Genomic DNA, 143,296 nt, shown 5'->3' with positions numbered 1-143,296 from the left:
TGAAGTGCTAATGCTGCATTCATGTCATATTGGAGTGCCATGATTACTAGTTTCCCACTTGAAAATAGTGTTCATGTCAACCTCCAAGTTGCAATTATGACTGGGAAACAGGGATTTTTCAGAGAGCTACAACATATCTGACTTGGCACTTAATAATATGTGAGTGCTTGAGTTGTAGGCCATAAGGTGAAGTCGTTTTGCACTAAATAATTTTTACTTCATTTGAAAGATCTATTGGTTTTGAATGAGAAAATAAAAGTTCTCAATGTGTTATCCTGCAGTTTTTTTATTAGTGTTTAAAGTCGGCAATAGTTCTTTCCTTGTGTAATCATATTTTAATCATGATTGATGAGGCTTTGCAAACCAACTGTCACATGCATCAACATCAATATTGAGCAGCGAAGAAGAGGAAATTACGGCCAGACCTTCAAAAGTGTGTAAAAGGGATTATAAACAATGTTATAAGCATCTCACATCCATAAAGAAAGAAGAGACAAAGGATTTTACATGCACACGGTGGGATACATTCAGAAACAGCATCAAATGGTGGCTTGGCTTGCAGGGTGAGAATCAAAGAATAGCAGAAACAGACATACATTAGATAAAAATCGAGTTTGACAATGTTCCCAAAGATGCTGGGTTTCATGCCACTTGCTACAGAGAGAAGAGAAAAACTGACTGGATGTGGCTGAGAAACGGATCACACAGCATACTGAAGCTCAAGATGCGCACGGAGGTAAATCTGTGCCATCAGGCAGTACCTCAACAAATTAATGTTCAAGAAAGTAACTTAGAGAGAGACTCTTAAGAAACTTAAGAAACTCCTGTGGTCCACCTCTGCCAAGATGATCATTATGGCTGAACTCACTGTCCCGTGGGAGAAAGGTATGGAGGCAGCCTTCGAGAGGAAGAATGAGAAGTATAGTGAGCTGTCTGTGGCATGCACAGAAGCAGGGTGCAGGCATCTACCGACCTGGTGGAAGTCATCATTGGAAAATCCACCCAAAGATTCCCGAAGGTTCTCGGAATTTCCAGGTCCAGGCAAAAGACGGCATTCAGGGAACTGGTTGAGGAGGCAGAGCAAGGGAGTTTCTGGCTTTGGCTCAGAAGGAAAGATGCAAAGTGGGATAAGCAAGGATCTTAGAGTCAGCTGCAGGGAACGGTAATGAGATGTCCCTACCACTGCCCCACCACCTTGAGATCTTCTGGGCTCAAAGGGGTGAAACATCTGTGAAGGGTGGCTCCCAGCTGACGACACTGCAGCTGGCCCAGTGGCACCAGTGGAGGTGCAACAGGCAACAAAGCCCTGCAGGTAGTGAATACCTGTGCTTCCAGCTAAGGTCTAGGACGGGCTTGCCAGTAGCTTGACACAGAGAAGCATAATAAAAACAATAACAATGATAATAATAATAGAGATATGACTAGTAATAATAATAGCTGGAGAAGGTGTCAAGGCAGAAAACCCACAGGGCCACACCACCATCCCTTGGACTCTAGAGTTTTCTGTGAGACGAGAAAGCACAAAAACTCTGGGGAAAAAGCCAAGTTAGTAACATGCATTAATGGTACATGACTGCATACAGATGGAGAGGAGGAAGAGGAGAGAGGAGTTCAGTGTATCATGGGAAGTCCCCTGCAGTGTAGGCCCATAGCAGCATAACTAGGGGATGGTCCAAGGCGAGCCTGGTCAGCCCTAACTATAAGCTTTATCGAAAAGGAAAGTTTTAAGCCTACTCCAAAATGTAGAGAGGGTGTCTGCCCCCCAACCAAATCTGGAAAATGATTCCACAGGAGAGGGGCCTGATAGTTGAAGGCTCTGCCACCCATTCTACTTGTGGAGACTGTAGGAACCACAGGTAAGCCTACATTCTGGTAATAGGGTACTATGAGCTCTTTAAGATATGATGGTACCTGACCATTAAGGGTTTTGGAGGTGAGGAGAAGGATTTTAAATTCTATTCTGGAACAGATTAAGGACATATCCTGATCAAAGATAACTCCCACAGAGGCCAGGGTAATGCCATCCAGAGTAGCTATATGATTAAATAATGTATTTCTAAGGTGTTTAGGTCCAAGCACAATAACTTCAGTTTTGTCTGAGTTTAGTAGCAGAAAATTATAGGTCATCCAAGTCTTTATGTCTTCAAAGCATGCTTGGAGTTTCTTTAGCTGATTGGTTTCATCTGGCTTCATTGATAAATATAATTGGGTATCATCTGCATAGTAATGAAAATTTATTTGTGTTTCTGAATAATATTACCTAAAGGAAGCATATATAAGATGAATAGTATTGGTCCAAGCACAGAACCTTGTGGAACTCTGTATTTAACTTTTGTTTGCATAGAGGATTCATCGTTAACATGTACTAACTGATATCGATCTGATAAGTAGGGTTTAAACCAGCTTAATGCAGTTCTTTTAATGCCAATTAAATGTTCCAGTCTCTGTAATAGGATGTGATGGTCAATTGTGTCAAATGTGGCACTAAGATCTAACAAGACAAGTACAGAGAGAAGTCCTTTGTCCAATGCAGTTAGGAGATCATTTGTAACTTTCACCAGTGCTGTCTCTGTGCTATGATGCACTCTAAATCCTGACTGAAAATCCTCAAATTAATCAATCAAATCAACTATTGTTATGTAGAAAGTCACACAACTGATTGGCAACAGCTTTCTCAAGGATTTTAGAAAGAAAGGGAAGGTTAGATATAGGTCTATAGTTTGCTAAAATGCCTGAATCAAGAGTAGGCTTCTGAAAAAAAGGTTTAATTACAGCTACTTTAAAGGACTATGGTACATAGCCTGTTTCTAAAGACAGATTGATCATATCTAGTAAAGAGGTGCTAACTAAGGGTAAGACTTCCTTAAGCAGCCTAGCTGGTACGGGGTCTAAGAGACAGTTGATGAAAATACCAAAAGGATTCTCAAAGAAGGTTCCTACAATACTTGTGTGGGACAATACTGACTTTGGGGAGGAGATACTGTCAAGTTGTGGAACTACCCACCATACAAATGGGTTATGCTGCAATGTTCTGTCGCTGAACCTGCATCAACAAACACATAACCACTACAGAGGGGAAAAATTAAGGGGGGTGGGGTAGCATTTTGATTAATTTCAGCCATCTTGGGCCAAAGTGTGCATTTTTTTTCTTCCTCAGATTACATAGTGGCTACTGAAAATGTTGATGCACAAAACGTGCAAAATTTACCATGGATATGTTTAATTATGCTTAGACCATGAAATATGGCAAATTTGTTTGCTTCAGTGATTGGCACTAAATTCACACTTAAGTATACTAATGCACCATTACTTGTCACATTTATATACATTTATGGATTGTGACAAAAAACTTTTAACACAAGGTCCATATGGGTGTTATCTATGCAAAAATGCATTTAAAAAGTAGTGCCTAGGTGTGGGAACAAAAAGAACTTTCTAGCCACTTTTTCTTAGTTCACCATATGGCCTATTGTCAGATGTCCTTAACATGGGAACCATTCTGATCCTTCCCATCCATCCACCATGATGTAACAATTCACTTTCACGCTTCCTGACTACCTTAATATCTCAATGTATGTTTTCTTAATTAATTTATTTTTTTACCTTCAATACATGTGTTCACACCACTTATGCAACCAAGCATTCATCTCAAAATCTCTTTTTATCTTCACACCTGCACACTCTCAGCCTCGCTTGTGAAAAGAGCTGGTCTACTCTTCAGAGACATTTAAATTGGCACATGTTCAGTGCTTAATGGAAACATTGAGACCATCAGGAGCTATAATGTGCTGTGTGTGTGTGTGTGTCTGTGCCCATTGAGAAGTCAAGGGCTCTTTGTAGGCCAGAAAAAGGTAAATGTCACCTTCCCATCGGGGTTGCTGTTCTCAGACTGTCGCTGCACTGAAGAGGGAGTGCTGACACTGTAACTGTCTGTAAAGGTTGAAAAGGTAAGTCTGTTCTCTTTGTCTCTCTTTATCTCCTCACCTGATTCTTTCTTTGTCATCTATGTCACCAACCCCTTTTAGCTGCTCTGACCTTGTTGGCAATTCACAACATCTTTAAAACATTTTGAAGGACAGATTCACTTTCTCCAAGCCATTAAACTCTGTCTTAAACATTATAGGGATTGTATAAATGTTTACAAGCATGAGAAGAGGCAGCTACTGGTAATAAGATGTTACTCAGGTGAGGGTATTTATGTGCACCCGAAAGTGGCATAAATGAGCAGAATATTTCTGTCCACTTGTGATGTCTCAACTAAAGATAAAACAGTCCGCCCACAAAACTGACAGAAAGAGCCACCAGCTACACTTTTTGAATAACGTTCACTTCTTATACTGGGTAAAGAAATAATCATCCTGATAGTACACAAAATCTGAGGATGCATGGAGGAGGAGAAATTAAATGGTAACTTAAATTTTTCGTGACATTGAAGTAAGCCCGAAATCTTAAGTTTTCTCATAGTCAGTGAATGAGAATTAAGAAGGAAATTTTTATGCATGAAAAGAAGCAGTGCTCTACTTTTGCACTAACTGTTAGTTAGGGATGAGACTGTCCTCTCAAGAGAAATGACTGAATCAGCTGTTTCTGAAGGTGCCCCACAACAACATACTGTAAGTTTACATTCAAGTGACAGCGACCTGTAGGTCCTATAGAAGCTGCCCCCCGGCAGACTTCTGCCAGCTCTGGAGGCTAAGTAAGCAAACAGTAGTAGTTGGATTTCGTTTCTATTTCTTGTTCTTTATTTGAAATGGTAACTTCTCAAATACTGTACATGCAAGTAGAAGTAACATTACAAACTGAGCATTAAGGGCAGGCTGAAACCCTGGCTTTTGACTTTAAGGGAGCATTTTTATATATGCTCACCTCAAGTTTTGGGACTTTGACTATGTTTAACATAGACATCTGACATATAAAAATGACAGAAAATCACAAAAAGCATGTTATTTCACCTTTAGGTAATAGTTTGAACCCAAACCAAGATGCTTCCCTAAACCTAAGTAATTTTTGTGCCTAAATTCAACCAGACCTTAACCACGGTGTTGTTTAAATGGCTACCTTAACCATAGCTTTAACTAAAGTATTTTGACTTAAATGAACAACTGCAACACTTAAGTGACAAACAGGTGAAAGTGACATGCTTTTTGTGTTGCTGTCACATACAGTATAATGCCAGTTTGTTATGGAGGAACATATAGTCTTTTATGTCAGGGGCTCTCAACCTTTTGTAACTTAAGGCTCACTTCTGATTGTTAAAAAACTTCCGAGGACAACCTTCCCAAATAAATGAGAAAAAAACATAACATAACAAAGAAGGAGAAAAATAAACTGGGCTGTGAATGTGTGTTATGTCACTGTCAGCTGTAATGACCAAAATAAATACTCTGCTTACCCTCAGTGAGACACTTGGACTTGCTTCTAGGAAATAATGAGATCAAGTTGTGGTGGGACGGGTGAGAGGCTGACACGCAGAGTAGCATTCAAAGTTGCTTTCAGTTTGTGCCTTGCCTTTGATTTTGTGACAGTCACAATGGAAAATCCTGACTCACATACATAGGTGGTGGTGAAAGGCAACAGAAATTTGATTGCCTGTTTTGACAGAGAGGGATATTGACTGGCAGCCAGCATCCAGACTGAAGCAAGGTCAACTTGTGTGAGCGGAAGCTTCAGGCTGCTGTTTGCTGATAGTTCCATCAGTTCATTTTCCAACACAGTGGACAGAGCCATGTCTTCTCAAGCATGATCCACAGAGAAAGCTAACAGTGGCAAAACATGTTTGTCTCTACCTGATTATGTGTGATTAGCATGGTAATATTAAAAAGTAACTGGTCAATAAAATTACGCATTTTAGTTTGACGTTTTTTATTTATGTGAATTCTTGAGCACATTTAGATATAAAAATAACTAGCTTTGTAAATTACCAAAAAAAAAAAAAACAAACAAAAAAAACTAACCATTACCACTCTGAAGCCCACTGGTTGAGAGTGGCTGTTTTATGTCATGTTGAAGACTTGTCATCTGTGTGTCAGAATATGTGCTCATAGGCGCCTCCATGGCTCAGGTGTTAAGAAGCTGACCATGAGGTACGATGTTCAAAACAGAATTACAATATGTTAATGGGAAATTAAAGTACACACACAGTACAAAAAATAATTATATAAACAACAATTATCAATTGAAAATAACAATGTAATTTGGTTCTATTTATAGGGGAAAATAGAGACCACACACAATTACTGAATTTGTAACCAATCAAACTAATTCCAATTAATTGCAAGGGTAAACTAGAGTCTTTTCGTCAGTGCACAGCTGCTCAGCTGAACATACACAAATGTAAAATTTGTTTACAAGCAAGGATACACTTCAACACAAAATGAGAATAAAGTTTCCAATAATAAATTAATAATGAATTAGTATTTATTAAGGATTTCTTTTCCAGAATTATTACCAGGAAATTATTAGAGGAAATGACAAACCCCTAAAATAAAGTGTTAATAATTCTTTAAAACTGACCAGTTATCCTCACATTCCTTGGCTATCAGTAAGGAAACGCAAACTGTTTGCAGACATATTTTACATATTTGTGATAGACTCCAGTGTGACAGACAACATTAGGCTACTGTAAGGTTTTATACACAACATATTTCAATTACCTACATCATCTCTGTGTCACACATTTGTAAAACACATTTCTCTTTAGCCGTGACATTTAGCTCCGTGGAAACTTGCGTCAGATCACATGTAGTCATACTGAACTACAGCACTGTCTTTACAGATGTCATGCCGTCAGACACAGTTTCACCTGCAGCTGCAGAACAGACGTGTTCTATTTTTACATGTAACATTTGTTTGAATAGCTGTAATGATCATCTGTAGCACTTGAATAGATACTTTTATCAGCTAATATACTTGATTTAAAAACCATTAAACAGGGAAACATTAGTATTGATAGGAACTCTGATGCTAGAGTTGTATCATCCACCTCATCACATACTATTTATGTTTTTTCCACAATGAGAAATGGTCCAGTGACTTGAAAGTGATGAAAGCACCTCAACTGAAGCGCTTCCAAAATAATAAACCTTAATTTTCAGGTGTGTTCACTTCCATGTCTCAGTGAATTTTCCCCTGGTTTGTCGTTCTTTGTCTCTGTATTTTTTTGTCCATCTCTCTCACTCTCTGTCATGAGAATAACGCACTTGCTGGGTAGAAAGCAATTACAAAGTGTGCAGATCATTTAATTTACACTTGCTCCACACACACATGCAAACGCACATGCATTCACACACACACACACACACACACACACACACACACACACACACACACACACACACACACACACGCAGGGGCCAGATTGTTTCAATGGTGTTGATTTGTTTTTCTTATTTTAGAATTCGACTTCCTCCCCTTCTGATCCAGATCTCATTTCCTGACACTTAGCCCACATGTCCGTTTGTGTGTATTTGTGTGTGTGTTTGACCACAGCAATGCATGTTGCACAGAAGTTTCATTCCACACAAATAGTTGGACGGACAGATAAATGTTTATATCAGCAGAGTCACCAGAGAAACACCAAACTGAAAGAAAGTTTTGTGGAGAAATGCATCAGTTTGTAACCCAACCAAGGATGTTTTCAATCTCAACTTGCTTAAAGTAATAAAAATATATTGAAATGTAAACTCCTTTGAATTATTTGTCCTGTAGGATATGGAAAAAATATTTTTTTTAAATTTCAATTCATAAAAGTACATGCCAGTATTTGTTTTGTTTTTTTCTGTTGAAGTGACACTGATGTATCTTGTTTAAAGGGAGACTGTCTGTTTAATGACCAAATACATTATTACATCATTCATCTGTGCTTTCAAAAACCATTAAAAATCACTGTTAAAAAATATTGATGTTTTATGATGTGACAGTACTATGGTTAAGGTCTGGTTAGGTTTGGGGAAAGATTGTGGTTTGGGTTAAAATGACGTCCTTAAAGTTAGGCAACCTTTGTCATCATGGCTACAATAATAACCATGAAGTTAAGGTTAGTTTTTTAAAAAACTGACTTGCGTTTGGAAATGTGGCACTCATGGTTGGAAACAGGAAACAAACAGCAGTCTCCAGTGTCAAAGTCCACAGTTGGGTTATATCCTCCCCTGAAGGTGGACATTTGTCGACTGTGTCACTGCTCCAGGTCATAAATACTATGGCTGATAGATGGCATCTGTCACTCAAACGTAACAACAGAACATTTTTGGGCAACTGACATTGCAACCAATTGTGTCGTTTTCTTGGGAGGACAGTCTCATAAACTGCCTTAAGCGATGTCACTTGAGGCAACATCAGTTGGGGTTGAAGATGTTTGAAAATGACAGAAAATCTGGGGGTTTGGAATTAGAAAGAAGCATGATCACCAGACCTCTGTAGCCCGCTCCTCATCTCTGCTTGACAATACATTAGCACACACCCAAGGGTACACACCCAAAATGTTGGGGATTGAGTTGCATTGTGGGTAATGTAGGCCCAATGTTTTGCCATGGAAGGAGAATACATGGAATAAAAAGACAATATCTCTGGTTCTAAAATAAATTGTCCATTGTTAGTCTGACAACGTTATATGAGTGCAATGCTAAATTGATGGAGTGCTCTTTTAAATATGTTACTGATAGGTTTAGTGATTACTGCACATTCATTATTATTTCCTCAGTGTGTAATTATGATAACCAAATCTTTTAAAAAAGCAGCACAATGACAATAAAAGCAAAAATATCTATATCACTGAAGTTAAAAAAAAGTACCACAATTTTGCAAAAGTATAACTTTTTCTCTAAACCATTCACTTGAGTTGTTGCACTGCACCTCCGGTGTCAGTGTTCACAGCAGGTCTTATGTGCTCGTATGCTCCACATTTCTTTCTGATCTCAGAGATGGAACGTCAGTGTAAAATATTATCATTCTGACATGTCTGTCCTTTATGACTGTGTGTGTGTCAGAGTCTGCACAGCATCAGTGAAGTGTCTGAGTTGTGCGATTTGTTACTTTAACTTGTGCTATTACAGAATCATCGAAGTTACTAAACAGGACCTTTCTCTCTCTCTTTTGCTCACACACATGCATTTTGACCAGCACACACAGGCGTTCACTGAATACAAAAGCACACAACAGTCAAAAGCTAAAGAAAAAGACAGAACTACAGAAAAACAAAGAGCCATAATCTCAGCATTGTTCTGCCTCAGCGTCAGCACGTCTGTCATCTCTTATTCCTGCTTTGTGTGTCCATCATGATGACACTTTTACATCATTCTTGCATAAGTCCTCATATTTCCACAACAGAATCCAAAAATGACTCATATAAGAGTTTTCTGATCTTTCACTTTCTGTGGTCTAGTACACAATATCAACCCAATAATGGTCTGATCTGACGGAATAGGTTAATGGGAATGAAAATAAACATTAGGCATGACAATTTGTGCACTTTGTGTAATTGCACAAAAATAAATAATTTAGAAATATTTCCATTTTTGTATATTCTGGGCCACTTTAGGAAAAGTCATAACATTTCAGGCTTGTAGTATGTCATTTACGGTATTTTTTAAAACTTTTTTAAATGTCAAAATGAGAATCTGACCCGAACAGTATGTAAGGGTTAAGGAGTTACACTAACAAGACCCTCAGAAGATGCTGTCACACAATATTTCAGTAAATTTAATGCTACTTGCCCTGTTAGCGCAATTTAGCTAAAGTAGCTAACGTTAGCCCAAGTATGCAACGCTCTGTGTTCCCACTAAGCAAGTGTTAGCTTTGGTCCAAGGTGGCGGGGCGTGATTCAAGACTGTGAAAGGCAACACCCAAACACTCCAAATGGAAAAGATGCGGCACCGGCCATAAGCTGCAATTCTAGGCTTAAAACCGGCTCCAATACAAACCAATGAGTCACACCTTGCTGTCCGTCTTTATATACAGTTTATGTAGAAACTACAGCATTATCAAACTTTTTATGGTTCTGTTTAGGCACTGGCAGCACTTGATTAAGACTAGGGAAATACAGAAAAAAGTTTGCAAAGACTTGAAGCACAACATGTTTTTTCACATTTGAGCGACACCAAAATCTTTCACTAACCTTAACCATAGTGCTTTTGTTGCCTAAACCTAAACGCACACGGAACCTGAGTTTCTGAATCCTGCGTCCACCATCCCTCCCGACTTCCTCTCTCTGACTTCAGTGCCTTATATAAATGTAACGCACCAAAATTCACTCAAAAAAAAGGCAGCAATTATGTTCGCCAACACAATGTAATTGGGAAAACAATTTAATTGTATATAAACTTAATTTCTAAGAGACAGAGCTGTTCAAAGAAACCAACTGTAGGTAGGAGACAGTATGTAGACACAGACCATTTTTAGCTTTTGAACAAATGACCAATGCTTGTTGTCTTTTTGGTGAGGTCAGACTCTGCACATGTCCGCTCAGTGCATTGCTCCTTTTAAAATCCATCTTCCCATCTTCTCCCCCCCCCCCCCCCCTCCTTCCCCTCTTTTCACTTCCTTCATAATAGGATTCATAGATCCAGAGACAAGTCCTACTCAATTCAGACAATGGGGGACTCTCAACTCCCACCAGGAAGAAATAAGGACTCTGTAGCAAATAGGACTTTCTGACTCCCTGTCACCGTGTGTGTGTGTATGTGTGGACATACGTGTGAGGAATCATAGGGGTGTTCTGAAAAGCCAAGTCACTGCACACACACAAACACAAACACACACACACAGTGCCCCAGTACCCTATGCTATCATCACGGGTGACTGCCCAATATGACAAATATGAGGAGACAGGCTATAATGAGAAACATTGTTGGAAGAGAGGAAAACGATGGACGACTGAATGTGTCTGTGTGTGCATGTGAAAAAGTGAAGTTACAAGAGAGAAAAAAGAGAAGAGGAGAAAAAATGACAGGAAGAGAGAGTCTCTTACAATACCAGCAATGAGCTCCTCCTAATGACTTTTTCTTTCCCTCATCTTCTCCCCATGTGCTCATATCAACCCTGTAACTCACCAGAACTAATATCTAGATGACTCAGAAAGAAGGTGAGGAGTATTTCTGGGCCCCCTGACTTCCAATTATAAATCCATTTGGTAACGGATATTTGAAGAGTGAGAGAAAGAGGGAGAGAGGGAGAGAGATTTGAATATTTGGATATTCCCCCGTTTCCTCCGCTGCTCTGTGAGTTCGGTCCTCTCTCCATCATCGCTGGCCGCCGATCAATTTCCCATCCCATAACCTTGGAAAATGTTTAGGGTCAAGTCGAATCAATGACTGCTCTCTCATGAAAAACTGAATAATTATCCAAACTCTATGAATCAGAGAGATTGGGGTTGGGTATGATTTATTCATGCGTTTGTTATTTTATTGAGGCAGCACTGCATAATAGAGCCGTAACGAATGAGATGGATGCTGACGGCTTTAAAAAAAAAAAAAAGAGAGAGAGAGTGGGAGATGAAAGGGAAAGGAGAGGCCGGCTGTCAGGATTGATTGAGTCAAATGGACTGATGGAAAAGCGAGATGGATGTAAGGATGTACAGTTTTCTTTCTCCCTCTGTACTGAAGACATATACTATGAGTCATCTGAGCCACTCATTTATTACCACTTTTTTCATCTTAATGCCAGACATATGTTTGCCTTGGTCTGTTAGCAAACTCTAAAATGGTAACAAATGATAACTTTAATCCTACCGACTGGGGTACCTGGAGACCCCAGAGGTATACAGTACATATACAGTATATCTCACAGGTGCTTTATTCTATTATTCCAATTTTTCATGAGTTTGTCAATCAATTTGTTCCTAATGACTTCATATCATTGTTTCCTGTTTCTGTTTTAATTAGTGTTTTTCAAAAATTCCAATGCACTGGGGTCCTGAGGGACCTCTTTCAAAAGCACCCAATTCTGCCTATGTAGATGGAAGTATTTGAGTTCATGTTTGTTTCAAGTATCACAGACTATCGGGGGGTAGGGGCACTCTGTCAGTCATTCTGAAGGTTTTGTGGAAAGACTGTACTTGGGATAAAAGCTGCAATTTGTATTAAAGAAAAGTATATATTTTCATTTTATACAATATTATGCAAATTAACTGTAACTTTCCTAAAAAAATAATAATTTGTTTGTTTTTTCCAGATGGAATTAATTACATAACTAATAATATTTGAGAAGAAATAAGTTAACATTTTGTTATGATGGTTGTTTCTGACAGTAGTTTATTCTTGGGGTCCCCAGGGACCCCAGTCGGTTACCTGATTTGATTACTGAATAGGTGTTATCATCACACATCTGTCCCAAATATATGAGTTATTAGGGGCCTACTAACCTAGGAGGCTGTTATAACCCAGTTATTTCAGTGAGCCAATGATGGTGGAGCCCAATAGGTGCAGAAGGTCTGTTATCAAGCATGTGCTGTCACATGACTGAGAAAACAAACAAAAAGGCTGACATTCCTTTTATTCTCAGTGGAAAATGCATTATTTTAAGATAGTTTTGACATTAAAATGCGTTTTGATAACACTTCTAGTGAGGAATGTTCATTTTATTTTCATAATCTTCGCTCAGTTTGGCAGTTATTACGAAGATTTTTTCAGGCTTTCTATTGTTGCTATGGCGGTTGCTATGGTGGTTGCTATGGATGCTACTGTTGCTGAAACCACGTAGTTGCATGTATTTTGAATCATTGTCTTTGCGTTGTGTAGTTATCTGAGCCGTTATGTTATTTGTTTTATTTTATGTAACTGATGATGTTCTTTCAATACAAAAACTTATATTTCAGAGCGCTCCAGGGATGAATTGAATTTGAAATCCAGAATTTGAAGCTTTGTGATTGGTTGACTGGAGGACCCGCTGCCCAGAGATATTTTCCTCACTGTCATCCTGTTAAGGTTTTCTTTAATGATATCTTTAACATTTCTCAACACAAAAACCCAGACGTGTCCTTGATAACTCAACAATATGATTAGGTTAATGTTAAGACCATCGGTTTTAATTATTTTTCCTTTGATTCTGAGAAATAAAGTTTTTTTTTTAAATCGGAAACCGGGAGAACTACCAAACCCAAACTCATTTCTAGAATAATAGAAAATATCTGAAATAAACCAACAACTTTACCTTTTCTTTCCTTTTTTGACTCTGCGGCTTCTCTTGGCTTTATGGAGCTTTACAGTGAGTTTCAGCTCATTGTTTAGCTGTCCGGCTGTGACTTACTGTTTTGGTTCACGCTCAGCACTCTCATAGCATTGTGTTTTTGGCCACAGCAGGCAGCTGTTTTCAGAGAAAACCCACTCTAAAAACCACCCTGTTCACTGCCTGCTCAGCACCAAACCTAGCTCCTAGCTGGTGAACATAGTGGAGCATTTAGCAGCTAAAGAGCCAGATATTTCCTTCAGGAGTTGGTAGAGTAAACACAGCTAAACGAGAGTGAATATTGGACTTATTCAATAAAATGAATGTGATGTTGCTCCGTAACTGCTGGATGCTTAAAGAAGCAACTGTTTGCTAACAAGTTCAACATATCAACTTTAAAGATAATGATATGTCAGTGTTGTCTTCACTACTTGTTTCTGCTGCCCCCAAGTGGCCAAAAAAATCAGTTAATGCAGGTTTAAAAAGAAATTAAAATTCACATTTAAATAAAAATAAATACATGATACTTAAAAAGACGAGAGTGAAAATGAAAGTCACACATTACAAAACTCCTTATGTAAACTCTTACAGAGGCCCGTGTCATATTTTAATGGTTTTACCACTTGAGTACTGAGAATTTGGGATGCAGCAGCAAATCTGTCAAGCAGGGTCCAGCAGACTGAGCAACATGAGTGGTCAGTCATAAAGGCTGTAAATACACTATAGCTCCCCAGTTTTAGTGTAATAGAAGAGAAAAAATGTTAGAGTTATTTCACCAACTTGCCAAACAGACCATTGAATTTGAAGTATTCTGCAATAAAAAAATAAAGTAAAAACCTGTAGCGGGTCAATCTGGGTGCCAACCATATTTTATTTTGGATTATTATTTTTTGGACTGTTTTTGTTCTTTTGGGTTCCTGTGTGCACTCTGTGTTTTTGGACTTTTTGTGTTTTGGGGTTTTTGAGTTTGTATGTTGCAGATGGAGCTTGGGGTTGATGGTTGATGTATGCTGGTTTGTATGAAGAGGTTTCGTGTTTTCTAAATTTTGTGCTGTGTCTCCCTCCTATGTTCCTGTGCTTGCTTTGCCCTTTTACACACCTGCCCTGTATCAGCCTCGTCAGCCCTGCCCTGGTCCCTGTGTCTCTGCCAGCCAATCAGCCTCTTGCCTGTTCCTCTGTCCAGTCACCTGCTCCCCATTTCCCTCATTAGTCCAGTTTATATTTTAGCCCTGGTTTTCTGTTCAGTCTTTGTTGGATATTCTGTTCTGTGCAGTTTTCTCTGCTCAGTTCAGTGCTGCTGAATAAAGAATTTATTCTTCAGCCTCGCTCAGCCTGAAGTCTCTTCCATTTGCGTCCATTCCTCTTCATGATATGTTGTACAATGCACTGGGGAAATTGTTGCTTCAAAAGTATTCATACTGTAACTCTAATTTACATTTAACACATTTAGGGTGAGGAAATGAAATGCTGCTGCTTAAGCAGAGCAATATTTTGCCTTTTGTTTAATTACTTTTTTAAAAAATACGAATGAATCACCCTTAAGATCAATCTCTGTGTAAAAGGACCATAAGAATTGCCCTTTAAATATCCACTAAAATGGGTGACCCAATAATAAAATAAAACTACTGATCATTTTGAGACATCTTCTTGGATACCCAGGGAAACCTGAATTTCACTTTTAGACGATGTTTTATGTTACTTAAAAGCCTTCTGTGCCTTTTTCTTCCCCCCTGTCAGATTTATTTTTTCATGTTTCTTTGTGCTGCCTGGCTTCTTCTGACATCAGCAGCAATCCATGGATCCATGTTCACTGTCCAGGGGAGAAGTGAAGCGGTTTAGTTTCCTCCTGAGGGAACCCATGGATGATCACATCCAATGACTAACGCTGACCTGTATTGATCACAGAGACAAGACCTTTTAACATGCTCTTACAGTGAGGAGGGCTTTATATATATATATGTGTGTGTGTGTGTGTCTCGCCCTGAAAATATGAAAAAGTCTGCTGCAGAGAAACAGTCTGCAAGATATTATTATGGTCTGGACCCCCTGTTGACAGCTCTTTGTAGACAGGATGCCTTCTCTCTGTGCTTCATCGGCTCACATCATATTCAGATAGAACAGAAGCAGACTAAGTAAGGTATCAATATGCTGTTTGTGCATCTTTATCTGTTTCTTACCACCAAACACACAAACGTACAAAAGCGACTTACTTGCAGAAAGCGTGCTCTCCTTAAGGGAAACCCAAACATTCAAAGTTTACCTCCACACTCACTGAACATCAAACAGAAAGGACAGATCATAAAGCTACTAACCTAAATCTAATTCTGACAGGAGAACAGTGAGACAGAATGAGAGAAATTTAAGTGTTATGAATATTTAAGTATATGAATGTACAGCACAATGGTGGATTAGCTCCTGCTCAGCCCATAGACTTTACATTGTGATGACGTCACATATTTTTAAATCACTTTTCTCAGCTTGAGGAAAGTTTTACAAATATAAAACCTCCATGGATCAAAAGTTCATAACAGAAAGAGTCATAATTGACATTGTTTGCAGTTCCTCTTGCTTTTCATTTTGGAAAAGCAAGAGGTTCCGTGATGCACACGCGCTGCTCACACATCCAGTGTGTCCTAGGCGTTACGGGGGAGTTTGGGGTTGATTTATGGGGTGTGGAAAGTGTCTGACTGTGACAGCAGAGAACACTGTCTCCTAACAACAGTCAACATTGGTTTCTTTTATCCATGATTACAATCTTCCTCTAACCTTAACCAAGTCGTTTTAGTTGCCTAAACTGAACCACACCTTGTAGTACGGGTTTACAATTTTGCAAGTCTGTCTTAAGACAACAGTTAGGTACCCAAATAAACACTGACACATATTTTTCATGCTGCAATCATTCCTCCTGTTCATACTGACCATTAAGACTTCCCTTCCTAATGCACTTTCAGTGTGAGTGATGGGGGACAAAATCCACAGTCCTTCCTCTGTAAAAAAAATGTATTTAAATATTTATTGTTTTAATGAACTCTTCTTGTGTATTATACAACTAAATTATTTGAAGCTAATATGAGGCTTCAGCTGCCCAAATTAGTCAAATGAAGTCTGTATCGTTCAAACGTTAGTGTCTTTTTAGTGCCAAATTCCCGCTTTTTGTTACAATCCTTCCACTGCAGTTGGACAGGAAAACAATATCCATTGAGACACAAAGAGGGAATTTTTAACTAAAAAGACTGTAACTGTGGAAGACAACAAGGAAGATTTGTCCCCCATCACTTACATTTTAAGTGCATTATGAAGAGATCTTCTAATGGTCAGTATGAACAGGAGGAAAGATTACAGCAAGAAAAACATGTTTCAATGTTCATTTGGGCTCCTGACTGTTGTTTTAAGATAGGTTTAAATTTTTTCAAGTCTATCTTCTAATCATTGCTGTGGCAGTTGAGGAAATTCTTTGTATGAATGTTTTTTTTTTTTTTGTAAAGGTCATATGGTTTGTTCTGGAAGGCAGTGAGGACTTGTTTGAGAGCCACCTTTCAAGCTTCAAATTAAAAACTTCGCTTTTTCGGTAGAATCAACTTGTCATCTGCTGACTTTAGATGCCGGCTTTCAATAGCACCATGCTCAAATCATTTTAAATCATTTAATGACTTTAAAAAATGCTCCTGTGAATATTTTATATAGATTTTGTATTATTAATAATATTAAAACTGTGATTTACTATATTGTTGTTCCTTATTTGTTTATCAGGAGTTATAGTTGACAAATACATTAATTAAAACTTATTTACATAAGTTTATATACTGCTTATAAATGCTAAATAGGGGGATATAAAGTTCAGGGTCACCACTTCTTCTTCTGTGTGTTGGAGAACACACTGCATATTTTCCATACAAATGACAAATTAAAATAGTAGAACATGTCCACTTTGACATAAGAATATTTGTCTGTATTAAGGTGTACATGTATTTTATTGCCAGCAAGAGCAAGTCCATAAAAAGTAAACAAAGAGACATTTGGTGATTGGTGTTTTATTCATAAAGGCTCATTTAATATTCATCAGGAAAATGTTTTTCACAGCTTCGAGCTGCAGCAGGAGGCGGTGTTGCTATTGGTCTCAAGGGTACTTCTACCTCCTAAATGCCACTGTAATACATACGATAATGTGTACACTATGACCAAAGAGACACACACATGCACACACACACAAACACACAGTGCTTTACGGGCTGCAGGGACCATAATAATGCATCATAAGAGCAAAAGGAGAATTCCCTAAAGCAAACTGAAATGAAAGTCATTGTGGCTCACACTAAATCATCTTTTGGCTCTGGTAGTTTGCCAGACTGAAGAAAAAGAAGTGCTCAGAGAGAAACATGGTAATGATTGTATTTGGAAAATGGTCCACTCTAAATGGAAAATGGTCCATTCTGATCTCATACACTGCCAACTTTGAACGAAATCCAGGGGTAGTACAAATGACATCACTTAAATTTGACAGCCTGCTGTTAAATCTCAATAATGTACAAGTAGATATTCAACAAGCTAACTGTCAGTAAGAATTGTCTGAACATAGAGTTAGTGAGGTGTTTCAGACAGTTCCCAGACAGAAAATTAAACCATCTCTAAATTTTAAAATGAGAGTCAAATACATCTAACAACACATCAAACTAACATTTTGATGTGTTGAACAGTACTTGTTGTGATCAAAGTGATAAAATAATCTCAGGGTGAGAATTTAAGCACAACCGAACATGTGGTTTAGGATCATGATACGTTATGTTTTTCTCCCCACATTATCTCCCCATATGTTTTGTTTTTATCACATCAGTGGGGAGAAAAACAAAATCACGATGATGAAATTTGTTGATTGGTATTTGAGATAACTTAAAACTTATTTACATTACAGATTCATTATTTTTAAGTTCATTGTATTATTCAATTGGTCTATAAAATGTCAGAAAATAAATAAATTAATTAATTAATAACTAATATTTTCTTGAAATTTTGATTCCCTATATAGTATAATTTGCCTAAAATTGGTCCAATGGAAGCAGATTAAATAGATTATAAAATATGCACCATGTGTAGGACTTTAAGTGAAGAAGTAAACTCCACCAAGTTTGTAGACCCCCCAAATTTCAAGAAAAATGACAGAGGACGTGACCTTAGTGTTCTCAGTGGTAGTCAGGGCACTTGGCTGCAACCAGAAAATGTTTAGCATTTTTGATAGATTGTCTTAAAAGATTATTTGGTAATAAACGACAATTCACTTTACCACTGCGTAACGTGGAACAAAACATTTTGACATGCAATTTTGATGCAGTATATAGGAATGTTTCCTTCTAGTTGATATATTACAGATAATCTGTTGAATTCTGGTACTTCATGTGATAAGAATTTATCTGAACAAAATAATGTCACTCACAAAAAGAAAAGGTATTAGTGTTGTTTAGCGTTGAAGCATTAAGACCCTTATCGCTCTTATTTTGTCACCACTGGGGTTCCATCTCTCAGCTGTTAACCAGTGCTTTCACTGGGATTTATTTGCAGGCTTTCCAGTAATTATATTAAGGATATTTGAACTACCTTACATGTTTCGTTGTTCTGCTGTCATTGTGGTGTATGCTGCAAAGTCCCTCTGGCATTTGTATCTGTGGATCTCTGCAGAAAGGGATCTATTTATAGGCTTTTACACATATTGTTTTTTTTAATGTTGGATCAAGAAATAAAGCTTTTACTAAATGAAGCATCTACAGTCTTGTTCACATGTGATGTCTTTCCTGGTTGAATTGTAAAATGGTTACAATAACAAAACCAGCAAGATAGTTGTTACTCCTTATGAAACAATGAAATGTGATGAGAAATGTATCCATATATGTACAGATGTATACTGAAGACATCTGGGAAAAACTGCATGTTTGAGCACTTTGAGTGAATTTAAGAAGCAACAACAAGCAAGAAGCAATAACATTTCCAGGACATTTGCTAAAATGAATGCTTTCTCATTCTGTGGCAACTTATGAAGGCATGTATCAAATATTGTACCTCCAAAATGAACCCTTTTTATTAGAAATACTTCTTATTTCTTCAACATTTTTTATTAAAAAGATCATGCAACTTTTTGTAAAACGTAGTATGCACGTGTAACTGAATATATCAAATCAATAGATGACGCGTCTGCAGTTTTGACATCAGTATTTGTTTCTTTATATTAATGTTACCTGAAAGGAATGCAGCATCCTTTGATGGCTGTGTTAATTATTCTGAGATCGTGGATCTTAGTTTGGATGCGTGTGTCATATCTAAGGAGGAGAAACTGTGATAACCTTCAGATGATAAAGAGATCCTGGTTATTGGTTGTGCGAGACGGGAGGGAACAAGGGAGTGAGGCAGAGAAAGCATAAAGGGAGTCTGATGAAAGAAAGGTGTACACAGAAAAAAGATCAGGTGATTAGAATTATTGTCTCTGATAGGAGGGAGGGGAAAAAAGGTCAAAGGAAGAATAATGAAAGATAGATGAAGGGAGAGACAAATTTAAAGTGACAAAAGAGGGAGCTCCCTGAAAAAAAAAAAGGCTGATCGCCTCCTTTATGGTCATGGGAACAACCCTCCATACTGTACATGAAAGAGATGTGTGTTTTACTGTATGTGCCTATACTGTACAGTATAAAATGTATTCATTACTGTTTGACCCCAGTTAAAGTTGTCTGAACTGCATGTTGCTGAGCTGCAGCTTAGTTCACATTCATGTAGCTTCATCATAAATGTTCAGGAAAATATGGCATACACGTACAGCTGAAATGATTAGTCAATTAACCGATAAGTCGACTGACAGAAACTAATCAGCAAAAATACTGATAATTTATTCATCGAAATACAAAACATTTTGTAATTCCTGCTCCTAAATTATGAGAATTTGTCGCTTTTCTTTGCCTTATTTGATTAACTGTTAACTGAGTATTTTTGGGTGATGTTGGTCGAACAAAACAAACAATTTAACGGTGTCATCTTGGACGTTTTCATTTAAGGAGATAACTGGCAGATTAATGTTTAATGAAAAAAAAAATTGTAAAGCAGCACTGCAGTAGTTGGGGTTAAGGAAGGTATATGGGTTAATCAGAAGCCACAATTAGTTTTCCTAAATGTGTCACATCACATTTCCATCAGACGAATATTTGTTCCATTTCTCGTTCACTTCTATTGCAGCCCATCCAGTGTACAAATTTGTGTGTTTTCTGTTTCAGTGCAAATGTCCAGCCAACTCCGGTTCACCTTAGTTCAACTTGCACTGGGCAGATGTGCTCGGTCGACCATCAGAAACACTGCTGCACTAGATACAACTGTAGCATCCTTTTTCAGAGTGAATGCAGGGAATTTTGGTGAATGGAAATGCAACATAATTTTCACTGAAAATTTATTGTCACTAAAGACAAGAGGAACATCAATCGTTCAATCGTGCAATTGTTACACATGCTCTTGAAAAAGTAGTGGTTGTTTCAATGGCTGCTTTCGCACTTCTATAAACGGTTAAACAAGTTAAGACTTGTTCAACACAGAGCTCCGGTCGGCGTCATAAAATGTGTCACATCTTCCAGTACATGTGACACAAATAACACCATTTCCTTCAGATGTGTGATGTCTGTTACACATTCCTGTCATGACCTCATGACTAAACTGAAAAAAAGTTGAAAGCAAGTTCATACAACACTCACCAGTCATTGCAGAGACCCTTGGTTCAGTTCCCTGCAGCAGAGCTTCGGGCTTGGCTGTATGCTCCAATGAAGCTAATTGGCAGTAGAAGTCTTCACGGGTCCACCTGGACCCTAGGACCCAAGACCCGACCTGGGACCTGTATGGGTTTAGATCCACGTTTTATACAGTCAACTAGGTCCTGTATGGCTCCCGTTCTATTGTGGGTCTGTTTAACATTATGTGTAATACCTGAGTGGATCTGTGATCAGACAGTCCTGATCATAATTTCTAATTACTTCAACATTAGATTTTTGTGCTCATATAAAGTGGTGCATCATACTGAGAGGTTACTGTTCATAGCAAGGTAATCATTGCTTCATTATTATCTTACCATTACTTACCATTTCTGTGCTCCATCAGGTGAATCATCATACTGAGAAGTAATCCTTTATTACTCTTAAATTTATTACAATTTTTTGTGTCCCCTCAAGTTAAGTAAAGAATCACCTAAACAAACTGACAAATAGATATTGAGTTTTTACTGTGATCCAGCCATAACATATCATTATCTACTATATATTTTATATTCCACAATTTCAAGTTTTTCAGAGACTACTTATTATCGGTTTATTACTTAGTTTCTGATTTGTTCTTTACTGTATTTTTATTGTACAATTTAAGTGTAAAATTCAGTACTTCCAGCCTTTACATAAAGCAATTAATACAGCAAGACAAAAATACCACTGCATAAGCAGCCAGGCAAAATAGAACATAATGAAAGAAAGGACTCAATGACTTATAGAGGAAACAAAAAAAAAAAAGAAAAAAGCATAAGATAAGAACAAATAAAGTAGGGAAGGAAGCAATAAGTGATATTGAGACCCGGCCTCTCACCTTATAACATAACATCTCTTTATTTTATTTTTTTTTGCTTTATACAGACAGGAACTGCTGCTCAAAATCTACAATAGTATACAAGATGCATATTGCCATTGTCTCTGGGTGTATTTTGGGTAACAGCTGTCATGTGGCCTGAACCAGAGGCTTCAGTTTGTCCATTCTGTCCACATTGTGTATCTACTGAACATACGTAACCCCAGAGAGTGCTTCCTTTGACTTTTAGACTGTTTGGATACAACCTAAAACCCCATAAAATCTCTTAAGCCTTTTGGCCAACTTTAAACTGTATACTCTTCTACAGTCAGCAGGCCAATAACCACAATAAACATGTCTCTTAGATTTAAAAAAACAAAACAAAACACATTACATTTTTCAGGTCCTTGTACAGTTTTCTTGTTCAAACCATGCAACACATATGTCTGTGGTCCAGGTCTTGTTGCATGTGTATCCATGCATTCATATTTATGTGTATTGTCACAGATGGTGAGTATGCACAGTCACTCGCTGTTACCAACCACGCATACAGAATGCAGTCTTTTTTTTCATAGATATACGCAGTTAAATGCTTTATGCGTATGTCTGTATTGTATCATTTTTATGTCCGGTGCATGTGTGAGCTTTACAGCCTCACAAATGTTCGCATTCAGTGTGTGTATGTTCTTCTCATGGCGTCTCTAACAGGAATCACAACACACACATATTGCCCACCTCTCTTACTTTCTCTCTCTCTCTCTCTCTCTCACAGTCAGTGATTTGGTGTGTATCCTTGTGCATTCACAGCCTCTCAATGTCCCTGTATTTCTTCCTCAGGATGGAAACCTGGTCCCTGAACAACACAGGGTCCAATCTCATCTGGGAGTGCACCAGTGGCATGAAACCCAGCCAGTGACTGAAGGCATTCATGCAGGTCTGGCGCTGGGCAAAGTGGTCGGGGTCGGCCCACCGAGACGCCTTGGAGCCCTTGGTTTAGAGAAAAAGAGATGGGAAACAAGGAGAGGATACATGTATGAGGGAAACTGAGGAATCAATCAAAGCAGCTGTGTAGCAGGCGATCGTGTAATAACAACCAGAGAATACTGACAATAATTATCAGGGCAATAAGAGAAATGAAACATTATAAGGTTATTTTACTGACCATGGCTTAATATCTGGATGAAATCCAAAAAGGTGAACTTCTTTATGGTGCAGCACAAGAAAATGATTATTTAAAATAAAGAACTGACATCATTCATCTTAGCAGTTCTGTGATGTATCTGTACCCAGCTTCCATCTGCCCCCTCTCTATGGTTAGTTCCTTAGATGTATGTCTCCTTTGCTGCATGTCTAAATAGTCAAATAGACTGAATGACTGGCAGATACTTTATTAATCTCTCCAGAGATATTTTTTGATTATAGCAACAAACTTAAAGTGGCCATTGACACCGTTTGTATCCCACTTAAAGACTTATCAGCCAACATCATGTCCACTGACGGTGACCTGCAAATTTTAGTTCATTTATTTAATTTCTCTTTTTTTAGTTTTTAGATTCAGTTTACAGTGCAGATGCTGGAGACGCTGTAACCTCGTTTGTAGAGCATCTCAACCATGAGCTCACCATCTTTACTCCATAGGTAGAACATTTAACATCCTGGATGGCCAAGCATCCCATATGAGGGCGGTTTGATGGTTCAAGGCTGAAGCAGAGCCTCCTTGCCAGCGAAACCAGTTTCATCATACTGACAGAGCCGGTCGTCCTCACCAGCTGGTTCACTCTGTGGGAGTCCCTGAGTAGTTGTTGACACTCCAGCCGACAGCAGCACAGAATGTGACATTAGCCACGTCAGACTGGTAGAAAATGTACATTGAAATGTCTTTCACATCTTATATTTCACATATAGTACAGCTGTTACTCACTCTGTCAATCAGTCAGTACAGATAAACTCACTGAATATTTCTCACATGTCTTAGAGGGTCTGCTGTTGGTTGCATCTTGTTGTTCATATGAACTGAAGCTCTGTCATGTCAACTTTCTTTATAGGAACAGGAGGACAGAGACGCCTTGGTAAGATATTCACCACCAGCAGCTGCTTTGTTTGACTGATATTTACTTGATAACTTTCCAGTTGGCACAACATAACAAAATTAATCAACCAAATACTTATGGTACATTTGTATATGACTCAATGAAGATGTGAGCTGATAAAACTAGACTGCTGTACTTCATATATCAGCCAGTAAGTGTAGTCCTTTATCCAGTCTGTCATCCAATCTGGAAGGGCCTGATGAGTTTAAAAAAAAAAAAAAATACCGTTTCTGTCACTGAGATATTAGATGTCTCTGTGCATTGTTCCCCTCAGCGGTCGAAGCATTTGAGGCCACTTGAATAGCTGCTGGATGACTCCATGATGCTATCGCCTCCTGCTGCTCTGCGACCTCACCTGGTTATCTGAGATGGAGGGCCCAGGTCCCTGGCTGGCTGCTAGTAGATGAGTTGGTGAGGGGGCAGTTGCAGGCAAGGTGGAGGGCAGCAGAGCCTTTTGATAAGCTGTGGCATGGGGGTGTGGAGTTGGAGCAGATTCATTCAGTGTGCTGCAGGAGGGTGGCAGCGGGGGGTACTGAGGGTCAGGTATAAAAATGAAACTACTAGAAAAGAAGTGGCTTGGCACTGAATGAAACACCTCTTCTCTAAAAATACAAAATGAATGAATAACTGATTAAAAAATGCCAAAAATAAAGTGAGGACTTCACCAAAACTGTTTTTGTTGGTCAAAGTTCCCCAAAAGATGTCAGCTTCTTCTTCTACCTGCTAAACATTTAGCTATCTGCTGTTGCTTGAAGCAAAGTAACAAATCAGAGCTGAGAGAGAGAGGCAGGAAAAGAGAGATGCTCAAAAAGAAAGAAAGAAAGAAAGAAAGGGTGAGGGAGGGAGGGCGTAAATCAAGGTTTTCTGTGCTGCTTTCACAATTAAGACATTAATCACTGAGTCCATACTGCCGAGTCATCGTCCTGCCTGTGGTCAGGCCATCAATCACAACCTGACATTGGTCTGGCCACACGAAACACACACACACACATACACACACACATATATATATCTATAGGGATCTCCCAAAGAGAAGGTCAGGGCTGTATGTAGCCTAAAGCTTCTCCACTATCGCTCATGCAACACGAGGAAAGGTGAATCTCTTTTCTATTTAAAAAAAGGCAGTCAAGAAATGAATCTATTGTCTCTAAAACAAATGGCATTCACACTCTTTTTAAACTGTACCTCTGTAGTCTCTTGACCGTATGTAGATACAAACTCAGTGGGCAGTAATGTGCCAGCAAAAGACTGGGAGGAAGAAGGCACATTGCCAACAAACATGGATGTAAATAATGCAGGTTGCAAAATGTTCAAAAACTTGGCTTTGTGCTACAAAAAACATCATATAAGTGTTTTCACAGGCTGAGCAGCTCCCAATGACAAGTAAACGGACCTTTATGTGTAGAAACCTTTAAGGATATACAGCAAAAGTTATTAAATAGAAGACTGGGGAGCCACTTGTCATGTCATTACCACATTAATTTAATGTAAGTACAAATTATAATCAAAGATCCCATTAAATGGCCACTACACATTACGTATGGAACCCAACGGTGACCAAATGTACTTCAACACTTTAACTCAGCAACAGGAGCGGTCTGTCTTAATCAAAACAAATGGACTGTTTTTAATTGTTAGACCATTACAACCAATTAGGACAGGATTTATTACGCTGTTGGACTGCCAGACTGCTCTGAAAATAGAACAGCAAACTCTTAAAGTCCCTCTCCACTCAGAAATGTGTTTTTCTTCTTGTTTCTTCATTTGGATGTTTGAGCTTCACTGTGCAGAATGATGTACAGATGTACTCTTGTCTGGTACTGTGTGTACTGGGTTTGATACTGGAAGGCTGTTTTAACATTCATCTGCTGAGAGTGGAAAGTGTCTCAGTGCTAGTTTGGAGCCAATACTGGTCCAGTATTCAACTTACACAAGTGTGTTGTTGAAACTTGAAGCCTCCAGTGCATATACACTGAGAATGGATTTTACAGTGAAGACCAAGACACAAGAAGTGATTTTGTGTCCTGCAGTTCAACTTTTGAAATGAAATATATTAACATATTCAAAGGAAAACTGGAATTTTTAATAAGTGAGAGAAGTAATCGATATCATTTTAAGGATTTTAATGTGGTAATTATACTTTTTTTTGTGGAAAAATCATATCAGACACATATTTTTCCAAGCAGAGTATTTTAATATGTCTTAACACATGTCTGGAGGGAATCTTTAAGTTTTCAGTTTTGTACTCTGTCATCATTTTATATGGAAAAATTATGATAATGACAGAAAAGAAAATCTGTTCACACATATCACATTCATGTAATATTTCACCATAGTTTCCTCATAGGGTGAGCCTCTCATGTGCAGAACAGTCAGTGGTAAAAATGATGATCATGACCAGCTCAAACTACGGAAAAATCTGAGGACTTCATGTTCCATCTAACTTTTTTCTTTAAATAAGAGTTGTCTGGTTAGCTCCTGACACTGACGACTGAATGAATCTGCTGCCGACTCAGTTTGAACTTTGAAACTGCAATCAGCCTGGATGTCATGCAACGTCTCACCGGTAATAGTTACAAGGACGACTCCATGCACTGTATGTGACACCCAGTGTGTTTGTGAGTGTTAAGTTATAAAGAGAAAGCCCTACTGTACCTGGGTCATCATAGTTTCCTTGTACTGCTTCTTCTGTGTGACTTTGATGGGCGGTTGCTTGGTAACGGCCGAAACCAGGAAGTTCATCAGGATGTCCTCACAATTAGCCATACGGTCCACCGTTGTCAGCAGGTTGGCCGGGATGTAGTGGGTAAACAAGTAGTGGTAATATCTGACGTACACACATGAAGAAGATAGAAGTGGTATTAACTTCATTTAATTTCTTAAAGCTGCACATCTGTTTCATTATGTTCTATTCTGTGCAGTTGCTGTGTTGCACTCTCAGCAGCATGGGAGCACTGGATCACTAGATCACTGTCAACTCTGCTAACCCCCTGCCAAGGTTTGCTGTCCCTCGCTCTCTCTCTCTCTCTCACACACACACACACTCATTCACACATGCATGGATGCATGAGTACACACACACACACACAGACACTTTCCACCTTTCCCTCTCACTCTCTCTGACTCATTTTTATTTTTTTGTGCCTTGTGCTGGCGTTTGAGATTCTAAACAACAAAATGTTTATCTGCATGATAAGATGCTTTAAACAACTTCAGAGAGCAACACTCTCTGTTCAATCTACTGCTCTGCTTAATACCTCAGGTTACCTTTTCTTTCCTTTAGTAGCACTGTGTTTTGACAAACATTTCATGAGATAACAGATAGTTGGGGAAAAATGGTATTATCCCATTTCCTTTTCTATTACTCTGCTAAAAAAGTGACTGGTGAGAGATGGCTTTTAATGGAGTTTGTGTCTTATGGAAAGACTGTTAAGTATCTCAGTAAAGATGGAATAAGCAGATCAACCTGACAGGAGATGCAGAAAAACTGCACCTCAAAGAGGTGTGTGAAGAAGCATGATCAATTGAGATCAAAAGCATTTTTATATTACATAATCATTAGGTTTGGGGTCTTTAGATACTTTGTTTGAATCAGTACTTCAGGATACATATTATGGTTGCATCAGTGAAATGAGAAATACAAAAACATTTAAAAATGTGTATTTAGTATCAATCAGTAAACTGTAAATTTAGAATGCAGCAAGTGATGTAAAAATACAGAATTCTGAATTATGACGTCCACTCAATAATCATCATAAAAGATTAGTGAAACAAATTTTGCACCTAAAAAAGCTCTGAACATAATTTATAACACTGAGTTTACCTGAGTAAGATTAATGTCAACCTTGAAAAAGTCTAAGTTCTGTAATTAACATGGGTAGACTGAGTTCATTGGATTTGCCATTTATTTTATTCCTGAATTTGATTACATTTTACAAGTTCAAGTCCTCAGATTGATTTCATTCTGCAGTAGTGTCAAAATCTTTTAAACTTGATATGACTGTGTAGGTTTACAATTAAAGAATAAAATCTTGTATTCCTGATCATTCGGGCCACTTTTCCACTACTTTTACCAAAGTTAAGACATCATTTGGCCAGAAGGCAGACCCTTACCTCTTTATACAGTCATCATTACGTTACTACACTATATGTGAGTGCTGGCATGTCTGTGTGTATACACTAAGGTTACAACATAATATACTCCCAACAGGAAAACACACCTACACATTAACATGATATTCAGCAAACCACAGCACAGTTCAGCTGTGTGGGTTTATATATATATATATATATATATATATATATATATATATATATATATATATATATATATATATATATATATATATATATATATATATATATATATATATAACCAATCTGAATTAACCCTTTTGAGTAGAGCAACTTGAGTATAGCTTTTGAATTTTCTATTTGAATTAAAAAACCCCAAAATAGATATACACTGGAAATAAAGGTTTTGAAATTGCACAACTCCAAAGTAACCACATACCACATAAATGGTTTTCGAAATCAAATATTTGTGCAATAAATTCAATGGTATTTAAATTTCAACATTAAATATTCAACAGTGATTCAATGTAAAAGATTAGTATTCAGTTGCTGATATAATTCAAATTATTATGGCAATGATTTGCTCTCATAGATGAGGAGCAACAGGTTTCATGATAAATGTGGTCTTAACTGCAAGGCATTATGATTTTTTTTATGATTTACAGCCATTAACAATGTTTAAATGCATATTTAAATATAGAGCATGTAATCAATATTTATGCATTTTGTGAAGTGACCTGACTTCACTGCATCAAAAGGAGGATTTTATGAACACTGTAATTACCTTTTTATTGTTAATCATTTCAATAAATGATGTGTAAAACTCAATAGTAATTTTCTATGATCAGTGAAGCAACTGCAATGAGGAGTAAGACACTAAACAATTTATTCAGTCATTATTCCATTTGCAAAAGATGTAAATCCTGACTTGTAGTGAGCTCAGGGAAGAGCAATACTCATGAGGGATATTTTGACAGCAGATCGTGTGTTTTCTGTACCTGTGGTAGAAAGCTGCTCCTGTTAGGACCATGGAGTATTCATTTGTCCATTTGGAGGTGTAACCCCAGCGGGATCTGGAACTATCCCAGTAGTGGCTCCTTGCTGGATAACCTATGATACGCTCTGGAAAACTTTGCCATACAATAAAGGCAAAATCCACCTGTGGGAGCAGAAAAGAAAGAAAGAGGGAGGAGGAGACGAAAGAAGAGGAGGGGATGATGTAGAAACATAGAGAGGAAGTAGGAAAGAAAGGAAAATGAGGTGGAGATGAGGGGAAGAAGATATGGTTGGACAAACACAAAAGGTGAGGGGAGAGGAAAATAGTAAAGTTATATACAGAGGGTATATAGCTTATTCAAAAAGCACTGAAACTCATTTAGAATACAAACAGCTTGTAGGAGAGGTAAAGAGATAAGAAACAGTTTATTCAAAAAATACACATCAAATGGCATTTTGCCTGCCAAGACAGCAAGGCCATCCTCTAAACAACAACCTTTCTTCCTCTTCACAGCCTCACAAAGAGAAATTTCAAATAGCCTTTCAACATTTTGAGTTGTTTTCCTCCCACCTGAACAGTTTCACATGAAACTGTTTTGAGTTTTGATTCAAGGTTTAAACAAGAACTGGCCTGAAATTTAATTTCTACATTCTTGCTTCATGGGTTTAGGTTTTATTTTCTATTGCAAAAGAAGCAATGTTTTTCAGAATATTACAACAGCATGTCATAAAACGGAGGTTTTAACAGGATTTGGACTCATTAAATGCTGTAGTAGTTAATGCTCAGCCAAAGAACCAACTGTGCAAATGTTAGCCCCAGCAAAATAATACCAACTGTGTGTGAATAGTAAAGTTTAATCTCAGACTGATTTCAAAAGTACCAGGATCTCCAGTTCTTTCCTCTGCCTGTATATGTCCATGAAGAAAACTTTCAAATTTTTGCTTTTGCGTATTTGCCTCACTTTCTGCTGCACAGACCGAATCCATGTCTATTCACATCTACTTAATCGCCCTGAGGTCTTTTGTCGGATTCTCTATGCAATCGCTCTTCTTCTGCAAGTTACTATCATCAATCCTGATGCAACACACACTACTGTTTCACATCCTACTTTTAAATACATGATTCTCCAGTACACACACGTGTTGGGATAGTGGTCATCGCACATCCTTTCTGCTGGTTTTACAGGATTGGACCGTGTCTGTCCTACTTCACATTCCTCTAAGGCTCCCTCCCCCTCCAGTAAAGAAGAAATTTCATGTGGAGTTGTTTAGTGCACCTGGTGTCCTTGAAAAAGCTTGAACTACCAGAGAAAAGACTGTCTTTTGAATTCAAAAACACCACTGAGACATGCAGGCAGACACACCAGAGAATACGGGGATCAGCACATAATGAAATACTTGGCAATACACATGCACACACACACACACACAGACACACACACCACCTCAGGAGCCAAGGGAGAAAATTAATTACCAGAATAGTAGAGCTAGAGAGACAGAGCCGAGGAGGGGGAGCACCAAAAGTGGATGTTCTTTAGCAGTACCTCGCAGCTTCTGTCATGAATCGCGTGAGCAATTACTGTAAAGCGCCGGCGCTAAGCCGAGAGAAAGGTTGGAGCTGCCATTCTCGGTGTAGCCCCTGATGAACTGACGTGTTAGCTGCGTGCATACATAGTGTGTGCGTGTATGTGTGTGTATTTGAGATGTGTGAGATGTCTCCGCAGCTGTTCTGAAAGGATTAATGATATCATGCAAATATAATTTTGCCTTCAGAGATTAAAAGGCTCTTTATAATGTGAAATGACGTGTGTGTGTGTGTGTGTGTGTGTGTGTGTGTGTGAGCCTATAAACAAGTGAGAGAGAGTGACAGAACCCAGATTCTTTGCACTCATAATCTGTCTGTCCTAATTATGGTTTAAAACAGAGGCTTGATATGGCTGAGGGACAGAGGGGAGGGTGAAGTTGAACAGTCTGTGTGTGTTTGTGTTTCTGTAATACATACTAATAAATCCTACAAGGTCAAAATTTACACATGCAGCAGAGGGTCAATCCAGCAATACATCAGTTATAAATCTCTTCCGACATCTGGGTTTAACACGTCCAATGTTACGAGATGAAGAGGAGTTACAGCGCATTTTAGAAACCTTTGTCTCATCACTGTGTGGTCTTTTTCAGTGTGTTGTGAGAAGTTGTGATTTCAATCAGTCTTTGTATTTTTACGCGCTGTGAGATGATGCCACCACGGTGCTTTCACCGTCAACTTCCATTTGATTTCTGACGGTGATGAAAGTAAGGAAAATGTGTCTTAAAACTGAAGCTTGCATCCAGCAGTTTTTAGAGTGCTGCTGTTGATGAAGTTTTATCAACATCCTCAGTGTGATTCCAGACAACCAGCGGGGGTATAAGGTCCACACTGTGGCTACAAGTGGCTACTGCAGGTTTTTACTTCGCAACATCTTTTGAATTACAACTGTTCTCACCAGCTACTCTCAGTGGTGTGTGGTTACGTCTTGTTCGGGCAGATCTCAAAGTGTTCTCTCAGATCTCTAACATTTATCCAGAAGACTCTGTCCTGCCACATTTTCAACAACCCTGCAATTATCTGGTGATAACTTTCTCCAGAGTTTCTCAGGTGTTCTAGTGGCCTTGTGATTAAGATTCACACTGTGACTGCAACTTCCCCACTTTGATTCCAGCTGGGGACCTTTGTTGCATACTGTATCATTTCCTGTCATGTCTCTACTGTTCACATTTGGACAAGGCATTTCCTTTGGTCAACATGAGGTTAAGGTGGAGACAATAGTAACACCTTAAGAACTGTGTTGTGCTACTGCTTATGTGTGTTAGACGTTTGTCCTACACTGCAACTAAATCTTCAATTTTTGTCTATTTCTTAGTCCACATAGTCTTGTTTTCTTAAAACCAGTGGAAAAATCAGGCAGTGCAGGTCGATTATTTGAACTCATTTCCAAAACTACAAAGTGTCCACAGCTTCATAGAAACATGCATCAGACAGGGATTTTTATCTGATGAAGGTCTAAGGACGAAAAACACTTTTTAAAGAATTTTGTATTGCCAGTATATTGAACATCTTGTCACACTTAGAGAAAAATGATAATTTTCTTATTCAGTAACAGACAAAAATAGGATGGACATTTTTTCACAACAGTAATAAAAGCTCTTTTTATATCTAACATAGCTACTTTGCTTTAAAAAGATGGCATCAGAACCCTGCATACTGCCTTTTATATATTGGATATTAAGCACTCATCCAGCTCTAGATGCATATGTAATCGCTCCAGACTATGAACCTACCCAACACTGCCATAACTATGGTCTAGCCAGGCCAATGTCAGTCACATATTTGATAGTAAAATAGGTTGGGAACTAAATCAGACAGTTTTCCTTCATTCCCTGAATCACACCATATTATTCACCTTTATTATTGATCATTCTGCGGGTGCAGGAAAACTTGTTTGTTATGCGCTTTTGAACTCGCCTTCACTTCCTAATAATAGTTTCTTGTTATGCTGATAACCAAGGGGTATTTTGTCATTTGGCGGTACCTGGAAGTTGCTTGACGTCCTCCAAAGAAGATTCTTCCAAGATATTATCAATATATGTATAATTTTGTCATCCTGTTTGTCCATGCTGTATTTCTGTAGTTTTGCTTTCTTGGTCTATTCTGTTCTCACATCTATTGCATGTGCCCAGAGAGGGATCCCTCCTCTATTGCTCTTCCTGAGGTTTTGACCATTTTTTCCCTGGTAAAGGGTTAGTTTTAGTGAGTTTTTCCTTTTTTTAAATCAAGGTTTTATGGATAGAGGATATTGTATTGTATTGTACAGACTGTAAAGCCCCCTTAGGCAAATTTGTGATTTGTGATATTGGGCCATACAAATGAGAATTTGCTTGATTTGATAATGTTAGACACTGTGGCAAAGCAAAGCAGAAAATATATGCAAATGAGGTCCATAGTTTAATATGAGGAACTGTAGTTCTATCAGTACATTCAAGGCCAAACTAAAAAATGTACTAAACACCAATCAGCTGTGTGACCTATGAGTCTAGTTTACATTATTAATTTCTAATTGACATTGTGGGTGTATGTGATGTGCTGTTGTGTGTAGCTTTGTATTTTGTATAGTGTGTTCTGTGTGTGTGTTTTTTTGTTTTTTTTGCTTTGTACTGTTTGTTGTTGTGCTATTGTATGTTTTGATTGTGGGGGACTACGGATGCAAATTAGCTTCGAGCTAACTCCGGTGCAGTGCATCTTTAATGTTTAAAACTGCACACTGTCCCAATCAATAAATCAAATCAAATCAAATCAAAAATAGCCCACTGAAGTAACATCATTATCTTTTCTATGAATTTATGATTACACAGATGATTGGTTAGAGTCCATATTAAAACCTTGCATACTCAAGAAAATTATTATTGCTTCAAAAAGTGCCCCCACCATATAGAAATGCCTTTAAATCACAGTTCTCATGGTCACAATTTTGTCATTGCTGTTAGAAAACCATTTCCACATCCGGCATATTGAAAATGTCTTCCAAAGGGCATAACGCAGCAGCATGCTTGGCTGCCCAATGGGAGACAAAAGCTTTGTCAGGATTTTTTCAGTCGTATTCCCTTGTCTAATCTCTCTTCATGGAATAATCATACATTTAATGAGCTGAAACAATGTAATTATGAAATTGGCACAGCCCATTCTTCCACTGAGGTATTATAATATGAAAGTCCCATTAAAAGTGTAATGTTCTCTCTTGCATATTTTCACTCACTTGACATATTTCATCTCCTTTCAATAAATCCCCACACCATGTTAAAAGGGCAGTTAGAGCAACGGGTTACTGAACACAGCAAAGATTCACTCCACTTCCTCTTTATGATTCCTCTCTCTTTCACTGACATCTTCTTCTTCCTCTCGTTTCATAAAACAAGCTATGTGCCCATAAAAGTTTAGTTGTAGAAACTCGCTCGTATTGCTGTTCCACAAATTGTGGTGCCATAAAGTGTAATTGTGATCCCGTAAGCGTAGAAAAGGTGAACATTGACTTGCTCCAATCAATAAAACATCTCAGAGTTTAAAGATATATTGAATCTCTTGGGCTCATTGGGCCTCACAATCCATTATGGATCACATCTTTTACTTGCTGAAAAAGCTGTGGAGAAACAAAGTTGCGGCTTGTAATGACTCCCCAACTAGAAACACTAATTAAGCATCAGATGAACTGTTTCTGTTCATTTTACTGCAGTGAGTTCAAAACATAGGCAACTGTTTAAAAAAATTGTTAATATTAACGACTTGTGTTTTGATATTTTTCAACATACTGTATATTTGTATTTAATGTTGGAAAGGTAATGAGTCATTTTAAATGGCAACTGTATGTAAGTGTCAGCAAATGCAGAATAAAAAAGTGGTTCAATCACTAATGGTAAGAGAGTTGTCACATGCAATAAATTAACCATATTTATATGTACATTTCATATTTCAGTATTTGTTCCTGTTTACTTTCCAAAGAACGTTAAGTTGGCACAAACCAACTTAAAGTTTTCTTCCACTCAAAAACGTGTTTTTATTATTATTATTATTATTATTGTTCCTACAATTGAATGTTTGAACTTCACTGTGCAGAATGATGTATGTCGAGTTTGTTTTCACATTTATCTGCTGAAAGTGAAAACTTTCTCGGGGCTCACTGAAAATCAGATTTTAAGGGGTGGGGCCTATCAGCATTATTTGTGACATCACAGCTAGTTTGGAAGCCAATCCTGGTCCAATATTCAACTTACACAAGTGTGATGTGGTGGCTTGGAGGCTTCCACTGCACAAACACTGAGAATGGACTTTACAGTGAAGCAGGAGACATCTTGTGTCCAGCAGTTAATATTATTAAATATATTTGCATATTCATAGTTGCTGAATTTTAAATGAGGGAGAAGGAGTAGATGTCGTTTTAAGGATTTTAACATTGTAATTATACTTTTTTGTGGAAAAAAAACCCTGTATCAGACACACATTATTGTTCAAAGGAGAGTATTTTTGTATGTCTTAATACATGTCTGGAGGGGATCTTCAACCACTGTAGCCACTTTGAAGTAATTTTGGAATTACATTAAAGACTCGTGTCATTTTTTTTGACCATCATCTTCCATCTTGTTGTATCATGTTTTTCACTATAAGTAAATCTGGATTTATAGTTGTATGTTACGCATTTATAGCGTGACCTCCTCAACAATTAAAATGTTGGGTCCATAGATACCATGTGGTCAGCATGGGCTGCTTATGTTTTGTCCTACTAGTTTCAGATGTGAGTGAAGATTATTTATAATGAAGATTTTCATGAGATCAAACCCAGCTTTTATTTATAGTCTGCATTTTTGCAGCAATAGCCATTCGGTGTATTTACATTCTCTAAATACCTCTCTAGTTTATTTCATTGTAAGTGTCGGAGTTTGTCATCACTGCACTGAATACAGATTGCCTTTTTACATGTGGGATTCACAGGAAATGATGTAAGCGTTACTAAAAACAGCCTCACAGTTAAATATTCATTCTCCCACAGGAAAGGGAAAGGACCAGTGTGTAAGATGTGGTAGCATCTAGTGGAACAGACTTGGCAGAAATGGAATATAATATTCATAAGTATGTTTTAATTAGTGTATAATTACCTGACAATAAGAATTATTGTGTGAATCACTGAATGAACACTTTATATCTACATAGGGAGCTGGTCCTCTTCCACAGAGGCTGCCATGTTGCACTGCCATGTTTCTACAGTAGCATCTGTTGCGTTTTTGCAGTGGCTGCAAGTTTCTCAGCCACTGTAGGTTCCCCTTCAGGCTTGTACGGGGGGGGGGGGGGGGGTATTCAGTTGGTTGGCAACCTCACCACTAGATGCCACTAAATCCTACACACTGCTCCTTTAAGTTACTGCTAACTGAACCTAAAAGTCAGTTAAAAAAATCTTATCAAACGGATGTCTTTGGCTTAAATGTAGGTTGATTTGACACATACCAGATGTAATTGTAAATCAGTTAGCCTTTGTCTTTTTTAATATTCCACCGAGGCACACTACTAACTCTGCTAACATGTCAAAGTCTTGATTAAAAAGGGGATAGAAACATTATTTCCTATTGACAATGCTTTAAACAATTCACTGGTTTCTAATTTGCTCTAAAACAGGTGTCAGGGTAACAAACCGCAAGGGTATTTTCCATCCTCTCTTTTAAGTAGTGAGACTTTAATCAAAGATCAAATCAAATTGTAAAACTCCTGACTCTGCAAACCACTTTGTTTTTCATTATACCCTCTTAAATCCTCCTTACTCCTTTCCTTTTATCCTTGAGCTTTGATTTCTCTCTTACTTTTCCTTTTGTTTCTACCTCTTTTACTTTTTCCTTTACTCCCCTCTGCCCCTCTGCTTTTCCTGTCCTTCCCTCTTCACCACTATTTCTTTTCACTTTGTTTTTCTCTCTTTTCCTCTTCTCTTCTTGTGTTAGGTTAAATTAAAACAACATGATCTTAATAGTATCTGTCCTAAAACTACTCACTGCATGGTAATTGGATATGTGCGAATTTTTTGCCCTTACCTTAGCTTAGCTTAGTTTTGCCAGTGCCTTAGTTTTGCGAGAAAATCATGGTAGGCCTCAGGAAATTTAGTGGGTGGAGACTCAGACAGAAACATGGATAGGGGGCGGTACAATTTTAATGAAGTCCCAAGTGATGTACGAAGGGGCATTGAATCTGAATGGCTTGTTGAATCACAAGAGTAAGCCCACACCAAACTGACTGGGTTGTCTTCTTTCACAGATTGTGTGTTAGTAGGCACATCAGACACCCAAATAGGTATGCACAAGCACTGAAAAAGTGAGTTTTTCATAATGTGGCCCCTTTAAGACTGGGTCTTTGTTTGCAGTTTGTTGTCCAACTCTGTTGCTATGCCAGACTTCCCGCTTATCCCGATTTCATCTGATGCATTTGGAATTGTCCTTTGAAGGCAAATCACATTTTCCCTCTCTAGTTCAATGGCCATTGCACTGTTATGCAGAGTGAGGCAATTAATTTGTAATGAGTAGTATTCATGACTCTGCGTGGACTGACTGCCTCATTTCAGTGAGGATCAATACTGTGTTGAGACATCACCACCTTTTGCCACTGGCTGACATAAAACCATGCAGACTGGAGTTGGTTGTAAAAACATTCCCAGAGGCTGTCTTTCGATGGACAAAGCCTTGCAGAGAATGTTGTTTTGATGATTTTTTAAAGTTTTAGGCTGTTTTAAAATGGCTTTTGCAAAATTTTGTTAAATTTCTGTGTTTTTTCTATATAAGTCAAAAATATTTTGAGAATCGTCTGCAAAAGTATAAAACAGTAACATTGTGTAGCTTCCGCACTCAAACCTGCAGGTAGGTGTGCTCTAACTCATGACATCTTGATAACTGTAGGCAGCAAACAAGCAAAGAAACTTGCAAAGAGTCAGGAGCACTTTTATGCAGCGCAGACTTTATTCCATAATATCATTATTAAAAATATTCCATTATCGTTCACTGCCTAGAGTTACAAAAACAATCATTTATTTTTTTGTGCCAAAGTGCCACTCACTGAAAAGTTTGTTGAATATGTCTTATCAGATGTTACTCAAATTCAATATTGAGATTCTATTTGACAGTGTATTCATGGTTGAATGGATAACATTAGAGAGGACATAAAATCACAATGATTTGAGATAGAAAAAGGTCTATTGTCAGCCTGTTTTTAGGCAGGCAGCCACAGTGACTCGCTTTCTTTATTTGAACTGTTTGGTGAATAATTCAGTAATTTAGATTCTAATCCAGATATTTGATAATGATGTTTTGGTGGCCTTGTATCTTGGGACTGTGGCCATCTCACTTCATTTTGTTGATAAAGCATCAGTGTCTCAGTTCACCAGTTCGTGAAACGTCAGTGTCTTGCTCATTGGTTGATAAGCTATCAGTGACTCACCTCATTGGTTGAGAGAACCGAGTCTTCATCCAGACTGAGAACAGCATCAGTGAGGATGACATCGTGGGGGAAAAAACGATTGCTCATCGTCTGGAGAGGGAGACAGAAAGAAGCAACTTATATCATTACAAATTTCAAAATCTACAAACGTTTATCAATAAAATGATTCAATCAAAATAACATCACATTTTCCAGAAGTGATGGCAAAACATGATGAAGTAGAGGAATTTGGGGGCCAAAGAAATCTTATTTGTTCAAAGAAATATGTGTACTTCAATTAGCATGTTAAAGGTACAGAGTTGGGATAAAGTTACTAAAAACCTATTGGCAAAATAAACAACCAATGAGAAAATGTGTTTGTTTCATCCCCTCCTGTGTGTCTATTGATCACCGAGCTGACTTAATAGGTTTTATGCGAGTCTTTATCAATTCAATGCCTGGCCTAACTGAAAGTTTAGTAGACCTTGATCCATTAGCCTAAAGAGGGCTGCTGATGATGTTATTGACTTGTAATTAAAGTGTGAATTATTTAACTGTTTGTGTAGTAAAAGGAAAAAGACAGCCTGGCTGTGTAGAAGAGAGTTCAGCAGGGGGTTTCAAGCAACCATCTCCAAGGAAAAAAACATCCAAACTGGGCTGAAGCTAAGGGATTTAGTCTCACTAATAAGCAGTGGTTTGATCAAACTTCAGTGGGTGAAGCCTAAAAATGTACGCAGTACAAGGAGGCTAACTCGTAAAATATGAGAAAAAACTTTGGCATAAGGAAAGTGTCATTCATGTTGTACTTGAATTTTGGCCAATTTATTCATGAAATGGGAATCACAATAGTTTCTGTGCCTTATGTCATCAAATGACTTTGCAAATGTATGATAAATGGACAGCATTTGTATAGTGCCCAAAAATTGCAAGAGGCTGATGATCAAGTGCCAATTTGGAGTGCAGTGTTTTGCCCAAGGACACTTCGACATGTGGACAGGAGGAGTGGGGGATCGAACCACCAACCCTGCAATTAATGGACAATCCACTCTATCTCCTGGGCCACAGCTGCCCTATAAATGCAACCTATTCAATGTACACTTAAGCTATCATTTTTGGCTGCCATCTTTGTATCTAGTAATGGCGGCTTGAACAGCTTGTCAAAGTTCATATACACTGTTCACTGGAGCAGGACAGAAGCTGATTACGGACAAGTTTTCCTGAACAACCTGCTGCAATGGAGTTTGTTAAAAGTGCTGCTGTCACTGCAGTTGACGTTTAGCATGGATTCACTGTCTGAAATAAAGTAAATTGAATTTACACCCCTCGGGGGTAATATTAAGAGGCTTATTTTGCAAAGTAAGACCACAAATATCTGCAAGGTTAATGTCTACTTCCATCTCAGCTTAATGAGCCGACAGACGCTGAGCACAAATTCATCAAGAAATTAAGCATAACATCAAACAAGTATGAACACAAATCCCCTAAATTCTTCCAATTATTGGAGAGTGCCACGTAAAAAACTGCATTAAATCACTGCTGAAAGTGAGAACTCTTGGTAGATAATGTATTTTATTTGGATGGACGCCTCATAATCAGCAGGCAGGTAATTAGTTCAGTCAGGATGACGTTCATAGTAGTGTAACAGTCCCTCAACTTCCTTATGAAAACCACCATTGCAGAGTAATTAGTTGTAGTAAAGTAGCCACATGCCTGATAATCAACTGCATTCATCCTGGACTAATGTTCTGAGTGTGATAAAATCATAATATCAAAGATTTGCATGAGAAGGAAGGAACGTATGCTTTTCCTCACATATTCATCTCCTCTTGACCTTGTCAGAGGTTTACTTCAAAGGTTCCCTTATTCTTGCCTCTGTTTTTTCCTGTAGTTGTTTCTTCTCTTCTGTTTCTCGCTCTTTCATAAAATTTTTAATCAATCAGTGTCATCTCATTAATGCAATGGCTTGCTATTATACCTTAAAACAATTCCTGTTCATTACATAATTGATATTACATTGCTGGTTTGTAGTAAGCTTTGAACCTAGTTTGAACCTGAAATTGTTCAGTTCAGATCTTTTGGTCTGACAGTTCATTCTTGACCTTGGAAACAGCTGCTGACAAAACATTCTCAACTCAAGGTCCACTTACTTGCTTATTCTGGAGATTTGAGTGTATCACACAGTCCTCATATGCTGATTAAAGCTGAAATTGTTGTCAACTTTTGTTTCTACGGTCAAAAATTAAGTGTTAAGCTCAACTTTTATGTCAACATGGATGAGAAGTCCTAACGGTGCTCAGAATCAATGAAAGTTGGAACATCTACATTTCCATGGCAAACGAGCTAACTGTGACATGGTCAAAAGCTCCAGAACAATGGAGATGATGGACTGAGTTGTCAATAGATCTTATTTGTGTTGTTGTTTTGTTTTACATGATGGACCATAAAATTGCTTTATCCTTTAGCCTTGTATTGGATATTTTTAGCCCTGCTAGCAGCATGGCTCTTTGGATGGCAATGTTTGTCTGTTAGTTGGTTGGTCCACCACTTTGATTCAGACTGAAATATCCCAACAACTCTTGATCTGATTGTCATGACATTAGGTAGAGATATCCATGGTACCAAGAGGATAGAGCTTAATAATTTTGGTGATCCTCTGACTTCTCCTCTTGTGCCACCAGCAGAGTAAAGTTCTCATTTATACTGTGAAATATATCTACATCTACTGGATGGATTGGCACAAAACGTGCAGACATTCATGGTTCCCAGAGGAAAGATCCTAACAATATTGGTGATCCCCTGACTTTTCATCTAGTGCCACTATGGTTTGACATTTGCAAAAATAATGATCAGCTTCAGCTGTACTTTGTATTTAGTGCATCAGAATGATGATCATGTGGGTTGTCATTGTGAACATGTTTGTGTGCTGATGTTAGCATTTAGGTCAAAACAGCGATGTTACAAAGTTCAGCCTCACAGAGCCGCTAGCATGGTTGTACACTCTTAGTCATGTTTATCAAGATTTTTTATATTTCCAATCACATCCATTTTTCCCCATGGTTTTAATTGAGTGATATTATCCCAAGATGGACAAAAGGCTGTGTGACATGCTTTTCCACTCTGAAACACAACATCTTTTGGCTTGAAGGATACTTAATACTGACTTAGATATTGCCCACTGGCAGTTAGTAATGTCAGTAAATGTCAGTATTGTGGCTGGCCTTCAAAACTTTATATTGGCTGAAACCAGCAGTGTGTCTGTCTATACCTTTCTGCGGGACCCCCATCCCCCTCTCCACCACATCACTCCCCTTCCCTCCCTCTGGTTGGTGTCAATTTTTTCTGCCTCTGGACAGAGATTAGATCCCACTGAGATCTCTGGTGGTTCAATGGTCTGAACCTTATCTTTGTCACTCTTCTTTCACCCTTTTCCTCTCTTTATATTGGTCATGACTGCTGCTACTTCAAGGGGAGTCTTTGGAGATACTTGGCCTGTCTTAATGTTGTGGATATATTGAGATGGTTGTACATTAAAGTTAAAATCAAAGATCACATAGCTATCTGCAGCATCATTATAAACTATCCACGCACATTTTTATTAATATAACACAAATATATTTGTTTTTAATAGCATTAGTAAATATAGCAGACGTGGTAGTGGCAACTTTACTTGCTTGGATACTTGTTATAGTGTTTGTGCTGTGCAGTATGGAAGAGGATTGGGGCCACATGTGAAAATGTTAGTTCTGAGTTTTGAATTTCAAGTCAGAATTCAGATAAATTTTTCACATATGGCCCTAATCCTCTTCTGTAGTGCAGAGCCATAAAAACCTGATTAAAATCTCTAAAATGTGTTGTTGCTTTTAAGAAAAGATATCAGATATGCAGCCAATTATATTCGCCAAACAAGTGATAAAGATGATTATTTGAAATAGAGTGAATCTAAATTGCTAAACAAAAAGTGATCCAAAGTCAGACTGTGCCATTAGTTATTACTGGTTACGATTACCTGAACAGTTGGACCAGCTGTTTCAAGAATTGTATAGAGTTGGTTGGGATAGAGGGATATGGGATATGAATTTCATGATAAATAGTTTACTCTACCAGAAAACAGGTCTGAATATGCCCAAAAAATCCAAATTCACCAGAATATCTGAGAAGTCAGGATGTAGATGTTTAGTGACTTACTGCTCAGCTTTCTTTTGTAATTGTTACAAAAGAAAGCTGTAACAATTACAAAATCATGGAATATAGAAGACAAGGCAACAGGAATGAGGTTGGAGAAGGGCTGATGACCAATGCTGAACTCTAAGCTAGGTACTAATCATGTTTGAGCAAAATGAGCATGAGTGTTATAATGTTTTTGTTTTGTTGCTTGTTCTCAACAAACACTCTGCTAATGTGACAAAACATCTTGACTCAAGGTCCATGTGGCAGCCACACCACAAGCCGGCATCGAGTGTTAATGGTTTTCTTTTGAGCACAGTTAACATACAGACATTTCAAGTAATGACAGTCCACATAGCCTTTTGTTGAAGTCAACAGAAGGCCATCAATTCTACTGTAAGTGTGCTGCCCTGACCTTCTGTTCTATTGGGTTTCAACATTAGGTCCTACTTGACCTTTGAATTCTTCACTTTTATGCTCCTTTGGTATAATTTAAAAGGATACCTAAAGAGTCAGGATCAATGTTTAAGATTAACCCATCAATATAAAACTTAGGGTGTGAGGACACGACAGGCAGTATTGAAAGGTGATTGATGAAGGTGAAATATAGTCGACATATTAACAGGGATAGTGAGTAGTGCATAGCTCATGCTTTGAAAATATTGATGTGTGGGTCAAAACTGCTTAGTAAGCAGGCCCTCTGTTATAGCAAAGCCAAGAAATGAGGAACCTGATTCATATGATTAACCAGTTGTACTCGCTGTGAGCATAACGCTGAGCTTAATCAGCTGGTAAGGTTTAAAAGAAAAATACCCTGAATCAACCAGAATCAACCTCATCGTGAGTGTTTTACGGTATCTACATCAGTCAGCTTACAATCAACAAATACACTAACAATAAACAGGAAAGGGAAGGAATAGGGGCATATATCAGGGTCAGGATTTCCAAGGCAAGAGAGACAAAATGCCCTTGTCGGACATGCTTACCCAGTATACCGTCCCTACTCTGCCTCTGACTGGCTCTGACCCTGATCTTTTTACCATAACCCTAACCATCTCTCCATGCCTAAACCTAACCCACTGGCCGTCGAGTATCTTTGTCAGACCATAAGAAAGCAAGGCCGACGAGGGCATTTAGTTTCTCCCTTTCCAAGGCACACGATTTTATCTTATGCATAGTTTATCTTTCAAAGTGCCTTTAGTGGAAATTAAAAAAAAGGTTCATTATACAAGTGGATCAGGTGGAAGTAATTCTCTAAAATGTCATCTGTTTCTGTGAGATTTTCTTTTGCCTGGTGTCTCCATCCAACTCTAATGCTTAAATGGAAAGTTTACACTCTTATAAATGTGATGTATGGGTACAGTAGGCCTGGCCAAAATATAAAATAGCCTTATATGGTAACTTTAGAGGTGTTGATTATTCTGATTTATGACAAGAGAGTTTGTTAAATCCAACTTCAAACACTTATGTGAACAAACCTCAGAGAAAAAGTAAGAAAGTTTTAGGATTTAGGTTTCAGAATAAGGCCTCTTGCATGAGGCCCAATGTGAGTAGGCCTGCACACCTTGTCCTATAATGGTTGAACAAACAATCTCCACTCAAGGTCCACTTTCTCATCTCTTCTGGAGCTTTCAACCGTATCACATGATCTTGAGTTTGCTAACTTCATCTGCTAATGAAGACCTTGTGATACAATCAAAACCTCCTGAACAGAATATTTAGACCTTGGGTGGAGATTGCTGTGCCAGCTGCTGTTTTCAATGTCAAGAAGTCATATTCTGTAGCAGTTTAAATATTTACAATAGTCACATTTCATCTGATAAGATGACATGCTTGTCCCCACTGCATCATTTTACACCTTCACTGCTCAACATCGCCTCATTAGTAAAGGCATCTGCAAGTTGGTAGGCAGTCACTTTCTGAACTGTTCAAACTCTTTAAAGATCCTATTTGGTTAAATCTTTTTGAAAATTTATCACAATTGTTGGCCTAGAAACTTCAAATTCCTTCCATGCTTGACTAATATTTGGCCAATGAAGCTGATTCTGATTCAAAATAACTGTCCCATTGAACATTTAAATGATGGTTAAGATTTTTAGTAAGGCCAAACAGTGAACCTATCCTTTTGGGCATTTGGAGACTGCTTTCACTGAAACACCAACCACATCGGTGATTTGTTTGAATGCTTGAAACGACCTACAGTATGTTTACATTTTCTGACCTCTGTAGCTGTGCAAATAATGACTATCCTCTCTCAGAAGCAAAGGTGGCCATAGTGTATTTGGATGGGGTGGTCAATGGCACCTCTGAGTTTTACACTGGAGACAGCCATTCGCTTCCCAAAACCTAAAAGCAGTCAATGTTGGATTCTTTTAACTATGATCACAATCTTTTCCTAACTTAAATCAAGTGGGTTTTTTTTATAATCGGACAAGCAACCTAGTTAGGTGTTCAGCTATGAGGACTTGTTAAATTAAAGAGGAAATGTATGATATGAAAAGGTAATTATGTTGGTGTTGATTTTCAGATGATGTAACTTGAGAAGAACAAACACAGAATACCGGAAAGATAGAGAGAGAGAGGAAGTAAAAGCTTGCCAATGGCGTTTATCCACAGCATTACAGAACAGATACACTCATAACCAACAGCAAATTACTCTTGCTATGCTCTGTCTGTATGTGTGTGTGTGTGTTGTTATTATAATGGAAACAAATGTGGCCAGACGCTTACAATAAGTGATGGAGGACATTAAAAAGACATTTTTTTGTTCCCCTTTTATATTTATGCACCCTCCCTTTAAGGCTCATCCCCCAAGATCATAGCTGAGTGCAAGTTTAAGCCCACAGCCAATCAGTTGCTGGGAAAAGCTCAGGTGAACAGAGTGAGTGTGTGTGTGTGTGTGTGGGGGGGGGGGGGGGGTCTCTATGTCTCCTACATAGAGACAAGTAAGTGAACAGTTTAAGTTCACATAAACACAGCTGAGTGAGAAGGAAATACACTGAGGATCATCTGTCTCGTCTGCGTGACAATATAACACATGACTAATTATAGGACCACAGACGCTGTTGGGTACAGGCACAAACACACACATGCATATTGCCTATGTGACACATTTTATTGTCACCAGTGGAAACATTGTTCTTCTATTTCAGGCGTGCAAGACATTTACATGAAAACAAGGAGAAGCAATTAGACGGCAAAACAAAGCAAAGGGTTAGAGAGTGAGAGAAGTTGAGACAGGCAGAGAGAGATGGAGGAAGAGAGGTTGGCATGCGTAGAGGTTCATTCAGTGAGCAAGTCTGTGATTAAGTGTATTTTTTAAGCTCAATTGTTTAAAATGGTGTGAAAATGAGTAAAATGAAAAACATGCGACAATTTTCCTTCCTTTTATGAAATATCACACAACAGTTGGGAGTTTACATGTGCAAGGTATGTGACAGATACCCAATAATACTAGAAATGAGAACAATCCCAACAAAGTCACACTCTTGGCTTGACTTAAATAGCTGACAAGAAAAACTCACATCACTTCAATTTAATCCTAAAGAATCTGTTTATTTTATTTCAAAATTTAAATAGAGGATAAGCCCCTTGAGATGTACCATCTTGTTGTCGAGGGGGTCCTCAGGCACAGTACTTAAACAAAACAAAATACATCAGCTCTCCCACCATCCTAAACCCCACCCACTACATCTGTTATATGAGTCATCTGTACAAAGAATGAACATGAAATCAAATATATGAATAGATCAAATAACAGTATGTCAAAGTATAAAGTCTACTTATGAACAGAAATGAAAGCACATGCAATCAAAAACAAGAACAGGAGGAGTTAAGGTGGATAAGCAACAAAGTCCAGAAGTCATGGAAAGAAGTATCGATCTGAGTGAGTTGGGTAAATTATTCCAATCTAATGGTGCTTTAAACTTAAAAGCATGTCTCCCAGTTTCTTTAAATATTCTAGGCACAAAACAAAAAAGGATGTTGAGTGTGTCTGAGTGAATGTGATTAACCGAATGGAACCAAAAGATGTTTTAAGTATAAAGGATAGTTTAAGTAAATACATTTGAAAACAAAGAGTAACCAATGAAAATGTCTCTTAGAGTGAAGTGTTAGTCAGTTCAGTGTGTTGTACATCAAGCAGTGATGCATGCGGTAAGCACTCAGGACAAATCTACAAATATTATTATAAACAATATTTAAAGGTTGAAGATGGGATTCAGAGGTCGTCTGGTATATGAAGTCACCATAATCAATAATGGGAAATAAAAGCTGTTGGACAATTCGTTTCTGTTTAAAACTGAAATAGGTCGACCTTACAATTAATTAACAAAAGAAAGACCATTATCCAATGTACTATACACAATACTTCTGTATCACTATCTGCTCCTCTGCTTCAGTAATTCAAATTCAAACTTGGTGCAGATGATGGATTTAATGCATGTGGTCAGTTATTACGATTTCGCTAATAACTCATGAACCATGAACTTTTGACTTTTGTTTCTATCTGAGGGTTGCTTGCTGACCTCTGGGGTTAGCTAGAGATATTTTTGTCTTAAGCCTACCGTTTTAGAGACTGTGTGTATCATGAGGTACCTAAACAAGCTAAAGTTGAAGGATATCCATGTTTGAAGTTACGGATTGACCATGAGGTCTCTGTTAGATCGTATGATCATACTTGTTTGTAAGAAGGTGTAACAGTTTGTGGAAGTGTAAATACAAAAATACAAGATTAATTGTATTTTTGTTCGTGTTTAGACATTTGTATAATTGTTACTGATGGTGTGATGGATTGTACAATGTCTACAACTGCTTCAACAAGAAGCAATGTTTAATGCTTTCTTTATGTCTCTGTGTGGTTCTTGAGCTACAATGAAAAATTTCCACAACATTGCTCCTTGATGTCTTTTCAGTTCTATCTTTCTAAGGAAAAAAATGTTAATAAATTAGATTTAGAAAAGATCTCAGGAAAAGGCTAGTAAGAGGTCCTCGAGATAATTTTTTTTTCTTGGTTAAGAACAAATTTTCACACATTTCTAATGACCATCAAATGGTATAGACTTTTCTAATGACAGGTATTTTGACTTGACATAGCAGGCAGAAACTGGCACACCAAAATGTCCACTGTGAGAACAGTGCACTGGACAGTTTTCAGGTGTGGGCACCCACACAGATGTTTTCACTTACTTTTAAAAGATTTAATCTCTTCTTAGATTGATTTTGAGAAAAAAAGAGAATGTGTCAAATGTTCCATCCTAACAGGGGTGACAAAACTAACAGACAACAATCAGGGGATATGTCAACCGAGCACACACCCACACAGTCCTGTGGAGAGGTTAAATCAGCCAAAATAATTCAAAACCCCTGTGTGGGTACTCAGGGTCTTTAAAATCCATCAGAATATACTGAGTAAAACGTCTTGTATTTTCAGTAGTCTTGTATTTACAGTATGCTGCTGATAGTATGTAGGAGGAGTAGTGCCCAGTTTGGAAAACAGGCCAAGTTTTTAAACTTTAGCAAAACCTCAAAATTGTGGGAATTCCTTGGGAAGATTTAAGAAAAAATGTTTTGAGAGACATCTTTAAGAACAGAAGCAGTAGCATAACTATGAGTATAAGCAGATTTTTGTGTCTCAGTGCATGGAAATAGAAGTATTGGAAACACACAAAAAAGAATAAATTGAATTTTTGGGAGGGTACTGGTGCAAAACAGCCGTAGCTGCATATTGTACATCACAGAACAGCATTTTAATTTCGCATTCCAAAGCTTATATTTACATTTTGGGTAAATTTTCTTCTGTTTTACACACATAACTACAGTGATTGTGTGTTGGGCTCTGAGCCCTGCAAAACACAGGTGACCTATACTCAATACTGTGCCTGAATGCATCCTGTGTAGACACAGATGGAGGACTGAAGCTACTGCTGCTGCTGCTAAAGTTCTGCTAATGCTATGCAGACAGTGTAGACATAGTGTTAGTTTAATTATTTGGACCCTTTTTCTACCTTTCACTGAAGCTTTATCATCAGACCTAAAAGAGAATAACATAATTGATAAATCAAATGTGTGTGATCACGGGATCCTTGCATTGTAGTTAACAATTTACATTTATCATGATTCAAGTGTGTGAATTCAAGTTTCTCGGAATTAGAAGTCAAAGGTTAGATTCTTGAATTGCCGATATAGACTGCCAACAACTATTGACAAAGTACCTTTAAGCAGGACTGTTTCATAAATGGGGAGATAAATAAATGTGCTCACTACTAAGCAACAAATTATCTTTGAGAACATAATGGATGCAAAAAAGCAAGCAGCTGTTACCTTGGTCTGTCCTTCAATGACAGTGAGAGGCACGCTGGTGGAGGGCCACTTGTTCCTAGGGGGTAAAGGCTTGTCGCAGTTCCACAAAACCACAATCTGTATAGGAAAAGTACAAGGAGTCAGCTAATGGTAGAATGTAAGCAACAACATCCTTATACATTAGTTTCTGCATAGAGATTTTTGAAGCAGATGGAATCTTTTGATAAGGTAGAAGATACTGTGGAATCTGTTTCAGGATGCAGCAATTCATCTTCAAGAAGCAAATTCAGTCCAGTCTGGGTTTTCGGCTCCACAAACAGACTTTCAGAGGAAATGCACAGTCTGTTGTGTTAATGTACTGTAAAAATGTATCTTCACATTAGCTGTACTACTACTCCTGATCTCTTCTTTTTTGCATTAAGTATTAAATATAGTCTTTATCAATCAGTTCATTTTAAATGCTATTACTTAATCAAGGTGATATATACAGTATTTTTATAGGTATGTAGGTGTATGTATAGGTTGTCTTTATCACATATATTTCATATTTAAGCTCACTGTCAAGTAAGTAGTCCCTATGTACTTGCTCTGGTACAGGATCATTTCAGGGTGGCTTGTATACATTATTACAGCAAATTATTAAGTTTCAGGGCAGTAGCCAGGGTTTAGAAATCTTTGGAGGCCTACAACACATATCCCATCAGCCTCAAAACATCTTGAACAGAAACCAAAAGGAAGATCTGGCATATTTGTAATTATTGATGTTTTTCATCTATTACTGTATTTCATTTAATTGTTTAAGAGTAATACTGCAAATTTTATTTCCTGACATAAGGGTCCCAATACTTTCTTCAAAACTTTCTTTATATAGTCAAGAATACAATTCTGGGTGGAATTCTTAAACCTTTATGAGTTATTTATTTGTTGACCTAAAAGTATAGTCAAACTGAAAAAGGTTGAGCCAAATACTGGAATCAGCACATAAATTACCATCATGTATACATTTTCAATTGTAAACTCCCTGCAGGTTGCTAAAACCTCAAAATTAGCAAGAAAAAAGAACCTTGGTGTCCTAACTGGAAGCTAGGGGACTAATTAGTATTACAGGCCATGGTCATACATTATCATGCACAGAGGTAAAGCAGGTATGTACATTAAACATTTAGAGGACTGAAATTGGCAGTAGGCTGCAAAACCCACCAAATTTTACAACTCTGAGGTACATTTTTAGCAAAGAAGAAAGGGGAGTAGAAAGGGAGGAGGAAAAAAGAAGAGGAAGCAAAAGAAACAATTACAAGTGATATTGACACCTTTTAAAGGTGCAGTGTGTAGAATTTAATGGCATCTAGCAGAACAGGCTTGGCCGAAATGGAATATAATATTCATAAGTATGTTTTAATTAGTGTATAATCCCATGAAAATAAGAGTTGTTGCCTTTTTGTTACCTTAGAATGAGCCCTTGAGTCCACGTATATCTACATGGGGATTGGGTCCCCTTCCACAGAGCCCACCATGTTGCACTGCCATGTTTCTACTAGGGATGTGCAGAGAGCCCAGTATTTGTATTTGTACCTGTATTTGTTGAGGCAGCAAAATTATTTTTATTTGTATTCGAATAAAAGTGGAAAGAGGCTTAAAAATCCTGTTTTTGTTTTTATTATGCTTTTAATTTTAGAATACTAAAGTGTTACAATGTGTTCATGAATAAACTACCTTAAGAAGAAGGTCCTCACACTGAGTCTCGAACTGGAGTCTCCCAGATCATAGATGACTGTGCTGACTACTGAGCTAAAACTTTACTCATCACCTCATTGCAGACAGGCCTCTACCTATTTATACACCCATAACACAGACAGCACAGCGTGTAACGTGTATGGAAGAACTTTGAAGGCAATTCTTGCTTTGTAGTTTTCATTCATTGCCTATTTTTTACAACCTAACTTTGTGGAAAGGAGAAGGGGAACAACAGGTTATGGAGAGTCCCCTGAGAGCACTTCGTGTCTGTCAGTAGCTCAACTTTATCTCTGGCGAACACCCCCAACTCCAGGAGTGATGTCCAAATTAGGAAATGTACGTCATGTAGCAGGTGGATGTGACTCCCCTCCGTTGAGAGCTGCTGATAGACGTAACAGCGGAGCAGAGGAGAGAGATTGATATAGGGGTGTAACTGACCTGCACGCTGGTATTTGACGTCTTTTTTTCTTCCCGAATACAAATAATTTTAAAAATATTTGTATGAAACAAATATTTGTTTAAAAAAAAACAAAACAAAAAAACATTATTTGTGCTTTGCCAAATAATGTATTTGTATTTGGGCACACCCCTAGTTTTTACAGTAGTCCAGAACAGACAAACTAAACACAGGCTCTACAGAGGGTCTTTCGTGTTTTTCATGAGTTTTGTGGCCACTGTAGGTTCTCCTACATGCTTGGTAGGAGAAGGGTATTCAGTTGGTTGCAATCTGCAACCTCTCCGCTAGATGCCACTAAATTTTACACACTGGTCCTTTAACAGTCATAGTCTGCTTTGTATTTGACTGGTTATATTTAAAACACAGTGAAGAGTGCACATGCTTCCCACCTGTGCACAGAACTTGGACTTGGCTACAGCGATGATGAGCTTCACGACAGGGGAGATCTGGGACTGCAGAGGAGTAACCGTATGGATCACTGCTGTGAACTGCTGCAATGGGCTTTTACCTGAAAACACACACATTTCAGAAACAGTTGTCATGAGTGAACTGTATTTAGGTTTTTAACCCAGATTTGTGCAGATGTAGCTCTCCATAAACCTCTATCACGGTTAACTGGACACAGAGTGCTCTGCGCTGTACTGGTCATCCATCTTTCTGACAGGATATATACCCCCGGTTCACATGACTGAGCATGGGTAAACATGTCTAATCCAAGAGTGAACAGTTTGCTTTGAGTGTATCTTTTAGTGAACTGTGACTGATGCTGATTTCCTATTAAGAGTACATTTATTTCCTACCACCTCACAGTAAACCAGCTCTTGTTATTTACTTTTTGGGATTTTACTGAGGCAGGAAAAAAAAGACGCCATGAAGCAGAACAGAACTTTAAATTACTACCTTTGATAAATGATCTCCAGCATACAGTACAGTACAATGGGTAAATGGAGTTGAGGAATTGATTCTCCCAGTGGCAGCTTATGCAAAAGAAATGTATCAATATTATGAAGCATTGGTTTATACAATTGGATTTTGTTTTCTGAATACATTTTCTATTCCATAATAAATACATTTATTCATGCCTTACTTTTGGATAAAAAGAGCATAAGATGCAAAACTAAAGTCACGTTACATGAGCTACTTCAATATGTTTACATGTAATAGTCTGATTATAATCAGATTAAGATGATGCAGTCTATAGAATATGTAATGTAAATAGCATTATGTTTGTGATCAGTGTACGAATAATGTGATTAGCTCACTCATTGCATTTAAATGAAAGAAAAGATCACAAACGGCAGCATAGTTAGCTTTGTTGCATGCTGCGTGAGTGCTGATGGTGATTTTCTTCTGAATATTAATCTGATTATCAAACAAACTATCTAAACCCAGGATACTGGGGGGATATCTAGTAACTATAAACTGTGCTAACACTTTGATTAAACTATTAATTTGTCTTTTCACGACAATCTGGGTATAATGTGCATGCAAATGTTGAAATTACTTTTTGTACAGAGACTATCAACATCTCTCTCAAACAGTAAGCAATGGGACTAAAATTTGAGATTCCGTTTTTATTAAACACCTGGTTAATGATGATTATGTGTTAATGTAAAACATCTTTACAAATTATTTGCAAAAAGTTGCACATCCTTATGTGAGCAGCTCAAATACACTGCAAAATGTGTAGATTGCATCAATTTGGAGTTAGTAAATGGGGGCAGATACAGCAACATACACACAGAACCATGATATTCAGAACAACCAAAGGAGGCAAGGATTGCAGGCACATGGCATGCCAAGTGTTGGGCGGATATGGGAATAGGGGACTACACATCTTCATGGATAAGTGGAGCCAGAGTGCTCTTTAGTGTTGCTCTATCCATCTCTCTGACACTGGGCCCCCTGACCAGCCATCTCAGGTGGGCTTAGCGGTATTTATGGAAGCACAAGGTCTGCCCTTGTGTGGGTCACAGAAATAAGCGCGGCCCTTCTGTTTCCACTGTGCTTTCTTGGAAAGAGCTGCGCCACCTTCATTTTTATTAAATGACATAAGCCTCTTTTATTATGTACATGTTGTCAGACATTGTTGTACAATGCACACTCCAGCAAATCAGAATAAAGTAACCTTGGTATAATATACAGAAAAGCAACTTAGCTTGATATGCCTTTAAAAAATAGACATTTGTGTAAAAACAAGAAAATCTGAGTGAAAATCAGGATATGTGGCTATGTGCCTGCCTGTTGGTGGACTTAATTGCTAGAGCTAAAAGCTAAGCTTTCTTTATTCTTAAGACTGTTTGGGACAAGTCTCAGTATCTTATTACACTTCACTCTATTGCATCTGCTGGTGTCCGTTAAGAGGTACTGTACCAGACACTGCCAGTCTCCTGACCCTCAAAACAAGTAACTGACACAAAGTAGTCAAGCATTAAAGAGATTTTGCTCTGTTCAGTCAAAAGCAAGGAATCATTGTTCCAAAGCAAATGATTGAATATCAAATGAAACATGAAGCATACCTCCTTAGCCTTTTTCATTATGGGAAAAGGTGTTTCATTTTAATAGTTCACCAAAAACTACTGATCGGATCACTGCCAAAGGTGATTGCACCGGTGTATATGTCACAGTATGTGGCACCACTACTGTGGGAAGCACAGGACAATGAGAAAGTTTTCAGACAGATGTTACATTGTATTTGGTAGAAGATTACATGATAGAAAAAGGATGGGATGTGAAACATACCATGGAGAGAGACTGAGACACTAGTTTGGAATGTTTCAGCACCAGGGATATAAAGAGGTAGACAATCTGACTGTTTCAGCACCAAGGAGAGAGACAGACTGCAGCTGTGTCTCAATTCCTTCAAAGATTTTATGCCAACAAAAGTTTCTTTTGAATGATTACAACAGTGGGCTGAGTTTGCACCTACTCTCCAAATGAGATGGTCTTGCTTCACAGAGTCTAATGGTGTGTTCAAGTGATCCTTGTCAGCTCACTAAAACAAAGATTTCCAATGTTATCGCACCCAGAATTAATAAGAAATTTCTTACAAAGTGGTGAACACCAATGGTCAAGTCAGCTAAACTCTGTGGTACCAAAGTATATAGAGCTGTGATTTTTTCATGGTCAAATGGCAAAAGTCTGTTCAAGTCCAACAAAAGTATGAAACAAATACTGTGACGAAAGATATAAAAAACTCAAACTTAAACCAATAGTGAAGATTGATTGAGGTCTATAATGTAAATTTTGACAAAATGACAGAAGATTGCTACAAAAAGTAACAGCATACTTGTCCTAAATGAGACATACATTTTGATTTATGCATAAAAGTGGCATTGTGACTGCCATCATCAACTTTTCACTCTGTCAAAAACAAAATCAAAAGCCAACCTTAAAATTAGATTTTTATGTTTCAAATGGAGATGGATTTTAAAGCATTTAATCTTGTTCAATCCAAATGCTGCCTCTGAGAATTTCTATTTTCAACACAAACATTGACAGGTAGGAACAAAGAATGTGTACGTGTTATTGATATATGTTATTTAACAAGAGAGACGATTACCATATCTCACATGTGTATTGTTCTCCCTTCTTAAATCAATGCAGTTCCATTCTTTATGCATCCCTGCTATATACCTGTAACTGGTCCTGTGCAGCTTAAAAGCCAGGTGATGTGTGTAAGTGTGTGTGCGTGTGTGTGTGTGTGCCAAACCAGCAAGATGCTCAACAGGAATTACAGTGGGCAGTGAACACACACACACACACACACACACACACACACACACACACACACACACACACACACACATAATCACACTCACACACATACACCATACATAAACCATGCATGCCTCCTCAGGATGGCATGCCATTTTGTCAAAAGTGATTTTAAAAATCCTTGTTAGTGAATCTTTGCTGAAAATGTGACTGCTGTAAACTAAACAAAAAATCTATGAAGATATTACATTCTGCATACTGTCACACTGTTTTTCTGTTTTGTATAGCTCAAAGTTGCATCACAGCACACATGCGGTACAACTTTTCACAAACTAAAGTTAAGCTGTAGCTTGAGCCATCAGATAAAGACATTCCTACAGTTGCTGAGGCCACTACATCCAAGCAGTAAGTCAAACTTTTTCAAACCTCCAAGCAAAGGTTACAACAGCTTTGCCATCAAAAGTTATGGGAAGGTAGCAGAGTGTGACCATCGTACACACAGCATTGAAGACAAGTTATTCCCCGAGCAGCAGCATTGGAGATGGCAGCAGCTAAAATAGTGATTTACTGCAATGACATAAGCCAAACTGCCCTATTTTTCCTTCTATCCCTCAATCCTTCCCTTCTTTCATCCTTCTAACCCTTGTGGCCACAATCCCTCAGAGAAAGACAAACATCGATCTGAGTTACAGTCTCAATCTATTAAGAATCACTCTGGTCTGCATGCATATCTATATACACCAGTATATACATATACATACATCAAGCCATTTTCTCTTCACTCTTTCCCTGCAGCTCTAAGTTTCTGAACTCTTCTCCAACAGCAGTCTCACACCGTATATACTGTAGATATTTTTACAAACATTATTATCTAGATCAGAAAACAAGCTCTGATCTTGAGCATAGGAGATCGTAGTTGGTTGGTACGTGTTTTTGTAACTTTGTTTTTAAGTTTGATTTGGATTTAAGCTGTTGTCTGGCTGTTGTCAGGCTTTGTTGGAGCAGAGCACTTACTGGTTTCACTCTCTGAGTTTTGATAGGTGGGTCAGCTGACATGGATCACACCCTCTATTGTGTTGCCTTGCTGTGAAAATCTGAAAGGGGCGAGTTCAGCCATGATACTTACTGGTACTTCAACACACAAGCTGCGCCATAGCATCAGTGGAAACATCAACCCTTGTGCGTCAGCCCTCATTGTGTGAAGACTGAACTGAGTAAAGACCGGCAAGTCTACCTGTGCGAGTCCACCGAGCAAGGACACCAACTGGTTATTCCTTTTCTACTATCTATTCACGTAGCCTGCCTCAATCACCATGTGCTACAAAGACATCCCTGTCATCCAAGGCTTTTGACAAAATTGCATCTGTCGCAGACAATGCAATCCTGAGAACCTTTACTCAGAAAAACCTCCACTATTCACTCCTCCTTTAGTCTTGGCCTATGGAATTGCCAATCGGCTGTAAACAAAACAGAATTTGTCCAAGCATTTTCTAATCTGTCAGACATTCAGGTACTAGCCCTGATCCATCCAGAAAACACTGCCACACTGGCCGCACTCTCTATTGACTCCACTTTCTCACACACACCCTGTTCTATTGGGTGCATTTCCAAAGCCTGGAAATTCACTAAACTGTCTTCACTAAGCAACAACTCTTCCTTTGAATACCATGCAATCATTCTATCAAAAATTCTTTAGCGCACAGTCTTTAACCAAGTCTCTGAATTCCTTTCTTAGAACAACCTGTATGATCCGAATCAGTCTAGCTGTAAGCGAGGTCACTCTACTGAGACTGCACTCCTGTCGGTAATGGAAACACTGCGATTGGCTAGAGCTGCTGGTCAGTCTTCAGCTCTATTACCCCTAAATCTGTCAGCTGCCTTTGACACCGTTAACCACCAAATCCTCCTCTCCACACTCACTGAGATTGGTATTACAGGATCTGCCCTCCACTGGTTCATGTCCTACCACTCAGGGAGATGTTTTAGAGTATCTTGGAGGGGAGAAGTGTCCAAACTGCACAGCTTATCCACAGGGGTCCCTCAAGGGTCAGTGCTCAGTCCCCTTCTTTTCCAATATACACCACCTTACTTGGTGCAATCATCCGCTCCCATGTTTTCTCATACGATTGCTATGCTGACGATACCCAGCTCTTCCTATTGTTCCTGCTGGAGGACCACACAGTCTGAGCTCGGATTTCGTCATGCCTTGCCGATATCTCGGCATGGGTGAAAGAACGCAACCTTCAACTTAACCTCTCTAAGACTGAGCTCCTTGTCATTCCAGCCAGTCCCTCTATAAAACAACAGGGCCCTAAGTGGCTAGCCAGACTTTTTTCTTCTGTAGTTCCTCAGTGGTGGAATGAGTTACCAAACTCTGTTCAATCCGCAGAATCCCTCTCAATCTTTAAGAAAAGACTAAAGACCAAGCTCTTTTCAAAAACACCTCTGCATTTTATGGACTGAAAGAAAAACTGCTTCTATGCATTCTATGCATTGCTTCTGTGCACTGCCTGTTGGCAACTATGTCCTATCGGACTCAGACTTAGCATTATGGCACTTACTCGCATTTTACCAGATTTTTGCCTGTATTGTATCAACTCTCAGATGTACGTCACTTTGGATAAAAGTGTCTGCTGAATGAATTGAAACATTGCAACATAATGTACATTTTGCTCATCTTGATGAGTTGTGATGCAACCTTTATCACAAGGAGAGCTTTTACATTTGCTGTTTTTATGTTTGTTGGTCTAAACACTGGTGTAACCAGATCTGCTGGATATTAGTTGGTGCAACTAACATCCAACAACAGCTCCCAGGGAAGCTCATAGTGGCAGAAGCAATGGCTTACTTGGAATAAATCAAAGAAAAACTTGCATGGTTAAACTGACCAAAAAACAAAATCTAGAAAATCTACAGTTGAAGAAATCACACAATGTCACTGACAGAAGATCTCTGACAAGAGCAGTGTAAAACCACATCAGTTTCTCATTTGTACAAACAAAAAATGTATTTGTTTTCTTTCTTTTATATTTCTTTTAGTTTTTCCTACTTGACTTTATCAATAAAATCACATTTGTCTAGTTTTCACATATATCTGTTTTGTAAATGTTTCAAGATTTTTGAAGTGTTCATGTTCAGACTAAAGATGCATGTGAAACAACAGCACAGTATGGCAACAACAACTTGACAAAATTAAGACTTACCCAGTATGGCATAATAAAAAGGGAACTGCGCAGGGTCAGTTGAGTACTGGGGGAGTGCATAGAGACCACCAGGTAGGGTATTCCACAACAACCGGCTTCTGGACACATGGGAGTCCACACGGTCCTGGATGATCTGAGAGGGTGGGACAGAGGAAAGTCCAGAAAGAAAGAGGAGAGAGAGAGAGAGAGAGAGAGAGAGAGAGAGAGAGAGAGAGAGAGAGAGAGAGAGAGAGATGAGACAAAAAGGAGAGAAAACAGAATGAGGGGAGAGAAAATATGGGGAGCATGAATAAAGGAGGGGAGTAAAGAAGGCATTGCAAGAGGAAAATTTAAAAAATATGTGATTAGTTAATTAATTATTTCTGCTTTTTTAAATCTTTTTTTCATACACACCTTCCAAAATTTAACTGAGTTGAATGTCAGTCACAGAGTAACCACGTAATGTCATATGAAACCACACATATATACCCATAAAGTCCTATTTGGAGTCTAATTTATGGCCAACTCAGAAATAAAAAAAAAGCTAGAAAAGTTTAAGTTTTAAATCTATTTTCTATAATTATAAATTGTTCATATGAGCACAAGGACATGCTAACATCTGCAGAAATTTACTAATATTTGGAAACTGGTGCTATAGGGGAATTCTCTGCAAGGGCAATGTCTACACAAAACAGACTCAAGATACTTAAACTCCTTCCCTTGGGGCAGAAACTTGCTCCCAACATGAGGAATCCATTAGTTATTGAGCTAATATTATCCATCTGGCTTGTTATCAATGGTCAGGTTAGTTGGTCGAGTGTTGTGAGCACAAGCCAAGTCTTCTGGGAACCTTTGAGGAAGACCAACAGCACAACCTCAAGCTGCTCCTGGGCGTCTGAATGAGCAAATGTCTTGAGTTCAGCAACAAGGATTTCATTTGTTTAACGTAATTATTCTAAGGTGTCACTATTCTTTGAAAATTATATAGTGATATTTTACAAGCTTCAGTGAGGATTCTATAAGGACTTGTGGTCTTCATTCACACCAGCAGTTTAAGAAATAATTAGATTCTTTGCTTATTATACAAGTAAAAGTAGCAATACCACACTCTATTGCAATGGATGGTCCTGCATTGAAAATTTTTGTTTAGTAAAAGGAGGTAAGTATTATTAGTAAATTGTACTTGAACAGTCACAAGTAAAAGTACTCAGTGCAGAAAAAAGGTCCATTATTATATATCATATTGCTGGATTATTACCATTGATGTTTTAATGTAAGGTACAGCTGATTTTAACTATTTCATATACTGTTTTCAGCCCGTTCTCACTCTCAACTCGTCACATATCGTAGCTTGGTCAGGACCCCGTGGCGTCACTTTTTAACACGCTGGGTACACCTTTAGTGTCATTTTTTAATGTGAGGGGTAGTCCGATAGACTTCTATTGAGCTCCCACAACGTCTGAAATAGATGCCATGAGCCCGATGACGTCTATATAAGGTGACAAATTTAAGCCTGGTTGCCAGAATAAAATGTTGGCATTGTACGTATCTGCAAACCACAGATACACACACCTTAACCATCGTGTTGTCAAACCATAAAATATAATTATTTATTGTATATATTAACAGTGACTACGGTGATACTGCGCATTAAAAAACAACGCTAAAGGGGTACCCTGTGCATTAAAAAGTGATGCCACGGGGTACTGAACAAGCTTCGATATGTGACGAGTTGGGAGCGAGAACGTGTTGCTGTTTTATCTTTGAATCTATATTGATTCATCATATTTTGTAAGCTTATATGTTTTGTATGTAAAATATGAATTTGTAAAATGACAAGTAACTAAAGCTGTCAAATTAAAGTAGTTGGGTAAAAAGAACATTTTCCTTTGAATTAATTTGTACTGAAGCACAGTACTTGAGTAAATGCACTTTGTTACATTTTACCGCTGGTTCACATGCATGTGCTCACACAACACAGAGATTTCAGGAATGAAGAGCAGGATAGCAGGTATGAAAGACTGTAATCACAAACTGACATACTGCATTTTTATTATTTTTCTTTAAGGTGGTAACTGACACTGTGGCATGAGTTGATCATGAAGCTGGGGCACCAGATGCTCAATGAAAAGCTTTCGTTGGTATCAAAAAAAAAAGAAAATCTGCCAGGAAAACCAGTAGTTCTGATTTCCTCTAATTCATTTTCTCTCCATTTGTCACCAATCCAGACAATGAATTCAGGTCCTCATCTAATAAACCTAAACTGACTTTCAGGAGGTGTAATGGCTTTATTTTCCAGGTGCTAAAGAAGTGTTTTTACACCATAAAGACATGTTTTATCAAGTCTGCGTGAGATGAGCATGAGTGTGTGAATGCTAGTGTTATATGGGATTTTCATAGCTCGTCACTAACCTTTTTTTTTTGAATGCTGCTGCAACAGCCAATACAGTGATTGGAAAGACACTCATACAACCAGTCAAAGCAGATGGCCGCCCACTAAGAGCCAGGTTCTGCTTGAGGTTTCTACCCGTTAAAGGGGAGTTTTTCCTTACCGCTGTCGCCAAGTGCTTGCTCATGGGGGAATTGTTGGGTCTCTGTAAGTTAAAGAGTACGGTCTAGACCTGTTCTATGTGAAAAGTGCCCTGAGATTACTTTTGTTGTGATTTGGCGCTATACAAATAAAAATTGATTGATTGATTGATTGATTGATTGATTGAACTGAATTGGAGGCCACAATTGTGCTTAAAGAAACTCACACAAAAACAAAAAACATTCTGACGTCATTTAGTGAGGATTACAGAATAAAATCAGAAAAATATGACAGCTTTTAAATGAAGTACATAATCGACAGTCATTTTAACTCAATTGATTGCAGAGACCACAAAATAAGCAATTCATTGTGAAAGTAAAAGTAAAAACATGCTAATCTACGAACTTGATTTGAATGATTTTGGATACATACATGATAAAAACATGACCATTTTTACATGAATAAGTTGAAATAATTAATCCTTAATCTTATTCTAACTTTACTTTAACATCTTTTGTATTGAAATAAACAGATACCCTATACTGAGAACAAAGTATGGTGGACCACATTTTTTAGGCTGTTTGTTTTTGTTTTTCTTTTTTTTCCCTCTCTGATTCAAGAGCTGTTTACTGATCTGTGGAGAATTGGCTTGGCACTTACAGCAGGCTCTTAACACATGCGCACGCGCGCACACACACACACACACAAAAACACACACACACACAGCTCCTGACACCAACTGTCGCGCTCTCAGTATGTGGGACACTACAGTTATCAACAACGCCTCATTTCACCCGTTTAGCCTGGTGGCGTGCTGGCTCTGAGTTTTTAGCACATCTGGCCAGCAGTATATGGCTGTCAGTAGGCCTCTGTCTAATTTCATACCCTGCCAGCACTGGGCATTTGGTGAAGTCACTAAGGTCTAGTTCATGGTGAGCTTTTAAGATTAAGAAAAATGCTTTGGGAATTTTTAATATTATTAACCTAAAAATACAGATTGGTCTCTTGATCAACCATATTTCCTACAATCTATGGTCTTTCTGACATTAATCCCATCTGAACAGTCCTGAAAGCTGGTGATGACTGTAGTGATATTGCAATGATGGTAATGATAAAAAAAAGTGGTGGCAGTAAGTATTTAAGGTTTTGTGAGGTGATGAATGCAATAATAAGTGCTTTAAGAAAAATCATAATGATTTTTCTGATATTTATATAATGGTGATGAGTACGATGCTGCTGCTACTGCTTCTGCTGCTGATGGTGGTGATGATGAGGAGGATTATTTTCTTTCACTGTGTCTGTATTTAGAGATGCTACAGACAGCAAATAGTCCCTGAGGACTGAATCAAGGCTGTGAGGAAGTCAACTAACAACAGCAGAGAATAAAATGGCTCTTATACGCCAGTGAGACAGTTCATCTTCTACACTCCAGCTAGCGAGGTCATTTAATGAGCCAGCCTCTAGTTTTCTAGTCTTGAGAGCAGACATATACATCCACACACACATACAGTACTGGAGCCTCTCTAACCTGAGGGCTGCCAGACAGTACTGGCCTCCTTCACACTTGGCCCTTCACACTGTCTCTCATGCTCACATTGTATTTAGATTTCAAGCATGAAAAAGTTTATTTCCCCGGGTGTTTGTTTAATTTTAATTTTATGTGACTGAGGTGGATAAATTTGTGTTAATGTTAATTCATAGCTCATATACAATACTGTACCTTTACCAGGCTGTTGTAATGTGGTAAAAAATGTCCCAAAACTGGCTGTAAAACATCAGTTTTCTGTGTCCAAAGAAGACAATACTTTTATTCTCTCTTTTTTCTCTTCATAATTTGCATTACCATAAAACAGTAAAACCAATAGCATACTTTAAACATCAAATTATCAGATTTGTTTTTTTTTGTTTTAATTCAAAGTAGATCGCGAAAAATACTGTTAATATAATATAATGTAATAAGTTATTTTATCATATGTCTCAGTCTAGTTATAAGCATTATGTTTATATATATATACATATATATATAAATGACAAGCTTGGAATACAGACACATACTGTATACACACAGTATGACTATTTTCAGTTCTATTAAAGTTTAAGCAGTTATTTCACAGGAATTATAAAAATGTTACATTTGGATGAGATGGGGGCTGGAGAGGCAAGGCCAACAAGAACAGTAAACTCTGCAGTGAGCGCTGGAGGAAACTAAACTTTATGTAAGTGAGGTGAACTTCAGCTGAGCTGTGGCTCTGAAGTAAAACCTCATGAACTGGATTATAAAGTTATTCTCACTCACGGCACTATTTTATAATTCCGTTTTAAAAATGATTATTTCTGTCTTGATTCCTGCTGTAAAAATGTGTTTATAATTAAAAATTAAGTTAAAAATTGGCGTCTAATAGATCAGAGGGACAATTCTTAAAATCCTTCAAATACATTTATTTACATACATTTATTCATTTTATCTCACAACTGACCCAACTTGATCCAGTCAGTTGTGATGCACAAAAATAACAACTGCAACTAAAAAACCTACAACAAGAACTACTTTGCAAGTCGTATAATCAACAAGTGCAATGTGTTATTTTAATTGTTAAATATACCATATGAAAAAGTCTTTATATGACTTCTAAAAATTGTCCTAAAACGTGGTTTTGTAAAGTCAGAAGATAACCTTCACTCAACAGAAACTCCATCAGAAATGACTGCTCATGGTCTTGGAGCTGCTTCATGTACTGAGCATCTACATAGAAATGTATGAATATAAAGCAGAACATTGCTGGAAAACAGTGGGCACACCAACTCAATTTCTTTTGATAAAAAAGGTAAAAAATTATAATAGTAATAATAATGAAAAAATCATAACCAAGATCTTGAGAAAGATTTCTTTTAAAAGTTTATCTTGGGGAGGTGATGCATAGCCTGTGGCAGTTTACAGTATAGAACAAAAATAGCAGTTAGGTTGATTAAATGAAGCTGTCTTGACAAAACTAAATCCAAAACTCCCATTAAGACTATTTCTTGCAAGCTTACCTCCAAAGTAGTTAAGACGATTTTGGCTACAGAGGAGAAGTAGGCGTCCCAGAGGAACTGAGTCTGTTGGCGGAGTGCCAAGATCCTGTCATGGCCCACAGACCGGGTAATGGAGGGAACCTGGGGGAAGAAGAGAGGAAGAAAAGCAAGAAGACAAAAATGACAGTGAGATAGATTAAGTTAGATTTTAAACAAAGTTGAGTGAGGGGATGAGAATTGGTGTGTGGAAGAGAAGCGTAAAGTCGGGCAGACAGGTGGAGGAACCATAAGTAATTTTGTGGACATGCAGAAAAGATTAAATGAAATTCTTCCTCCCCTAAAGACTGTGCTTCCCCCACATCTTACTCTGTCCATCAACCGGCTTATCCCCAGGATAGTTTGGCAACTGAACCACCTGCTGTCCCCCTCTAATAAGCCTACTGCATTCACACCTTATGGTATTACGTGTCTACTAGAATGGGCCATTAAAGAGGACATAATGTGTACATTTCCAGGTCTATATTTATATTCTGAAGCTCAACTAGTATACTTTTGCATGATTTACGGTTAAAAAACGGTTATTTATATTTATTTATACTGGCCCTTTATGCAGCCCCTTAGTTCAGCCTCCTTCTGAAACAGGTCATTTTAGCTCCTGTCTCTTTAAGGCCCCCCTCTCAATGAGCCCACTCTGTTCTGATTGGTTAGCTTCGAGAGGCTACATAAACAAACAATAGTAGTCTGATTTCACTTATTTTCTCGAAATACTCAAACTTTTTAAATACATCTGTACATATTTAAGCCTGAATTTGATCCAAAATATGAGTGGACAACGTGAACAATCTTAGCAACAAAAGCTATGGACAAGACGACCATCTGTGGGCATGCATGAACAATCTGGCATCAGTCCAATGGGAAAGTACAGATTACTTTGTAAACAAAGCATTCAGAGCAGGCTGAAGCCTGGGCTTTTGACTTAAAGTGGCATTTTTACATATGTTCACCTCAAATTTTGGAACTTTGACTATGTTTAACATAGACATCCAATGACATAACAGTATATAAAAAAGAAAATCACAAAAAGCATAATATGACCCCTTGAAAAACACATTCAAATTAATGAATGCTTTGCATGAATGAATTGCAACTGTTCTGTCTATAAAATACCAGACAATTGTAAAAATGCCTATTGCGATTTCCTGTAATTTACTGACCAACTGTTCAAATACCAAATATATTCAATATTTAAATATATAAAACAGAAAATAAGCATCATATCTTTCGATTTGAGAAGGTGAAACCAACAAACATTTGACATTTATGCTTGTTAAATAACTTAAATGATAAATCAATCATTCATTTTTCTGTTGAACCATTAATCATTTCAGCACTATACAGGGGATCTCATTTGTTGCGTCGTTCCAGTTGTTATTTCTCCTATATGATAACGTGACGTCATTGCATAGAGATAGAACAGAAATGTTAAAAATATCAAAGATTTAATTTGTAGATTCTTTTTTTTTTTTTTAACATTTTTGTAGAGTTAATTTTCCATACACACCACAGCAAGGTATTAATTATTGTTAATTAATTTCCTTTGGATGGAGTTGTTTTTGAGTGTTTTTGTGCCTAAACCTGCCCATCTGCTTCAATGGAGTTCTGCAACGAAAATGTACCAAAAAACTCTGCAGAGCTGCGAGGAGTCCAAATATCCTGTTCCTGCTGTACCAGAGGCAAGACAAGGTCCCAGCTCACATTGTCATGGAAGACATGAGCAGCTGGCTTGTGGCTTGCAAAAATAACACCCTCAGGGAGAGGGACCGTGGAAGGATGAAATCAAGGGAGACGAGGATTCTGCCAGTCTGACCAGGGAGCTAAACATCTGGATGTGCCAGGAAGATGGAGCAGGATGCTGTTTTGGTACTCAGTTTGGAGAAAAACAAACTATCTGCTTGATGAGGTAATACATGACCTTAGCTTGACCTCAACTTGACAGCAGCTTTGTAGCCAATGTTCCTGAAGAGCCTGTTCTCATCAGCCCTCGAGGGGTGGTGGTGGATCTGGAGCCAAGGAACCTGGTGTGCTGGCTACAACCAACTGCCTCTCAAGTGAAAGTTATAGTACCAACTTGTCAGGCACAGCTAGCAGAAAAACCACTGTAGTCTAAAAGACTCTATAATCTACTCTATAAAGGTCTCTATATAGGAGAAGGTTGTTGAGATGATCAAGCAGAAAGACTTTCAATCAAACAGTCCTGAGCTGTTTGGCTCCATCTCTGAAGTTGTGACCAAGAAGCTTCTTATAATGTTCCATGAAGCCTAATGAGGCAGCTGCAGGCAACAATGAACGTGTCTCTTGATGTTTTTAACTGACTTTTACACTCAAAGATATTCAGATATTTGAAAATAACACATTTTTGACTTTGATTTTATGTCCCCACACACTCACAGGTTGCTGTGTTTCCTACAGCTTTTTCAAAAGATCAAGTTCGGACAAATTTGAACTAATGTTTTCATAATTTGTTTGAATTAATTTAACACATCTGGCATAGTCTATCCAAAAAACATGACAGCTTATGGTCACACTCAGTTTTGCTCCCTATTCACTCACAAGCCTCCCCGATGTTTAGCCAGTGTGAGAAAAGTGCTGAAAGATTGACCTCTTCGTTCAGGAAATACTGATTGTGTACAGTATATCCTTTTTAACATAGCTTAATTGAATGGTGAAATAATACAAGCAGCAGAGAAGAAGGCTTGGTGCTTGGCTGCAGTGACTGCAAGGACATCAATAGAGGGTAACGACAACAAAGTGTTTGATAAAACACTGTACGACTAAATTTGCCTCGCTTAGAAGTCGCTTTAGATAAAAACGTCTGCCAAATGACAATATGTAAATGTAATTTGTGTTAGCCCCTGCAGTTTATGCTAACAAGCCTTCCAATGCTTTTTTTCCCCCTACTGTCCCGCTTGCTTTTTAGTTTAGCATGCCAGTAAGATTTGGCTGGCAAATTGTTTCCTGTGTAATGTCTCTGGCTGCAAAAGCACACTGGTCACCACACTTTACAGTAAACAAAGTCCTCTAGCTATTGAGCCAGTGAGTGTGCACTGAAGTCCCTTTAAATAAGTACTATACATAGACCAAGTAAACAATTAAACTACAGAATGTTTGCAGTTGAATCTTATTTATGTCTAAATTTTAGGAATTATTGTTTTTTTACCCCCTTTGTAACAACTAAAATGTACACGATAGACGTTAACTTTTGATTTAATACAGATTCCCAGGAAGCCTCAAATTCACAAGGAGTCTGAACACACAGTATGGGTGGTTGTGTGGCAGTTGACGTCACTGGGATCTGTCGACAGCAGAGCAAGCTTTAATTGTTCAGCTCTCTGAGGTGGAATATAAACAACACCAATCACATCAGCTCAATTCTCTTCCCCTCGATTGACTCTAATAGTGTTTATGTTTCTCAGCAGGGGCATTGTGTGTGCGTGTGTGTGTTTTGTGTGTGCGTGTGTGTGGGTGTCTATGTGTTGAGCATGTCTCTTCTCCACAGGGGGAATAGAAACTCTACATATTAAACAGTCAGGTATTGCACTGCTCAGTGATGTAATTGAAAGTAATGAGATTCAACTCTCTCAGCAGGTGTTAGAGCTCCGATGTTGTGTTGAACAGTGAGTCTCTGTGTGAGCGTGTGCTTGTAACTGAGGAAAAAAAGATGGAGACAAATAGGGCAAGCATCCAGAATCTGTTAACCAACCAGAAACATGCTTTTCTGTTTGTTTTAATATTGAACTGTACAGATGCTGTAACTTAGACAAAATATTTTCTCTGGGTTTTTTAAAATGCATTTAATGTGCTTTTTTCTAAGTCCAACTGAAATTATATTGCATGTTTGTTGTTCTGTTACAGCATAGCATACATATCTGCTCTGTAAATCACATGTCCTGTGTTCAACTTTGAGAAACAAATCAGAAACCAAAAGGGAGAAATGTGTATTTATATTGTTTGGTGTCATGATGATGCTTCCTATTTTTGCATTAATTCATCCAAACCATTTTCTGTCTATTTAGACAGATAACTTGTTTCCATGCAACCAATCAAATCGCACAAAAGCAATAATGTGGCGTTCGATCATAGGAAGAGCAGACGGTCACACTGAGCCTGATTGCATCCTGCTGCACAACACAAGAGCCACAGACTGAACAACAACCCACATTAACTTTCCTGCTAAAGTCTCCTTCTCATCTGACTTAAAAACATGAACACACACCTTGTCCTGCACCTTAGCTTGTTCAGCAATATACCAAAGAAAATAATGCCAGTTAGCAGGCTAGATGGTAATTAGCTGCTCAGCTGCAGCACATTAAACAGCATGTAAACCTGCAAATGTCACTTCGATCCTGTTAGATGCTGCTGTGGTCCTTACGCTTCAATACCGCTGCTAACAACACACTGTCTGCCCATGGCTTGTAAGCTACAGCTCAAGTTTGTTTGCTTTGTTTCTCGTTCCCCTACTGGAGCTCAGTCTGCCAGCTGCATTCAAACACAGACACCGACACGCCCCTCTAGCCACTGAAACAGAAAAGGATTATTTCATAAGATTCCCAAATGACCTTCTTTTCTTTGTTTTAACAATAAAAAAACTATTAACAATACAATTAAAAAACACATCAGTTTTGACTACAAAAAGGTGATGACTAAATGTGATTTCAGTGGGACTTAAAGGTGGTTGTTCGATTTGACAATAAAGCCAGAATCTTGGGCTTTAAAGTATCTACTCTGAAACCTCCTTGAACTTTTATTTAATTCCTGCCATCTTGACAGCTGTCTCAATACTGCAGGAATCAGATTAAGTAGCTTTAAGGTGTCCTCAAAGTCAAGGAAAGTTTGATCAAGAATAAAACGAAACAAAACAAGAATAACCTCGGTAAAAGAGAGGAAGAATTCTGTACACCATTATTAACCTGCTTGAGTAGTCTTCATTCAAGTTAATCACATATAATAATTTGACAAAGATTTTATATGTGAAATGTTTTTCTGTTTATGTGAAACATATTTTTCAGATGAGGTTTTTGGTCATACTTTATTTGTAGAAAATTTGTAATTTAATTTACAATTGATTACAATTTACAATCTCATTTAGCAGCAAATCTTATCACCCATGTGCTTTATATTATTTTTCTTGATTTAGTCTAGGGCTGCAACTAACAATTATTTTCATTATTGATTCATCTATCAATCCTTCTTTCAATGAATCAATTGATTATTGAGTCTATAAAACCTCAGCCCATTGATGATGTCTTGAAAATGCAAAGATATTTAATTCAATGATAAAAACAGAGAAAAGCAGCAAATCCTAACAATTGAGAAGCTGGAAACAGAGATTTTTGGCATTTTTGCTTAATAATTGACTTAATTAATCAATGATCAAAATAGTTACATGTTAATTTTTTGTCCATTGATTAATCAAGAAATTGAGTAATTGATTCAGCTCTAATTTTGTCCCCACATTTCTTATATTTTAAGTTTCTGTGTAATGCCATTTAAAATGTAATAAAGATTAGAAAACAGAGGAGAATTTCAGTAACTGTGAAGAAATTCTGTTCACCTCTCTCATTCATTTACCTCCCTTGCTTTCCTCACTTCCAAGTTCAAGTTATTCTCTGGTAGCAGAGTGTTAGTAAGTGAGGAGGTGGAAACAATATGGTCGTAATTGGTGGAACAAACTGTCCAGTCTTTCCCAGATTGGAGGGTTAAAATGCACTGGAGGTTGCATAGTGTGTGTTTAGATCCTTCAGGCCTGTATATAGTGGTATATTTCTTAACGCCATACGCTGAAAAACAATTGATTTACCATGTGCACTGACAAATGTCAGGCATTATCCTAAAAGCCTAGAAATCATTTGTTTTTATCTTCAACCACCAACAATCCTCTCCCCTATATTTTGATTCATTCCTCACATCCGCATCAAGAATAAGAAAATAAATGGAGAAATGCTTGTTTCATTCAACCTCTGTTATAAATGTTAACATCCTGAGGGGTGAATTCACAAAAGGATTGTATGGCTTTTGCAGCTACTAAACCTGCACAAATAAGACTAAAAGAAACCATCACAAAGCACCCACAAAGAGTGAAATGCACTTCTAAGTGCTCTGCTAAGCAAACAGCATCTTGGTGCTCCTTTGCTATTTGCCCGTATGTAAATTAGATAATATGCATACATTTGGCGCAAAATTGGCCCCTTTCTATGCAGGTGAGCCTCATTGCAAAAACAGTCCAATTCACAAAGACCAGCGCTAATAGCCACACGCAGTTAGAGTGAAATTATCATTGTCTTCAGAGAGCTGGTGGGAACTGAAGCGCATCTTCTTTTGCAGTCTGAAGGTGAGCGTTTGAGACAACAACAGCACTGACAGACTGAGATATTAAATCCCAAATACGGTTTCTCTCTGTCACGTTTAAATTCCGTGCCTGAAGTTTTGAGGAATGCCTTTGCACCTCGTTAGTTGGGACTTGTAGCTGGCGGTCTGAAAATCTGATTTTTCTCTTTCTCTCTGCCATTGTCCTGCCTAATGTGTTCTTTGCACAAAGGCAACATTTATACTTTGCCACATGGATAATTGCAATCAGATGCAAAACAAGGGCAAATTGCACTCAGCTACTAAACTTTATGGGCGTGTTTGTGCTATAACATCATTAGCACAATATCTTTTGTGGATATCTTTGGACATTGAGATCGGGTAGATAGCAGTTGCAAGTGATGCACAATTCATGCTGCTATCAGCGGCTGCAATCCATTCATTGTGAATTCACCCCTGAGTGTTTCACGGTGTCAAAACATATCTCTCACATCACACATATTATCTTAGCCAACAATTAGCACGCTTTTAGATTTCATTTTTTCAAAGGAAGCACACCAAACAACAAAACATCTAACAACATTACCACTATTGTGGAGCTCAGTAATGTTTAATGATAAAAAAAGGCTGCCATATTTTATCTAAAAGGCAAGTTTGTAATACTTTTAATGATGGCTTGTCTGCTATTATGTTATTCACAAAGAAAAATGTCATTATCATCATTACTAGGTGCTGATAGAAGGCTGATAGGGGACTAGGGACACATTAATTAAAGGCAACCTAACCCCCCCGCCAACTCCACACACACTTTCGCGTATCAGTGTTGCTGTCCAGGTGGCAGTATAGGTCATGCAGGTGGCATGTAGTAATAGAGAGTAATTAGAGAATGTAAATATCACAAGCTCTTCCTGCTGCTGTAATTAAAAGGAACAGAAGGTGATCGAATTGTAGAATAATCCATCTCAGATAAAAATAGTCCCTGGCTGAGGTGTGAGTGACTGTGAATATCACAGCTATCATGTCAAAGTGAAATAGAATGTACTAAAATCCACACGACCACAATTAAGTTTTCCCCTCTCAGCTGAACCAAATGTCTGCACGTCAGTGATGTGTTGACAGATTACACTTCTGATGAGACTTTGGCCCAGTTTCCCTACAGACATATTTACGTTTTACCCAGCTATTTCTTCTGTCATGTGGTTTTCAGAGTTTCCACTTATATGGTACTATTTACTGATTCCACTGGCAATGTGTGCCAGTTTCTTTCCTTCTGTACATTGCAAAAACAATGTGAGGCCTAGTTTAACAAATTAAATAGTCAAAAAGTATATATCTGCCAAAACAGTTAAGGGACTTTTTAAAAGAATTGACTAGTTTAGAAGAAGTAGTTGTTGTTTGATGTCAAATTATCTTGGCTATAATTCGGGCTAACAGGGTACAAAGAGATGAAATTTGCAATATTCTATTACATGTAATGACCGGGTAACAATACCAGAGCCTCAAATGTGGAAGTGACAACAGATACTGTACAGAGAGTATTTCGATATGCCCAGTAACACTTAAGCATGGACAGGTTTAGAAACAATCAAAAAAGCAGGAGCCTAAAACATATCGCCACAATGTCATGATAGCCTTTATATGGACCTTTTCAGTATTTAAAGTGAAGCAACTTGCTTGAAACCAGTAAAATCTTTTAAAATCGCTTTTAAAAGGTAAATTTGTGGTGCTTGTCCACGCAATTCACAAACCTTTCTTATTACATGCCTCACATTGATATGTATTGGCTATCCAGTAAGACATGGCAGCTATTAGCAATAACAACACTAACCAAGACTGCACAACGTTCTCTCATGCAGGTAGTGAGAAATGAACTGTGACAGTATCTGAAACCATCAACTGGCAGCACAAGTTAAGAACACAGAAGCCCCCTTAACACAAGTCATGCTGGCATGTATTTAATTCCTGCTGTCTACCATCAAATTATAGCAGACGCTGAACATATGTTAGAACTCAATACCATTTTAATCAGTGTTATTATCATCCATACCTAAACATGGCACAAAGAGACTCTGCTCCTGAACTATAGTGGTAACAACATCATGCATTTTACACCTCTATCAGCTGTCACCAAGTCACACACTGAAACTCTTGATACATGTCCAACTGATCACCAACGCATTGGCCATTGAGCCTGAAAAAACTTGCACTGTTCACGTAGGTAGAAACTAAGTGGTTCAGCTGTAATATCCATCACCAGACACAGGATTCAGAACTTCATTTTACCAGTTTAATGAAAGTTATGAGATTATGTGTGGTCTTCAGAGAGACAAACAAGATCCACAGAAAACAACCAGGTTGCACATTCAACAGTAAATCACTAAGTAACACTACTTCTGCTTCTAACTGACTATAAATAGAGGACAGGAGATTCCAGGTTAATATTAGACTACATGTGCTCTGTAATAGCAAGGACTGATATAAACAATATTAATGAAATACTAGAATGAAACCACATTTTAGCAGTCAAACTGAGTCATACACGTCATTCAGTGAAATGTATTGCATATTTTAGCTGTTTCAAAAAATATGCCCTATCAGCCTGTATTTAGCTTAATAACACTGCCTTATGGGTCTTGTAGGCTACTGGTTGTACTGTCTGAGGTTGGAAAGCTTCTCAGTCCACAGTTACATATATTCCAAGCACTAACCTGGAGGCACAACAATAACACTCTACTGAAAAGTCCTACAATCAAATAAAAGTGTCACCTTTAATCTTCACCTCACCTAAATATTTACAGGCATTAACATTCAAGTTTAGGCTTTGAATAGCCATTCCTGATGTAGTCGGTTTGTTTCGATGTTTGATTCAGCCCCTGCTGGATCTTTGTGATTGTCCAGGGGGATCTGCAGCCAGAGATGACAATTATAACTGGGAAGATGTTGGCATTTCACTACCCAGACACTAAATTAGCCGCTGCTGAAAGGGCACATTTTATCTTTTGATGCTTGATGCTATACAGTGTGAGGAAGGTTTGCCCTCATCATCCAGAATACTGGCTGGTAGATAGCTTTACCTGCATCCATGTAGTTTGGTGTAATTGTATAATATAAAAAAGTAACTGATTTCTTTCTCCTCATTCCTCCATTTTGTCCACATTTACCGTTTAAAGGATGCTTTTGTCTGTTCAGCCTCATGTATACTTGTAACAAAACCCATCCTACATTCTCCCATGCCTCCATCATTCATTTCCCAGTATTTTTCTACCTGTAACAGCAGTCTCTCATCTCCGAGGATGGCGGCTTTCCTCCAGTCGATGACTTCAGAGAAGGGAAGCTCCCAGCCGTTACTCAGAATAACCGGGATACAAGCCGCCTGCAAGGGAGGAACGAAGTGACAGAAAGAGACAGAAGGATCAGTATGGCAAGAAGTTTTTTTTTTTTGCATGGAATGGAAAAGAATAAATGATTAATGCAACAAATGATCTTTGCATAATCGGCTTTCTGAAGGAAGGAGAGCACATACTTACTTGGATCATACTTGAAAGTTAAAGAGGACATATTATGCACATTTAAAGGTCCATATCTTTATTCTTGGCCTCTCCTGGAATATCTTTACATGATTTACAGTTTTAAAAACTCCTTATTTATCTTATACTGGCTCTTTATGCAGCCCCTCAGTTCAGCCTCTGTCTGAAACAGGCTGTTTTGTCTCATGATGAGCCCACTCTGCTCTGATTGGCCAATTCCCGAAAGCTGCCCCTCGGCCGGAGGCTACGTAGTAGTAGGATTTCTCCTCTTTTTCCCGTTCTTTACACAAAATGGATACTTCTAAAATACATCTGTACTTGTTTGAGCCTGAATCCAATCCTAAATATGTGAGTGGACAACGCAAACAACCCTTGGAACAACCTTAGCAAGAAAGACTACAGAACGGATGTCCATTTGTGGGCATTCAACAAACTGACATCATCACAAGGAGGAAGTAGAGGTAACTTGTAACTGGTAACTGCAAATGATACATTCACAGCCCAGGCTTTTGACTTACAGGGAGCATTTTTACATACAATCACCTCAAGTTTTGGAAAATTGACCATGTTTAACATAGACATCCAGCATCATAAGAGTATAAAAACAACAGAAAATCACAAAAAGCATGATATGTCCCTCTTTAAGATATTGTTTTTCATTGTGAGTTTGATATAACTTTCAATTCTGCAGCAGATCCTGTAATGCATTTTTCTGTCAGAGAACAGATTTGCCTCAAAAAAGAAATAAAGAAAATGTCCTTTAAAATGGTTTGCTTGAGAGAGAGAGAGAAATCCCACTAACACATAAAGTCTAACCAAAAGTTTAAAGTGGAGCGCTGGGAGGGATCTGTTTTTATCTCTTTTTTCCACTTCACTGAGGGTTTTATCCTCTTAGGTAGTTTCTGTCTGATGAGGCACTTTTAACGTGTTCCAAATTGGAGTTTTGCAGAAACAGAGTTGCCAAAAAGATTAAGAAGAAAACAAAAAAAAGTGTTTATTTTATTTATTTTCCACATATGCGTCAATATTTAGAGGATGTATTAATGCGACTTGTCAGCAGCTATTCCATTTCCCAGAGGAGCTCTCTCTGTGTTGCAGCAAATTCATTTCATGACGAGGCTCTAGAAAATGACCATCATTTGCGGTTAATGGACAAGAGTTGATTGCGCCCTCCACTGAACTATTACACTTCATTTAAAGGGAAAATACACTGTCCTTTGGCTGATTGTACTACAAACCTCCACCCGCACCCTCAGAACTGCCAGCAGCTTGCTTCTCCGGGCCCCCAGTACTAAGCTCTGCACCATGGAGGATCGAGCCTTCTGCTCTGCTGCACCACGCTTGTGGAACAGCTTTCCTAACCATCTGAGGGCAGCACAAACCCTAGACTCTTTAAAAAAAAGGCCTAAAAACTTTTCTATTCAGGAAGTCTTTTTCATCTTAACTCTTATTACTATTTTCTTTATGTTGTGTGTTCTATGTTATTAATACTGTAGCACTTTGAGTTACACTTTGAATGAAAAGTGCAGTACAAATTAAATGTATTAATATCATGATTTTTCTTATTAATTTCTTTCACATCACATATGTCATGCCTAATTTATAAGCCTGTGGTGTTGTTTTATTCTATTCTCATCTGAAATTGTATTAAATTAACAGTTACGGGAATTAGCTATAACTCTGAACAGTAAAGGTATATAATATGGGAAATGGGCAAGTTTGCAAGGCTATAATTTTACTTCTTTTCACCTTACGTTGGTAGGAAAAAGCCCAGAGGAGCTTTCAAAAGACAACAGTCGAGCATTACCTTCACTGTCCAATCCGGTGGTGACAACACACACTGAGTGTCAAAGATAAAACTTCAAACAATGTGGACTCTGAGCAGTTCCAGATGTGCAAGACATACATGAGATGCACCATCATTCCCTCCATAAAAGATGAATGGTTGTACACAAAAAAAGAAAAAAAAAGCATTTAGGTGCTAAGTACTCTGTCCAGTGAGTCAGTTGAAATCAATTTGAGTTTCACAGGCAGCACGGGGAGTACATAAAGACTGCTTTTACAACACATATAAATAGCAGATATAAAGACCTTGTAAGTGTTTATTAATGTATGTGTCAACAAATATAACTCATTGTGTGTATTATATTTCATTCTATGTGATTACAACTGTGTTATACTCTCATGTGAAATACTAGAGAATATAGTGTGAACTGTAAACCACATGGCTGTACTTTAATGACATATAATATGATTTGTATATGTACTCTGATCAGCGGAGGAGTGACATAGATGAGGAAAAAGATGAAAAAAAACTCAATAAGTGTGGTATTTTCATTTAAAGTTCAAGTTTGACTGGATTCTCAATCAAGTGAAGCTGAGAGATTAAAGGAGATTCACAAAATGCCGAGTGCATGATCAGTGACCTGTCTACACAAAAGCTCACTGCTTTGATTAGTCTGGCTTTGTGAGATGACTTTCTCTTTTCTTTTCGTGTTTCCCTTGTCATCCTCTTACATGTCTCTTTGTTTTATTTCCTCTATCCTCTGCTGTCCTTTGAATTTTAATGATTAGTAAACCTTAATTTCTTTTTTTCATTTTGTTTCTTTTTTTTTTTTTTTTTACCTCTGGCAGACAGGTCCTATTTGCTTAAAAAGCCATTAAAATAATTGGAATGTATTTCAAATGAAAAGCATTGCCCATTTCCAATTGGTTTTCCTTTTCCTTTATGCATCTTTCTTAAGAAAATGTCTTAGCTTTTCTATTGTAATATCACCAGAAAGTTTAGCCTGTACAAGCACTTACTTACAGTATATGTCTGATTACAAACTGGGAATATTATGGTGCCATCAAGTGCTAAAAAAAGACTACAGAGAGGCTGGTGGAGCCTATGCCTACGAGGCATCAACTAACCCTAACCCTAACCCTGACCGTAACTCAAAGTATCCACTTTTCCTTCTATACCCCAGGCTGGACTACTTATTCTCCTATCTAAATTTGCTGGTAACTCACTGGCTGTTTACTGGCATACCTTTGCTGATACCTGAGTTTTTGGTGACCCACAATTTCAACAATGCTGAAGTCAATTTTGAGTTAGATTTTCAGCAAACATTCAAGCACTGAGCAAAATGTTGCATACAAATCCTTCTAGCTACTGCCCTTAATGGGTGCAGAAGATGGAAACATGAACAACCCATTTATCCCTAAAATTAAGTGTGCAGTCTGTTCAACAGAATATCTAATCGGAAATGAAGAAAAACAAGACACGGACACGGAAAACAAGACAGCCAGAAGCAGGAATATGGCCAGATACTTAATGTCAAAACAACACAGAGACAGATAGAAGTGCTAATGAAAGCTGAACACATCTGTGGTCTGAGGACGTGTAGAAACATCCCCTTCTGTTCTCTGTGGTGTATCTACAGAAACAGGCCTTCTCTCTGGCAGGGAGATGACAGTTTGTCAATTGTAATACGATTAAGGAAGCTGTCGTCAGACTCTTTGAGTCCTGTGATTATCTATAAATTAAACTGTTTTTAGGCATGAAATATACAAATATAAAAAATGATCTCCCCACCAGAATTACATTCCGACACTATGGAGAAGGCTCTGAGGTGATAATAATATGAAACTTTCACAGGAGTTTTTTCATTTTGAAAATGTTCTTGGGCAGGCGGGGTCACATTTGGGAAATTTGGACTCATGACTCCAGGGTTTGGAGGCACTATGCAGTCATGGCCAGTGTACACAATATCTGGCCAGGTGTTTGGAGGTGTGAAAGTTGGCAGGGTTTTTTCATTTAACATTCTTCACACAGCTAATTCTGACTTTTTGTGTTTAAAACTGGGTTTAATACGATGAATACCTTTGAGAAAAGACTTGTCTCTTCAAAGTGTGTGCCCTTATCCCGATTTATACGATTCATTACGTCAAGACTTCAGAGAAACGCAAGAGACAGAATTCTTGGAGAAAGATTAGGGAGGAGGTGGGATGCAGCCAGCAGAAGGCTGTGACAGTAGGATTTCTGCACAGCCCATTCAGATCTGATATAAACACTTTTGCCTTTAGATGTACAAAATATCATACAACACATCAAACGACCTGGTTTGTTTCAAACATCCTAAATCCTTTACTCTCACTCATTGGCCTAGCAGCAGTATGTTCACACCTTGCACATACAGTTCATGGAAAGATACACAATATATAATAAGAATATCCATATAAACACAAACACACATATTGTATAGAAGAATATGCCGTCTAAATTATGTATTGCACTCTCAAACGGTGTCACCATTACTGCAGTATCAGAGTGGAATTGAACACATTTACACTGACAGTGAAGGCAGAAGTATTTGGATTAATCACAGTCACCAGATGGAGGTAGTCTGTATGAATGTGGAAGTTACTGAGTCTCAAAACACTAGTCTGAAATTGGTTATGAAATGGGTTTTGTGAAAAATCACATTAACCATGTGTAAGTGTTGTGTGGAGTAGCTAATCAAAACCAGCAGGAAATACTTGTTAGCTTATGATTTTGTTATAATCTTGAAGATTTTCATTTAAATAAATGTCTGTTAAATCACTATCTATTGCTGAATGAGGTAACACAATGGTGATTGAGCCTATGGCCTGCTGATGAAACTCTTGAATTTGCAGTATTATGATTACGAACCAGGTGTTGGTGGCGACTTTCCCACCACGCATTCAAATCACAAGCAGCGCAGTTAGTGATGTGTTTTTCATCACCCAGTGGTTGATCTGCCAGAAAGGGTAGGTGGACCTAATGTAGTAGATTCACTTTTAAATTTGTTTATGCTAGCATGACATCACACAACGACACTGTTTGGATCTCTGGGAGTACGGTTGAGTGAGTTCCAAAAAACACAGCTGCAATTACTGCTTAACACCATACGGTGCCGCCAAAGAGAACAAAACAGAAATCTTTGAGATTGCCACTTTAACTTAAACTTCATGATATCTTGCATTGTAATCAGAGGAAATGCGTCATTTAATAAAAATCTGAAATACGTGATACTATAAACATGGGAGGAAGGAAAGAGGCAGGAAACATAGAACCAAGCTAGCAAAAGATGTGATGTGTGAAGGTGTGATATATGTGGGTTTACAAGTGAGGTGCCATTGCATTACAACCCGGATCTGTCTATAGACACACACGCACACACAAACCTGTAGGGCCTCCAGGAAGCGGAACGATCCAAGACGTCGGCCCCGGGGCACCAGGCAGAAACTGGAATTATGGAGCAGCTCCTGGTAGTCGTACCTACACCAACACACACAAAAAAATCTGATTAGAAAATAAGAGAAGTGTGTATCACCAGGTAAAAAAGAAGCAAAAACGAAAAACTAGAGAAATAGGGGGGTTGTTGCATGGAGCAACTTTTTTCATTGTACAACCTAATCTAATGGACTACCAGAGAACATTAGTAAATTATGTATTCTCAATTAAAAAAAACCCCAAAAATTATAGCCGCAAGTGGCAATGAACAGGGTCCAAGCACAGAGGGCAGTCTTCAACTTAATATGACCTTCAGAAGAATTTGCCACATGCATAAATTGCCACATGGCTGGCAAGTTTGAATTGGCCACCTGGGGATTTGAAACCTTTGCAATTAAGGCAATGATGTCACATGCAAAACTGGGGTACGTTTGTCTGTTTAAACTTAAAACACTTACAACAGTCAAAATGTTGGTGAGAAAATTATGAAAAAATCATGCACCGTTCTGCTGCTTTCAGGTGTATTGTCAAATATTTTGCTGGAATTTGTTTAAAAATTAGATGAAACAGAAAATGTTGTACATACAGTACAAATTACGGCAAGATATTGAATATTACTGCAGCCTCACTGTTTGACCGATCTGAATAGTATTTAAAACACTTGATATCTAGTATCCAAAAAAGTCAGTGTCAATTTTGGTAGCATATGAATGAAGACTTATGGAGATATAGATGTTAATTGATTTTGCATATTTTGAAAAATATAGAGTGACAGACTTCTGAATTGGCCATAAGTCTCAGTGAGGCAAACTTGACAACACAATTCAGTGGATGTACTGAAAAAATTTCAGCTCTGTAGGACGTACGGGGGATTTATTTTGATTTTTTGAAGTTTGGAATGTGAAATGTCTAGAAATTTAGATAAGTTGTAATAAGTCACGTCCACTTTAATCAGTCATTATGAAATTTTATACATCGACTGAGTCATCACTGTAGATCGTGCAAATTGAATTTCATACGAATCCATGTACCGATTAAGAGATATAAACTCTTTGCATTTTGGCACCCCCTAGTGGCAGAATATCCCAAGACTGCTTAGCAAAGCTTGGACCTAGCATCTAAACACATGTACCAAGTTTGGTTACAATCACTTCAGCCAATTTTGATTTATGAGTTTATGTAAAATTGAAGTTAAAGACACAGGTTTAAAATGTATAATTTCAAAATAGAATGGAATATCAAACATCTACTTTTATTCTGACTTGGTCCAGATATGTTACGTGCCAAATTTTATGCAGATTGCTCAAACTTTGTAGGAGGAATAGCGAAAAAAACACATTTTGACAAAATTTGAAATCGTGGAAAATCTATTTAGAAAAAAATGGGCATGACTTATATGAATAGATTTCTCTGGACCCACAGAATTCAGGAAAAAAGGAATTTTGTCTGTAAGACTTACGGCTCAAAAGTTATAGGCCAAAACATAAAGTTTGTTGTTATAGCGCCACCATCTGACTGATCGGTATAATTTCTTTTGTCTGAGTAGTGGGTGAGATTTCAAACCTAACTGCCAAGTTTGAGAACTGTAGCAGTTACACTTTCTGAGGCCCAGATACTTTTAGGTGGGAAGAATGAGAGGAAAAATAATCCTAACAGATACAATCGGGTTCCAGCAGCTTCGTAGCTTGGACCCCTAAAGAAGTCTCTTATTCTGAAAAAGAAAAGAAGACAGAAACAGAAAGAGAGAGGAGAGGATAATCCAACTTCCCAGATAGCACTTTTATCCCTTTTTGTAATTTCTTAGAATCCAAAGGTGAAGCCTTTTCAGGACATTTTCCTGGGGACAATAAGGTCTACAGAGCTGAAAGTTACAAAGGGCAATGTGACAAATGATTGTCAAAACCTGAATCTATGTCACCACTTTGCCATTTCCTCAGTATCCACACACATTAATTTCAGAGAACAATCAAAAGCAGCTTCTAAATGGCCAGCAAAGACTTTTTCCAAGGACTCGATCTCTTTCATAAAATATGTTTTTGTAGAAGGCAGAGTAGTAGCTTCTGCACATCAAAAGATACACGGTGGATAAATAATGGAATGTGCTGGAACAAGAGCAGTCCACAGCTCTTATATAATCAAACACCAGTGGCCCTTAACACAGTTCATCTGATCAAGATATGTGAAGAAGAGAACTGTAACTGTTTTAAGCCAAGCTAACAGGCTTCCTCAGCATAAAAGAAAGCTACAGTTTTCAAGTTCTAGTTCAAGTTTATTTATCACCCAACCACATATGTATTCACACATACAGTCGGAGCCTCCCTTTGTGTTTCATTCTCAAGATATAGATTTTCATTAGATTATTCGTGTAAATGACCCCAATATACAGTGTAGTTTATCGTTCATATCTGTAAAGTTTGCTTTGATAAGTCTATCTTGCTTTATGGCTTTTACTTTGTTATTTCTCGTGTACACAGATGCACCTTATTTGAAAGGACATTACCTTATGTGACAGAAATTGGCAGTCAAAAAGTAATATAAAGGTAAACAGTACTGTAACACACAGAGCTCACAGAGATAAACAATTAATAAGGATGAACAGAGAGAGTTTATTTGAGTTTAGCTCCAGTTGATAGTGGCAACAAGATATGCTTAATATATTTATTTATTTGTAAGGATTTTGAGTTGATTTTATGTGTTAATTTAGCTTACTTTATGGTGCTATTTGCTAATTACTGTGATGGAATTATGGTCCGACTGAGTTTTAATTTATTGTGTTACCTTCTGTTTGTTCAATTCAACAGCTTTAGACCATCAGTCAAGGTTTTCCTTTATTCAACAAGGACACTATAATCCCCTTAGAGGAAAGCAGTGTACCATGTGTTGGCCGGTCAGTCGCACAGTAGCACAGGTGTTCAGATCAAAACACTTTGACCACAAAGGCTATAAACAATAGCACATCTTCCAGGGGATATAAGCACAACTTTTAGACTTATCGCCTTGTTTTTAAAGCAATATTGGCAGCATGTGCTGGAAAGCCAACACTGAGTACAGTGTACAATATATTTCCTCAAAGTTGAAATAGAAATGTCTGTACACATGGCTGGACTACTCCAGACTCCCCTCAAACTTGGTGAATTTTTCAAGTAGCAAGTCACTTTCTGTCTTACCAAAGTCTGTGACTTTAAACTTCTAGTGATGCTGTGTGTTTGTGTGTTTGCGTGTGTGTGTGTTTGTGTGTGTGTGTGTGTGTGTGTGTGTGTGTGTGTGTGTGTGTGTGTGTGTGTGTGTGTGACCCCAGGGCTGGCCTGAGGTGATTTCAGATTGCAACCTAATCTGTCTGGGGATCAACTGTCCCCACAACCTCACCACCAGACACCTGTGTGTGTGTATATATACACACACACACAGACATATATATATATATATATATATGTCTGTGTGTGTGTGTATATATATATATATATGTCTGTGTGTGTGTGTGTCAACGTGCTTGGAAAGTCTGCCTAATGTGTATATGTGTAAGATATGTCTTTGTGATGAGATCATCTGGCATATCACTTACTGTCACTGCACCTGTGTGTGTGTGTGTGTGTGTGTGGGTGAGTTTATGTGTGTGTGTGTGTGTGTGTGTGTGTGGGTGAGTTTATGTGTGTGTGTGTGTGTGTGTGTGTGTGTGTGTATGTGTGTGAAAGAAGAAGAGAGCAAAATAAGATGTCAGGTGTCCAGTTTGTCAGCCAAAGACAAGGTCATTCTAACCACCGCTGAGAGAGACACAGACAGAAAGAGACAGCTTGTCACACTTAAAGATGGTTATTTGGGAAAACAAGTCAAACAGTTTGACTACAATTAAATCTCACAGCACCTCTGTTGTTTGGTTTAATGACAAAATCCTATTTGTGTGACCTTAGTTCAATTCTCACATGATTTGTAATGTCATCTTTATTTGTGCAGTCAGTAATGATGCAAAATTTTCCTGCTACCCATCCGTCCAGCAGCTTTCTCTTCCTTTCCCACAGGCATTACCTCTGTTAAAATTCTTGTTTTTAGCAAGGTTTGCACAATACCATGGAAGCAGAGCTGCTTTGTCTTGAGCTGTAGCATGTACCCTGACTCTGGAATACTGAGCACCCAGGGGCCCTAGGTGCATAAGGACTAGCGATAGTGATGCCAAGCTGGAAGCTGACACTGCAGCTATGGGATTGCTACCAGGCATGGGAGGACTGGATCCTCTAAGTAAACCAACAACAAGGCACAACAAGGCTACTAAACAACACAGAGACATGACCACACACATAAACTCCTGAGGTTCAAGACCAACACCAGTGCCACAGTTAGCTATAAATGGTCAGACATGTTCATTTATAGCTAACTGTCTGCTCAACTCCACCAATTCTTGTTCCTCATGTGAGATAAAGGGTTTTGGGTTTTTTCTATATGCTCTCTGTAAATGTAAAAAAACTAAAGTAACCTTAATGCAGACCAATATACACGGCTGTGGCTATTCATAACACCTATGGGGCTCTATTTTTCCGCAGGCACAAGGCCCATGCTGGTCCATATGCAGTATTTATGCAGTTTTCCTGGGGCGCAAGTCTTCTTTGTATGCGTCTGTTCCTGTTTGGTAATTTCCGGGCACTGAAGGAGCGCATTTGCGCTGACGTGGGAGGAGAGGCGCAGCTGAAGCTGTGTTCATGCAGATTAGGCAGCACAGTGCAATTTCGATGCTCACTTTGGTATGAAATTCCATTTGCAATAAAACCTGCTCAGACCACCACTTATCGCAGATGCAGGGCAATTTTCATGGCTTCAGTTGGCAGAGGCGCACGCACACAGATGTCTCCAAAATCACAAAATACTTCTCATATATGTTAAGTTTGGCCCCTCTCAGTTTGTTCTTTTCATTTACTGCAGATTCACCTGGGAATCAAAACACAATTTTATTTTTAAGGAAGATTCTTACCAATAATATCATCCACATAAGTGTAAATTGGCGACCTGGAATTCAGAAATATGTTCTGTCTGATTCCATTTCCCACAACAACTTGTAGAATGTCAGATCTTTTTCATGTTTATTAACGAGCTGTAGTCATCACACAGCAGCAGGAATGATATGTGTGTTTCATCTAGAGATTTTCTATTGCAAATAGCACAGCAGAGGAAACTTCATTAATTATTTAAATCTTCTGACGTGGTGACAGGATCGGTCAGGATCTAAGGTAATGTTCAGCATTTTCTAAACATCAGGCCGTTACTCACAGATTCCAAGTTGAACAAGAAAATAATTTGTCCTCAGGATGCATCCTGAGCTCCATCAAATCTGCTCAAACTCACTTAAGAGAATCAAAATATTGTTATGTCACAAGGATCATTACAATGAGTTTTCAGTTTTGCCACTTACAGTCAAGTCTCAGAATATTTGTTGTAGTCAGTTCTGTGCATGGACGTGTATCCATATAATCAGCCTCTGACAACCGGAGGTGTCTTATTAGCATTTTATAGATGGGTAGACTCAAAACACAATCATATAGATTTGTTTTGTTTGTCTAACAATCCCCATGGACACACAAGGAATTTCCTCAACTCGACTCAACTCAACTGCTGACTGTCAACACCAGATGACCCAGACTGGAACAGGCCCACTCCAACTCAGTCTAATCAGTCACCATGCCCAAAACATATTCATAATCAGGTCAGCAGTCATCACTGTGTCCCCGAGAGTAGCAGGAAGAACTTACTGAACAAACAAGACATGCAGTTTGGGCTACTCTGCAAGCTGTGTTGCCATGACCCCTAATTGGCACTTTTATAGCACCATAACACTCCTAACTTATTGAGACTAGTGCAACAACAGACCTTTGTAAAGGGATTCCTTTTGCATGATCCAAGTTAAGGATTTTTTCCTGGTAAATACATAAAGGCCATTTAAACAGCTTGAATAGACAAAACAAACAGAAAATGATAAACCCAAACACAGGAGAGATAACAGTGACAGGAATAGTAAACAATGTAGTTTGAATCTTATTCAGATACTGGACCCTCACACTCAAGATTGGCTGGCTGATCCTCTCAGAGCACATTTTCTCAACTCATTAATCTGTCATGCTTCCTCAGCCACCTGCTTCAGTGTTTGCAGTGAAGGAAATTCAGGGTGTTTCACATCTCTGCTCTAAAAGCTCAGTATGCTCTTAAAAACAGTATGTCTGTGCATTCATTGTATGTCTGCTTGTGCATGTACATATGCATGTGAGTGCTGTATGTGTGTATGAATGTTGTCTTTCTACATCCATTTGTGTGCATTATCTGTGTGTTTAGGTATGTACTATGTTTATGTGTGTGTGCAAGAGTGAATTTGCACTTTACAAGTGTGCAATCCCTAAATTGGTCAAAACGAATGTGTACACATAGACAAAGAGCCGTTGCGTTTTCCTAGAATGTGATTACATGCATGTGATTGTGTTGGATGTATGTGAGAGCAAACTTTATATGATTTAATGTGTTTTTGGCTTTTATTTGTCCAAAAGTATATTTTGTTCATTTACAAAGATCTGCTAAAATCACACTCTGTAAGCACTTTGAAGTTTAACTACTTCTCTGTAGTTTGCTTGTTTTTTACTTAAGTAGATGGATTCTGGTGCACAATCAGCAGGCTGTGTTCTCTTCATTTTCCACTTCACTTTCAATTAACAATGTTTTCCTTGAGCTGTGCTTGTCGCAACAGGACCGTGATTATCTTAAACTATTATAATCAGCCTCTTCTTGTAGCAGGAGTAACGTTTATGACCATGAGGACAAAATATCTGTGAAAATCAGCAACAACTGGTAAAAAATAGCTGTTTTTGGTAAAAATGCATACAAAAATATAAAACTATGAGCTTTATATTAAAGTAGTATGTTGATACTATATAGAACAATACGTGCATTTGGGTGTTTTTCACTGTGTGTGCATGAGAGAGACAGATAGACAAGGGAAAGGCAGAGCTGCATGATTTCCAGCGAGAGAGAATTAAAAATCAATACGTGCCACAGAGAATCACTCAGAACATTTTAGCTGAAAAACAAAAGAACGAGTGTTGTTCACTGTAACGTAGAGAGGTTCTCACAGTAGAAGACACTAAATAGTTTCAGGAGTGACGGATCAATACGAGGGCTCACAGAACAGACCCTGAGGTCTGGTTTACACTAGTGAAAAATGTGTGTCTCTATATCTGAAGAAAAGTCAAAATCCACTAAACAAAACACTAGACACACACAAAACAAACAGGAGAGACAAAAATTGTTTTTGATGAGTGAAAGCTGGGGTGGTGGGTGGTGCATTTTCAGCTTGAAATGCATGAAAGTTTATACATGAATGATGCTAGTTCTCACTTGATCACATCACCTGAATCAGTGACTTTCAGGTTCATTTTTGAACATATGCTACAACACATTTTTAAAGGGGTACTCCAGTGTTGCACTTCCATGAAGTTGGGGGTCGTATATTTTAGTATATCATATCTCAATTATATAAAAGTCGTTTATCCATGCAGCCGAGACCAATCCTGACTTGGTAAGATCCAAAACGCTGCATCCTACAATTCCTGCAATGTAACTCTATTGCCATCCCTGCCCTATAAATGTCAACAAATGTTATTCAAACTCCACATGCTTAGTTTGTATCACATTTTCTGTTAAGACCTTGTTGTCTCCAAGCCCAAAAGACATCAGCAGGGTTATCTGGAAAGCTCCCACCAGAGGCACAGAAGCACTGATTTTGATGTGTAAAATCCTCAGAGTGCCTCTTTAAGTTCTATGAGTTATGGTTTTTAAAAGTACGTTTGAACTGGGCTGTGTTCGGGTGTCAATTCTGAATCCTTTCAGAGTAACAGCCAAAATGTGTCCTTATTAAACACGTTGGCATCAAATGCTTGGTCAGATCTGTATGTTTACTTATTCTTTGATCAAATATTCCCTAAATTATTATGGATTGAAAAGTTCAGCATATTTTGTTAACTCAATAAAGGGTTTTAAGGGTGTTGAAAAAATTGTTCTGGGTATCAGTACTCAAACAATACCTATTGTTACAGTATGAGTCTGTAAACAGGACACTTGTCTAACTTTACTGTAGTCTAGGGATTCCAGGCTCCCAGCATTTATCACCATAAATGTAATGTACTATGTAAACTATAAATGGCATAACCAGTAATTACTACTAACAGGTACCCCAAAGGCACAAACACAAATACAAACACAAATTCAGGTAAGAAAAGGAAGTGAAGGCTTTGTCTCACAGAGAGTAGCAGTCCCTTTAGGTGTAATTGTTCTGTGTGTGTGTGCGGCTTTACATGCATTGTGTAGAACCATTAATTATGAAGCAGAGACACACACACACACACACAGGGATGTTCCTGGAGAGAAAACAAACAACCTTTGTTGATAAAAGAGCGAACGTGGCTAAAATGTCGCTCACTTTGGCAATTTATAAGACAATGAGAATAAATTGAACCCTTGAACCCTGCAGTGGAAAATGTGTTCCTTATAACAGTTGCAAAAAAGGAGAGAAAAATGAACAAAGGTAATTCAAAGAGTGTTAGAACAGCATGTACAGCAAGACAAGGGTGGAGGATGATCTAGAGAAAGGGCTTAAACACATACAAACATTGGTAAAACAATTTTTTGAAATTCCAACATATATACACATGAATACATAACACTGGGAATGGGATGAACCAGTTCATGCTTCTTACAGGCAATGGTTGGTGATTGATCCACTTCCTCACTCAATACTGTTGTATTTGTGGTCAGTTTGAAGTGGAAAACCACAGCAGAAAATTCTTATTTCCAGTCCTAGATCTACAAGTCACTGTCACATCAGAAATTAGAAGTGTCATTTGGTTGCAGGCAGTCTTGCAGAGTTGCACAGTTTAAGATAAATATGTTCATTGATGTCCAGTTTGATCCCTTCAGGGTCAAATTGGACATTAATAAGCTTCGGGGTCTGATACATAGAGCAAAGAGTGTAAAAATGTCAAAATCTTTCACATTAATTTCCTCTGTAATTTCAGCTGTGTAAAGATGTAAAATGAATTACATTAGAATAAAAGGGGGGTATATCTGCTTCAGTCCCTCAAGATCTATGCTGCCACATTAGGTGTCACAGTGTGAGTGTATATGCATTGAGGCAACAAGGAATAATCACATGGAATTTCATTAGATTTCTCTTGCTGCCTCCCAAAATTTGTCTCCTCCTCAAAGAGGCGACACTCTCACACCTCCGACACAACAACAGAAACTGAGAAAGAACAAGTGTGTGGTTTGATAAATTTGTTTCAAAATGGGAGTTACAAGGAGAGGCACGCTCTGTAGCTCAAGATGTGAAACAGTTGTGATTTGTTAAGTCAGGCCAGGAGCCGACGGGTTTTGTATGTCTGTTTGTGTACGCATGTGTGTCTAAGATGTTGATTTGGGAAAAGTGCACTAGATTGCCTGGCCTTTTTTTCATTGGGAACACAAGTTATGTGACCACCCTTGTTGGAGGCAATGTGTTAAGGTGCCTTTAGACAGCGAGCGGTTGCTGTTGCAGCCCCCACCTGGCAACATTGATGTTTGTATTTTGAATCCGCGGCACCTGCCTACCTCCAATCCTGCCAGTCTGTACACCACAGACAGCTGCTCTCCACCTTGTACAATCTCATCACCCTGCTAAATAGAGCAGGTGGTGACTTAAAATAGAGGATATGGTGAGCAAAACATAGAAAGTTTTGCCAACTAGTACCATAAATGTTGTTCATTTTCTCAAATGGGATAATCAGACATTAAATACCTTTTCTCCTTGCATCTGTGTGTCTCTGCTGGTCAAGATGAGTATCATTCAGGAAACTCAGATAGCCTACCAGTAAAATCAGCTAATATATCGTTTCTCAAATGCGTTCCCTTGCTGTAGTTTCTGTGGCTGCCAGTCACCCAATGATTAGTGGTTGAAAAAGTTGAACCATTGTGAACTCATGGCAGCAGCAAAGAGCTGTGCACATTCATGAAAGAGGCAACCACCCTCCCACTCCTTGGCAGCATAGCTATCTATGTGTCAACATTGACAGCTCGCTGTCTGAAAGCGCCTTTAAACTTTGTACTATATTGAGTGACTCATAATACAAAGCAACAGTTTCTTAAACTCTTGCGTAAAATAAAAAGAAATATATTAGCTTGCATGTTGTTTATTTCTTTAATATTGTTCATTCTTTGTTCATTATTATGGAAATGTTTAAAGCAAGTGTTAGCATGCTACCATACTTAACTAAGATTTTTAACATTGAGTATGTTAGCATGCCGACATTAGCATTTAGCTCAAAGGTCTGCTGTGCTTAAGTGCAATCTGGCAGAGCAGTTAGCATGGCTGTAGACGCTAGTTTTCTGAGGAAGAACAAGCGGTGGGCTTGAAACAATATTGCAGACTCTAATAAGGACACCCATCAGGGGGCAAATGAAAGTCTTTGAATGTTCCAAGATTTGCTTTATTTTTCCTTGTCAAGCACCCGTGGCTGAGGAGTGAGGTGGATTTATTTTCCACGGGTGTTAATGCAGTCCAACTTAGAAAAAGGATGTGAGAGAGATATCTGACATTTGGCTCACCTGATTTTTTCCCCATGAAATGAAAGTAAACCCAGGCTTCTGTGTGATTCTTTGACAATTTCAGTAAATCCACTAATCAGTACTGCACTAATCCCATAATGTATATACTATATATATGGTAGGGCAATAGTTGTCGTCAATTAAAATGTAAAGTACAGTGGTGGAAATGGCCCCACAGTTCAATACAGTGAAGAAATACTTAAATATGCTTCTTAGCTGTCTCCATGTGAGGCTTAAAAAAAAGCAGAAGAGATCAGAAATCAGGACACTGCAGGAAAGTGTGTCACACTTCAACTTACTAAAACAATTCAAATTACACAACTGAGCATCACTCTTGATAAAACCATGAAGAAAATTGTGATCAAGGCTAAAAATTGACTGAGGGGAATAGTCTAAGCAGCTACATCCCAGTCAAGTATATCAGCACCTGGCTCTTTGGAGTCTTTTGGAACCTGTTTAAAAACTCATCAAAGCATCAACAAGCTATTTAGTCCATGATGAAAGAGTGTGGCAGGAGATGAGTGTGTGTGTGTGTATGAGAGAGAATGAGCTGCTGCTTTCTGGCATCGGGTACGTCTGCAAATGCGTGTGTCCACATTAGTGCAGAGGAGTGCCTTTGCATTTAAAAGCACTGCCATTGTCTCCAATCTGTAGTCAACAAATCACATAATGCAAAGGCCATATGGAAAATGTTTGATGCTTTAATGGCTAATGCTTGGCAAACAATGGGGAGAAATTAGCATCTGGGTGAGTAGATTGCACATTAGTTATTTGAAGCTTTCTAGTTTGTGTGTATGTTTGTTTGTCCTGATGATGAGAAAATGTAAGGAGAGAAAGGACAGGAAAATCCTCAAAACTGTGGAGATTTTGACTAACCTCTATCAGGCATTAGATTAAGGTTTGATATAAACATGTGCTGAAGAGTGTTATGGTTACTCTAGCAGGAGACATTCATGTCAAGGAATTGATCATTTATAAAAAGAAATATGTATATAGGTAGATTGGAGACAAAGTCTCTGCACTTTGGGGGGAACACTCAATGAATCTGAGCAGCACAAAGATTTTGTAATGAGGACTAATTTGCACTCAAAGGGAACACAATGCAAACAATCCATGGAACTACCTTAGCAACAAAGATTATGGGACGTACAGTGCAAGAGATCGGCGTCAGTTTGATGGTGAAGTAGACATAACTCTGCAATGAAGCATTCAGAGCAGGCTGAAGTCCTGACTTTTAACTTTCAGGGAGTATTTTTATATGTTCATATCAAGTTTTGGAACTTTGACCATGTTTAACAAAGACATCCAACATTATAACAGTGTATAAATGACAAAAATGAGAAAAAGCATGATATGATGTGTTAAAATTAAAATGCTTGTGCTGTACACCTGCATGAATATGATTGGATGTGACTAGTCAGCTGATAGCTAAACAGCTGATGAATGATTGTGAAGCATGAAGCATGAATGAAACAGCTGATGCCAATCTTCTAATGTAAGTTCGACTTCAGTGCCCTGCCTGAACAAACACTAAGCTCCATTGTGGTTTTTAGGTTATGTATTCACTGACGGTCCTCACATGTATATTAGGGGTGCTTTCACCCTCAATTAGGAGGTTGTTCACCTAAAAATTTGGTAATATGAATATGTATGAATCTAGGAGTCGACCAAGAAATTATGGAAGATTTAAAATGCCCCCAAGCTATGATTGGAAGGTTGATTGTATTTCATTTTGGTATGAACAGTGCATCTCCATTTCAAAAAAGAAAAAGCTACCTTGCATCTCCACATGAAAACTAATGACAATGCTTTGTATGAAGTATTGGCAGGTCTATGCCGTTCTCTGCTGGACAACACTGAAATGAAATGTTTTTTGTGTTGTGATTTGCTTTAAATATGGCAGGTCATAATGAAAAACAATTCATTCAGTTATTTAAGACAAAAGGCAAATTATTATCCTTTTAAGATATGTTTTTTTATTTATATTCACTCATGAAACAATAAAAACATACATACAAAGGAAATATAAATAACAATGTGTATTGTATTTCACTTTATTTCTTTGTTTGATCTGTTTTTATTTAGGCATTTTAAATCTTCCATAGGAAACAGTCCACCTGTATAAAGTGGTCTGATATTAAGTTGAGTGGTCACAACACACTCCATAAAGTCATCCCACAGGAAGAAAATTGCGATGATAACATCATAAGTGGCATTTTTATATTGCGAGCAAGAAAACAGGACAGATAAAGTGCCTTACTCATGTCACATAATATTTTCCCAAGAACAGTAATAAATGAAGGGCACTTGTTTTTGACTCCTTTTCCTGTGTGGATTTTCACGCTCCCTGTTGTTCAAATTGTTTTCCTGTCTGTACATACTTCTCTATTTTTCTTTATAGTCAGAAAGGGCAGCAACATCATTTCCTGGCCAACAGTGGAAAATAATCCTTACACTGTTAACAGAAAGGCTACTCATGTGAACAACAAATGGCTAAAAGCAAGGGTGAAAGCAAACCAGTTGGGTCAGAGAGGGGAAAAAATTAAGCCTTGGTTACTGACTCAAACAAACAAACTCAGAGTGAAAACTGCTAAAAAATAAACTCATGTGTATGTTTCTGTGTTCCTGCACACTGGGAATAAGTATGTGCAAATTTCAGTAGCATCACTTTTAACCTTCATATCCAAACATAAGCAGCTACAGAGGTCTCTGGGAGTGCAGGCCAGGCAGAGGTCAGGGAGCGGTGGAGTCCCAGAGGAGGTTCCTCAAAGTCTATTTTACACCCTGGCCACTTTGAAGGGAAAATATTGTTATTATAGAGGTCTGCTCCTGTCAAGTTCCATTAAAATACCAGAGGACAGATGGCACAGCCTCACAGAAACACCTTAGCTTCAAGTGAGTAAGTGTGTGTGTGTGTGTGTGTGTGTGTGTGTGTGTGTGTGTGTGTATGAGGAAGAATCATTTGCATGTTCATCGCTATGTCGGTGTGTCTTTGAGACAGAGAGAAATTTCCATATTTATCACTGTGTGTGTGTGTGTGTGTGTGTGTGTGTACGTAAACATCACAGTTGAGACAGTTCCCTTCTCTAGCTGAGTTGAAACACAGGTCTCTGGGCTGGTATTAAAGCTTAATGTTGCAGACTGGTCTGGCTCAGAATATTAATGCACACTGACTAACACAGAGGCAGAGCTAATACAGTATGCGGTACACAAACAGAGAAAATGTATATTAAAGGGAGGTTGTATGGTTTGAAGAAAACAATTGTTCAGTTGGGTAGCTGCAACTACAGATTTGGAGCAGAAAATCTTTAACAACTACTACAACAACAACAACAATTATTATAGTTACAACTAATATATCTCCAGAAACACTGCATGGAAATCATTGGGGTCTATTTTCTGTAAGGTAATGTGAGGCCAGGGACAGCTCTGGCAGCTGTTGGGCTGCCGTGATTGAATGAATGTAACTGACAGAGGAAAAACAGAATTTTGACACTGACAAGAAACTGCATTTAAAGGATAAGGCTGATAACTTATATTTTCCTTAACTGTATGTGTTCTCTTAACTCTAAGGACAGAGGCTGTTCTAAGTTGTACAGATTGTAAGGCTCCATTTGTGATATTGGCCTATAAAAATATATAAACTGACTTAACTTGAGAGATGGACCAATGTGAGATCTATTGACAATAGGAAAAATATAGAATGACACAAGCCTTATTCTGTTAAGTCAGTCAGTCCTGTCATTGCCAACACTTGATTTGTTCGGAGAAGTGTGCAAATATCAATTCAGTGCAATAAAAAACCTTTTTTATTTACACTTTTATTTATGGGTATCTCTATGTCAACTACAGTATCCAAATCTGAAAGTTTGATTGAACATGCTGCTCAGAAATGAGATAGACCTTAAACAAAACCAAAAGTAGCCACGCTAGCAGTCTTTTCAAGCTGTAATGTTATTTACATGTGAACAATTGTATGAAAAACTGAGAAACCTCTTTGCTACTTCACTCAGCACCAAACTCTTAGACTGACACCCTAATGTTCATACATTTTATGATTTGTAATGCATAAGACCGTAAAAGAACCATCCAAATAATGAAGTTATCACACATGTCCTGCAACTCATCTATTTCATTTTAATTTTTTGATTACCACAATGAAAGCAATTCTAATGATGCTGTTAAAAATGCTACAGTCATTAAGCTAGTAAATTGTCTTATAAACTTAGGAATTATGAAAATGGGTTTCAGTTATTCAAGCTGAAACAGAATACTAATCAAATATTTAATGTGGTTAGATCTGCAAGATCTAGAGGTGGAATAAACTCTGGATTTCTACTGCACACAAGTGGTTTGCACAAGCAGCACCGTTATTTCACTTTTGTCGCTAATCTATATTTTATTCCTTATCATTTTAATTTTAAATACAGTCTATATTCAAAAGCAGTTGCTCTTTTCTGTTTTGTTACCTTTTTTATTGACTTTATAATTTGACTTCTTTTTTATTAAATTCACCTAAGCAGCAGGCAGTGTGTCACAATAACAAGAGAGTATTTGGCCTTAGGTACATCTAAAATGAATTCAGTGGTATTCAATCTCATTCAAGTGGGCTGAACATGAGATGTTGTCATCTGGCAGACATTCCTGCACAAGACAGGTAAAAGCTTTGTGCTGTTAACCAATCAACTGTGACCTTTCAGGGTCGACATCATCTTGCTCCCACAGCGCTACAGATAAAAAAAAAAAAATCCCTTCAAAGTGAAGAAATAAAAAGCTGCAAACATCATTTCTTCTTTTTCCTGAGCACAAATCAGCAAGTGATGGGTTGACAGTTACAAATCACAGAGGAGGACTGTTATTGTGTGTGTTATCAGCATACGTTGTGTGAGACTTTGTGTTATCAGAAGTAGGATGAACATTAACCTTTTTGTTAGGAGTCAAATGCAGAATGTAGAGGTGAGTTGAGGTAAGACTGTACAGCAAAAGTAATTTTGTGCTTAGGCGGTGTTCTGATTGGTCTTAAATGATGTGACATTTAACAATATCCATCCAATCCAAGCCATTCCATTCATTTTGAGACATTTTTACCCAAAACCACAAATGCCATGATGGTGCTAGAAGGACAGTCGGGGGATCATCCCCTGATATCATTCCTGTACAAAATTTTCATCTACTAAGTCGGAATCCAAATGTCTAAATTTCACTGCACTTGCAGACTCGCAGACTTAACGGGAGTGTAGGCGGGAAGTCTGCGAGCACTGAGGGCTGTCAAATCCACAATTCATCAAGCCCACAAGCAGACTTTCTGCAGACTTCCAGAGAGTCTGATTGGGGTGCAGCCAAAAACAATAATCATCATTGTAATCATATGTACTATATTTACTTTTCATGACATCTGCTGTTTTTTGTTGTTGTTGTTATTGTTGTTTACTGATGTAGTGAGGTTTGATAATTGACACACTGAATATTCATAGTCCTATATAGGCTTGATCATTTGGATTTGTTTGTTATAATCAAGTGGCAACTACCACATCTTGAGACTGAAGCCATTGTGGAAGTTCCTTAAAGTGCAATGCCACTGACTCCCATTCAAAAAACTTCACTTTAGAAATACTACGACAATCTTTTTTTTTTCAACTACTCATTGTGGTCTCAGTCGCTAAATTCGGGCCTCTAATAAGTGTGCTGGTGGTCATTTAGGAAATTATTGCTCCATTAGTAAGAGTTGAAAACTTATAGTAGCTTAGATGTCTGCTGTGTGGGTGTTGATTGACAGCTGTGATTGACAGTTGGCTCACCTGCTGCTCTCCCCGGCTCCAGGACTCACACTGAGCTGCTATCTATCTATCTATCTATCTATCTATCTATCTATCTATCTATCTATCTATCTATCTAATTAGTTGCTTCTGATGAATAATACTCCTGACTCACACACACACACACACACACACACACACACACACACACACACACACACACACACACACACACACACACACACACACACACACACAAACCCAGAAGTAGTGTGTGAATGTGGGAGTGCTCCAGTGAGGCTCCATTAGCACCTTTCATGCGCCTCATTCAGGTTTCAGAGAACTAGGATGAAGGAAGATGAGTGTGTGTGTGTGTGTGTGTGTGTGTGTGTGTGTCTTTGAGTGTGTTAAAGCACTTAACACACCAGTCTCACTCCTTCTTCTCTGTTGTGGTCTATGGCCTTTTTTTTGCCTCTACTGCTAAGATTCAGTATTGGATAGGAATATGTGGAACTAAAATTGAAAACATGTCTAAAGATGCAAATTAATAAAAATTCAAATCTATGGTTACATTGCTTGTAATGTTTTTCTCTGCTTTGTTGTACATGTCTGAAGCACAGTAAGACGTCCAGCATTTTCCTGACATTTGTCTGATGAATATTTTCTCTGAACAGGGAACCTTGAGCTTGAGTGGCAGTGTGAAGACTGAAATACTTTTAATATTCAGTAAAAGCATTTTAACACCCAAATCTTTCACCCAGAATGTCTTCCAAAAGAATCATGTGTAGTCATGACGTAAATTATGACATAAATTATTTTTCTCGTACTTAGAATTTTCACTTAGGTATGAAAGAAATTTACCATTGGTCCAGATTAAAAACACTTGTTTGATTTAGAATTATAATATCTTAAACTGTATGAATTTCGAGTTTAAATGTGATGCCAAAATGAATAAATTTAAAACAGGTGTCCATCTATAACAAACATAATGCAAAATTAATAATCTGTTCACCATATTATCATCATCGTGGCTGCAAATTTACTGAGATGTTTTTGAGATTTTCTGTTTGCTATTGGCATATTTTGGTGCAGCAGCTTCTACATTTCAGTAGTTATTGGAAACAGCTACCTTAGGGTCTTTCTGCAAGTCTCAGTCCAGTATAATCTCCCGTTGAAGCTCTGTGGTGTGAAATTCCTGTTTTTACTCTTTTTGGAGTGAAACTTGCCCACAAAAGGAGCGGAACTTGTAGCCTTATATGGCAATTTTGAGTCGTTGATTATGCTAATGATCAAATCTCACGGACCAACACCTACTCATGAACAGGCAGCATTCATCAGGCTGAAACAAGCAATTTACGACAAGTTTGGGCAGTTAAGAAACTTTGTTGAATCCGACTTGGAGCAAACCTTAGTTTTACATACGAATGAGAAAATGTTCTTGCATGAGGCCCATTATGTGTGAACAAAGGTGTTGGATGGGCTCGAGGTCGTGCAGGCCAGTCAAGTTCTTCAACACAGATTTTTGGAAAACCATTTCTTCGTGCACGTGGTATTGTCATGATGAAATGCTGACGCTCTTGTCCGTATACTTTTCATAAGTTAACATATGACCAAGCGCCAACATCTGCTTGAAAGACAGGATTTATCAGTGAGGAACCATCGCTAACACCTTCTTCAGCACCTGCTTTAGTTTTAATTCATCATGTTTACTGTATCATATGGGTTTAACCACAAAGCTTCAGTTTAATTCAGCGTGGCAGGCACCAGTCTGCCACAGAGATCCACTCATGACCGCAGACACACACCATTCACACTCACACATGATGGAAAATAAACTTGCGAGGTTACCCTCAGTGCAGGCAGCCAGAAATCAATAATTCTGAATACATGCCACTTAACTCTCGCCCGCTCTGCCTTTCTATCTCTCTCGTTCCAGAAAAGAGGAGTAGTGAGGTAGAAGAGCGGGTGAGTCAAAGTAATCCACGCTCCCACCCCAATGCTGAACATTTCCAAGTCCTCCCTGTTTCCAGAGATAGCAACAGGCATTAAACAACATCAGGAGGAAATCGGAGATGCAACCACATCTTCTTCCTGCTGCTGAATTATTGAAAGCTACAAAGGTAGCTAACTTGCACACACATTAAGATGCACAAACACACACTAATATGGAATTTCAGGCTGGGATGCTGATAAGAACTTTGATAAGAGATGGCCAGACAACATGTTATTGTATTTTTATCAACTCTCTCTCTCTCTGTGTCTCTCTCAGCATTCAATCTGTTCTTGTGATGTCTACCTCAACAGCAGTGGACAGTTGGCTTTGCGGCAAATATCACCAATACAAGCTGCCAGTAAAACATTACAATGAATAAATGTGACAAATTATCATCATCAAAAGGTTTTCCAACTTGCAGGTAAGATAAGATGATTATTTCGATTCAACAGAAATGACAAAAGACTGTATTTTATATTTATATTTAAGTATTTTATCACTTTACCCGAGTGGTATCTAACTATGTGGGTCTATTTGAGACATCTGCCAATGAGACTCAGGCCTCCACTCTAAAACAATGAGGTGAATAGAATTCCATGCCGCTCACAGCACTGAAAAACTATATTTCAAAAAATCAATAACAACAGAATCAGTGTCTTGGTTACTCTGGATACCACAGACAATCTTCCAAAGTTGTCATACTGTAGGCACTACTTTTTTTGTGAAAAGTAGTTCCATTGAAAACTGTTCACAGGGAGGTCTGTGGATTATCCAGAGTAACCAGGACATTATTTATGGAAAGAGAAATCTCTGAAACACATATCTCAAACCTTCCTGTATCACTAGAAGCTGTTACTCATCCTCCCTGCATTACCTTCAACAAGCTGTTGTGTGTGTGAGTGTATGCTGAATAATAAAAAAATAAGAGTAGACAAGCACCACAAGTTACATTCTGTAGGGTTGTCTCTAATGAAATCATGCATATTTAATATCTCAATGATATTTTTTCTAATTATGTCTTTCCAGATTTCTGCTAGATCTTTAGCATGTTGACATGCAGGCAGCAGGTCCGGAATTCAGGACCTCATCTACAAGTACTGGAATAACTATAAATTCTGTATTTACTAATGCACTCTGATCTGATGCCCCCCCACCATTGGCATTAGAGGCGTCTAATAATTTTTGCAAAATTCTTAAAATGACAATCCACTGAGCAGCAATTCGCTGGGTGTGAACTTTTCATTCTTCACAAAACTACTTCTGTCACTTTTTTAGTGTATAACCAATTGAAACATTACTCACTATATGCCTTAGAGGAGATTCTGAAAGTGTGTACACTGTTTGCACTGTATGACTCATTGCATTGAGACTATAAAAACATGCATAAGAGCTCTTGGAGAGACATGGGCAGTGGGATGCAGCTAGGAGGAGGATGTGACGTAAAGCATTTGGCTTGTTGAAAAAGGCTGAAACTCTTTTGCCTTTAGATGTGGGTGGAAAGATGTCATACAACTACGTTAAACGTGTTGTTTGTTGAATACCTCTCTGTTGAATGGTTCTTCATTGCTGCTGATCTTGACAATAGAGGAAGTGAGAAAGGTTTGATCAATAAAAAAAGAGGTGTAAAAGGTTCAACTCAAAATACAATTCTAAAACAGGATTCAAACAATTTCCAAAAGCTGCTAAATAAGTCACTTCTAAATCAACTTTTCATTGCAGTAAAACAGGTGAAAACTATGCTCTTGGCATCCTCTATGTTCTCTTACTTTGTATAGTCAAAATCAAATCAAAATTGTGTCTTGTGGAACCATAAATAAATCAAATCAAATAATTATTTTTACATTAATTTACAAAGAAACTAAGTTTTAAAAAGTATTAACAGGATCTTCAGGTCATTGTTTACTGTTTTTTGTCCATATGGCCTTAATCACTGCTTTATAATCTCAAATAGCTTCAGAGTTCCCTCATTATTAGAAAACTAGAAATAACGCCTCATGGTTGTATGCCTCTGCTAACCAGTCAAGTTGCAGTTTACATCCATGTCTGTTCAGTTTCATCTAATATTTGTAGTGAAGACTCCGGCCATTCCTGAGATATCGTGTTCACGAGAATGGGACAGACGTAAGGTCGCAGTGACCTTGACCTTTGACCTTTGACAACCAAAATCTAATCAGTTCATCCAATCCATCCATCCAAGTTTGTGTCAAATTTAAAGAAATTCCCTCAAGGTGTTCCTGTCGAATTATTGAGGCATAAAAAGAAAATTATAATTAAGTTGACACTGTCAACTGGAGTTAAAGATATTTACTCCCATCATGCTCTCTTTTTGTGTATCATCTGTACACTGTACTGTATCTGCTTATAGGTCATACAATACTGACCCAGCCAAACAACAATACTCAGTTTTCCCCTATTCACATCACATGATGATCATTACTCATTATCGATGAATGAGAAACAGAGATGGTGAAGCCCAGGGCATGAGATCGAAGGCTGCGCTCTTGTTGGCTGTGGAGTGATTTATACCCCGCCAGTGTTTGTATACAGTGTGTGTGTGTGTGTGTGTGTGTGTGTGTGTGTGTGTGTGTGTGTGTGTGTGTGTGCGCTGCCTGTAGACAGACCAGTTCCTCAGTGAGGAATGAAAGGCCTGAGATGTCATCAGTTCCCATATTGATTTTCCTGCTCACATGCTTAATTGAAGTTGTTGGGGTATACATAATTGAAGTTGGTTCTCTCAATCACTCTCCCTCTCTCTCTTTTTCTCAAACATTAAAAAGAGAAAAGCCATACCTCTTCCTACTCACTACCCTTTTCTCATTTCTTTTCAAAAGACAAGTGTTAATGGGGAGGCCTGTGGCTACGCAGTTTTGATGGAGTAGTATATCGCGTGTGTGTGTGTGTCCTTGTAGTGTGTAAGACTGTGTGTGTGTGTGTGTGTAGTTTCTAAGTGAACTCTGAAAAGAAGCACCTGTAGGAGAAGGTGGTGATGATAAAGATATTAATGTTGGCTGTAAAAATGACAAAAATGAACAAAAAACAAAACCTGTTATCAAAATTGTTTCCAATTAATCAATCGAGTAAAATATGAATTGTTTCTGCTTTAGATTTGAATTTCTGTGGCTTAGTTGGTGCTGATGTTTGTGTCTGTCTTTTAACATTTTTGATACCATGTTGGAAATACAGTAAAAGCTTTCACTTTAAGATGTTATCTCTTAGACTCAGTGTAGTTTGTAGATCCACAAAGATCCATAAATCAAATCAAAGATTATTTTTACATTGATTTGCAAAGAAACTTTTCAAAAGATAGCTGATCTACTACTTAGTGCAACTATGTACTAGATCCTAAATTTTGAATCCAAGATATTTTGGGATATTTAATTCAGATATAGAGTATTTGTCATTGTTAAGTGTTTTTTTTCATGCAGCCTTTGATCATCTTTATAGTCTAAAATGGCTTCAGAGTTCCTATATTATTAAAAAATAAACACAAAAGAAGTAGATAAATTAAGTTGACACTGTCCAACTTAACACATTGCTAACACAAACAGGAAAAACCTCCCATGAAAACATCAATAAACACAGCTGTGGTCAGAGAGTACAACCCAGTAATAAATTGATGTATTTAAATATTTCATTGTGCATGAAGAATCACAACTGTTTGCTGAGATAAGGAAAAACCGACATAATTAAATGAGTAGACACTTCTATAATTAAACAGAAGAAAGTGAGCGATAAATCTGCCAGAATCACAGTAAACTGGAGAATGTATTATAATAGAAGAGGCCTTATTTATACACATCGTCAGTTATAGGAAACGTCAAAAGTACAATTTTACTATAACAGAAAGAAAAGCTGAAATGTGAGCTGTCCGAGGTGACACAGTTTATGGGCCGGCATTTCTCATGTTGGATAATTGGTTGGTTTTCTCTGTTGGTGCTGTTCCTCTCCCTCCTCAGAACTTTCTTTTTCTTTGAGATACTCCTCTTCTATGTAGATCCTCTCCTGTATCTCCTGTTCCACTTTGATGTGTTTTCTTTCCTCCCTCTGAGAACTGGCCTCCTCTTACTCAAATATCTTCTTCTGCATATTCTGCAAAGATTTATTTCCTTCTCCATAAGATCTGCTCTCTCTTTTGACATTATCTTTTAAATTTTAGAGGACCTATTTCCTCAAAGATCCTCTTTTCTTCCAAGGTTTGGTCTTCGTAATTAGTAACTGTCCTCTCAGACCAAATATGAAAATGTTCTCCCTGGTGTATCTACAGTTCAGTTTAATTCACTCTGACGACCACACAGCCAAGTTAGCAGACGATGTTACCTGTAAATTATGTCATAGTATGTTTCTAACAACATCATCATTAAGCCACATAATTGAACACTCAGTCACAGTTGGGACAACTTGCAGGGTTAGTTGGTCAGTGACTGAAGCTGGCGAGCTAATGGGTAACATAACTGGCAGTTAGCTTCAGTCAGCATAGGTTCACACAGCTTATTCAAAAGCCATATACATGCACTGTTGACATGCATACATAACCTTAACCCTAACCCATAACCAGTTTTTCCACTACTACAGAAAAAACTCAAATGTTTTGTTCACCTAATGTCACTCACATTAAGAAAAAATATAAATTAGCTTGATATTTGCGAACATTCAATATCTTCCACTAACAGCTAGCTGTGTGCTGATAACCCGTAGGAGACCTCACCATTGTCTTTGTTTTCTCTTGGAGTGTTAAAGCTGATTTATGGCGGGTCGCTCGACACTTTTGATGAATGTCACTTGACAGAAATGACATTTCCAACAGAAAAAAGTGTTGCTCGACAGTTTCCTTTCATATCGCACACCTGGAGAATTTTGTTATGTCGCGGACACCATCATATTTTGTCACACAATGTGATTGGGTAGTGTTACTAACATCCCATGGAGACTGTACTTTTCACTGAACTTCCCTCTCAGTTGGGATGACACAATGTAACTAAACAAGCCAGCTGGAAGACAGCATCTGATTACCATGGAGATGACTGAAACTCAAAAGTGTCGAGCCACCTACCATAAATCAGCCCTTAGCCTCCTGCTGGTCTAATTCATTACAGCCCAGGAGACTATCATGAGTACACGTCTGGATAGCTGTTGTTGCTATGGTTCTCATTTACTGATTTCTTAACAAGGATTGTAAAAAAAAAAAAAGACAACATGATCCACAGGGAACACACAATCAAACAACTGCTGGACAAAGTCATGCACCTGATGAAACTATTTCAAATCATCTGTTGCCACAGAGCGGTTGCTGCAACAGTGTGGACTCCTCATCAAAGACTGTCTAACTAGATGGTCCGGTTCTTATTTAATGATCTCTCGTTTTCTTGAAGTGAAGGACTATCTTACATTGGTAGCTGACACCATGGGCTGGCATAGCCTGCTTCCCAATGAGTGGCAGAAGGTGGCTATCCTCAGAGACGTGCTCCTTCATTTGCAGAACACACGAAGGTGCTTGAAAGTGACACCAATTTCCTATCCCTTGTTAAGCCTGCACTAGTGGACTTGAGGAGTCACCTGTCTGGGTTCTTCCTAGTTCATGACAGAAGCTACAGGGATGAAGCTACACTGGCACAGAAGATGAGTGCAAATATGGATCAATGCTTCAGCTGTTTCCTTGATGTCACAGCCAACAAGTTCTCTGCTCTTGCTGCGGCTACATATTTTGTTGACCACAGTATATCAGCTGAAGCCCTTATTGAAAATGATAAGGCAGAAGACTACATTACTCACAGTGTGTCATCAAGACTGCAAGAGGAGGTGACTGATGATGAGGAAGAGGAAATTGGGGATACAGAGGACTCAGAGACAACCCTTTTGCCAATAGAAAGGATACAAATTACAAAATACAAAGAAGGGCTATCCCATGTTAACACTGAGGAATCTGGGATGGATTTCTGGACTTCTCGGACTTTCAACAACACAAAACAATTACACACAGACACACACATGTGTGTTTTATGCTGATTTACCGACTGTATTTTTACATTAACATTTTTACTTTTGCAGCTTTAAATACTATAACAGTTTAGAATAAATGAACCAAAGGCTTTTCTCTCAGTATACTGAAACAAAAGACTTTGGTTCCTTGAGCAAGAGAGCAGATGCTCAAATGTACTCATTCTTTTAAATGTACCATGAACCTTTACAACTTCTCTTTAGGAAATGTAAATTGACAATTGCATGTTTGCTAATATCCAGTTGATACAGGGGTTTTTGGATAAAGTTTTTGGGGTTTTTTTGTAGCTCACTGGTTCAAAATTTATGAGTGTATAATTCAGAATGCATTCTTTTTGTCTTTCTCACTTTCAACAACACAAAACAATTACACACAGACACACACATACTTTAAATTTGCACCTTTCCTGTGAACTAGCTTGCTAGACAACAATTTTCAACCCATTCAAACTGTGTTTCTCATTAGATGATGACAAGATAAAATCTTATGTGAAATAAGTTTGACTAAAATGACAAAAAAAAAAAAAAAATAGTAGATTGACTGAAATGTTCAATATAATCTGATGGCTAAAAAGACTAAAATGTCAATGATTTTCATTGACTGACACTATGCTAAAAATAGTTACAGTTTTCTTTGACTAAGATAAGACTAAAATGCCCAGACTTTTAGTCAACTAAAACTTGGCTAAAAAAAAAAAGAAACAGGATGAGGTTGACTAAATATGATAAAAACTAACAAGGACATTTGACACAGGACTAAGACTAAACAAAAAACTAGCTGACAAAATTAACAGTACTGGGAGGTATACTAATAAGCTAACAATGTTAGTTAAACAACTTAATTTGATGGGGTAGATAAACAATCAGCTGCACATTTAGTCAGCTCTTCATTTTAAGTTATAACACTGAACTCATGATCATAATTTATGAAAGTGACTATTTAAGTTCACCTGACTGGAAACTGACCAACTATTTAAATAGAGTTAATTATAAAGATGGGTTAATTTAATTAAATTGATTAAGATTTTACAGTGTATGTACCATTTTCTGACATTTTACAGACTAAGTGATTAATCAATTAATTGAAAAATAATCAGAAAATTAACCCAAAATGAACATAATCATCAGTTGCAGGCCTACTTTTGACTGTGAATTTAATTATAAAATCTATTCATAGTGTATCAGCATGAATTCTCAGTATGACAAGCACAGTAAATCTACAAACACCTTCAGCCTTCAAACACAGAACCTTTAGAAACATTTCATGCAAATATTTAAAAAACAGTTCGAAGTAATGTATCTTTGATAATTACTCTACCATCATGGCAGCACCCTTAAGCAAGTAAAGATCAATTATGTCGGCGTGATTGAATGAGGAATGAATCTTTATTGTATTTTTCTTCCAGATAAAGAGTGTGCTCAGGTCCAGATTAATTGTTCCAAGTGTTAATTTGCTGCCCGCCCCCTGAACGCCATGTGTCTCCATTGATTAAAGTAAGCCAGTGTTGTGTCGCCTCTCTTTGTTCATTTAACAGGGTAATTGATGGGGCCGGTTATCTTGTCTTCTGTCCTCCATTCCTTCTCATCCTTCCTTTGTTTTTTTCTCTTTCCTTCTCTCCTAAACACTCCTGTTTGCCAGAGGCCTAGCTCCTAAATCATGCTGTTTGCAAGCTGTCTCCTCAGGCAACAGTGTGTTGGGATGTGTGTGTGCTTGCATTTGTGTGGAGGCTCTCTACACACACTGCTCTGTGTACCCATTTCACACACTAACATTAGTGCCTGCCAGTATTTTGGTTTGGTTTATTAATCCTGACTGTTATATAGGTCAATATAACATGTTACAAATAGGAAAATAATAAGGTGCTGGTGTTCCCTGCAGAGCTCCAGCAGCCATACACTGTTTCTGATTTATTTATACGTGTCCTATAATTTCATGTAGAATGAGACTTTCTATAGGCGTAATCAGATGGGTGCTGGGGGACGTCAGCTTCTGACATTTTTGTCACATGTGCCCTTTTCAAATTTGAACAGCAGCAGCACAGAGGCATCAGATTATTTGAAGAAAGAGCGGAAAGAAGGTTATAACCATTCTGAGGAGTGTTCTCCTGCTTTCTCCTGTTTCTTTTATGCACCCAACTCCACCCCAGTGTACTTGATGTATATTGTTTTATTTAAGCTTGTGTGGTGGTGTTTTAGTGTATGTTTTATGTGTTTCATTATTTTTCTATGAATGGATATATGAACACATTTTTATTTTGTGTCATACCATTAAAAATGATCCATCATGGGATTACATGACACGCAATAATACACCATATAAATAATAAATCCTGGCAACTGGCATTCATGTTCCAAACAGAAATTAATCATTGCTGCAAACCACATATTGTATGTCAGCTGGGAAAAACATGTTTTACACAAAAAACAAACAAAAAACAATACCTACTTATATAAAAAATGTTTTCTTGATGACTAGTTCTCCAAATACTCACACAAGTGTTTTCATAATTTCAATATCTTCCAAAAAGAAGTAATAATTTTAAGTTTTACTAAATAATCTCTTTCTGTAATTATAATACAAAGGCCAAAACATAATGCATTTCATTTTTTACTTCATTTAACTCACATAACTTACAAAGCCGATCCTGTTCTTCAATACCAACATAACATCCTGTTTCCAAATGTGATGGTAAGATACCACACCTCAGCTCGGCAGATTCAGTTTCACATAATTTTCAGTACTGAACTTATTTTTCAGTAAACCATATGTTTTAAGTTTGGGCTTATTTCAGATCTCAAGCCATTTTTCTTTAGACAAATAAAAAAAAAATCTTTAATCCTCACAATATGCTCTCTTAGTCTTTCAAAGTGTGAGTTCGGTGTTTCACCTGGTTGCAGGACAAATTTCCTCTCGGTGACAATAACATTAAATCAATGTTGAAGCACACATTTCACACATGCATAGACAACATTGGTGTGAAGTAATTGTTAAAAGATTTTTTATTGCATTTTACTGATTGTGATATCTGTCAAATTATTTTGATGGTATGCTATTTTGTTTATAAAAAAGAAGAACCTGGTGAAAATGGGTAGAGTCAACATGTATGTGTGTGAAGCTTTCAGCTGGTTTGAATCCACAATATTTTTTTGACAATATCAACAGGCATCAAAACACATTTAAAAAAAAACTATACCTAACTTGTTTCACTTGAGAAAATTTCACTTTGTTCACATTTTTACAAATTGGACAGTCATCTCTAGACTCCCCAGTGTTTACTGGCTGGCCCGACACATATCAAGTTTAATCCATTCTGCATCAATTTTCAATCTAACAGTTAAAACTGAGCTTGTGAGCTGTCTTCGTCAATGAGGCAAATTATTTTGTTATTGTTACATCACATTCCTGATGCAACCACAAAATTGTTATGAGTGAGTGTTATAATTCTCTCTGATATTAACAAACAGGATTTCTTTCCCCACTCATGTTCACAAGAAAGGCATCCCAATTTGAAACAAACAAACCAAAAAAGCTGCACTTTCATTTATATTGCATTAAACTCAATAATACATCAAACATGTGGGTGTAAATTCACCCAAGATGTACCTCTGATTTTACAAACAACCTTTGAAGCAATAGAGCAACAAAAGAACAAAGCGTGTGCAGTACATTTCACGTTCCATGTTAGAATACATGAATAAACTTTATCAGATAACACAAACATGCATCCGGCAGGTCAGATTTTAAAATTGTTGTCAGATACGTTGTTGGGATCTTGATGGATGGGGGGAAAACAAGGCAAGTTTTGTACTATCAAATGACGAAACATTACACGTGGAAAGCAGCAGTTAGTGTTTTTGTGAGAGTAACAGAAATTTGGAGTCAGTGTGTATCAAGCTAAAGAATGTTGAGACATAATGAGGATATGAAACACATGTTAATACCAGATGAAAGTGGGCTCACAGTGCGTAATGCATAACAGATTACATCAATCATAGAGTAAATAGTATACAGGTGAATATGATGACGTACCAATGAGGCTATGGAGTGAAAAACAAGCAGGAAGGAAGTTTATGGCAAGAAAAAGAGAGGGATGTTTATAGAATAGAGGAGACGATGAAGACGGGGGTGCTTGTTGAACCAAAAAGGTAGTCTAAGTGGTCTTGGACCCAAAGAATTCACGCTGTTGACAATTGCAGGCCGTCTTGCTGTGTTGTACCATTCACTTTTATGTAATCCCTTCTGTCTGAGTAAAAAATGTTCCACAAAAGAGCAATGGGTTGCAAAGACTTAAAGTGCCTTTAGACTGTGCGACAACAATGATTGTGTAAGTTTATTGCATGTCACACGTATAATTAAACCTTGGTCACAATCTGTGTCAGATTGTATGATATCAATATAATAGAGGCATGTCGTCATCTTCCATCATTCATCTGTGCTGCTCATATGATTTGAAAATGCAGCAAACTTCTTTTTCATTTCACCTCTATCATTTTGGTTTTTGTTTGCCATGAACAAGTGTTTTTTCCCCCTGAACTTTTTTTTTTTAAAAACTGCACTTACAAAATGTCACACCAGATAGTCTATTCTGTGTCATTTTATTTGTGTCTTGTATTCTGATTGGTTTGTGTGTAGACGTGGGTCATACCAGTAGTCAGATTGAGAGAATTCGGTATTAAATTGCTGACACTATCCAAATCAGTTGTTGGACCACCGTTTTTGGATCGACGACTACAGTTCTCTCACAATTGACAACTTTCGTCTAAGACAGCCCAAAATTGCACTGTGTAAAGTGACCTTTATGAGACAGGAGTCAATGGTACAAATACATCTTTGAATAATCTGTCTGAATTTATTGTCCCTTTAGCAACCAAGCTAAACTAACAAGCTAATTGACCGTTAGCTTGAAGAACTTTATTTTTTCTCCTTAATAACTTTTTATTGAACAAAACAGTAGTTGACTAGCTATCTGCTAAGTTAGTAGTAGAAGTTAGCTTGCCAGCTATAGAAGTTCACCAACTAGCCTGATGTTTATTCAACATCAATCATAATGAGCGCTTTTAATTTGGTTTCAATGTCGGACGTCAATGTAGATTCACTACTTCTGCATGATGACATTTCAGTGTTGTTTCAACTGGATTTTGCTATCTGGCATGCATCTTACTGTAACTGCATCACCAAACTGCCAGAACCAAATATTTTGCAAACAGGCACAGATTAACTTAGTTGTACCATTATCTGGTGTGACCAGGCCTTAAGACATGGACAGCACATTAGTCATGCAGCTTGTCATAAGGTATGTTAGGCTAAGAGACAGTGAACGGGAGACAACACTTTGTAGGGAGGATGACACTGTTCTTCTAATCCCTGATGTGAATTTGAGGAATTCAAAAATGGGAATCTGCCAGTAAAGCCATTACAAGAAACCCACTGTAGCTATTCCTCAGGGTGGCTATCTTGTAGTAACAAGTTCCTCTCTATGTGTACCATGTGCTTTTTACTTATTTATGAACCAAGTCAAAGAAAAATTTCCATCACTTCATGGTGTAAACTAAAGTAAAAGGGCTTGAGTCTGGATCTAATCTCTTAGGGTGTTTGTTATTCAACAATGAGAAGCATACAACGGGGCCAGTAAATAAATATTTTAAGCCGCAGCACACTACACAAAAAGTTTTAACCATCCACAAGAGAGTATGACATGTTTTGTTAAGTTTCACTTCTTGATTCTCCTCTCAGCAGGGCAGCCTGTCACTTTTTTAATACGTTAAGTTTGCACGAAAGACAACTAAGAAAACAAAATGGTACACACTGCATCAAAAATCCTAGGCCAGGAGCTGCTGCCCCTTGCTGAAATCTCCACCATTAGACTATTGGAAAAGAGACACAAGAACCTTCATAACTCCTTTCATCCTGCTAACCATCTTTTTTTAACTTCCTCCCCTCTTTAAAAAGACTGAAAAGCATCAGGACAGCCAGGTGCTGCAACAGCATTTACCCAGAGGCCGTTCGTGCCCTTCATTCCTAATTTATTAATATGCTATGTATACAATGGTATACATCTTATCTGGTTTGTGGTACTGATAGCCAGTGGTGGAAGAAGTATTCAGATCCTTTACTTCAGCAAAAGTAGAAATACTGTAGTTTAAAAATACTCCACTACGAGTAAAAGTCCTGAATTCAAAATGTTACTTGAGTAAAAGTACAGAACTATTATCAGGAAAATGCATCAAATGTAAAAGTAGTAATTATGCAGACTGACTTCTTTTAGAGTGTCAAAGTATATTTTATTGTTTGTTTTTAGTTCATAATAGTTCATCAGTGTGTATTTTAAATAATGATAATCATCATCATCATTATCATCATCATCATCATCATCATCAAAATACACAAAGTGCATAACGATGTTTGAAAAAGAAAATCAAAGAGCAGACTATTTAAATGATTAGAACAATATAAATTATTATTTTATGTAAAATATTAATATTAATATTAAAATTAACTAAAAACTGAAAATGGCAAATAAATGTAGTGGAGTAGAAATTACAATATTTCCCTGTGAAATGTAGAGGAGTGGAAGTACAAAGTAGCATAAAATGTAAATGCTCAAGTAAAGTACAAGTACCTCAAATTTGTACTTAAGTATAGTACTTGAGTAAGGGTACTTACTTACATTCCACCACTACTTTTTAGTCATGTGAAGTTTTTGTTTTACATGAGCTCACCAAACCAAACTTATTAAAGTTACAACAAGGAACTTTTAACTGGTTATGAAACAGTCTCATGATGCCTCTATATAACCTACATAAGCAAACAAGACAGTCAGCAAGAAGATTGGCTATTTCTGTATAGTTATTCTAAATGCCTGCCACCAATGATTTACAGCACGCAGACCAGAAGAGCCTTTGTTTACATTACATGTAGCATTGTGGCATGAGGGAGTACTGGGAGGACATTTCTCCTCGTTTGAGAACGTTAAAAGTAAAATTAGACTTGTCAGCTTCCCAACTCATTTTAAAAAAAGATGCGAAAAAGAGAGAGAGAGCATAAGTGGGCTGAGAGCATGAGAGAGAGAGAGAGAGAGAGAGAGCAGCGGTGGTCGAGTGAGGTAGAGAGTGAATGAAGAGTGGTGGTGTAGAAAAGCAAAATAATATTAAAAATAAGTGGCTCTTTCTTTCACTCACTTCCAAGACAAATGCACACACTAGCCAAGATCTTTTACAACATGAGGAGTTGGTGCTCATGGGAAATGCATTCTTCATTTCAGGAAACACTACCACTTCTGTCCACAGGGGCTGCTAAAATCTACACAAAATAAAAGTTCCTTGTAGTAACTTTAACTATGTTGAAATGGCAATAAAGTATTGAATCTATAAAAAAAAAAAGTAATTTATTTGAATGTATTCAGTGTCAATGTACAAACACTGGCTGACTGAGCATCAGTTATTATGCAAATTAGAAAACATGAAATTATACAAAGAAACAGCTAGTATTGATTTTCAAGTCACCTCTCAACTTTTTTTCCTGTCCCATCCCAGTCATGTGATGAATATTGAAATTCCCATGGTTATCCCACAGGAATTCTGTGACCCACAGGATTCCCGAAAAAATGTCAACCTCTAATCCACAGATCTGTTGCATCCACTAAACAGCCAGGTGGCTTAGCTGTGAGTTTAGCTTCAGGCTAACAACAGTACAAGCCGCAAGCCAAGCTGTCTGCATACTAAAGTATTTAAGAACAGTGTTGAGTAAAACATAAAAATTACATAAACTTGCCTTGGGCAGTATAATGCTATAAGCACACTTTGTTATGCCTTGGAGTTGTATTTAAATATATATTCGTGCCTGTGTGTGTGTGTGTGTGTGTGTGTGTGTGTGTGTGCATGCCACAGGCTTCGCTGGCAGACTCTGGTCTTTGATATGCCTGCCATTCACCAGGGAAGAACTTTAATATTCCAACAGTTGCACCAACACACACACACATACACACACAAACAAGTACACACAGTTGGTGGTGGGCGGCCTGTTCATATGCTGCCTCTGGCTTCAACAGTGACGGCGTCCCACAGGGCCAGAGAGGGAGAGAATCACATTCTCTGGAAACATACCCGCAAACAGAAATCAGTGTCTCAGCATCAAATGTAGAAGCGATTCACCTTCTTTCATTTCACTTAAAAACCACATTGTGGTTTGACTTGAAATGCTCACTGCAGCTGGAATATGCTATTCCCATTTCCTACTGGAATATGTGACAAATACTGTTATTTGGATAGTCACCCTTTTCTCTCCTTGGTTCACTGACAATGATACTGGACTAGACTGCTTTAGATCACTCACTAGATATTTATATTAAGTCATTTTACTTGGATTAAGTAGCTGCATGATATTTCTATTCAATTTTGAGTGATTGAAGGATAAAAAGACAGATTCAAAGGTGCAGTAACTGATATTCATCCCTACTAGATGCCAGAAAACAACTATTTGCTATGTAAATGGTTAGGGTTAGGGCCAGGGTTAGGGTTAGGCAGTTAGAGTTAGGGTTAGGGTTAGGGTTAGGGTTAGGGTTAGGGGTTAGGGTTAGGAGTCCCTCTGTGTCTTCCACATGTCTTTCCAAGATGGCGGCCATGTCACAAAATTACTCAAATTACAGCTAAACAGTGCACAAAAATATGTTTCTGAAAACATTTGAGGCCAGAAATAGGCAAACACTGCCTAGGGCAGTAACCCATTGGACCGCTGTTTGTTTCCCATTTTGAGTGTCAAGTGTCACTAATAACTAGGATCGTTTCCCAACCTCTTTCCTTAAACCTAGTCAAGTGGTTTTTGTGCCTAAACCTAACCAGACCTTAACCACAGCGGGGTCACATCATAAAACATCATTATTTTTAACAGTGGTGTATAACGGTTTTTTTGGAGAGCACAGACAAAAGATGTCCTGCTGATTACTGCCAATAGGGGCGCCAGATTAGAAAATGCTCCCATTTGTCGCTCTGGAGTCACATGGTCATTCAAACTATATGGTCTTCTAATTTACAGGACTTCTTGTGCATCTTGACCTGTTTTGAATAGAGCTAGTCTTATGGAGCCACCTCTCAAGTAGAATTAATGTATGGAGACAAGTCGATGAACAGTAACTTCACACCAGGCTGAGCACAGTGCTTTGCTGCCCTTTTGGTTTAAAGTTTCAAGCCTGTTTCACTCCTGACCACATCCAGCATCACTGTGGGTGAAGTCATGGGATGAAGGACATCTGTACATCACTGCAGCAAGGTGAGAAGTTAAACCACTGGAAGTCAGCAAAAAAAAAAAAAAAATTCAGGGGGTGTTACTCTGAGCTGCGTGTGACCTTCATTTTCATGTAGGCTCTGTTTGTTTTAGTTGTTAAAGGTGATTTCCGGCAGATGTAAGACAAGGAAGTTGAGTGCCTTTTAACTACATCTGCCTTGCATGATAAGCCCGCTTTTGGATTGGAGTTCTGCCTTATTGTGTTTGAGGAAAAGCTCATTTCAAACAGCTGCTCGATTTGAATACAAGCGCCTCAGAAAGTCTGCACCCTGCATGTCATAATACGTTTTGTATCGGCAGGGTAATTAGACAGTGCACTGCTCCAGATGTGTGTGTTTTCATGTGTAGGCAAGGTTTTGGTACATGTAGCACATGTGTATATTTTTTCTGCATTGGTACATGTTTCTGTGGGTCTTATTTTTCTTTTTCTTTACCTTTAGTGTTTATCGTTTATCTTGATCTTGTGACAAAATATTTGTTTGTTTTGTGTGTTTTTTGAATATTTCTATTTGTATATGTATTTGCACTGTATGTGTACAGATTATGTATAGGCCCAAAGTATTTGCTTGTGTTTGGCATCTGCGTTTTTATTAGTTTATTTCTATTTACGCATCTGGATATTCCTAAGTGTATCTCTCTCTCTGTCTGTGTGTGTGTGTGTGTTGTATTTCAGTTATTGTGAGGACAAATGGCCATTTAGCTGGTCGTCACTTGCTCAACAGGCTGTTTGAGGGTGAATACTTGTTTACAGGTTTAGTGTAAGAAATAGGTTTAGCCTATAAAGCCTCAGTGAGGATCTTCACAAGTATAGAAGGACAAAAATGTCTGTGTGTGTGTGTGTGTGTTTTCCATTTGGCCTGCTGCCAGCAGTTCACTTGACTGGTCTGAAGTGAAACAAGGAGACAAGCGGAGCGTGCTGGTGGCAACATTCAGCTGTCACTCTCAATATCCCAGTCACACACAAACAACACACGGCCTCACACACACTCATTTGCACACACACTGAGAACAGCTCTCCTATTTATCACACACAATGCTCTGCCTAATTAGGGTTGTAATGTGAACAAAGGCAGCAGTCCTATCTGCCACAGCAGACCTCTGAGCACTCAAGTTCAGACAGGAAACCTCTTAGTGAAGTCATGTGGGGTCCTTCATTTGTCTCTCTCTTTCTCTCACACACACTTAGACAAACACACAAGTGCAGAGGGTTTAACAACACAGAGCAAACACACAATTGTCCACGATTAGACACTTTTAGGGACCTAAAGTTGACGTCACTCCTAAATGTCACAGCGTGTTCACACACAGATGTGTCACTCAGGATAAATGCTTTAAGCTTTATATATTTCCATGGAAGAATGTCAGTTGTTCACATTTTCTCTCCCCTTCTTTCTCCATCTCTCCCTCACTTGTGACAGCATTTTTAGTGCACTTTGTGTTTCTCTGTTTCAACGGGCCCTTATATACACAACTGATGTGTCCACACTAAGCTGGCTACATTGAAAAGGCTTCATTTTTGCCTCCTGTCAACTCTAAGCTCGTACCTGAAAATTGAGCTTTTTTAAAACAGTCTCCATACTGGATAAATCTGAAAACTCTAACCTTGACTTTTACTGTGGATGAAGAAAACTAACTTTTTAAAAACAATATCTGTCAGTTTGGTTGGAAGCTGTTTTGTGGTAAAGTTAATGACAACTTCCCGTTGCCTCTAAACCCAGGTTCATTTTAAGTCTAGATTTATTTTCTCAGATAATGTTGCAATCATTATCCCCTTTCTGCTTTAGCAGTTTTAAGCCTATTTCTGCCAGATTTGACCTACCTCTGTTTACTGTGAACATCACAGAACCATCATTACTGGCTTATTTTGAAGAAGACACTTGTACCATTAAATGTATAAGCATAGTTTATTAAATTTATTAGCCTCCATGAAAAAATAAGACACTGAATACACATTTCTTTTTAAAAACATGAAAAAAAATTGAATTTTCTTTGTTTTACAGTGAACCGACTAAAATACCCAATACTACTAATATTGTGATTTGATTGGGCCGCAGCCACACAGGAATTTATGGCGCATAGTGTTAGTTTAACAAGTTTTAATGTTAAAATATTTTTATTGAGTCGGATTAGTTCTCCAGCAAAATCCTGCTTGCTGCTCAGATTCTTTGAGAGCTCCTTTAAAGAGCAGAACCTTTTCCAATAAATCTAACTAACCGTTTGCTATAAAACATCAATTTCCATATGAAAGCATCTCCGATTGACTCCTGGTCACTGGTCATTTTACAATATATATATGCCTCATTTCCTTCTTGTGGGTATTTGCCTGAGGAAGGTCTGCTGTCGGTTCTTTGTTTTTTGGATCCAGCACCTATCCCACAGAGGTTTTGTGTATGTATACACAATTGTTTTGTTTCCAATATGCATACTAATGTGCACGAATATTGTAAATATGCTCTCTGTAACCTAGTACCAGCTTTTGTTTAAACCTTTATATTGATTTATGAGTGCATTGTCACCCACCAAGGTGCAATCATTTGCATACGCTCCTGATGGTGAAAAATGGAAAAGGAGTGCAGCAACTTCAGTAAGTTAATAATGTGTTTTATAGTGACTGCCTGTGTGTCTTTGAATGCCAGAAGATGATTCTAAATGCAATATCTGGCTTTGTTTATGTGATATAAGATATAAGACGTCCCTACACTCAGCTCTGCAGCATGGAAAACTGTTTACTGTAAGTTCCTAATAAACCAATGATGGGACAGGCTTGGTTAACTTCTTGGCTCATACATGTTTACACACATAAACATACACACAGATAGAACACACACATAGAAACACACAGTTTTCTTTTTCTCTCTCCGTCTCATACACACACACACACACACACACACACACACACACACACACACACACACACAAACAGGCGCGTCCCTGTCCTCCTGCCAGTAATGAAGCAGATAATAAGCTGCTTCACGCTCTGCTGTAGCAAAACCAAAATCAAAACACTGTTGATTTAAGAATCAAAATGCGTACACTCATGGGTTTTTCATCTTCCATGCTCTGTGGCAATGATGAGGTAGAGCTCTAGTGTGTGTGTGTGTGTGTGTGTGTGTGTGTGTGTGTGTGTTTCAAGCTGTATATCAAAAGCCTGAGGAGCAGGCAGTGGGTTTTCTAGGCGGCGTTGAGAATCCATTCCTTGTGCCTCCCGCCTCATTTTGGCTCTCTATATTTCCAAGAAATGATTCTCTGACTTTGACAGTGATGTCATCACCGAAAGAATTTTTCTTTTTTTTTAAAAAAAATTTCTGAACTTGTGAAAGAAAGAAAAAAGAAGAAAACAAACTAGGCAAGTGTTGATATTCAAAGGTGACCCACAGAAATCAAGTATGAATGAAAACTGAGGCTGAGTGGTAATTTTGTAATATCAGGACCTAAAGTTAAAACTGTTTACAAAGTAGTTCTGTGTTTTATTTGTATTTACCATAAAATGAAAAAAATCTAGTACTAGACTCTAAGTCCGCCGATACGATGATTCCACATAAAAGGCTTTATTCCTTATTGATTTCCCCTATTAAATTTATGACACAAATGTATAGATGTTCACAAATAAGAGCCTGCAGCTCAATAAAAAGGTAATGTCACTGATATTTTGTACTTTCAGTGTGTTTAACAGTATGTTAAACATTGTTGTCCCATTAGGGTCAACGACTTCCACATTTTTTTTCGGTTGTTTGCAGGCTGGTTGTTTGTTTCCAGCTCATGTACAAAAGTTACATAAATAACTATATTCTCCTCTTGGGGGAGCCTATTCACTGTATAAATTCATAGCATTTTTAAACAATAAGACACACACCAACAACAGAATGTTTATCAAAGTGCATCCAAGTTTTTGATACGTTTTGTGCATTAACCAGATCACCTTTTAAATTAAACTTACCTGTGACACACATTTCAAAATATATCTGTAAATGTATTTGTTTGTCTTTGGAGGGACAGGTGGCACATAAAAATATATGTGAATTGTTGTTCTACCATGTTTGACTTTGATTTTGTCTACAATATGGATGTCAAGCATTTTAAAAACAAAGGAGTTCTTCTCATATTTTGTACATGCTCTCCTCTCAGCGACGGTGTTGTCAAAACACACTTGGATACTTGGATGACCTCAATTTTAAATAAATAAATCTTCTTTCCATGTTGCAGCATGCGGCAATTCAAAGAAAAGAAACACAAAGCATCAGAAATGTCTTGTATGTGTTTCTGATGGATCTCAGTAGCTGCTGTTGTTGGCCTGGCAGCCCATCAGCCTTGTACAACTGTTGCAGAAATATTGTTTTCTTTTTCATATCTCAGTGATCTGCCTCTGTTGGGTTGTTTAGTCCTGAGATGGTTTTATTGTGCTCTCCACAGCGTTTTGTTTTTCATGCTGATTTATTTGGGGGACATCTTCCTGAACACAAAGTGCACACAAACAGGTTCATGGTAAACTTGTGTATTAATCCAATGGTGAACATAAGTGAGGGCTTGTTTTAAAAGGAGATATAGGACATTGCAGTGTCTCTTGCACTGTAAGCACACATCTGGTCTCACATTCGAGAGACAGCGTGTGTGTTTATGTGAATCCCGTCTTTGCAAGGAGGTGCAAATTATGATGCCAGAGGTTTTCTCTTCTCTATAAGACCATCTGTTTGAACACACACCCACTCTCTCTTTGTCATTGCACTGTGAACATCATGAAATATTGTCATGAGCAAGATGTTCTGGTTAATAAAATGTCTGGAAAACAGCCAATTTTATGAAAATTTTACCTGGTTCAATGAAAAATGTATTAAAATCTATGACATATTTACTAAAGGTAATATGACATGATGCACGAGTCAAGTCACCACCATGAATCTAAAGTTAAGAACATAAAGTCAAACATAATATTGTCAAAAGCAGTATGTTTTAAGATATAAAACTTAATATATTTTACAGTTTATTCAACTGTCATGAAGAAAATTATTGATTACTTGATCATTCAAAGCCAGTGGAACGAAAAACAGCTTGACAAAACAACCCCAACTCAAGGTCCACTCACTGTACCAGCTTTCTCAAAGGGAGTTTTCTCAGTTGTCATGGAGATGGATCTGTTGACATGCGAGTTCAGTAGCTCATCCGAGTGCAGTAGATGAAATCAGAACAGCTACTGAACTCGCATGTCAACAGATCAGATGTGACAGCTGAGCAGACTCTTATCTGCTGATGATGGTTGAAAGCTCAGAGTTGGGATTGTTTTGTCTAAACTACTCTCTCCAAAGTCAAGAATGAACTTTAATGCTAAATTTTAAAAACAAACTATATTATAGTGGACATTCTTTTATTTATTCAATATTTTCAAAAGACAGACTGAAAAACCATTCCAGTAGACCTGCAAAATTTTCCGGTTCCAGCTTCTCAAATGTGAATATTTCTCTGGTTTCTTTGGTCCTCTATGATAGTAAACTGAATATCTTTGGGTTGTGGACTGTTGGTCAGGACAAAACAAGACATTTTAAGGTTGCATCCTGGACTTTTGTAAACAATGATTGATATTTTTCACCATTTTATAGACCAAACAACTAATCAATTAATCAAGAAAATAATCGACAGCTTAACTGATAAGGAACTAATTATTAGTTGCAGCCCTAAACTCTAGTGAGAGAAAAATTAGCTTCAATTTATATCTGCAAACCACTTGCTAATTATCTTGGAGTGATAGAGACCAGTGACCAGCTGACTTTAAAAAAAGATGATCCTCAGCACTCCTCTCCAAATCACATAGCCAATGGGACAGGATTTTGTGGTTCATCTTGCAGCTCCATGATGTGTTTCTGTATCACAAAATGCAGTGTACAGTACACTAACCAGCAGGATTATCAGGCAGTTTGTCCCTTTACTGTAACTGAGGCTTTTAATTCTGAAAACCCTTATAAATCAATAAACACAAGACAAAACCCCATCAGCATTTGGTGCTTGATGGTTGGTCAATTAAGACCCTGCAGCCACTTAGCTGGAAAGTCACCCTTCCTGTCATATCATCTCTCTCCTCAATATTAGCTGTATGACTCCAAATTGTAAAAGTAAAAACTATAGAAGGGGATAAATGTCATCTGTAAAGAACACTTGTCCTCAAATCGGTGCAACCGCAAGCAGGAAAATCCTTGTTTCAAATGTTGCATCCTGATTTCCTTGAAGCTTGTGTCATTATTCAGTTCCAGTATGTTGTTGGAGCGGCCACTCAAGTCAGGCAGCATTAATCCAGGTGTGTGTGTGTGTGTGTGTGTGTGTGTGTGTGTGTGTGTGTGTGTGTGTGTGTGTGTGTGTGTGTTATGTGCCACTTGTCTGTCTCCAGTGAGGGTTTAAAGAGGGATTGAATTAGAGGAAGGATAGCTTTCAAGTATGGATTAGGCTAAAGCTGGGTCTCTCAGGGTCATTATTCAATAGCCAGTGAGTGGCATCAGGACCCCTACAAGCCTGCAGAGAGCAGGCTGAGAGAGACTGCTCCATCTGTAATGAAAGGAAGAGACCACAGGAGTGTGTGTGTGTATGTGTGTGTGTGTGTGTGTGTGTGTGTGTGTGTGTGTGTGTGTGTTGATGCTGCATTGTTATGGAAATGTTTGGGATAATAACCAATTTAACTTTAGAAAACTTAAATCTGAAGAAGGAATAGTAGTAGTAAATTACCCAGAGAGTGCTGTGAGTGTTTTTTGTGGATGTTTTGAAAACTGGTTTTGGAGTTCATTGAAACTCAAAGAAATTAAAGTCAACAACATGCTGTGTGAAAGATGCCACCTTAAAAGTTTGAAGTTGAGTCAGTGAGCTAGTGAAGTCAATGTATCTTATTTACCACATAATAATAATAATAATAATAATAATAATAATAATAATAATAATAATAATAATAATAATACACTGTCAGTCATCTGTAACAGCTTCATTCAGTCCTTGAAATGTAGTGGACCTAAGTGTTTTATTTCAAAATAGTTCAATAATTGGTGACAAATTACATTAAATGCAAATATTTAGTGAATTGACACCCTGACAGGTTATCATATGTGCTGCAGTAAGCTTTTCTGCTACAGTAACTTTATTAAGTTGTTACTACTAATGCTAAGCATGCCAACTAACGGCAGCAGCAGATTTTTCCTGAAAATTATACATTTTCAGGAAATGCTCAGCTGTCACATCTGATTCAGTCAAATCAAATCCTCAAATCAAAAACTCAAATCCAAGCCTGGGTTTGTAATAAGCATGTTGTGGAGCCAGTGTAGAAAATCAACACTGTACACTAAGGCTAAAGTAGGGAGGAAGTAATAACTGGAAGGTTTAAGAACAAGACTTTTAAAGTGTTTGACTAAAAGTGTATGCAGTAAAAGTAACATAGTATTTTTCCCCTAAAGATGATGTGACTCCTTCACATTTATACTATCACATCACAATCATTGAGTGGCAAAACAAGTCAAAAGGTGACTGCTCTGAATGTAAAGAGCTGTAACGCTGGCAGGAAAACAAGCAAAACACTTTTTAAAGACCACTGAATTTGTTGCTGTTTCAGAGGCCTTTAGAACAATATCACATAATTTTCTTTTCTGCTTGGTCTGCATCACTCTTTAAAAACTTCCATGTGTCTGAATTCATTTGATTGCACAACAGCTCTTTACCAGTTTTGCTGTGGTTCTGATGTTTTTTTCTTTTCCTGTGAGAATGTACAATTATAGAGACGCTGACTAATGCTGATGTCACAATGATAATGATCAATTGTGGCCACTTCTTGCATACACAACACATCATGTTCATACTTCTGTATGTTTACTGACTTTGGAGACAAAGAGTCAGAAGCTCAAATCAACTGCAGATTTGATCCTTTTTTTAAATACTTTATATCTTAACATCTATAAATCACTTGCAAACATGTTTTTTGAAAAGAGCTAACTAAAAAGGTTATTACCCACCCACCAACTTACACTTCATTAGGTACACCTGTGCAATCTAATGCTATACAACAGCTCTGCCATAAATTCTACTTTTATGAAGCTTATACATTTTCAGTTTTTGTTGACAGAGTCAGAAAGGTGATAATTCCACTTTATGTTTATTATTGAAGTCATAGTGGGTGGTGGTGGTGTACTGGAGTGCATTTTATTGAATGGTGTTCCTAATATTTCAATGATTTGTTCAGCTAAACCATCAACCTGTCTCTTAGACCCCATCCCAACTAGGTTGCTTAAGGAAGCCTTACCCTTAGTTAGCACTTCTTTACTATATATGATCAATCTGTCTATAGTAACAGGCTATGTACCACAGTCTTTTAAAGTAGTTGTAATTAAACCTCTTCTTAAGAAGCCTACTCTTGATTCAGGCATTTTAGCCAACCATAGACCTATATCTAATCTTCCCTTTCTCTCTAAGATCCTTGAGAAAGCAGTCTCTAATCAGTTATGTGACTTTCTACATAACAAAAGTTTATTTGAGGATTTTCAGTCAGGATTTAGAGTGCATCATAGCACAGAGACAGCACTGGTGAAAGTCACAAATGACTTCCTAACTGCATTGGACAAAGGATTTGTCTCCATACTTGTCCTGTTAGATCTTAGTGCCGCATTCAACACAATTGACCATCAAATCCTTTTGCAGAGACTGGAACATTTAATTAGCATTAAAGGAACTGCATTAAGCTGGTTTAAGTCCTATTTATCAGACCAATTTCAGTTTGTACATGTTAATGATGAATCCTCCATGAAGGCAAAAGTTAGACATGGAGTTCCACAAGGTTCTGTACTTGGACCAATACTATTCACCTTGTATATGCTTCCTTTAGGAAATATTATTAGGAAACACTCCATAAATTTTCATTGTTATGCAGATGATACTCAATTATATTTATCAATGAAGCCAGATGAAACCAATCAGTTAACTAAACTCCAAGCATGCCTTTAGGACATAAAGACCTGGATGACCTGCAATTTTCTACTACTAAACTCAGATAAAACTGAAGTTATTGTGCTTGGCCCTTAACACCTTAGAAACACATTATCTAATGATATAGCTACTCTGGATGGCATTACCCTGGCCTCCAGCACCACCGTAAGGAATCTGGGAGTTATCTTTGATCAGGATATGTCCTTTAACTCCCACATAAATCAAATTTCAAAGACTGCCTTTTTTCACTTCCATAATATCGTAAAAATCAGGCACATCCTGTCCCAAAAAGATGCAGAAAAACTAGTCCATGCATTTGTTACTTCTAGGCTGGATTATTGCAATTCTTTATTATCAGGCTGCCCTAACAAGTCTCTAAAGACTCTCCAGCTGGTCCAGAATGCAGCTGCACGTGTACTGACTAAAACTAGAAAAAGAGATCACATTTCTCCCATTTTAGCTTCGCTACATTGGCTTCCTGTAAAATCTAGAATAGAATTTAAAATCCTTCTCCTAACTTACAAAGCCCTTAATGGTCAGAATGTAGGCTTACTGGTGGTTCCTACATTCTTTAAAAGTAGAATGGGAGGCAGAGCCTTCAGCTATCAGGCTCCTCTCTTGTGGAACCATCTTCCAGATTCGGTCCGGGGTGCAGACACCCTCTCTATGTTTAAGAGTAGGCTTAAAACTTTCCTTTTTGATAAAGCTTATAGTTAGGGCCGACCAGGCACACCTTGGATCAGCCCTTAGTTATGCTGCTATAGGCCTAGACTGCTGGGGGACTTCCCATGATGCACTGAGCTCCTCTCTCCTCCTCCTCCTCTCCATCTGTATGCATTCATGTAACATCAATGCATGCCACAAACTTTGCTTCTTCCCCAGAGTTTTTTGTGCTTTCTCATCTTGCAGGAAACCCTGGTGGTCTAGCCTTCACCTTCTGCTATTGCTACTTATTGTTATTGTTATGATTGTTGTTATTTTGCCCCCCGTTTCCCTCTTTCTTTCTCTCTCTCAACCCAACCGGTCAAAGCAGAAGGCCGCCCACCAACAGCCGGGTTCTGCTTGAGGTTTCTACCCGTTAAAGGGGAGTTTTTCCTTACCGCTGTTGCCAAGTGCTCTATGTGAAAAGTGCCCTGAGATGACTTTTGTTGTGATTTGGTGCTATATAAATAAAAATTGATTGATTGATTGATTGAATTGATTGATATTTCATAAATGTAGAATTGATGGCAGAGCTGTTGTATTGGATTGCATTAGATTTTACAGGTGTTCCTCATGAAGTAGCCTGTGAGTGTATATTAAACATTAAAACATTAGTTGCATTATTCAAAAACTGCTACTGTGATTGGCTGCGATATTGCTGGCTCCGCTCCCTCCCCTATTTTTTCCAGCTGCAACATCACACTGTGGGGCAGTTGAGAATGGCTTTTTCAAGTGTCATCACAACAAAAAACAGTGAAGAATATGGCTTCATGCTATAACAAAACATTTCTAACAGCAAAATCCTGCCCAACTGTAGTAGATAATAGTTTTCCATAACAACCCATCTTTAATTACATCAGCCATTGTTCTAAAAAATGAAATACAATCATTTTTAAAATGATTGTATTTAATATTTCTTTATTATTACTATCAGTATTGGGGCAAGCATTAATGGTAAGAGTACATTTAATAAAGAGAAAATACAATTATTCAAAAGGCAGAGATTCCACATTTGAATCTCATAACCAGATGTGAAAATGAGCAACTGAAAAATGAGTACCAGTCTGTACTTCCTCAACAATTACTACCAAGGTGCTTTGGCTACTGAACCTTTTAACTGTGGAGCTGCTGAGTGACCAGTATTAGAAGACTGTGTGAATGTGTATATTAAGGAATATGAAGCAGTGCTCGTGGAGTCATCTCAAAGTGGATAAATCAAAAGTGTCTGAGTTTGAAAAGGAGTGTGGCAAAGGCATGAGAAAAATGAACAAGACTACTTACTGGAAGAGAGATGGACAGCGGTATTAAAGCAGGATGGAATAAAACAAAGAGCAGGGGCCTGAGGATGGTTAAGATGGTTTCTTTTAGCTGATGCAGTGAATTCACGTCTTTCTGAGACTTTAGTGCTACAGTATGACTTAACTGAGCTCTCTGAGCCAGCAGAGAGGGGCCTTACACCTGGATCAAAGTCAAACCCTCGGCTCGTGGCTCCTTATTGTCTGTTGATTTGTCAGGATCATGGTGAGATGCTGGTTTCTTGGCATTCCACATCACGTAAAACCCTCAAATATCTCACTGTCAGAAAGGTGGAACCAGTTCAGAGAGCTGAAGGTTGGATGGAGACACAGCTGCGCCTAATCTGGAGCTACATGGTTACATAGCACACTTGTGCATTCACATGAAGAAAAAACTAAAAACTTGAAAATTTCTCAATTGAATAAAATCAATATGCTGTCTAGATTGGGCCATTTATAGTGTAGCTTCAGTTAAGGCTTTCTGATTGGGTGAGCTATCTACTTTTCAAATGTGAGGATATATATTTATGCCAATTGTTTGTTTTTTAATTTAAAAGTGCAACACTGCAGTAAAGGCACACAGCATTATCCTTCTGTGTATTTTTGCTGAGTTACAGTACTGTATGTATTTTATCCTGAAGTGCATAAAGGACAACCACTGGGGCAGAAATAGAAAACAGAGGTACTCACTGAGCTTACTAAACGCCTGATGCCACTGTTTTGTGCATGCTAGTTTGTTTTTTCTGCTGAACGTAACTTATTTGTTCAATGTGCAGCTGAAGGTATAAAACACAAGACGTATATTTGTTGAAAGCAGTAAATGAATGAGCCCTCATGTCATATTTTTTTATGCAAACTTTTACATTTGGTATATAAGCATTTCAGGAAAGGCAAAGGCTCTTTCCCAAGAAACATTTGCTACTGGTCTGCTGAGAATAAACTGGTATAACCACCATGGCTGAATAGAAAAAGAGATGCATGCAACCTGCAGAATCTCCAACAGAAGATTCAAGTAAATGACATTAAAAGGACAAATAAGCTTCAGAATGTGCAGGGAAACAACCAACAGTAATAAGCAGCAAAAAAAGAAGGAAAAACTGAAATTTCAGGAATTATCACTTTAATATCTGAAATATTCAGATATCCTTGCCAATTAAGAATGTTATAAAAAAGCATAAGTACAAATGAAAAAGGCCAAAAAAGAACTCAGTAACAACCATTTCCCTTTTTCGTTTTTTTCTTGTGCATTTTCTCACATTTAGTTCCTCTCAGTGACAAGAAAAGTGGAAACAACATGGGGAAGTGATAAGATTGTAATCAAGCTGTTAACACTGATACAGCACGGGTTTTGCATTGTCATTGCCCCGTTCAGAACGAAAAACACCACACAAACACACGTGTAGAAATACAACTCTCACACATGTGCATGCACACACACCTACACAGCACTTTGCTGAACATAAACTGCTCTAGATGTGCTGCCACAGGCCTCCAGAACAAATTTTATTATTTTGTCTCTCTAACATCTTACAGAGCCATAGCTTCATTAGGATTATAGCACAGTCTTGAGGGTGATACAAGAATTAAACTGCAATCCATACTTGACCAAATTAATATTTCCTTAATGTCAATTTCTAAGATGACAAGACAGATATACTATTGCTATAAGATAATCAAATCAAAAGAAATAAAAGTGGGCTCAATCTTGTGTCTTTACTTTGTTTGTATAGAACACAAAAATATGGATTTTCACAATGAACAGAAAAGTTGCTTTCTGAAAAATAAAAACTTGAGTAACAAAACTGTAGAAAATTGTCCCGGACTACAGCAAGTGAACGCAGCTGCTGCACTTTGATAACATGTCTGCATGCTGGATACATGCATGTCAAAATGCTAGATCAGTAGTGTTGTGAACAAGTAAATGTCCAAGAACTATACTTCCATGCGTCAAGCAACCCAACAAATATAATGGCATTTCATGAGTATTTTTTGCAGTGTTAAAAATTAAACCTTATTCATATATGTAAATCCTGTTTGTTTATTATTTTTGTTTTGTTTGTTTGTTTGTTTTTTTGTTTTTTTACAGGAAGAGAATGTTATTGGGAAGTAACAATGTTAATGTAATCAGTAAACCTTTATCCTGCCAGGCTGCTGTCCATATTGCAATGCACAGAGCGTCAGTCCACTTAAACCCTGTCCACACTAATGCGGATATTTTGCAAAATTGAGTCGTTTTTGCGTTCTTGTGTGTACAGAAATATTTTTTAAAACGACAGTCATGGGGACAGATTTTTTTTTAATGGAGGGGGAAAATATCCATTTAGAAAAATATCCATATACATGTAGACAAGGCCTTAATTATGACTCATCCTCTGCTTCATACCCACATTATTTCATAACCAAGAAAAAGAAATAAACACAAGTGTCCCGACTTGGCAATGATGGTGGTGGTGACTCAGCGATGGTGATTATATAATGTTGATTAAAAAGCGTATGTTTGTAACTAGAGCTGCAATGATTAGTCAATTAATCGATCAACAGAAAATTAATCAGCAACTACTTTGATAATCAACTAATAGTTTTAAAGGTATCATATGTAATTATTCCACATTAAAATGTCTAAAAACAACTAGACCTATGTTATATATTTTGTTGAGTTGTGTACTTACATTATCCGAAATGTTTCCAACAATTTTCAAACCCAGAGAAATCTGTAATTTAATCAAAGTAACGGACCATTTCATTTGGTTGCATGTCAATGGCGTCATACCTCCTCTACCAAAGAGTAAACACACACAAGATGCATATGGCAGCGCTGTGTTTGTCCGCTACAATGGCGTCTACCAAAGAGTAACTTACACACATACAAGATAATACATCGGCGTTGTAGTTGTTTTAGTCATTGGACGTCTAGATCTTAAGTTATCAGAGAAATAAACTGGGCAAACGTTAGCAGCAGCTCGGCTAACAGACCTCCAGGAAGTCCGGTGGTCACCAAACATCGTCGGAGAAATATTGATTTGTTAGGTGAAACAGCTTTAATTAATATTTTTAACGATTTTTATCTGCGTGTAAGTTTGCTTTTGGAGAGGAGAAGACCTCTGCGGATAATTCGGCTCCCGGGAGAAACCGACCAAACGTCTGGATCTTACATTATAAGAGAAATAAACCGAACAAGTGTTAGCAGCAGCTCGGCCAACAGCCCGTACCGGACGTCCGGTCGTCGCCGTACATCGTCACAGAAACACTGTTATTTTTTTTAGGTAAAACAACTTTAATTAGTATTTTAATGATTTTAATCTGTGTGTACGTTTGTTTTTGGAGAGGAGGAGACCTCTGTGGATAATTCGGCTCCCTGGAGAAACCGGCTGAACGTCTGGATATAAAGTTATAAGAGAAATAAACAGAACAAGTGTTAGCAGCAGCTCGGCTAACAGCCCGTACCGGATGTCTGTCGCTGTACATCGTCGGAGAAACGCTGATTTTTTAGGTGAAACAGCTTTATTCAGTGTTTAACCTGTAATCTCCAGGTCTGTTGTGTTTTCGAGAGTAGGAGACCTCTGCGGGTAATTCGGCTCCCGGTAAGAACATCCCGAATGATTAACACTAGAGTAATCCTATCCCGGTGAAGCTGGTTATTTAACAACGAAGACATCAACTCCCATGATCCCTTGCTACTTCACACCGCCATCACATTCCGTCTTTTGTTCTTGTTTTGATTGAGAGACCCCTAGCGGCTGAAATTACATATTGTGCGTTTAAGTCATTTTTTAAGAAAAAAAATGTTGAAAGTCTCTGGTTCCAGCTTTCGTTTCTTTCGTCCTGTATGATCTTAAACTGAATATCTTTGGGTTGTGGATTGTTGGTCAAAAAAGAAGATATTTTATGTTGCAGCTTGGACTTTAGGAAACGATGATAAACATTTTTCACCATTATTTTACAGATAAAAAGACTAATTGACTAATCAAGAAAACAATTGATAGATTAATCAATGATGAAAATAATTGTTAGTTGCGGCCCTATTTGTAACAGTAACAGTGGAATTGATTAGTGAGACAGTATACAGTATGTATGTATGTATGTTAGGGCTCAACAGTCTTGTTGATAGTATCACATCATTTTTAAACATGGAGTTAACCCAATGACCAACAACAGGCAAATAATCAGCACTTGTCACATTGTTCACTGTTTGCCACACTGTCAGAGTCTGATCAGCATAAAGAAGAATGAGAAAAATTGCAAAGTCCATACTGTATGTGCAAAGATGATACACCTCTCCACATACACTTAAAGTAACTCTACATAATATTGGCTTGATATATATATACTGGCTTGCAAGGAGCACATTAACCAGACAAGAGCTAATTAGGCCTGGATATTGAACCTCAATACTTTCTGGGACCAACTTAAGTGGTATTTATCCTGTCCTTATCCCACGCAGGTATTGTATACTGCATTGACAAAGCTGGTATTGAATGTCTGGTCTTATCTGTTATCTTGCTTATTTTTATCAGACAATTCCTGATATAAATCAAAGTAGTTGTGAGCACATCATGGTACCTCAGTGGGATAGGTGCTGGATACAAAATCAATAAAATTACAATGCATGGAGTACAGGCAAAATATAACCTGTAGTTGGTCGAAGTGTTGCAAAATAAAATTAACGTGAGCTTTGATTTAGTGTGTAGGTTCTCCGAGCACTGTAAAATACATTCAATTTTAACCACAATTTTTATTTTATTTAAGCAAAGTTCTTTTTAACGTCTTTTTCTCAAATATAAATGTTCGAAAAATATGTTAATACTCACTTAAAGTGAGGTGCTGAGTAATAAGTATCCTTTTGGTATCTGTGTCAAAACTCTAAGTAAAGAGTGTCTTCACCAGTGTCAATTAGAAATGATTCAATCTGTATTAAGCATAGTAGAATTCTTGCAAAGCTTCAGGGTAAATGAGCAACATCTTACAGCAAAGTCCACTTATTGAATGAGTGAGACGTTTGTTTATATCGTCATCTAGTAACTACACAGTTCTAATATTGAGCTACATCCAGCAAGTATTATCATTACTGATATTTTTTTTTTAACAAATAAATGAATCTATCAGTCTAAAAAAAATCTGAAAATTTTGAAAAATGCCCATCATAATGTCCCAGAGTCCAAGATGACATATGCACATAGCTTGTTTTGTCCAACCAGTAGAGCAAAAAAACCCCAAATTTGAATTGCAATGATATGTAACTGAGAAGGCAGCTGATCCTCATGTGTGAGAAGTTGTAAGCTGACTTATTGTTTAATTACTTATTTTTTAATACTTCACTGAAACTGAAACTGTGAATGTGATGTTGCAATGAAAAAATAGAGATGTGCCTGAACTGACTTTGGATACGTGTTTGAGATTAGATCAATTAGATCTTTCACCTTTATGCAATCTTGCTAAATATTACACAATAACTGAAGGAATTCAGCCCTGCATATATAAAGAGCGGTGTACTTATCAGCCAGTAAGCACAGATATTTACACCACTGTGAATATCACCTCTTTCAGAGAAAAGCCTTTTGACTGTGACTGAATCATTGGAAAGGTAAGAACCTAATACTTCAACCTGAGTTTAGTTAAGTTAATGAACAAGACAAAGTATTTGCTACATCCAGTTAATAAAGCTAACAAACTACTGTTAAATGTGGCCACTGTGATTTTTGTAGGATGAAGTGTACCGTGGTCTTTCTGGTGTTGTCCATGGTCGTCCTCATGGCTGAACCTGGAGAGAGTTTTGTGGGACTGATTGTTAAAGGAGCGTTTCACGGTACTGTCATGGAAGCAATGGGTCTTTTTAATACCATTACAAAATCATTTTGACAAAACATGTAACAGTAATGGATAACAAATGGTTACAAAGACAAATTGCTGTCCAAATGGCATACAGTCTCTTCACTTTAATGACCACCATCCAGGTTGAGCAGGAAAATCACATTAGTTATTATTAGTTATTGATGTTATTAATCACACCTGGTTTTCTACTAAGATATGTCAAAATAATCATTGTGTAAAAGGTCACTTAATCTCACATGAATAAAAATCATATGGATACATTAACTTACGTATAATGTTTATATATAAAATATATCTGTGTAGGTGGAACTATTTAAAGTATGCATTTACTTTATTGTGAAGGATATTGTATTCTTGTGATACCTCATACAGTAAAACATCCAGAGTTTTAACAGAGTTGTTTTCTCTTGTTCTCTGTTTTATTTAGCCGGCAAGTGGATCCATCGGTAAGGACATGCTTCTACAATTGTTACAACTTCTACAACTATTAATGTTACAACACATATCAAAGAGAAAGTAACGTTTATTTAATTGTCACAGTGAATGTCATATAACTACAAATCTGTATTCCTACTACTTGAACTCCACTTGTTGCATGGTGTTATGTTCTGATGCTGAGTCTTCTCTGCTTCAACCAGGCTTGTCAGAAAACACCGCGGAAGGGGATTCGAGCAAGAGCAGCTGGATAAACGTTCATTTGATTACAACGCAGGGCGTCCGCGTTTTGACTAGACTGGAGCCTCTGTGTTTTGGATAAAAAGAAAAGCTTTTTGCTCTTTAAACACAAGTTTAAAATAAGTATCTACCCACCAGAGCAACAATCGCATCAAAATATGTTTACATTGAGTTGATTCAGGAATACTGACTTAACTTTGGAAACATTGTCATTTGGAATAAATCTGCATGCCAAAATATTTCTCCATGGTCTTATTCAAAGATGCAAGTTACTATGAAAAATGTTATATCTTTAACAGAGATTTATCTTTTCAATGTGAGATGTTAAAACTGTTTTAACTATTTTTGAAATCACCTTGCAATCCTTGCATTAATGGGTGTGTCTGTGAGTCTATCTTGAAATGTGTGTTTAATGCTGGCAGGAAACACCACTGTCAGCACAGATGCTTCATGTGTTGTATGTGCATTTGTGCTTTCTAACTGCACAAATTCACACATTCATTTTCTCGAGGTTAGATGCATGCATGTGCATGTATCTATAAAGTGCTTTGTGACTGTGTGTTTTAAAAAGTGCTGTATAAAAAAAAGCTTACTTACTTACTTACTTACTTACTTACTTACTTACTTACTTACTTGGACTAATTCTTTTTTACAATTCATGTGAATAATATTGTATTGGACACTTGTGATATCAATCTTCATGCATATGACACTGTTTTATACTGTTGTGCTTGACTCTATACAACTGCCTTTAGAAAATATGCAACTCTTTCAGTCATGGCAGGATGGTTGGCAAAAATTAGATGCTGGGCACTAACTTCCTCATCGTCTCTGTTTACTGAAACAGCAGCAGAAAATAATGAAATAGTGAGTGAGACATCTTCAAACTGGTTACAACAGTCCAAAAATATATTTAAATTACCATTATAAAAAGAGCAAGTACAAGTATATTCTCACATTTTCAAGAAGATTTAACCAGAAATTCATAATTTTCTGTCAATTAATTAAACAACTAATTGTTTCAGGACTAGTCATTCACCCATGTGGTCCAACTTGCAACTTGAAGGCAAGGAAGTGATGGGGGGAGGGAGCTATGTGAAAACTCACTTTGGTTTTGTGGTTGAGATTAGATCAATTATCTATCCCTCCCAAATGCAATGAGATTATTAGTTTGCCCTTCCTGTAATATGACTAAATATGACACAAACAATGACTGAAATAATTCAGGGTTGCATATATAAAGAGAAGCATATCTGCTAACCAGTAGGCACAGCTATCAGCATCACCTGTGAATCTCACACTGCTCACTTTACTCTGTTTGAGAACAGACTTTTAGTCTGAATCAATTGAAAGGTAAGAACTAAATATTTCAACCTCATTTACTTGTGAACAAGAAAGAGTATTTTTATTGTATATCATGATCATGTAGCCTGCATTACAAAACTGTTCTGATTTTCAAAATCTTTATTTATCTATTCATTTTTTTTTTTTTTTTTTTTTTTAGGATGAAGCCTATCGTGGTCTTTCTTGTGTTGTCCATGGTCGTCCTCATGGCTGAACCTGGAGAGTGTATTATTGGACTGATTATAAAAGGAGTCACTCACGGTATGGTCATGGAAACAATGGTCCTTTCAATGCCAAACATTTTAACATGAGATAGTTTGAAAAGTATATGTGTAACTAATAACAACAATGTTTGCAAAATAGAATCAAATCACTTTACTTCCATGACTGCACATCCAGGTTTATCATTTAGTAACAGAGCACATTACTGCATTCATCATTAATGTTAGTATTTACTGGGCATGTGCAGAGAGCCCTGTATTTGTATTTCTATCTATATTTGTTGAAGCAGAAAAACAATTTTTATTTGTATTTGTATTTGAATAAAAGTGGAAATAGGTATAAAATTCCAATTTATGTTTCTATTGTGCTTTTAATTTTAGGATATTAAAGTGTTAAAACAAATGTTTATAAATAAACTATCTTACAAAGGAGGTCCCCACATCAGGTCTTGAATTCAAGTCTCCCAAATCATAGACGACTGCGCTGACTATTGAACTAAACTGAGTGCATTGCTAATGTGCAGACAGGCCTGTACTTTTTTATACAACCGTAACACAGCGACAGCACAGCATGTAAAATGTGTAGAAGAACTTAAAAGGCGATTCTTCATTTTTCATTTACTGCCTGTTTTTTACAACCTAACTTTGTGGAAAGGAGAAGGAGAACAACAGGTTATGGAGAGTCCTTTGAGAGCACTTTGCGTGTGTCAGTAGCTCAGCTTTATCTCCGGGGAACACCCCTAATAAAGACAATTTGTCAATGTCAAATTATTGTTACGTCATATGGATGCATGAATTTAAAGAGTATCTGGTGATATTCTATATTTTTCCTTTAGTCAACAAATCCCTTCAAGACCAAAATCAGCAATGAATTGATTCTAGTAACAAATGTTTTCTGTATTGCCAAAGTCTCATATAACTAAGTGCCATAGAAAATAGTCCCCAACAAATGCATTTTTACTCCTGTTTAAGTTTAATAAAAAACTACAGTGCTCAGCTGTTTTGGGAAATTACTTAGCCATTTTCAAAATTTTAATTTTATATTTTGAAATTATGTTTAAAGATTTTTGGACTTTTTTAGTCTTGGGATTTTTTTTCAGTTTATAATCCTTTAGCATACAATGTGTTTATATTGCATTAATTATTGTTGCTGTCCTGTACTACAATGGAATGTGTTATGATACTGTATTGTTCAGATTTTATGTAATTGATTTATTTTTTTTGTTTTATTTAGTTGGCGGATGGATCCATAGGTAAGAACTTGTTACTTGTTTTCACATCTACTAAACCACTAATGTTCCAAAAAATAATTAATGCAACTTTTTTTAAAAATTACAGTGAATATTATTTAACTATATATATATATATATATATATATATATATATATATATATATATTTCTCATATCTACTACTACTACTACTACTATCATATTTATTATTATTATTGACAACGTGTCTTGTTGCTTCTCTTGTCATTCTGAATCTTCTCTCCCTCCACCAGGCTCATCAAAGGCCGTGAACGTGATGTCTTTGATGAGCAGGAAGAGCAGCGAGACAAACGTTCAATCAATTACAACCCAGGGCGGCCTGGTTTTGACTAACGGGGCCCCTTTGAAATATGTTTTGAATGAAAAAAAATGTGTGTTGCATTTCCGCCTATAAATATTGACCCTCCAGGGCAACTGATATATACAACATTGGTGAACATATATCTTTGCATTGATATATTGTTTTGGGAAATTTGAACGAATTTTGGAATTTCAAATAAATCTGCTTTGCATTATAACACATCAGAACATGTCTCTGTCTTATTCAAAAATGCTATTTGATAATGGTGATGAACAGAGTTTTACTTTTAACTATAATCTCATACTATATGAACTACAAATGTCCCAAGCCAGGACATTTTTTAAAAGATGGATATTGGCTAAAATAAAGCCAATCAAATGCAGACCCTTTCATTACTGAACCGCGCACCTCAGCCTGCTGTTGCAGTGCTGCTCTCCTTTACAACAGCCTACAGTGTGAGCATTCTGTTTGTGTATGCAAGTGAATATTAGTGTGTGATTCACTAAACTCTGACTCTAACTCTCTATTTCCCATTTGCTCAGGTCATATCAGCTGTCACTAATTAGTTTTTCTGTAGTTCCAATAACTCCAACGGGGGGAGACGTCTTTTCTCTCGTGGATCCCATCACATAAATCTCAGGAGTTGCTTCCTCCCAGTTAAACTTCCATTCATTTCAGATCAATCATTTACACTGATGAATGTATTAGTTTTGAACCGGGACCTTTGGTATTCAGACTAAGTAGCTCATGAAAAATGTGTGTGCCAAAGTCAGTAGTCTATATGTGTCAGATACATATTAAATTGACATTGCTTATCTTCTGCTGCTATGTAAATATAAGTATCGGATCAGACACGGGGCCAGAAAAACTTCAATTTGGACATCCCTAATATTAACCATACCATAACTTACTATCTGTTTAATCAGAAATGTGGGTATAATATACTAGAAGTGAGCATTACTATACTACACTGCAATACTATAAGCAAGGAGGGAGCACAAGTCAAGGATGAACCATCTTGCTGACTCATTTTCCTTCCAAGAAACACAAAGGCCAGCACTGCAGCATAGAGACTGTTATTCACATGTCACTTGAGCCAGTGCAACGCAGAGCAGCAGTTAACTGAAGTCTCTTTGTGCCAGGGAGTTTTGTAAAATGTTTACACAAATGAGACAGAAATATATTTAAGAGTTAAGAGAACATAACTCAGGCTAGAGATAATGTCTATATGTGGTGTTAATGCCATGGACTTATAGCAGCCCTGCCATCAAACAGAGGGGTATAAACATGGATCTGATCTGATGAGTGCCTCAATATACTTTTTTTGGTGAAAAACACAGATTGAGCTATACTAAAAAACTGAAGATAAAAACATAAAGCATGATGAAAAAGGGAGCCCTGTGCAGAATCCATTACTGAATCTACATCCATGTGTGTAGCCTCCATCTGTTAAAGATCTACACTACAATGTTCACATAGTTCTCTTTGACAGCAGCCTTTTGACTCTCAACTGTAATCGGTGGGAAGGTAAGCACTAAATATACAATCCTCAGTTACTCACAGTATGAACAAAGCAATCTTTAGACATCTGCTCAAATTGTTAGCATATCTACAGCATTATGTCTAGTTTCCATTGTAACACTGATAAAAACAACTGTACACTTCATGGTTCTTGTTTTCAGGATGAAGTGCATCGCAGTCTTTCTTGTGTTGTCGCTGGTCGTCCTCATGGCTGAACCTAGAGAGGGTTTTATTCACCACATTTTCAACAGAACTGCCGATGCAGCCCTTATTGAGGTTATTAATTACAATTGATTGAAAGAGGCTGATTTTCATGAGTGAATGAATGTAATATCATACTGTAGATGCATGGGTGTACATACAGTATTATGTGCACACATAGAATCCTAGCCATATAGGATAGATACAAATGCATTTAAGAGGTTTGGTGTATTTGGTCAAATACAAAAAGGGTTTTATTTACATTCCTATTTAAACATGTTTATATTCCTATGACGTGATATTCAGGTATTGTATTGAATTGTACCAAATGCTTATGGCTTCAAATATCTAGGCACCAATTCACAGATTGTGTACACATGGCAAAATCTTCAATAATTCTCAAATTACCACCACAGAAGTACACATTCTATGTATTGTATTTTCACTTTATCTTATATTATGTTCAGTCATATTATCAAGTGGGTTTTATTTTCCATCTTATGTACATTTACATGTTCTTATGTTCATTTTATGTCTTTTTTGATGTGAAGCACTTAGTGCATGTAATTTCTTTGTAAAGCACTTTGAGTTGCATTTTTTGTATGAAAGGTGCTATACAAATACATTATTATTGTTATTATTATTATTATTATTATTATTATTATTATTATTATCATTAAACTGCTGATTCTAAATGAAATATTAGATTTGGATTGGGACAGGCAGTTAACAGCTGTTACGTCCCATTGTCATTTTGATTTTTGATTTTTCCAAGTAATAGAAATGGTCTGGAAAATATTAAATGAAAGGCTATACATAAGTACTTTACATGTGATTGCATTAAAGACTACAGTTTATTGTGATTTTCTTATTTATTGGGTTGCATGCTGTGGTTTCATAAACTGATCATATTTTTTATCAGTAGCTATACATCTTTCTGCGCAGATAGGGCGTTCTGTTGTGTAGCTGTAATACAGATCAGTGTATCCAACGAATGAATGAATGAATGAATGAATGAGTCAGTCAGGGAGTGAATCAATCATCTCTTTCAACCTTGCACCTCTGGAAGCAGAGCCAATATTGCCTGTAATCATTCACTGCTAGAATCAACAGAATGTATGCTTTCACTGTACATCCCGCCTTGCATTATACTAATGGCAGGCCATTTACCTGTTGCAGTATATCAGTGTGTCTCATCTCTATTGCGTCTATACCAGTAGGTATAACAGACAAGGTATAACAAAAAGTAAAAATTACTTGTTTTTGGTCTAAATAACTGACAAACTGGCTGATGGGTATGATGCAAACCAACAGTCTCATGAGAGTGTTAAGAATCAGTTTGAAAATATAAAGCCAGGAAACCCCTGACACCATAGCTGCTCAAATAATCTCATCTTCCAACAGAAAGACACTGTTAGCCTGCTGGTGCTAAGTACAAGTCTGGAGAGAGACCTGGTTAGTTTTTAGGGTAGATGCTAATGTCCAACATTGCCTGTACTGCCATAATGTAAGCAAGGTTTTGCAGAACCCAAATATGAAACATCTTGTTTCCTTCCATACAGATGAAATACTAAAACTGTCACATCACTCAAACCAATCAAGCACTCAGACCCAGCAGGAGTAAACTGAAAGGTTTTTATATGACCTAAGTGTATTGGGGGAAAAAATGTTTGCTCAAAGATTACAGAATCCACATTGACATTTAGAGAGAAGAAAAAATTACATCAAACTTGAGAAGATGTCTTAATATGGTGTTAATGCCATGGATTAATAGCAGCCTGGTAATTCTTCCATCCAAAAATCTCATAAAAACAGTTAACAATTAATGAGAAAAAAGCACATTTTATTCAGATTTAAGATGATTTAGGGTGTCTTTTTCGACTCTCTGGGTTGAACTAAACTGAAAAATGTAGCCCTGTGTGGAATGACTTCAGCTTCCTTGGTAATATTAGATCAGCATCTTCACCCTGACTTGCAATATGCAATTACACTGTCTGTTTAACCTTCCTATATTGCAAAATATTGGTCAAACAATGAGTAAAGGATTTCATGGCTATAATCAGTCTCAGCCTCTGCAGCCACTCTTCCCCGGCTGCCTTCGATACACACTGGCGTTGGGCCAGCCCTCCTGGAGAGTCCTGCAACCAAAGTGAGCGGCCATTCCTCCAAACGTGAGCTGGTTGCAGGGGCATTGGACACCACAACCTCCACCGCTAAACTGAAGCTGCCAGCACCAGCTCGGCATGGGAATAACCCCGGTTCACAGCTCCACTCCAAGGCCATCACAGCTGTCCTGGGCTAAGGTGATTCATCACAGCCGAAGGAGGGATTTGGTTAGAGGAGAGTTTCTCCACCACCTCCTTAAACTCTCTCTAACCACTTCATATCCCTGATGGTTGAGGCTCCAGTCCATCCTGGTGATGCCCCTGCAGTCCAGCTTGCACACTACCTCCTCATCCTCTCATCACCCCACCACATTAATCATTGGAGATTCCATAACCAGGGAGATCCATTTCATTAATGCTATCACACTCTGTTTCCCTGGTGCCACAGTCCCTGTCATTCTGGACAAACTCATTGATTTACTGCCCTCACTCCCAACTTCCATCACAAGAATAGTGCTGCATGTAGGGATAAACAGCAGTTGACAGTTTTAACTTGTTCTGGGATCCGGGATTCATCCCAACAGGTGGGGTAGCCGAATGCTGTTGGCAAATATTCAGCATGTGGTCCAGTCCTCACAACGTCCATGACCATTTGTAATCACCACCACATGTGTCCCTGCTCAGCTCACTCGCTCTTCACTAGACATCAGTTCCCCTTCTATGCAGCCATCTACAGTTATTGCCCCCTTTAGCTCCCCTTATGTGTATGGTGGTCTCAATATACTCTCTGCTATCTCTGTCACTAGTGGATTCAACCATCCCATTAGAATTAATTGCAGCAGATCAAAACTACATTCCACCCCCCAGAAAAGCAAATGTAAATAATTTAATTTGTTCCTGCTGACAGAGACTTGCCTTAACATTGATGAGCTTGCCCCATTTATTGAACTCTGTCCTGATGACTGTACCTTTTCTGCACACCTAGATCCATTGTCATAGACAAGGTGAGGGTCTTGCCATTGTGTTCAAAAAACATTTTAACTGTCACCTATTAAATCCTGATCATTTCTCCAGCTTCGAGGTGCAATTAATTAAAGTAGGCCTGCAAATGAATTGCCTCTTAATTGCACTTGTCTATCATCCACCAAGAATACATAAAGATTTTATCTGACAATTTGCTGACTTTCTCTCAAATATCATGCCCAACTTTGACCCCTCCACCCGTGACCTAGCTTTCTCAGTGGTCTGTTCATCCACCTTGGACAGCTTTCAATCCATCTTGTTACCCTCCTCTTATAAAGATTGTTTTGAAACCCGTAACCTGCCCCTTGATATGGTTCCCACCTCTCTCCTGAAGGAAGTCTTTGACACAGCTAGTCCTAGTATCCTCTCCATAATCAATAGCTCCCTGGCCACTGGTACTGTTCCAACCTGCTTCAAGCCCCTCCTGAAAAAACCCAACCTAGACCCAACCCTGCCTAGTAATTACAGACCAATCTCTGAACTCCCATTGTTATCAAAAGTTCTTGAAAAGGTTATCATACATCTATTCCTGCCCCATTTACACCAAAATAACATCTTGGAAAAATTCCAGTCTGGTTTTAGGGCCCGCTGTAGCACAGAATCTGCCTCGCTGAAAGTATCCAATGATCTGCTCCTTTCCGTTGACTCAGGTGACTGTGCCGCCCTGATTCCACTTGACCTCAGCGCACAGTAGACCATAACATTTTAATCAACAGCCTCAGGTATGGGGTTGGTGTTACTGGCTCTGCCTTAAACTGGTTCGCATCCTACCTCTGCAATAGAAGCTTCTCTGTCAGCATAGGCAATTCTTCCTCTCCCCCAGCTAGTCTCTCCTGCAGTATCCCACAGGGTTCCATCCTAGGTCCCATCTTGTTCTGTCTTTACACCCTTGGTCAAATCATCCAAAGGAACCACATTTCCTTCCACTGCTATGCAGATGACACACAGTTGTATCTCCCCCTGAAACCAAATGACCAGTGCAATCTATTCAGTCTTATGGACTGCCTTGAGGACATCAAGTGTTGGATTGCACAAAACTTCCTGCAGTTAAATGAGAGCAAGGCTGAAGTTGTCCTATTTGGCCCCTCTGACTCCAACAAATCAATTTCCAACAGCCTAGGCAACCTGTCCACCTTTGTCAAACCCCATGTTAAAAACTTCAGGGTGATATTTTACTCCGCTTTAAAGTTTGACAAGCAGGTCAATGCAGTAGTAAAAGCTAGCTGCTTTCAGCTCCATACTATTGCTAAAATCCAGTCTTTCCTCTCATTCGAAGACCTTGAAAAAGTCATCCATGCCTTAATTTCCTCCTGCTTAGACTACTGCAATTCCCTGTACACGGGGCAGACCAAATTAGCCCCATTCTGGCCACTCTCCACTGGCTTGCAGTGCAGTTCAGGATCAATTGTATATCCCTTGTATATTTCTGACCTTTTAACCCCTTATTCCACCTCCAGGACTCTCAGGTCATCTAACTTGGGGCTTCTGGCTGTCTCGTGAACAAATCTTAAGCTCAGGAGGGGCTGCCCCTTTGCTCGTGCAGCCCCTAGACTGTGAAACAGCACCCCCCTCTCTATCAGATCTCCCCCCTCCATTGATTCCTTGAAGTCCAGACTCAAAACATACTTTTATTCTTTACCATTTTGATGCACTTGAAATAGGCTCTCATTCTATGCCTCAACTATGTTTGTTAATTTGTGCGACTTGTTACGTGGTTGTCTTGTTTTTAGTCTTCCATTCTGTTTTTATTGCATGATTTTGTTCTGTACAGCACTTTGGTCAGCTTGCGTTGCTTTTAAATGTGCTCAATAAATAAATGTGATTCAACTTGACTTGATATCAGAACTCAGATATCATATTGGCACTATAAGCGAAAATGTTTAAAGTCCTAATGTAGGACACACAAGTTAGTGTATATACTCAAGTATGTATATACACTAAGTACTACTGGAATACTTCTTTTTTTAACCTACACATGAAATGTTTTTTCAACACTAGGCGACCATGATGTACAGAATGTTATCTTGGAAACCATACAGATACATGTCTCACAGTCTGGGAAAATACTGCTACGTGTACGAGGGAGATTCAAAAATTTCCAGAAGCCATTGATAGTGTGGGACAAGGGTGGAGTTATCAGTCACTAGGTAGCGTATGCTTACAGCCTTGTGGAAAAAATTTGGGACGAAAGGGAGAAGATTCACCAACATGGAAAAAGTGCTGGGAAAAGTGTTTCACATCTCAAGGAGAGTGCTTTGAAGGGGATTAGAAAGGTAAAACTGAAAGATTTATAAAGATTTTTTAACAATTTAAGAAAAATTTTGGTCACTAAAGAGTATAATTAATACATGACCTCTCTAAGTTAATACCTACAGTAAGTGTCAATAACAGTAGAAAGGCATTTATACATTTTCTCTAAAATTACTTTACAAAAGGGATCTTAGTGTATATATCTTATAATAATCTATAGATTGCTATAGACAAACCAACCTTTAAGACTAGCTAGTACTGTACAGACCAGTACAAACACTATTTTGTCAAATTTCGTAATGCATATTTTTTGACAAAGCTCCCACTTCCACTGAGGTAACTGAGCACACGGCAGAATTATATCAAGGACAGGTAAAATAGTTGTATCACACAGCAAAGTACAACCACTGTACTGACCAAATGACCAAATTAATTGCTTTAATTTCAGTGTTAAAGTTGTTAATAATCACACTACACCACACCAGAAGAACCTGGTGTTGTTTTTCTGCCACCACCAAACACAGTGACATTATGAACTACTATTTTTGACATACTATATATGAAGACAACAATGAAGTCAAGGCAATTCAAAAAGGGTGGGACAATAAATAAAGCGTGTCTTATCTTAACTCATTCACTCTTTCTCCCTTACATGTACACATGTGTAAGTTCTTGGGGATATACACAGTTATTTAACTAATATGTGTTGTAGAATTACTTGAATCAGACTTCTATGAATTCAGTGTGTCTGTAGATTAATATATATAAATTCTGAGAGCTGTTATTTGGTTCTGTGTGTAACCCACAATAATAGTTTTTACAACGCATGCACGCAATTATTTAACATGGACTACCAAAAGTAAGAGTTGTTGCACAAACACTCCACATCTGCTGTGTTTTGGGCCTCAAACATTTCACAGTCTCTGCCAGTAAGATTCACCCCTGATTCTGCCCTCAGGCTTACTTTGGTATATCTTACTAGAAGGGAACAGTTATATTTTCAGCCACAAGTAAATCCATAAAGAATATGTGGTATGGCAAAAGTGTAAAGTATGATAAATAAATGAGTCACCTGGAGTTTCTAGATTTAAATTGGATCCATACCTGTAAATAATTCAGACATCTTGTGGTCAAGCCACATTCTGTCATCTTGTGGCAATATCAAAATCACTTAAAATAAAAGTTTACTTATTTATTAATTTTGCCGAAACTGACATTCTCATAGGACTGACAGATTTGCATAATTTCATTTTAATAACTAAGAGTCATGATTGTGACTTGCAGTGAGTAAGGCAAATGGGAAAAAAGAGTGTGGTCAGTTTCTGATTAAAATTAGATGAGGATGTTGTGAAATGCCTCAGATTTATAGTAATCTGGTCCATGTACTGTAGGTCTTGTAAAACCACAGATGTTATCTCTATATTACTGTACCTCCAATCATGATTGCATCATTTCATTTGAGTACATACAATATTTTATGTCAGTGGCACTGTGTTTTTGTGTGTATATTCTTCCCTCAATTTCTCTCTCTCTCTCTCCTGCTCCTGCTCTCTCTCCAGGTGCCGTCAGCAAATTGATTTCCAGCTGTGGGTGTCAGTACAAAAAGTCATTGGCTGATTCAAAATCTGAAGGAACCAATCATCACCTAGAGCCCTCCACAAAAGAGCAGAACTTGAGTGTGAGCCTCTCTCATTCTCTGCCCTTCACTTGTCTGTTTATGAGCTGCTGGTACTCTGTTAAGTAAACTTATTAAAGAATATAAGAGGTACGTGATGGGAGGTCAGTTTATAAAGAGGTGGACCTTTCAATCATTGGGCACAGAGATGGTTGGATACTGGATGACTTTTTAAGTAACAGCACAGCTCTGATATTAATGCACCGCCCTCCCTCTTGGTGGAGTAGTGTATAATATATAGTTGAGTGGCGCATTCACTTGGTTAAAAAACATATAAGGTCTCCACCTCATTCTTTTCCCTATCTCCATATGTACAATTATTTTGCAAACAGGTTAATGGAACAGCGCTGCATAAATAGCACCACAAACTCCTGATAAATACACAATCAATGAGATAATTCCAGACTCAGGAGTTTTTGTATTTGATACAGCATTAACAGATAGCATAACAAGGAGCATAAGTCACTGAACAATTCCAGAGATTGCAAAGAAGGGGTGTCTTAGTGTGTGACAGGTTTAGATACTGAACATGTGATTGCAGTGTCCCCTGTTCGGGTCTGGCTCGGGACATTTGCTGCATGTAATGCTTCATTTTCCTGTCAGTTCACTGCTATCAAAGACGCACACAAAAAACAAAACAAAACAAAAAAAAACACACAAAACTGAAATACACCTGTTTCACTGACTCTTATGGACATTTACAGTGCTGCTGAAGTTAAACTGTTTTTTCCTTCTAAAGGTGCGGCATGTCTGATGTCTGCCACCAAAATAAACCTTTGTGTTTTCTCCCATGGAGTAGTTGTTCCCTTTTCTGGCACAATTCTGATCAAAGAAAATGAAAACTGCGCTGTAATTTGTGTGAACGAGTCCTTACTGCCTCTTTCTGTGTGTTTCTCTTGTTCAATCTGGATGTTACGTGTCACAGTGTTCATGAGCATCAATGTGTTGATCTCTGATAAAAGTTCTTATACAATTACTGTGACCAGGCATCTTTTAAGACAACCAACTTCCTTTATATTTCAAGATAGTGTTTAAAAGCATGTTTGAGTGCACTTTTGGATTCAGGCTAGCTATACAGACTTAGCTACTTGACAATTTGGTGCTTGGCAGCTCTACAGAAGAATATATTTCTGTTTTTCTCTGTTGGAAAGAGAATGCTTTCAGTAAAAGTTAGAGAGTTTACCTTAGGTTTGACCTTAGGCCTTCAGCAGTGTATTTGGCACATGTGTGTGATTATCAAAGTCATTTTACCACTACATTTAGGTTAGACTGTTCTTCATATTTGTTACAAAATACTTGGTTTCCTCAAAATATTTTCAATAATTTCTCACGGCTTGAAAAACATGTAGAAGTGACAACAGGAGACATTGAGATTAGATCAATACCTTATCATCTGTCTACAGGACTTGACATTGCAAAATACATTGAGAAATACAATTATTATTATGATTCACCAGTACTGAGAAAATGAATTCAATACTGGCTTTATAAAGAGACAGGTACCTTACAACTATCAGACACACAGATCACCTGTAGGTTTCACAACTGCTCACTTTGTTCTCTTTGACTAAAGTTTTTTTGTTTGTCTGTTTGTTTGTTTGTTTGTATGTTTTTTTGATGACGATCAATTGGTACGAACAGTTGGAAAAAGGCAAGACAAATATTTCCTCTTCCTTTTGCTTCACTTAATGCAAAGTCTTTAGGATATGTGATGAGATTTGGCACTTAATAAAATTGTGACTTGCACAGTTATCACAATGTTGGATAATAAAGTGAATGTAGAGAGCTGTGACAGTTGATTCTGTGGCCACCATGTTCTCGTTTTCAGTAGGAAGTGTGTTTTGGTGTTTCTTGTGTTGACATCAGTCGTCATCATGGCTCAACCTGTTTGGAGGTATCAAATCTTTCTGGAGAGGTGCAAATAGTGGATGAAAAGATAACTCACAAGTGAATACCATATATGTGATTCATCTTATTATTTACACTTGTGTTTTTTCTACTTTGACAGGACAAAATGTCTAATAAGAATGACAAATGTGTAAGTTGTTCCACCATGACAAGTTCAGCAACATTAACATAAAAATGAGACAGATGTCAATCAACTGAGTCTGTACATGCCCACATAGTCCTGAGTAGACATCTAATCAGACAAAATAAGTGAAAACACCTGTGTATTGTTAATGAAAATTAAGTGATTCATTCAGTGACTGATTGCATCCTAGGATTTTTTTCAG

The 143,296-nt window shown here is 37.8% G+C and overlaps 3 protein-coding genes and 1 long non-coding RNA gene across 4 annotated transcripts in view; 3 read left to right on the top strand and 1 right to left on the bottom strand.

Annotated features, from left to right (window-relative positions):
* Nucleotides 1–21,748: 21,748 nt before the first annotated feature.
* Nucleotides 21,749–79,109, bottom strand: LOC121882812 (exostosin-1a). Its single transcript, XM_042391256.1, has 11 exons — nt 79,102–79,109; nt 78,034–78,127; nt 72,582–72,689; nt 62,975–63,094; nt 57,433–57,565; nt 50,902–51,020; nt 48,343–48,438; nt 37,879–37,968; nt 28,889–29,049; nt 26,472–26,643; nt 21,749–22,713 (listed from the first exon to the last, which is right to left on the bottom strand). Exons 1-11 carry the CDS (start codon nt 79,107–79,109, stop codon nt 22,528–22,530), a joined length of 1,287 nt encoding a protein of 428 aa, XP_042247190.1. The 3' UTR covers nt 21,749–22,527.
* A 32,525-nt stretch (nt 79,110–111,634) lies between these two features.
* On the top strand, nt 111,635–129,377 carry LOC121882091 (pleurocidin-like peptide WF3). The gene is made up of 5 exons (XM_042390087.1): nt 111,635–111,695; nt 128,192–128,228; nt 128,350–128,450; nt 128,904–128,922; nt 129,115–129,377. The coding sequence occupies exons 1-5, from the start codon at nt 111,665–111,667 to the stop codon at nt 129,206–129,208; spliced, it is 282 nt and encodes a 93-aa protein (XP_042246021.1). The 5' UTR covers nt 111,635–111,664; the 3' UTR covers nt 129,209–129,377.
* Nucleotides 129,378–130,402: 1,025 nt separating this feature from the next.
* LOC121882092 (pteroicidin-alpha-like) lies at nt 130,403–132,497 on the top strand. Its single transcript, XM_042390088.1, has 4 exons — nt 130,403–130,504; nt 130,656–130,756; nt 131,951–131,969; nt 132,220–132,497. The coding sequence occupies exons 2-4, from the start codon at nt 130,657–130,659 to the stop codon at nt 132,317–132,319; spliced, it is 219 nt and encodes a 72-aa protein (XP_042246022.1). The 5' UTR covers nt 130,403–130,504; nt 130,656; the 3' UTR covers nt 132,320–132,497.
* Nucleotides 132,498–141,093: 8,596 nt separating this feature from the next.
* Nucleotides 141,094–143,296, top strand: part of LOC121882093 — a 5,626-nt gene continuing 3,423 nt past the window's right edge. The window contains exon 1 of the long non-coding RNA XR_006092014.1: nt 141,094–141,152. This is a non-coding gene — a long non-coding RNA (uncharacterized LOC121882093). The remainder of the gene's footprint in view (nt 141,153–143,296) is intronic.

Source organism: Thunnus maccoyii, chromosome 17 (assembly GCF_910596095.1).
Source record: "Thunnus maccoyii chromosome 17, fThuMac1.1, whole genome shotgun sequence".
NCBI lineage: Eukaryota > Metazoa > Chordata > Actinopteri > Scombriformes > Scombridae > Thunnus > Thunnus maccoyii.
Note: the sequence above shows the minus strand (reverse complement) of the source record. Positions and strands in the feature narration are given on the sequence as shown.

Bases quoted from the DNA above. Each gene is read 5' to 3' on its own strand.
- LOC121882812 (XM_042391256.1), bottom strand. The intron at 51,021-57,432 runs GTAAGTCTTAAT...GTGTGTTTTCAG, and splicing joins TTTTTATTATGCCATACTGG to GTAAAAGCCCATTGCAGCAG. The intron at 48,439-50,901 runs GTGGGAAGCATG...TTTCCTATACAG, and splicing joins AGTCCAAGTTCTGTGCACAG to ATTGTGGTTTTGTGGAACTG.
- LOC121882091 (XM_042390087.1), top strand. From the start codon at position 111,665: ATGAAGGACATCTGTACATCACTGCAGCAAG. The intron at 111,696-128,191 runs GTGAGAAGTTAA...CACCTCTTTCAG, and splicing joins CTGTACATCACTGCAGCAAG to AGAAAAGCCTTTTGACTGTG. The intron at 128,229-128,349 runs GTAAGAACCTAA...TGATTTTTGTAG, and splicing joins GTGACTGAATCATTGGAAAG to GATGAAGTGTACCGTGGTCT.
- LOC121882092 (XM_042390088.1), top strand. From the start codon at position 130,657: ATGAAGCCTATCGTGGTCTTTCTTGTGTTGTCCATGGTCGTCCTCATG.